We start from the raw sequence: 138,851 nt of genomic DNA on the forward strand, positions 1-138,851 counted from the left end.
GAGACGAAGGAGGGGGAAAGAGAGCGGAACGAGATGAAGGAGGGTGAAAGAGGGCGAAACGAGGCAAAGGAGTGTGAACGAGAGTGAAACGAGACGAAGGAGGGTGAAAGAGGGCGAAACGATACAAAGGAGGGTGAAAGAGAGCGAAGCAAGATGAAGTAGGGTGAAAGAGAGCAAAACGAGACAAAGGAGGGTGAAAGAGAGCGAAACGAGATGAAGGAAGGTGAAAGTGAGCGAAACGAGACGAATGAGGGTGAAAGAGAGCGAAATGAGACGAAGGAGGGTGAAAGAGGGCGAAACGAGACAAAGGAAGGTGAAAGAGAGCGAAACGAGATGAAGGAATGTGAAAGAGAGCGAAACGAGACGAAGGAGGGTGAAAGAGAGCGAAACGAGATGAAGGAGGGTGAAAGAGGGCGAAACGAGGCGAAGGAGTCTGAACGAGAGTGAAACGAGACGAAGGAGGGTGAAAGAGGGCGAAACGAGACGAAGAAGGGTGGAAGAGAGCGAAACGAGACGAAGGAGGGTGAAAGAGAGCGAAATGAGACGAAGGAGGGTCAAAGAGAGCGAAACGAGACGAAAGAGGGTGAAAAAGAGCGAAACGAGACGAAGGAGTTTGAAAGAGAGCGAAACGAGACGAAGGAGGGTGAAAGAGAGCGAAACGAGACGAAGGAGGGTGAAAGAGGGCGAAACTAGACGAAGAAGGGTGGAAGAGAGCGAAACGAGACGAAGGAGGGTGAAAGAGAGCGAAATGAGACGAAGGAGGGTCAAAGAGAGCGAAATGAGACGAAAGAGGGTGAAAAAGAGTGAAACGAGACGAAGGAGGTTGAAAGAGAGCGAAACGAGACGAAGGAGGGTGAAAGAGAGCGAAACGAGACGAAGTAGGGTGAAAGAGGGCGATACGATACGAAGGAGGGTGGACGAGAGCGAAACGAGACGAAGGAGGGTGAAAGAGGGCGAAACGAGACGAAGGAGGGTAAAAGAGAGCGAAACGAGAGGAAGAAGGATCAAAGAGAGCGAAACGAGACGAAGGAGGGTCAAAGAGAGCGAAACGAGATGAAGGAGGGTGAAAGAGAGGGAAACGAGACGAAGGAGGGTAAAAGAGAGAGAAACGAGACGTACGAGGGCAAAAGAGAGCGAAACGAGATGATGGATGGTGAAAGAGAGCGAAACGAGACGTACGAGGGCAAAAGAGAGCGAAACGAGATGATGGATGGTGAAAGAGAGCGAAACGAGACGAAGGAGGGTGGAAGAGAGCGAAATGAGACGAAGGAGGGTGTAAGTGAGCCAAACGAGATGAAGGAAGGTGAAAGAGAGCGAAACGAGATGAAGGAGGGTCGAAGAGAGCGAGACGAGACGAAGGAGGGTCAAAGAGAGCGAAACGAGACGAAGGAGGGTGAAATAGGGCGAAACGAGACAAAGGAGGAGGAAAGAGAGCGGAACGAGATGAAGGAGGGTGAAAGAGACCGAAACGAGATGAAGGAGGGTGAAAGAGAGCGAAACAAGACAAAGGAGTGTGAAAGAGGGCGAAACGAGACGAAGGAGGGTGGAAGAGAGCGATACGAGATGAAGGAGGGTGAAAGAGAGCGAAACGAGATGTAGGAGGGTCAAAGAGAGCGAAACGAGACGAAGGAGGGTGAAAGAGAGCGAAACGAGATGAAGGAGGGTCGAAGAGAGCGAAACGAGACGAAGGAGGGTCAAAGAGAGCGAAGCAAGATGAAGTAGGGTGAAAGAGAGCAAAACGAGACGAAAGAGGGTGAAAAAGAGCGAAACGAGACGAAGGAGTTTGAAAGAGAGCGAAACGAGACGAAGGAGGGTGAAAGAGAGCGAAACGAGACGAAGGAGGGTGAAAGAGGGCGACACAATACGAAAGAGGGTGGACGAGAGCGAAACGAGACGAAGGAGGGTGAAAGAGGGCGAAACGAGACGAAGGAGGGTAAAAGAGAGCGAAACGAGAGGAAGAAGGATCAAAGAGAGCGAAACGAGACGAAGGAGGGTCAAAGGGAGCGAAACGAGATGAAGGAGGGTGAAAGAGGGCGAAACGAGGCAAAGGAGTGTGAAAGAGAGCGAAGCAAGATGAAGTAGGGTGAAAGAGAGCAAAACGAGACAAAGGAGGGTGAAAGAGAGCGAAACGAGATGAAGGAAGGTGAAAGAGAGCGAAACGAGACGAAGGAGGGTGAAAGAGAGCGAAATGAGACGAAGGAGGGTGAAAGAGGGCGAAACAAGACAAAGGAAGGTGAAAGAGAGCGAAACGAGATGAAGGAATGTGAAAGAGAGCGAAACGAGACGAAGGAGGGTGAAAGAGAGCGAAACGAGATGAAGGAGGGTGAAAGAGGGCGATACGAGGCGAAGGAGTCTGAACGAGAGTGAAACGAGACGAAGGAGGGTGAAAGAGGGCGAAACGAGACGAAGAAGGGTGGAAGAGAGCGAAACGAGACGAAGGAGGGTGAAAGAGAGCGAAATGAGACGAAGGAGGGTCAAAGAGAGCGAAACGAGACGAAAGAGGGTGAAAAAGAGCGAAACGAGACGAAGGAGTTTGAAAGAGAGCGAAACGAGACGAAGGAGGGTGAAAGAGAGCGAAACGAGACGAAGGAGGGTGAAAGAGGGCGACACAATACAAAAGAGGGTGGACGAGAGCGAAACGAGACGAAGGAGGGTGAAAGAGGGCGAAACGAGACGAAGGAGGGTAAAAGAGAGCGAAACGAGAGGAAGAAGGATCAAAGAGAGCGAAACGAGACGAAGGAGGGTCAAAGGGAGCGAAACGAGATGAAGGAGGGTGAAAGAGAGGGAAACGAGACGAAGGAGCGTGAAAGAGAGCGAAACGAGATGAAGGAGGGTAAAAGAGAGCGAAGGGAGACGTACGAGGGCAAAAAAGAGCGAAACGAGATGATGGATGGTGAAAGAGAGCGTAACGAGACGTACGAGGGCAAAAGAGAGCGAAACGAGATGATAGATGGTGAAAGAGAGCGAAACGAGACGAAGGAGGGTGGAAGAGAGCGAAATGAGACGAAGGAGGGTGTAAGTGAGCCAAACGAGATGAAGGAGGGTGAAAGAGAGCGAAACGAGATGAAGGAGGGTCGACGAGAGCGAAACGAGACGAAGGAGGGTCAAAGAGAGCGAAACGAGACGAAGGAGGGTGAAATAGGGCGAAACGAGACAAAGGAGGGGGAAAGAGAGCGGAACGAGATGAAGGAGGGTGAAAGAGACCGAAACGAGATGAAGGAGGGTGAAAGAGAGCGAAACAAGACAAAGGAGTGTGAAAGAGGGCGAAACGAGAGGAAGGAGGGTGGAAGAGAGCGATACGAGATGAAGGAGGGTGAAAGAGAGCGAAACGAGATGTAGGAGGGTCAAAGAGGGCGAAACGAGACGAAGGAGGGTGAAAGAGAGCGAAACGAGATGAAGGAGGGTCGAAGAGAGCGAACCGAGACGAAGGAGGGTCAAAGAGAGCGAAACGAGACGAAGGAGGGTGAAATAGGGCCAAACGAGACAAAGGAGGGGGAAAGAGAGTGGAACGAGATGAAGGAGGGTGAAAGAGACCGAAACGAGATGAAGGAGGGTGAAAGAGAGCGAAACGAGACGATGGAGGGTGAAAGAGAGGGAAACAAGTAGAAGGATTGTGAATGACGGCGAAACGAGATGAAGAAGGATGAAAGAGTGCGAAACGAGACAAAGGTGGGTGAAAGAGAGCGAAATGAGACGAAGGAGGGCGTAAGAGAGCCAAACGAGACGAAGGAGGGTGAAAGAGAGCGAAACGAGACGAAGAAGGGTGAAAGAGGGCGAAACGAGACGAAGGCGGGTGGAACAGTACGAAACAAGACGAAGGAGGGTGAAAGAGAGCGACACGAGAAGAAGGAGGGTGAAAGAGAGCGAAACGAGACGAAGGAGTGTGAAAGAGAGCGAAACAAGACGAAGGAGGGTGGAAGAGAGCGAAATGAGACGAAGTAGGGTGTAAGTGAGCCAAACGAGATGAAGGAGGGTGAAAGAGAGCGAAACGAGATGAAGGAGGGTCGACGAGAGCGAAACGAGACGAAGGAGGGTCAAAGAGAGCGAAACGAGACGAAGGAGGGTGAAATAGGGCGAAACGAGACAAAGGAGGGGGAAAGAGAGCGGAACGAGATGAAGGAGGGTGAAAGAGACCGAAACGAGATGAAGGAGGGTGAAAGAGAGCGAAACAAGACAAAGGAGTGTGAAAGAGGGCGAAACGAGAGGAAGGAGGGTGGAAGAGAGCGATACGAGATGAAGGAGGGTGAAAGAGAGCGAAACGAGATGTAGGAGGGTCAAAGAGGGCGAAACGAGACGAAGGAGGGTGAAAGAGAGCGAAACGAGATGAAGGAGGGTCGAAGAGAGCGAACCGAGACGAAGGAGGGTCAAAGAGAGCGAAACGAGACGAAGGAGGGTGAAATAGGGCCAAACGAGACAAAGGAGGGGGAAAGAGAGTGGAACGAGATGAAGGAGGGTGAAAGAGACCGAAACGAGATGAAGGAGGGTGAAAGAGAGCGAAACGAGACGATGGAGGGTGAAAGAGAGGGAAACAAGTAGAAGGATTGTGAATGACGGCGAAACGAGATGAAGAAGGATGAAAGAGTGCGAAACGAGACAAAGGTGGGTGAAAGAGAGCGAAATGAGACGAAGGAGGGCGTAAGAGAGCCAAACGAGACGAAGGAGGGTGAAAGAGAGCGAAACGAGACGAAGAAGGGTGAAAGAGGGCGAAACGAGACGAAGGCGGGTGGAACAGTACGAAACAAGACGAAGGAGGGTGAAAGAGAGCGACACGAGAAGAAGGAGGGTGAAAGAGAGCGAAACGAGACGAAGGAGTGTGAAAGAGAGCGAAACAAGACGAAGGAGGGTGAAAGAGAGCGAATGAGATGAAGGAGGGTGAAAGAGACCGAAACGAGATGAAGGAGGGTGAAAGAGAGCGAAACAAGACAAAGGAGTGTGAAAGAGGGCGAAACGAGACGAAGGAGGGTGGAAGAGAGCGATACGAGATGAAGGAGGGTGAAAGAGAGCGAAACGAGATGTAGGAGGGTCAAAGAGGGCGAAACGAGACGAAGGAGGGTGAAAGAGAGCGAAATGAGATGAAGGAGGGTCGAAGAGAGCGAAACGAGACGAAGGAGGGGGAAAGAGAGCGGAACGAGATGAAGGAGGGTGAAAGAGGGCGAAACGAGGCAAAGGAGTGTGAACGAGAGTGAAACGAGACGAAGGAGGGTGAAAGAGGGCGAAACGATACAAAGGAGGGTGAAAGAGAGCGAAGCAAGATGAAGTAGGGTGAAAGAGAGCAAAACGAGACAAAGGAGGGTGAAAGAGAGCGAAACGAGATGAAGGAAGGTGAAAGTGAGCGAAACGAGACGAATGAGGGTGAAAGAGAGCGAAATGAGACGAAGGAGGGTGAAAGAGGGCGAAACGAGACAAAGGAAGGTGAAAGAGAGCGAAACGAGATGAAGGAATGTGAAAGAGAGCGAAACGAGACGAAGGAGGGTGAAAGAGAGCGAAACGAGATGAAGGAGGGTGAAAGAGGGCGAAACGAGGCGAAGGAGTCTGAACGAGAGTGAAACGAGACGAAGGAGGGTGAAAGAGGGCGAAACGAGACGAAGAAGGGTGGAAGAGAGCGAAACGAGACGAAGGAGGGTGAAAGAGAGCGAAATGAGACGAAGGAGGGTCAAAGAGAGCGAAACGAGACGAAAGAGGGTGAAAAAGAGCGAAACGAGACGAAGGAGTTTGAAAGAGAGCGAAACGAGACGAAGGAGGGTGAAAGAGAGCGAAACGAGACGAAGGAGGGTGAAAGAGGGCGACACGATACGAAGGAGGGTGGACGAGAGCGAAACGAGACGAAGGAGGGTGAAAGAGGGCGAAACGAGACGAAGGAGGGTAAAAGAGAGCGAAACGAGAGGAAGAAGGATCAAAGAGAGCGAAACGAGTCGAAGGAGGGTCAAAGAGAGCGAAACGAGATGAAGGAGGGTGAAAGAGAGGGAAACGAGACGAAGGAGCGTGAAAGAGAGCGAAACGAGATGAAGGAGGGTAAAAGAGAGCGAAACGAGACGTACGAGGGCAAAAGAGAGCGAAACGAGATGATGGATGGTGAAAGAGAGCGAAACGAGATGTACGAGGGCAAAAGAGAGCGAAACGAGATGATGGATGGTGAAAGAGAGCGAAACGAGACGAAGGAGGGTGGAAGAGAGCGAAATGAGACGAAGGAGGGTGTAAGTGAGCCAAACGAGATGAAGGAGGGTGAAAGAGAGCGAAACGAGATGAAGGAGGGTCGAAGAGAGCGAAACGAGACGAAGGAGGGTCAAAGAGAGCGAAACGAGACGAAGGAGGGTGAAATAGGGCGAAACGAGACAAAGGAGGGGGAAAGAGAGCGGAACGAGATGAAGGAGGGTGAAAGTGACCGAAACGAGATGAAGGAGGGTGAAAGAGAGCGAAACAAGACAAAGGAGTGTGAAAGAGGGCGAAACGAGACGAAGGAGGGTGGAAGAGAGCGATACGAGATGAAGGAGGGTGAAAGAGAGCGAAACGAGATGTAGGAGGGTCAAAGAGGGCGAAACGAGACGAAGGAGGGTGAAAGAGAGCGAAACGAGATGAAGGAGGGTCGAAGAGAGTGAAACGAGACGAAGGAGGGTCAAAGAGAGCGAAACGAGACGAAGGAGGGTGAAATAGGGCGAAACGAGACAAAGGAGGGGGAAAGAGAGCGGAACGAGATGAAGGAGGGTGAAAGAGACCGAAACGAGATGAAGGAGGGTGAAAGAGAGCGAAACGAGACGATGGAGGGTGAAAGAGAGGGAAACAAGAAGAAGGATTGTGAATGACGGCGAAACGAGATGAAGAAGGGTGAAAGAGTGCGAAACGAGACAAAGGTGGGTGAAAGAGAGCGAAATGAGACGAAGGAAGGCGTAAGAGAGCCAAACGAGACGAAGGAGGGTGAAAGAGAGCGAAACGAGACGAAGGAGGGTGAAAGAGGGCGAAACGAGACGAAGGCGGGTGGAACAGTACGAAACAAGACGAAGGAGGGTGAAAGAGAGTGACACGAGAAGAAGGAGGGTGAAAGAGAGCGAAACGAGACGAAGGAGTGTGAAAGAGAGCGAAACAAGACGAAGGAGGGTGAAAGAGAGCGAATGAGATGAAGGAGGGTGAAAGAGAGCCAAACGAGACGAAGGAGAGTGAAAGAGAACGAAACGAGACGAAGGAGGGTGAAAGAGAGCGAAAGGAGTCGAAGGAGGGTGAAAGAGAGCGGAACGAGACGAAGGAGGGTGAAAGAGATCGAAACGAGATGAAGGTGGGTGAAAGAGACGGAAACGAGACGAAGGAGGGTGAAAGAGAGCGAAACGAGATGAAGGAGGTTGAAAGAGAATGAAACGAGTAGAAGGCGGGTGAAAGAGATCGAAACGAGATGAAGGAGGGTGAAAGAGAGGGAAACGAGTAGAAGGAGGGTGAAAGAGAATGAAACGAGGTGAAGCAGGGTGAAAGAGAGAGAAACGAGACGATCGAGGGTGAAAGAGAGCCAAACGAGATGAAGGAGGGTGAAAGAGAGCAAAACAAGACAAAGGAGGGTGAAAGAGAGCGAAACGAGACGAAGGAAGGTGAATGAGAGCGAAACGAGACGAAGGAGGGTGAAAGAGAGCGAAACGAGACGAATGAGGGTGAAAGAGAGCTAACCGAGACGAAGGAGGGTGAAAGAGAGCGAAACGAGTAGAAGGAGGGTGAAAGAGAGCGAAACGAGACGAATGAGTGTGAAAGAGAGCGAAACGAGACGAAGGAGGGTGAAAGAGAGCTAAAGGAGACGAAGGAGGGTGAAAGAGAGCGAAACGAGACAAAGGAGGGTGAAAGAGATCGAAACGAGATGAAGGAAGGTGAAAGAGAGTGAAACGAGACGAAGGAGGGTGAAAGAGAGCGAAATGAGACGAAGGAGGGTGAAAGAGGGCGAAACGAGACAAAGGAGGGTGAAAGAGAGCGAAACGAGATGAAGGAATGTGAAAGAGAGCGAAACGAGACGAAGGAGGGTGAAAGAGAGCGAAACGAGACGAAGGAGAGTGAAAGAGAGCGAAACGAGACGAAGGAGTGTGAACGAGAGCGAAACGAAATGAAGGAGGGTGAAGGAGGACGAAACGAGACGAAGAAGGGTGGAAGAGAGTGAAACGAGACGAAGGAGGGTGAAAGAGAGTGAAATGAGACGAAGGAGGGTCAAAGAGAGCGAAACGAGACGAAAGAGGGTGAAAAAGAGCGAAACGAGACGAAGGAGGTTGAAAGAAAGCGAAACGAGACGAAGGAGGGTGAAAGTGAGCGAAACGAGACGAAGAAGGGTGAAAGAGGGCGATACGATACGAAGGAGGGTGGACGAGAGCGAAACGAGACGAAGGAGGGTGAAAGAGAGCGAAACGAGACAAAGGAGGGGGAAAGAGAGCGGAACGAGATGAAGGAGGGTGAAAGAGACCGAAACGAGATGAAGGAGGGTGAAAGAGAGCGAAACGAGACGATGGAGGGTGAAAGAGAGGGAAACAAGAAGAAGGATTGTGAATGACGGCGAAACGAGATGAAGAAGGGTGAAAGAGTGCGAAACGAGACAAAGGTGGGTGAAAGAGAGCGAAATGAGACGAAGGAGGGCGTAAGAGAGCCAAACGAGACGAAGGAGGGTGAAAGAGAGTGAAACGAGACGAAGGAGGGTGAAAGAGGGCGAAACGAGACGAAGGCGTGTGGAACAGTACGAAACAAGACGAAGGAGGGTGAAAGAGAGCGACACGAGAAGAAGGAGGGTGAAAGAGAGCGAAACGAGACGAAGGAGTGTGAAAGAGAGCGAAACAAGACGAAGGAGGGTGAAAGAGAGCGAATGAGATGAAGGAGGGTGAAAGAGAGCCAAACGAGACGAAGGAGAGTGAAAGAGAACGAAACGAGACGAAGGAGGGTGAAAGAGAGCGAAAGGAGTCGAAGGAGGGTGAAAGAGAGCGGAACGAGACGAAGGAGGGTGAAAGAGATCGAAACGAGATGAAGGAGGGTGAAAGAGACGGAAACGAGACGAAGGAGGGTGAAAGAGAGCGAAACGAGATGAAGGAGGTTGAAAGAGAATGAAACGAGTAGAAGGAGGGTGAAAGAGATCGAAACGAGATGAAGGAGGGTGAAAGAGAGCGAAACGAGTAGAAGGAGGGTGAAAGAGAATGAAACGAGATGAAGCAGGGTGAAAGAGAGAGAAACGAGACGATCGAGGGTGAAAGAGAGCCAAACGAGATGAAGGAGGGTGAAAGAGAGCAAAACAAGACAAAGGAGGGTGAAAGAGAGCGAAACGAGACGAAGGAAGGTGAATGAGAGCGAAACGAGACGAAGGAGGGTGAAAGAGAGCGAAACGAGACGAATGAGGGTGAAAGAGAGCTAACCGAGACGAAGGAGGGTGAAAGAGAGCGAAACGAGTAGAAGGAGGGTGAAAGAGAGCGAAACGAGACGAATGAGTGTGAAAGAGAGCGAAACGAGACGAAGGAGGGTGAAAGAGAGCTAAAGGAGATGAAGGAGGGTGAAAGAGAGCGAAACGAGACAAAGGAGGGTGAAAGTGATCGAAACGAGATGAAGGAAGGTGAAAGAGAGTGAAACGAGACGAAGGAGGGTGAAAGAGAGCGAAATGAGACGAAGGAGGGTGAAAGAGGGCGAAACGAGACAAAGGAGGGTGAAAGAGAGCGAAACGAGATGAAGGAATGTGAAAGAGAGCGAAACGAGACGAAGGAGGGTGAAAGAGAGCGAAACGAGATGAAGGAGAGTGAAAGAGAGCGAAACGAGACGAAGGAGTGTGAACGAGAGCGAAACAAACTGAAGGAGGGTGAAAGAGGACGAAACGAGACGAAGAAGGGTGGAAGAGAGTGAAACGAGACGAAGGAGGGTGAAAGAGAGCGAAATGAGACGAAGGAGGGTCAAAGAGAGCGAAACGAGACGAAAGAGGGTGAAAAAGAGCGAAACGAGACGAAGGAGGTTGAAAGAAAGCGAAACGAGACGAAGGAGGGTGAAAGAGAGCGAAACGAGACGAAGAAGGGTGAAAGAGGGCGATACGATACGAAGGAGGGTGGACGAGAGCGAAACGAGACGAAGGAGGGCGAAAGAGAGCGAAACGAGATGAAGGAGGGTGAAAGAGAGTGAAACGAGATGAAGGAGGGTGAAAGAGAGCTAAAGGAGACGAAGGAGGGTGAAAGAGAGCAAAACGAGACAAAGGAGGGTGAAATAGAGCGAAACGAGACGACGGAAGGTGAAAGAGAGCGAAACGAGACGATGGAGGGTGAAAGAGAGCGAAATGAGACGAAGGAGTGCGAAAGAGAGCGAAACGAGATGAAGAAGGGTGAAAGAGGGCGAAACGAGGCGAAGGAGTGTGAACGAGAGCGAAACGAGACGAAGGAGGGTGAAAGAGGGTGAAACGAGATGAAGGAGGGTGGAAGAGAGTGAAACAAGACGAAGGAGGCTGAAGGAGAGCGAAACGAGATGAAGGAGGGTGAAAGAGAGCGAAACGAGACGAAGGAGGGTGAAAGAGGGCGAAACGAGACGAAGGCGGGTGGAACAGTGCGAAACAAGACGAAGGAGGGTGAAAGAGAGCGACACGAGAAGAAGGAGGGTGAAAGAGAGCGAAACGAGACGAAGGAGGGTGAAAGAGAGCGAAACAAGACGAATGAGGGTGAAAGAGAGCGAATGAGATGAAGGAGGGTGAAAGAGAGCCAAACGAGACGAAGGAGAGTGAAAGAGAACGAAACGAGACGAAGGAGGGTGAAAGAGAGCGAAAGGAGTCGAAGGAGGGTGAAAGAGAGCTGAACGAGACGAAGGAGGGTGAAAGAGAGCGAAATGAGACGAAGGAGGGTCAAAGAGAGCGAAACGAGACGAAAGAGGGTGAAAAAGAGCGAAACGAGACGAAGGAGGCTGAAAGAAAGCGAAACGAGACGAAGGAGGGTGAAAGAGAGCGAAACGAGACGAAGAAGGGTGAAAGAGGGCGATACGATACGATACGAAGGAGAGTGAAAGAGAACGAAACGAGACGAAGGAGGGTGAAAGAGAGCGAAAGGAGTCGAAGGAGGGTGAAAGAGAGCGGAACGAGACGAAGGAGGGTGAAAAAGATCGAAACGAGATGAAGGAGGGTGAAAGAGACCGAAACGAGATGAAGGAGGGTGAAAGAGAGCGAAACGAGATGAAGGAGGTTGAAAGAGAATGAAACGAGTAGAAGGAGGGTGAAAGAGATCGAAACGAGATGAAGGAGGGTGAAAGAGAGCGAAACGAGTAGAAGGAGGGTGAAAGAGAATGAAACGAGATGAAGCAGGGTGAAAGAGAGAGAAACGAGACGATCGAGGGTGAAAGAGAGCCAAACGAGATGAAGGAGGCTGAAAGAGAGCAAAACAAGGCAAAGGAGGGTGAAAGAGAGCGAAACGAGACGAAGGAAGGTGAATGAGAGCGAAACGAGACGAAGGAGGGTGAAAGAGAGCAAAACGAGACGAATGAGGGTGAAAGAGAGCTAACCGAGACGAAGGAGGGTGAAAGAGAGCGAAACGAGTAGAAGGAGGGTGAAAGAGAGCGAAACGAGACGAATGAGTGTGAAAGAGAGCGAAACGAGACGAAGGAGGGTGAAAGAGAGCTAAAGGAGACGAAGGAGGGTGAAAGAGAGCGAAACGAGACAAAGGAGGGTGAAAGAGATCGAAACGAGATGAAGGAAGGTGAAAGAGAGTGAAAAGAGACGAAGGAGGGTGAAAGAGAGCGAAATGAGACGAAGGAGGGTGAAAGAGGGCGAAACGAGACAAAGGAGGGTGAAAGAGAGCGAAACGAGATGAAGGAATGTGAAAGAGAGCGAAACGAGACGAAGGAGGGTGAAAGAGAGCGAAACGAGACGAAGGAGAGTGAAAGAGGGCGAAACGAGACGAAGGAGTGTGAACGAGAGCGAAACGAAACGAAGGAGGGTGAAAGAGGGCAAAACGAGACGAAGAAGGGTGGAAGAGAGTGAAACGAGACGAAGGAGGGTAAAAGAGAGCGAAATGAGACGAAGGAGGGTCAAAGAGAGCGAAACGAGACGAAAGAGGGTGAAAAAGAGCGAAACGAGACGAAGGAGGTTGAAAGAAAGCGCAACGAGATGAAGGAGGGTGAAAGAGAGCGAAGCGAGACGAAGAAGGGTGAAAGAGGGCGATACGATACGAAGGAGGGTGGACGAGAGCGAAACGAGACGAAGGAGGGTGAAAGAGAGCGAAACGAGATGAAGGAGGGTGAAAGAGAGTGAAACGAGATGAAGGAGGGTGAAAGAGAGCTAAAGGAGACGAAGGAGGGTGAAAGAGAGCAAAACGAGACAAAGGAGGGTGAAATAGAGCGAAACGAGACGACGGAAGGTGAAAGAGAGCGAATCGAGACGATGGAGGGTGAAAGAGAGCGAAATGAGACGAAGGAGTGCGAAAGAGAGCGAAACGAGATGAAGAAGGGTGAAAGAGGGTGAAACGAGACGAAGGAGTGTGAACGAGAGCGAAACGAGACGAAGGAGGGTGAAACGAGATGAAGGAGGGTGGAAGAGAGCGAAATGAGACGAAGGAGGGTGAAAGAGGGCGAAACGAGACAAAGGAGGGTGAAAGAGAGCGAAACGAGATGAAGGAATGTGAAAGAGAGCGAAACGAGACGAAGGAGGGTGAAAGAGAGCGAAACGAGACGAAGGAGAGTGAAAGAGGGCGAAACGAGACGAAGGAGTGTGAACGAGAGCGAAACGAAACGAAGGAGGGTGAAAGAGGGCAAAACGAGACGAAGAAGGGTGGAAGAGAGTGAAACGAGACGAAGGAGGGTAAAAGAGAGCGAAATGAGACGAAGGAGGGTCAAAGAGAGCGAAACGAGACGAAAGAGGGTGAAAAAGAGCGAAACGAGACGAAGGAGGTTGAAAGAAAGCGAAACGAGATGAAGGAGGGTGAAAGAGAGCGAAGCGAGACGAAGAAGGGTGAAAGAGGGCGATACGATACGAAGGAGGGTGGACGAGAGCGAAACGAGACGAAGGAGGGTGAAAGAGAGCGAAACGAGATGAAGGAGGGTGAAAGAGAGTGAAACGAGATGAAGGAGGGTGAAAGAGAGCTAAAGGAGACGAAGGAGGGTGAAAGAGAGCAAAACGAGACAAAGGAGGGTGAAATAGAGCGAAACGAGACGACGGAAGGTGAAAGAGAGCGAATCGAGACGATGGAGGGTGAAAGAGAGCGAAATGAGACGAAGGAGTGCGAAAGAGAGCGAAACGAGATGAAGAAGGGTGAAAGAGGGTGAAACGAGACGAAGGAGTGTGAACGAGAGCGAAACGAGACGAAGGAGGGTGAAACGAGATGAAGGAGGGTGGAAGAGAGCGAAACGAGACGAAGGAGGGTGAAGGAGAGCGAAACGAGACGAAGGAGGGTGAAAGAGGGCGAAACGAGACAAAGGAAGGTGAAAGAGAGCGAAACGAGATGAAGGAATGTGAAAGAGAGCGAAACGAGACGAAGGAGGGTGAAAGAGAGCGAAACGAGATGAAGGAGGGTGAAAGAGGGCGAAACGAGGCGAAGGAGTCTGAACGAGAGTGAAACGAGATGAAGGAGGGTGAAAGAGGGCAAAACGAGACGAAGAAGGGTGGAAGAGAGCGAAACGAGGCGAAGGAGGGTGAAAGAGAGCGAAATGAGACGAAGGAGGGTCAAAGAGAGCGAAACGAGACGAAAGAGGGTGAAAAAGAGCGAAACGAGACGAAGGAGTTTGAAAGAGAGCGAAACGAGACGAAGGAGGGTGAAAGAGAGCGAAACGAGACGAAGGAGTGTGAAAGAGGGCGACACGATACGAAGGAGGGTGGACGAGAGCGAAACGAGACGAAGGAGGGTGCAAGAGGGCGAAACGAGACGAAGGAAGGTAAAAGAGAGCGAAACGAGAGGAAGAAGGATCAAAGAGAGCGAAACGAGACGAAGGAGGGTCAAAGAGAGCGAAACGAGATGAAGGAGGGTGAAAGAGAGGGAAACGAGACGAAGGAGCGTGAAGGAGAGCGAAACGAGACGAAGGAGGGTGAAAGAGGGCGAAACGAGACAAAGGAAGGTGAAAGAGAGCGAAACGAGATGAAGGAATGTGAAAGAGAGCGAAACGAGACGAAGGAGGGTGAAAGAGAGCGAAACGAGATGAAGGAGGGTGAAAGAGGGCGAAACGAGGCGAAGGAGTCTGAACGAGAGTGAAACGAGATGAAGGAGGGTGAAAGAGGGCGAAACGAGACGAAGAAGGGTGGAAGAGAGCGAAACGAGACGAAGGAGGGTGAAAGAGAGCGAAATGAGACGAAGGAGGGTCAAAGAGAGCGAAGCGAGCCGAAAGAGGGTGAAAAAGAGCGAAACGAGACGAAGGAGTTTGAAAGAGAGCGAAACGAGACGAAGGAGGGTGAAAGAGAGCGAAACGAGATGAAGGAGGGTGAAAGAGGGCGACACGATACGAAGGAGGGTGGACGAGAGCGAAACGAGACGAAGGAGGGTGCAAGAGGGCGAAACGAGACGAAGGAGGGTAAAAGAGAGCGAAACGAGAGGAAGAAGGATCAAAGAGAGCGAAACGAGACGAAGGAGGGTCAAAGAGAGCGAAACGAGATGAAGGAGGGTGAAAGAGAGGGAAACGAGACGAAGGAGCGTGAAAGAGAGCGAAACGAGATGAAGGAGGGCAAAAGAGAGCGAAACGAGATGCTGGATGGTGAAAGAGAGCGAAACGAGATGTACGAGGGCAAAAGAGAGCGAAACGAGATGATGGATGGTGAAAGAGAGCGAAACGAGACGAAGGAGGGTGGAAGAGAGCGAAATGAGACGAAGGAGGGTGTAAGTGAGCCAAACGAGATGAAGGAGGGTGAAAGAGAGCGAAACGAGATGAAGGAGGGTCGAAGAGAGCGAAACGAGACGAAGGAGGGTCAAAGAGAGCGAAACGAGACGAAGGAGGGTGAAATAGGGCGAAACGAGACAAAGGAGGGGGAAAGAGAGCGGAACGAGATGAAGGAGGGTGAAAGTGACCGAAACGAGATGAAGGAGGGTGAAAGAGAGCGAAACACGACAAAGGAGTGTGAAAGAGGGCGAAACGAGACGAAGGAGGGTGGAAGAGAGCGATACGAGATGAAGGAGGGTGAAAGAGAGCGAAACGAGATGTAGGAGGGTCAAAGAGGGCGAAACGAGACGAAGGAGGGTGAAAGAGAGCGAAACGAGATGAAGGAGGGTCGAAGAGAGCGAAACGAGACGAAGGAGGGTCAAAGAGAGCGAAACGAGACGAAGGAGGGTGAAATAGGGCGAAACGAGACAAAGGAGGGGGAAAGAGAGCGGAACGAGATGAAGGAGGGTGAAAGAGACCGAAACGAGATGAAGGAGGGTGAAAGAGAGCAAAACGAGACGATGGAGGGTGAAAGAGAGGGAAACAAGAAGAAGGATTGTGAATGACGGCGAAACGAGATGAAGAAGGGTGAAAGAGTGCGAAACGAGACAAAGGTGGGTGAAAGAGAGCGAAATGAGACGAAGGAGGGCGTAAGAGAGCCAAACGAGACGAAGGAGGGTGAAAGAGAGCGAAACGAGACGAAGGAGGGTGAAAGAGGGCGAAACGAGACGAAGGCGGGTGGAACAGTACGAAACAAGACGAAGGAGGGTGAAAGAGAGCGACACGAGAAGAAGGAGGGTGAAAGAGAGCGAAACGAGACGAAGGAGTGTTAAAGAGAGCGAAACAAGACGAAGGAGGGTGAAAGAGAGCGAATGAGATGAAGGAGGGTGAAAGAGAGCCAAACGAGACGAAGGAGAGTGAAAGAGAACGAAACGAGACGAAGGAGGGTGAAAGAGAGCGAAAGGAGTCGAAGGAGGGTGAAAGAGAGCGGAACGAGACGAAGGAGGGTGAAAGAGATCGAAACGAGATGAAGGAGGGTGAAAGAGACGGAAACGAGACGAAGGAGGGTGAAAGAGAGCGAAACGAGATGAAGGAGGTTGAAAGAGAATGAAACGAGTAGAAGGAGGGTGAAAGAGATCGAAACGAGAAGAAGGAGGGTGAAAGAGAGCGAAACGAGTTGAAGGAGGGTGAAAGAGAATGAAACGAGATGAAGCAGGGTGAAAGAGAGAGAAACGAGACGATCGAGGGTGAAAGAGAGCCAAACGAGATGAAGGAGGGTGAAAGAGAGCAAAACAAGACAAAGGAGGGTGAAAGAGAACGAAACGAGACGAAGGAAGGTGAATGAGAGCGAAACGAGACGAAGGAGGGTGAAAGAGAGCGAAACGAGACGAATGAGGGTGAAAGAGAGCTAACCGAGACGAAGGAGGGTGAAAGAGAGCGAAACGAGTAGAAGGAGGGTGAAAGAGAGCGAAACGAGACGAATGAGTGTGAAAGAGAGCGAAACGAGACGAAGGAGGGTGAAAGAGAGCTAAAGGAGACGAAGGAGGGTGAAAGAGAGCGAAACGAGACAAAGGAGGGTGAAAGAGATCGAAACGAGATGAAGGAAGGTGAAAGAGAGTGAAACGAGACGAAGGAGGGTGAAAGAGAGCGAAATGAGACGAAGGAGGGTGAAAGAGGGCGAAACGAGACAAAGGAGGGTGAAAGAGAGCGAAACGAGATGAAGGAATGTGAAAGAGAGCGAAACGAGACGAAGGAGGGTGAAAGAGAGCGAAACGAGATGAAGGAAGGTGAAAGAGAGTGAAACGAGACGAAGGAGGGTGAAAGAGAGCGAAATGAGACGAAGGAGGGTGGAAGAGAGTGAAACAAGACGAAGGAGGCTGAAGGAGAGCGAAACGAGATGAAGGAGGGCGTAAGAGAGCTAAACGAGACGAAGGAGGGTGAAAGTGAGCGAAACGAGACGAAGGAGGGTGAAAGAGGGCGACACGAGAAGAAGGAGGGTGAAAGAGAGCGAAACGAGACGAAGGAGTGTGAAAGAGAGCGAAACAAGACGAAGGAGGGCGAAAGAGAGCGAATGAGATGAAGGAGGGTGAAAGAGAGCCAAACGAGACGAAGGAGAGTGAAAGAGAACGAAACGAGACGAAGGAGGGTGAAAGAGAGCGAAACGAGACGAAGGAGTGTGAACGAGTGCGAAACGAAATGAAGGAGGGTGAAAGAGGACGAAACGAGACGAAGAAGGGTGGAAGAGAGTGAAACGAGACGAAGGAGGGTGAAAGAGAGCGAAATGAGACGAAGGAGGGTCAAAGAGAGCGAAACGAGACGAAAGAGGGTGAAAAAGAGCGAAACGAGATGAAGGAGGTTGAAAGAAAGCGAAACGAGACGAAGGAGGGTGAAAGAGAGCAAAACGAGACGAAGAAGGGTGAAAGAGGGCGATACGATACGAAGGAGGGTGGACGAGAGCGAAACGAGACGAAGGAGGGTGAAAGAGAGCGAAACGAGATGAAGGAGGGTGAAAGAGAGTGAAACGAGATGAAGGAGGGTGAAAGAGAGCTAAAGGAGACGAAGGAGGGTGAAAGAGAGCAAAACGAGACAAAGGAGGGTGAAATAGAGCGAAACGAGACGACGGAAGGTGAAAGAGAGCGAAACGAGACGATGGAGGGTGAAAGAGAGCGAAATGAGACGAAGGAGTGCGAAAGAGAGCGAAACGAGATGAAGAAGGGTGAAAGAGGGCGAAACGAGGCGAAGGAGTGTGAACGAGAGCGAAACGAGACGAAGGAGGGTGAAAGAGGGTGAAACGAGATGAAGGAGGGTGGAAGAGAGTGAAACAAGACGAAGGAGGCTGAAGGAGAGCGAAACGAGATGAAGGAGGGCGTAAGAGAGCCAAACGAGACGAAGGAGGGTGAAAGAGAGCGAAACGAGACGAAGGAGGGTGAAAGAGAGCTAAAGGAGACGAAGGAGGGTGAAAGAGAGCAAAACGAGACAAAGGAGGGTGAAATAGAGCGAAACGAGACGACGGAAGGTGAAAGAGAGCGAAACGAGACGATGGAGGGTGAAAGAGAGCGAAATGAGACGAAGGAGTGCGAAAGAGAGCGAAACGAGATGAAGAAGGGTGAAAGAGGGAGAAACGAGACGAAGGAGTGTGAACGAGAGCGAAACGAGACGAAGGAGGGTGAAACGAGATGAAGGAGGGTGGAAGAGAGCGAAACGAGACGAAGGAGGGTGAAGGAGAGCGAAACGAGACGAAGGAGGGTGAAAGAGGGCGAAACGAGACAAAGGAAGGTGAAAGAGAGCGAAACGAGATGAAGGAATGTGAAAGAGAGCGAAACGAGACGAAGGAGGGTGAAAGAGAGCGAAACGAGATGAAGGAGGGTGAAAGAGGGCGAAACGAGGCGAAGGAGTCTGAACGAGAGTGAAACGAGATGAAGGAGGGTGAAAGAGGGCGAAACGAGACGAAGAATGGTGGAAGAGAGCGAAACGAGGCGAAGGAGGGTGAAAGAGAGCGAAATGAGACGAAGGAGGGTCAAAGAGAGCGAAACGAGACGAAAGAGGGTGAAAAAGAGCGAAACGAGACGAAGGAGTTTGAAAGAGAGCGAAACGAGACGAAGGAGGGTGAAAGAGAGCGAAACGAGACGAAGGAGGGTGAAAGAGGGCGACACGATACGAAGGAGGGTGGACGAGAGCGAAACGAGACGAAGGAGGGTGCAAGAGGGCGAAACGAGACGAAGGAAGGTAAAAGAGAGCGAAACGAGAGGAAGAAGGATCAAAGAGAGCGAAACGAGACGAAGGAGGGTCAAAGAGAGCGAAACGAGATGAAGGAGGGTGAAAGAGAGGGAAACGAGACGAAGGAGCGTGAAGGAGAGCGAAACGAGACGAAGGAGGGTGAAAGAGGGCGAAACGAGACAAAGGAAGGTGAAAGAGAGCGAAACGAGATGAAGGAATGTGAAAGAGAGCGAAACGAGACGAAGGAGGGTGAAAGAGAGCGAAACGAGATGAAGGAGGGTGAAAGAGGGCGAAACGAGGCGAAGGAGTCTGAACGAGAGTGAAACGAGATGAAGGAGGGTGAAAGAGGGCGAAACGAGACGAAGAAGGGTGGAAGAGAGCGAAACGAGACGAAGGAGGGTGAAAGAGAGCGAAATGAGACGAAGGAGGGTCAAAGAGAGCGAAACGAGCCGAAAGAGGGTGAAAAAGAGCGAAACGAGACGAAGGAGTTTGAAAGAGAGCGAAACGAGACGAAGGAGGGTGAAAGAGAGCGAAACGAGATGAAGGAGGGTGAAAGAGGGCGACACGATACGAAGGAGGGTGGACGAGAGCGAAACGAGACGAAGGAGGGTGCAAGAGGGCGAAACGAGACGAAGGAGGGTAAAAGAGAGCGAAACGAGAGGAAGAAGGATCAAAGAGAGCGAAACGAGACGAAGGAGTGTCAAAGAGAGCGAAACGAGATGAAGGAGGGTGAAAGAGAGGGAAACGAGACGAAGGAGCGTGAAAGAGAGCGAAACGAGATGAAGGAGGGTAAAAGAGAGCGAAACGAGACGTACGAGGGCAAAAGAGAGCGAAACGAGATGATGGATGGTGAAAGAGAGCGAAACGAGATGTACGAGGGCAAAAGAGAGCGAAACGAGATGATGGATGGGGAAAGAGAGCGAAACGAGACGAAGGAGGGTGGAAGAGAGCGAAATGAGACGAAGGAGGGTGTAAGTGAGCCAAACGAGATGAAGGAGGGTGAAAGAGAGCGAAACGAGATGAAGGAGGGTCGAAGAGAGCGAAACGAGACGAAGGAGGGTCAAAGAGAGCGAAACGAGACGAAGGAGGGTGAAATAGGGCGAAACGAGACAAAGGAGGGGGAAAGAGAGCGGAACGAGATGAAGGAGGGTGAAAGTGACCGAAACGAGATGAAGGAGGGTGAAAGAGAGCGAAACACGACAAAGGAGTGTGAAAGAGGGCGAAACGAGACGAAGGAGGGTGGAAGAGAGCGATACGAGATGAAGGAGGGTGAAAGAGAGCGAAACGAGATGTAGGAGGGTCAAAGAGGGCGAAACGAGACGAAGGAGGGTGAAAGAGAGCGAAACGAGATGAAGGAGGGTCGAAGAGAGCGAAACGAGACGAAGGAGGGTCAAAGAGAGCGAAACGAGACGAAGGAGGGTGAAATAGGGCGAAACGAGACAAAGGAGGGGGAAAGAGAGCGGAACGAGATGAAGGAGGGTGAAAGAGACCGAAACGAGATGAAGGAGGGTGAAAGAGAGCGAAACGAGACGATGGAGGGTGAAAGAGAGGGAAACAAGAAGAAGGATTGTGAATGACGGCGAAACGAGATGAAGAAGGGTGAAAGAGTGCGAAACGAGACAAAGGTGGGTGAAAGAGAGCTAAATGAGACGAAGGAGGGCGTAAGAGAGCCAAACGAGACGAAGGAGGGTGAAAGAGAGCGAAACGAGACGAAGGAGGGTGAAAGAGGGCGAAACGAGACGAAGGCGGGTGGAACAGTACGAAACAAGACGAAGGAGGGTGAAAGAGAGCGACACGAGAAGAAGGAGGGTGAAAGAGAGCGAAACGAGACGAAGGAGTGTGAAAGAGAGCGAAACAAGACGAAGGAGGGTGAAAGAGAGCGAATGAGATGAAGGAGGGTGAAAGAGAGCCAAACGAGACGAAGGAGAGTGAAAGAGAACGAAACGAGACGAAGGAGGGTGAAAGAGAGCGAAAGGAGTCGAAGGAGGGTGAAAGAGAGCGGAACGAGACGAAGGAGGGTGAAAGAGATCGAAACGAGATGAAGGAGGGTGAAAGAGACGGAAACGAGACGAAGGAGGGTGAAAGAGAGCGAAACGAGATGAAGGAGGTTGAAAGAGAATGAAACGAGTAGAAGGAGGGTGAAAGAGATCGAAACGAGATGAAGGATGGTGAAAGAGAGCGAAACGAGTCGAAGGAGGGTGAAAGAGAATGAAACGAGATGAAGCAGGGTGAAAGAGAGAGAAACGAGACGATCGAGGGTGAAAGAGAGCCAAACGAGATGAAGGAGGGTGAAAGAGAGCAAAACAAGACAAAGGAGGGTGAAAGAGAACGAAACGAGACGAAGGAAGGTGAATGAGAGCGAAACGAGACGAAGGAGGGTGAAAGAGAGCGAAACGAGACGAATGAGGGTGAAAGAGAGCTAACCGAGACGAAGGAGGGTGAAAGAGAGCGAAACGAGTAGAAGGAGGGTGAAAGAGAGCGAAACGAGACGAATGAGTGTGAAAGAGAGCGAAACGAGATGAAGGAGGGTGAAAGAGAGCTAAAGGAGACGAAGGAGGGTGAAAGAGAGCGAAACGAGACAAAGGAGGGTGAAAGAGATCGAAACGAGATGAAGGAAGGTGAAAGAGAGTGAAACGAGACGAAGGAGGGTGAAAGAGAGCGAAATGAGACGAAGGAGGGTGAAAGAGGGCGAAACGAGACAAAGGAGGGTGAAAGAGAGCGAAACGAGATGAAGGAAGGTGAAAGAGAGCGAAACGAGACGATGGAGGGTGAAAGAGAGCGAAATGAGACGAAGGAGTGCGAAAGAGAGCGAAACGAGATGAAGAAGGGTGAAAGAGGGCGAAACGAGGCGAAGGAGTGTGAACGAGAGCGAAACGAGACGAAGGAGGGTGAAAGAGGGTGAAACGAGATGAAGGAGGGTGGAAGAGAGTGAAACAAGACGAAGGAGGCTGAAGGAGAGCGAAACGAGATGAAGGAGGGCGTAAGAGAGCCAAACGAGACGAAGGAGGGTGAAAGAGAGCGAAACGAGACGAAGGAGGGTGAAAGAGGGCGAAACGAGACGAAGGCGGGTGGAACAGTGCGAAACAAGACGAAGGAGGGTGAAAGAGAGCGACACGAGAAGAAGGAGGGTGAAAGAGAGCGAAACGAGACGAAGGAGGGTGAAAGAGAGCAAAACAAGACGAATGAGGGTGAAAGAGAGCGAATGAGATGAAGGAGGGTGAAAGAGAGCCAAACGAGACGAAGGAGAGTGAAAGAGAACGAAACGAGACGAAGGAGGGTGAAAGAGAGCGAAAGGAGTCGAAGGAGGGTGAAAGAGAGCGGAACGAGACGAAGGAGGGTGAAAAAGATCAAAACGAGATGAAGGAGGGTGAAAGAGACCGAAACGAGATGAAGGAGGGTGAAAGAGAGCGAAACGAGATGAAGGAGGTTGAAAGAGAATGAAACGAGTAGAAGGAGGGTGAAAGAGATCGAAACGAGATGAAGGAGGGTGAAAGAGAGCGAAACGAGTAGAAGGAGGGTGAAAGAGAATGAAACGAGATGAAGCAGGGTGAAAGAGAGAGAAACGAGACGATCGAGGGTGAAAGAGAGCCAAACGAGATGAAGGAGGCTGAAAGAGAGCAAAACAAGACAAAGGAGGGTGAAAGAGAGCGAAACGAGACGAAGGAAGGTGAACGAGAGCGAAACGAGACGAAGGAGGGTGAAAGAGAGCAAAACGAGACGAATGAGGGTGAAAGAGAGCTAACCGAGACGAAGGAGGGTGAAAGAGAGCGAAACGAGTAGAAGGAGGGTGAAAGAGAGCGAAACGAGACGAATGAGTGTGAAAGAGAGCGAAACGAGACGAAGGAGGGTGAAAGAGAGCTAAAGGAGACGAAGGAGGGTGAAAGAGAGCGAAACGAGACAAAGGAGGGTGAAAGAGATCGAAACGAGATGAAGAAAGGTGAAAGAGAGTGAAAAGAGACGAAGGAGGGTGAAAGAGAGCGAAATGAGACGAAGGAATGTGAAAGAGAGCGAAACGAGACGAAGGAGGGTGAAAGAGAGCGAAACGAGACGAAGGAGAGTGAAAGAGGGCGAAACGAGACGAAGGAGTGTGAACGAGAGCGAAACGAAACGAAGGAGGGTGAAAGAGGGCGAAACGAGACGAAAAAGGGTGGAAGAGAGTGAAACGAGACGAAGGAGGGTAAAAGAGAGCGAAATGAGACGAAGGAGGGTCAAAGAGAGCGAAGCGAGACGAAAGAGGGTGAAAAAGAGCGAAACGAGACGAAGGAGGTTGAAAGAAAGCGAAACGAGACGAAGGAGGGTGAAAGAGAGCGAAGCAAGACGAAGAAGGGTGAAAGAGGGCGATACGATACGAAGGAGGGTGGACGAGAGCGAAACGAGACGAAGGAGGGTGAAAGAGAGCGAAACGAGATGAAGGAGGGTGAAAGAGAGTGAAACGAGATGAAGGAGGGTGAAAGAGAGCTAAAGGAGACGAAGGAGGGTGAAAGAGAGCAAAACGAGACAAAGGAGGGTGAAATAGAGCGAAACGAGACGACGGAAGGTGAAAGAGAGCGAAACGAGACGATGGAGGGTGAAAGAGAGCGAAATGAGACGAAGGAGTGCGAAAGAGAGCGAAACGAGATGAAGAAGGGTGAAAGAGGGCGAAACGAGACGAAGGAGTGTGAACGAGAGCGAAACGAGACGAAGGAGGGTGAAAGAGGGTGAAACGAGATGAAGGAGGGTGGAAGAGAGCGAAACGAGACGAAGGAGGGTGAAGGAGAGCGAAACGAGATGAAGGAAGGTGAAAGAGAGCGAAACGAGACGAAGGAGGGTGAAAGAGAGCGAAATGAGACGAAGGAGGGTGAAAGAGGGCGAAACGAGACCAAGGAAGGTGAAAGAGTGCGAAACGAGATGAAGGAATGTGAAAGAGAGCGAAACGAGACGAAGGAGGGTGAAAGAGAGCGAAACGAGACGAAGGAGGGTGAAAGAGGGCGAAACGAGACGAAGGAGTGTGAACGAGAGTGACACGAGATGAAGGAGGGTGAAAGAGGGCGAAACGAGACGAAGAAGGGTGGAAGAGAGTGAAACGAGGCGAAGGAGGGTGAAAGAGAGCGAAATGAGACGAAGGAGGGTCAAAGAGAGCGAAACGAGACGAAAGAGGGTGAAAAAGAGCGAAACGAGACGAAGGAGGTTGAAAGAGAGTGAAACGAGACGAAGGAGGGTGAAAGAGAGCGAAACGAGACGAAGGAGGGTGAAAGAGGGCGATACGATACGAAGGAGGGTGGACGAGAGCGAAACGAGACGAAGGAGGGTGAAAGAGAGCGAAACGAGATGAAGGAGTGTTAAAGCGAGCGAAACGAGACCAAGGAGGGTGAAAGAGAGCTAAAGGAGACGAAGGAGGGTGAAAGAGAGCAAAACGAGACAAAGTAGGGTGAAAGAGAGCGAAACGAGACGAAGGAAGGTGAAAGGGAGCGAAAGGAGACGATGGAGGGTGAAAGAGAGTGAAATGAGACGAAGGAGTGCGAAAGAGAGCGAAACGAGATGAAGAAGGGTGAAAGAGGGCGAAACGAGACGAAGGAGTGTGAACGAGAGCGAAACCAGACGAAGGAGCGTGAAAGAGGGTGAAACGAGACGAAGGAGGGAGGAAGAGAGCGAAACGAGACGTAGGAGGGTGAAGGAGAGCGAAACGAGATGAAGGAAGGTGAAAGAGAGCAAAACGAGATGAAAGAGGGTGAAAGATAGTGAAACGAGACGAAGTAGGGAGAAAGAGGGTGAAACGAGGCGAAGGAAGGTGAAAGAGAGACGAAACGAGACAAAGGAGGGTGAAAGAGAGCGAAACGAGACGAAGGAAGGTGAAGGAGAGCGAAAAGAGACGAAGGAAGATGAAAGAGAGCGAAACGAGATGAAGAAGGGTGAAAGAGGGCAAAACGAGACGAGGGACGGTGAAAGAGAGCGATACGAGACGACGGAGGGTGAAAGAGGGCGAAACGAGATGAAGAAGGGTGGAACAGAGCGAAACGAGACGAAGTTGGATGAAAGAGAGCGAAACGAGACAAAGGAGGGTGAAAGAGAGCGTAACGAGACGAAGGAGAGTGAAAGAGAGCGAAATGAGATGAAGAAGGGTCAAAGAGAGCGAAACGAGACGAAGGAGGGTTAAAAAGAGCGAAACGAGACGAAGGAGGGTGAAAGAGAGCGAAACGAGACGAAGGAGGGTGAAAGAGGGCGAAACGAGACGAAGGAGTGTGAAAGAGAGCGAAACGAAATGAAGGAGGGTGAGAGATAGCGAAACGAGACGAAGGAGGTTGAAAGAGAGCGAAACGAGACGAAGGAGGGTGAAAGAGAGCGAATGAGACGAAGGAGGGTGAAGGAGGGCGAAACGAGACAAAGGAGGGTGGAAGAGAGCAAAACGAGACGAAGGAGGCTGAAGGAGAGTATAACAAGACGAAGGAGGGTGAAAGAGAGCGAAACGAGACGAAGGAGGGTGAAAGAGAGCGAAACGAGATGAAGGAGGGTGAAAGAGAGCGAATGAGATGAAGGAGGGTGAAAGAGAGCCAAACGAGACGAAGGAGGGTGAAAGAGAACGAAACGAGACAAAGGAGGGTGAAAGAGAGCGAAACGAGACGAAGGAGGGTGAAAGAGAGCGGAACGAGACGAAGGAGGGTCAAAGAGAGCAAAACGAGACGAAGGAGGGTGAAATAGGGTGAAACGAGACGGAGGAGGGTGAAAGAGAGCGGAACGAGATGAAGGAGGGTGAAAGAGAGCGAAAGCAGATGAAGAAGGGTGAAAGAGAGGGAAACGAGAAGAAGGGTTGTGAATGACGGCGAAACGAGACGAAGGAGGGTGAAAGAGAGCGACATGAGATGAAGGTGGGTGAAAGAGAGCGAAACGAGATGAAGGAGGGTGAAAGAGAGCGAAAGGAGATGAAGGAGGGTGAAAGAGAGCGAAACGAGACAAAGGAGGGTCAAAGAGGGCGAAACGAGACGAAGGAGGTTGAAAGAGAGCGAAACGAGGTGAAGGAGGATCAGAGAGAGTGAAACGAGACGAAGGAGGGTCAAAGAGATCGAAACAAGATGGAGGGTGAAAGAGAGCGAAACGAGACGAAGGAGCGTGAAAGAGAGCGAAACGAGATGAAGGAGGGTAAAAGAGAGCGAAACGGGACGAAAGAGGGTTTAAGAGAGCGAAACAAGACGATGGAGGGTGAAAGAGAGCGAAACGAGACGATGGAGGGGGAAAGAGAGCGAAACGAGATGATGGAGCGTGAAAGAGAGCGAAACGAGAGGAAGGAGGGTGAAAGAGAGTGAAACAAGACGAAGGAGGGTGAAAGAGAGCGAAACGAGAGGAAGGAGGGTGAAAGAGATCGAAACGAGACGAAGGAGGGATAAAGAGAGCCAAACGAGACGAAGGAGGGTGAAAGAGAGCGAAACGAGACGTAGGAAGGTGAAAGAGAGCAAAAGGTGTCGAAGGAGGGTGAAAGAGAGCGGAACGAGACGAAGGAGGGTGAAAGAGGGTGAAAGAGATCGAAGCGAGACGAAGGAGGGTGAAAGAGACCGAAACGAGACAAAGGAGGGTGAAAGAGAGTGAAACAAGACGAAGGAGGGTGAAAGAGAGCGAAACGAGAGGAAGGAGGGTGAAAGAGATCGAAACGAGACGAAGGAGGGATAAAGAGAGCCAAACGAGACGAAGGAGGGTGAAAGAGAGCGAAACGAGACGAAGGAAGGTGAAAGAGAGCGAAAGGTGTCGAAGGAGGGTGAAAGAGAGCGGAACGAGACGAAGGACGGTGAAAGAGATCAAAGCGAGACGAAGGAGGGTGAAAGAGAGCGAAACGAGATGAAGGAATGTGAAAGAGAGCGAAACGAGACGAAGGAGGGTGAAAGAGAGCGAAACGAGACGAAGGAGAGTGAAAGAGAGCGAAACGAGACGAAGGAGTGTGAACGAGAGCGAAACGAAATGAAGGAGGGTGAAAGAGGACGAAACGAGACGAAGAAGGGTGGAACAGAGTGAAACGAGACGAAGGAGGGTGAAAGAGAGCGAAATGAGACGAAGGAGGGTCAAAGAGAGCGAAACGAGATGAAAGAGGGTGAAAAAGAGCGAAACGAGACGAAAGAGGTTGAAAGAAAGCGAAACGAGACGCAGGAGGGTGAAAGAGAGCGAAACGAGACGAAGAAGGGTGAAAGAGGGCGATACGATACGAAGGAGGGTGGACGAGAGCGAAACGAGACGAAGGAGGGTGAAAGAGAGCTAAAGGAGACGAAGGAGGGTGAAAGAGAGTGAAACGAGACAAAGGAGGGTGAAATAGAGCGAAACGAGACGACGGAAGGTGAAAGAGAGCGAAACGAGACGATGGAGGGTGAAAGAGAGCGAAATGAGACGAAGGAGTGCGAAAGAGAGCGAAACGAGATGAAGAAGGGTGAAAGAGGGCGAAACGAGACGAAGGAGTGTGAACGAGAGCGAAACGAGACGAAGGAGGGTGAAAGAGGGTGAAACGAGATGAAGGAGGGTGGAAGAGAGTGAAACAAGACGAAGGAGGCTGAAGGAGAGCAAAACGAGATGAAGGAGGGCGTAAGAGAGCCAAACGAGACGAAGGAGGGTGAAAGAGAGCGAAACGAGACGAAGGAGGGTGAAAGAGGGCGAAACAAGACGAAGGCGGGTGGAACAGTGCGAAACAAGACGAAGGAGGGTGAAAGAGAGCGACACGAGAAGAAGGAGGGTGAAAGAGAGCGAAACGAGACGAAGGAGGGTGAAAGAGAGCAAAACAAGACGAATGAGGGTGAAAGAGAGCGAATGAGTCGAAGGAGGGTGAAAGAGAGCGGAACGAGACGAAGGAGGGTGAAAAAGATCGAAACGAGATGAAGGAGGGTGAAAGAGACCGAAACGAGATGAAGGAGGGTGAAAGAGAGCGAAACGAGATGAAGGAGGTTGAAAGAGAATGAAACGAGTAGAAGGAGGGTGAAAGAGAGCGAAACGAGTAGAAGGAGGGTGAAAGAGAATGAAACGAGATGAAGCAGGGTGAAAGACAGAGAAACGAGACGATCGAGGGTGAAAGAGAGCCAAACAAGACAAAGGAGGGTGAAAGAGAGCGAAACGAGACGAAGGAAGGTGAATGAGAGCGAAACGAGACGAAGGAGGGTGAAAGAGAGCGAAACGAGACGAATGAGGGTGAAAGAGAGCTAACCGAGACGAAGGAGGGTGAAAGAGAGCGAAACGAGTAGAAGGAGGGTGAAAGAGAGCGAAACGAGACGAATGAGTGTGAAAGAGAGCGAAACGAGACGAAGGAGGGTGAAAGAGAGCTAAAGGAGACGAAGGAGGGTGAAAGAGAGCGAAACGAGACAAAGGAGGGTGAAAGAGATCGAAACGAAATGAAGGAAGGTGAAAGAGAGTGAAAAGAGACGAAGGAGGGTGAAAGAGGGCGAAACGAGACAAAGGAGGGTGAAAGAGAGCGAAACGAGATGAAGGAATGTGAAAGAGAGCGAAACGAGACGAAGGTGGGTGAAAGAGAGCGAAACGAGACGAAGGAGAGTGAAAGAGGGCGAAACGAGACGAATGAGTGTGAACGAGAGCGAAACGAAACGAAGGAGGGTGAAAGAGGGCGAAACGAGACGAAGAAGGGTGGAAGAGAGTGAAACGAGACGAAGGAGGGTAAAAGAGAGCGAAATGAGATGAAGGAGGGTCAAAGAGAGCGAAACGAGACGAAAGAGGGTGAAAAAGAGCGAAACGAGACGAAGGAGGTTGAAAGAAAGCGAAACGAGACGAAGGAGGGTGTAAGAGAGCGAAGCGAGACGAAGAAGGGTGAAAGAGGGCGATACGATACGAAGGAGGGTGGACGAGAGCCAAACGAGACGAAGGAGGGTGAAAGAGAGCGAAACGAGATGAAGGAGGGTGAAAGAGAGTGAAACGAGATGAAGGAGGGTGAAAGAGAGCTAAAGGAGACGAAGGATGGTGAAAGAGAGCAAAACGAGACAAAGGAGGGTGAAATAGAGCGAAACGAGACGATGGAAGGTGAAAGAGAGCGAAACGAGACGATGGAGGGTGAAAGAGAGCGAAATGAGACGAAGGAGTGCGAAAGAGAGCGAAACGAGATGAAGAAGGGTGAAAGAGGGCGAAACGAGACGAAGGAGTGTGAACGAGAGCGAAACGAGACGAAGGAGGGTGAAAGAGGGTGAAACGAGATGAAGGCGGGTGGAAGAGAGCGAAACGAGACGAAGGAGGGTGAAGGAGAGCGAAACGAGATGAAGGAAGGTGAAAGAGAGCGAAACGAGATGAAGGAGGGTGAAAGATAGCGAAACGAGACGAAGTAGGGAGAAAGAGAGTGAAACGAGGCGAAGGAAGGTGAAAGAGAGCGAAACGAGACAAAGGAGGGTGAAAGAGAGCGAAACGAGACGAAGGAAGGTGAAAGAGAGCGAAACGATACAAAGGAGGGTGAAAGAGAGCGAAGCAAGATGAAGGAGGGTGAAAGATAGCGAAACGAGACAAAGGAGGGTGAAAGAGAGCGAAACGAGATGAAGGAACGTGAAAGAGAGCGAAACGAGACGAAGGAGGGTGAAAGAGAGCGAAATGAGACGAAGGAGGGTGAAAGAGGGCGAAACGAGAAAAAGGAAGGTGAAGGAGTGCGAAACGAGATGAAGGAATGTGAAAGAGAGCGAAACGAGACGAAGGAGGGTGAAAGAGAGCGAAACGAGACGAAGGAGGGTGAAAGAGGGCGAAACGAGACGAAGGAGTGTGAACGAGAGTGAAACGAGACGAAGGAGGGTGAAAGAGGGCGAAACGAGACGAAGAAGGGTGGAAGAGAGCGAAACGAGACGAAGGAGGGTGAAAGAGAGCGAAATGAGACGAAGGAGGGTCAAAGAGAGCGAAACGAGACGAAAGAGGGTGAAAAAGAGCGAAACGAGACGAAGGAGGTTGAAAGAGAGCGAAACGAGACGAAGGAGGGTGAAAGAGAGCGAAACGAGACGAAGGAGGGTGAAAGAGGGCGATACGATACGAAGGAGGGTGGACGAGAGCGAAACGAGACGAAGGAGGGTGAAAGAGAGCGAAACGAGATGAAGGAGCGTTAAAGCGAGCGAAACGAGACGAAGGAGGGTGAAAGAGAGCTAAAGGAGATGAAGGAGGGTGAAAGAGAGCAAAACGAGACAAAGGAGGGTGAAAGAGAGCGAAACGAGACGAAGGAAGGTGAAAGGGAGCGAAACGAGACGATGGAGGGTGAAAGAGAGTGAAATGAGACGAAGGAGTGCGAAAGAGAGCGAAACGAGATGAAGAAGGGTGAAAGAGGGCGAAACGAGACGAAGGAGTGTGAACGAGAGCGAAACGAGGCGAAGGAGCGTGAAAGAGGGTGAAACGAGACGAAGGAGGGTGGAAGAGAGCGAAACGAGACGTAGGAGGGTGAAGGAGAGCGAAACGAGATGAAGGAAGGTGAAAGAGAGCGAAACGAGATGAAAGAGGGTGAAAGATAGCGAAACGAGACGAAGTAGGGAGAAAGAGGGTGAAACGAGGCGAAGGAAGGTGAAAGAGAGCGAAACGAGACAAAGGAGGGTGAAAGAGAGCGAAACGAGACGAAGGAAGGTGAAAGAGAGCGAAACGATACAAAGGAGGGTGAAAGAGAGCGAAGCAAGATGAAGGAGGGTCGAAGAGATCGAAACGAGTAAAAGGAGGGTGAAAGAGAGCGAAACGAGACTAAGGAGGGTGAAAGAGAGCGAAACGAGACAAAGGAGGGGGAAAGAAAGCGAAAAGAGACGAAGGAAGATGAAAGAGAGCAAAACGAGATGAAGAAGGGTGAAAGAGGGCAAAACGAGACGAGGGACGGTGAAAGAGAGCGATACGAGATGACGGAGGGTGAAAGAGGGCGAAACGAGACGAAGAAGGGTGGAACAGAGCGAAACGAGACGAAGTTGGATGAAAGAGAGCGAAACGAGACAAAGGAGGGTGAAAGAGAGCGTAACGAGACGAAGGAGAGTGAAAGAGAGCGAAATGAGATGAAGAAGGGTCAAAGAGAGCGAAACGAGACGAAGGAGGGTTAAAAAGAGCGAAACGAGACGAAGGAGGGTGAAAGAGAGCGAAACGAGACGAAGGAGGGTGAAAGAGGGTGAAACGAGACGAAGGAGTGTGGAAGAGAGCGAAACGAGACGAAGGAGGGTGAGAGATAGCGAAACGAGACGAAGGAGGTTGAAAGAGAGCGAAACGAGACGAAGGAGGGTGAAAGAGAGCGAATGAGACGAAGGAGGGTGAAGGAGGGCGAAACGAGACAAAGGAGGGTGGAAGAGAGCAAAACGAGATGAAGGAGGGTGAAGGAGAGTATAACAAGATGAAGGAGGGTGAAAGAGAGCGAAACGAGACGAAGGAGGGTGAAAGAGAGCGAAACGAGATGAAGGAGGGTGAAAGAGAGCGAAACGAGATGAAGGAGGGTGAAAGAGAGCGAATGAGATGAAGGAGGGTGAAAGAGAGCCAAACGAGACGAAGGAGGGTGAAAGAGAACGAAACGAGACGAAGGAGGGTGAAAGAGAGCGAAACGAGACGAAGGAGGGTGAAAGAGAGCGGAACGAGACGAAGGAGGGTCAAAGAGAGCAAAACGAGACGAAGGAGGGTGAAATAGGGTGAAACGAGACGGAGGAGGGTGAAAGAGAGCGGAACGAGATGAAGGAGGGTGAAAGAGAGCGAAAGCAGATGAAGAAGGGTGAAAGAGAGGGAAACGAGAAGAAGGGTTGTGAATGACGGCGAAACGAGACGAAGGAGGGTGAAAGAGAGCGACATGAGATGAAGGTGGGTGAAAGAGAGCGAAACGAGATGAAGGAGGGTAAAAGAGAGCGAAACGGGACGAAAGAGGGTTTAAGAGAGCGAAACGAGACGATGGAGGGTGAAAGAGAGCGAAACGAGACGATGGAGGGGGAAAGAGAGCGAAACGAGAGGAAGGAGGGTGAAAGAGATCGAAACGAGACGAAGGAGGGATAAAGAGAGCCAAACGAGATGAAGGAGGGTGAAAGAGAGCGAAACGAGACGAAGGAAGGTGAAAGAGAGCAAAAGGTGTCGAAGGAGGGTGAAAGAGAGCGGAACGAGACGAAGGAGGGTGAAGGAGATCGAAGCGAGACGAAGGAGGGTGAAAGAGACCGAAACGAGACAAAGGAGGGTGAAAGAGAGTGAAACAAGACGAAGGAGGGTGAAAGAGAGCGAAACGAGAGGAAGGAGGGTGAAAGAGATCGAAACGAGACGAAGGAGGGATAAAGAGAGCCAAACGAGACGAAGGAGGGTGAAAGAGAGCGAAACGAGACGAAGGAAGGTGAAAGAGAGCGAAAGGTGTCGAAGGAGGGTGAAAGAGAGCGGAACGAGACGAAGGAGGGTGAAAGAGATCAAAGCGAGACGAAGGAGGGTGAAAGAGACCGAAACGAGACAAAGGAGGGTGACAGAGAGTGAAACGAGATGAAGGAGGGTGAAAGAGAATGAAACGGGTGGAAGGAGGGTGAAAGAGACCGAAAAAAGGCGTAGGAGGGTGAAAGGGAGCGAAACGAGATGAAGGTGGGTGAAAAACAGCGAAACAAGACAAAGGAGTGTGAAAGAGGGCGAAACGAGACGAAGGAGGGTGGAAGAGAGCGATACGAGATGAAGGAGTGTGAAAGAGAGCGAAACGAGATGTAGGAGGGTCAAAGAGGGCGAAACGAGACGAAGGAGGGTGTAAGAGAGCAAAACGAGATGAAAGAGGGTCGAAGAGAGCGAAACGAGACGAAGGAGGGTCAAAGAGAGCGAAACGAGATGAAGGAGGGTGAAATAGGGCGAAACGAGACAAAGGAGGGGGAAAGAGAGCGGAACGAGATGAAGGAGGGTGAAAGAGACCGAAACGAGATGAAGGAGGGTGAAAGAGAGCGAAACGAGACGATGGAGGGTGAAAGAGAGGGAAACAAGAAGAAGGATTGTGAATGACGGCGAAACGAGATGAAGAAGGGTGAAAGAGTGCGAAACGAGACAAAGGTGGGTGAAAGAGAGCGAAATGAGACGAAGGAGGGCGTAAGAGAGCCAAACGAGACGAAGGAGGGTGAAAGAGAGCGAAACGAGATGAAGGAGGGTGAAAGAGGGCGAAACGAGACAAAGGCGGGTGGAACAGTGCGAAACAAGACGAAGGAGGGTGAAAGAGGGCGAAACGAGACAAAGGAGGGTGAAAGAGAGCGAATCGAGATGAAGGAATGTGAAAGAGAGCGAAACGAGACGAAGGAGGGTGAAAGAGAGCGAAACGAGACGAAGGAGAGTGAAAGAGGGCGAAACGAGACAAAGGAGGGTGACAGAGAGCGAAACGAGATGAAGGAGGGTGAAAGAGAATGAAACGGGTGGAAGGAGGGTGAAAGAGACCGAAAAAAGGCGTAGGAGGGTGAAAGGGAGCGAAACGAGATGAAGGTGGGTGAAAAACAGCGAAACAAGACAAAGGAGTGTGAAAGAGGGCGAAACGAGACGAAGGAGGGTGGAAGAGAGCGATACGAGATGAAGGAGTGTGAAAGAGAGCGAAACGAGATGTAGGAGGGTCAAAGAGGGCGAAACGAGACGAAGGAGGGTGTAAGAGAGCAAAACGAGATGAAAGAGGGTCGAAGAGAGCGAAACGAGACGAAGGAGGGTCAAAGAGAGCGAAACGAGATGAAGGAGGGTGAAATAGGGCGAAACGAGACAAAGGAGGGGGAAAGAGAGCGGAACGAGATGAAGGAGGGTGAAAGAGACCGAAACGAGATGAAGGAGGGTGAAAGAGAGCGAAACGAGACGATGGAGGGTGAAAGAGAGGGAAACAAGAAGAAGGATTGTGAATGACGGCGAAACGAGATGAAGAAGGGTGAAAGAGTGCGAAACGAGACAAAGGTGGGTGAAAGAGAGCGAAATGAGACGAAGGAGGGCGTAAGAGAGCCAAACGAGATGAAGGAGGGTGAAAGAGAGCGAAACGAGATGAAGGAGGGTGAAAGAGGGCGAAACGAGACAAAGGCGGGTGGAACAGTGCGAAACAAGACGAAGGAGGGTGAAAGAGGGCGAAACGAGACAAAGGAGGGTGAAAGAGAGCGAATCGAGATGAAGGAATGTGAAAGAGAGCGAAACGAGACGAAGGAGGGTGAAAGAGAGCGAAACGAGACGAAGGAGAGTGAAAGAGGGCGAAACGAGACGAAGGAGTGTGAACGAGAGCGAAACGAAACCAAGGAGGGGAAAAGAGGGCGAAACGAGACGAAGAAGGGTGGAAGAGAGCGAAACGAGACGAAGGAGGGTGAAAGAGAGCGAAATGAGATGAAGGAGGATCAAAGAGAGCGAAACGAGACGAAAGAGAGTGAAAAAGAGCGAAACGAGACGAAGGAGGTTGAAAGAAAGCGAAACGAGACGAAGGAGGGTGAAAGAGAGCGAAACGAGACGAAGAAGGGTGAAAGAGGGCGATACGATACGAAGGAGGGTGGACGAGAGCGAAACGAGACGAAGGAGGGTGAAAGAGAGCGAAGCGAGATGAAGGAGGGTGAAAGAGAGTGAAACGAGACGAAGGAGGGTGAAAGAGAGCTAAAGGAGACGAAGGAGGGTGAAAGAGAGCAAAATGAGACAAAGGAGGGTGAAATAGAGCGAAACGAGACGACGGAAGGTGAAAGAGAGCGAAGCGAGACGATGGAGGGTGAAAGAGATCGAAATGAGACGAAGGAGTGCGAAAGAGAGCGAAACGAGATGAAGAAGGGTGAAAGAGGGCGAAATGAGACGAAGGAGTGTGAATGAGAGCGAAACGAGACGAAGGAGGGTGAAAGAGGGCGAAACGAGACGAAGAAGGGTGGAAGAGAGCGAAACGAGACGAAGGAGGGTGAAAGAGAGCGAAATGAGACGAAGGAGGGTCAAAGAGAGCGAAACGAGACGAAAGAGGGTGAAAAAGAGCGAAACGAGACGAAGGAGGTTGAAAGAGAGCGAAACGAGACGAAGGAGGGTGAAAGAGAGCGAAACGAGACGAAGGAGGGTGAAAGAGGGCGATACGATATGAAGGAGGGTGGACGAGAGCGAAACGAGACGAAGGAGGGTGAAAGAGAGCGAAACGAGATGAAGGAGCGTTAAAGCGAGCGAAACGAGACGAAGGAGGGTGAAAGAGAGCTAAAGGAGATGAGGGAGGGTGAAAGAGAGCAAAACGAGACAAAGGAGGGTGAAAGAGAGCGAAACGAGACGAAGGAAGGTGAAAGGGAGCGAAACGAGACGATGGAGGGTGAAAGAGAGTGAAATGAGACGAAGGAGTGCGAAAGAGAGCGAAACGAGATGAAGAAGGGTGAAAGAGGGCGAAACGAGACGAAGGAGTGTGAACGAGAGCGAAACGAGACGAAGGAGCGTGAAAGAGGGTGAAACGAGACGAAGGAGGGTGGAAGAGAGCGAAACGAGACGTAGGAGGGTGAAGGAGAGCGAAACGAGATGAAGGAAGGTGAAAGAGAGCGAAACGAGATGAAAGAGGGTGAAAGATAGCGAAACGAGACGAAGTAGGGAGAAAGAGGGTGAAACGAGGCGAAGGAAGGTGAAAGAGAGCGAAACGAGACAAAGGAGGGTGAAAGAGAGCTAAACGAGACGAAGGAAGGTGAAAGAGAGCGAAACGATACAAAGGAGGGTGAAAGAGAGCGAAGCAAGATGAAGGAGGGTCAAAGAGATCGAAACGAGTAAAAGGAGGGTGAAAGAGAGCGAAACGAGACAATGGAGGGTGAAAGAGAGCGAAACGAGACAAAGGAGGGGGAAAGAGAGCGAAAAGAGACGAAGGAAGATGAAAGAGAGCAAAACGAGATGAAGAATGGTGAAAGAGGGCAAAACGAGACGAGGGACGGTGAAAGAGAGCGATACGAGATGACGGAGGGTGAAAGAGGGCGAAACGAGACGAAGAAGGGTGGAACAGAGCGAAACGAGATGAAGTTGGATGAAAGAGAGCGAAACGAGACAAAGGAGGGTGAAAGAGAGCGTAACGAGACGAAGGAGAGTGAAAGAGAGCGAAATGAGATGAAGAAGGGTCAAAGAGAGCGAAACGAGACGAAGGAGGGTTAAAAAGAGCGAAACGAGACGAAGGAGGGTGAAAGAGAGCGAAACGAGACGAAGGAGGGTGAAAGAGGGCGAAACGAGACGAAGGAGTGTGGAAGAGAGCGAAACGAGACGAAGGAGGGTGAGAGATAGCGAAACGAGACGAAGGAGGTTGAAAGAGAGCGAAACGAGACGAAGGAGGGTGAAAGAGAGCGAATGAGACGAAGGAGGGTGAAGGAGGGCGAAACGAGACAAAGGAGGGTGGAAGAGAGCAAAACGAGATGAAGGAGGGTGAAGGAGAGTATAACAAGACGAAGGAGGATGAAAGAGAGCGAAACGAGACGAAGGAGGGTGAAAGAGAGCGAAACGAGATGAAGGAGGGTGAAAGAGAGCGAATGAGATGAAGGAGGGTGAAAGAGAGCCAAACGAGACGAAGGAGGGTGAAAGAGAACGAAACGAGACGAAGGAGGGTGAAAGAGAGCGAAACGAGACGAAGGAGGGTGAAAGAGAGCGGAACGAGACGAAGGAGGGTCAAAGAGAGCAAAACGAGACGAAGGAGGGTGAAATAGGGTGAAACGAGACGGAGGAGGGTGAAAGAGAGCGGAACGAGATGAAGGAGGGTTAAAGAGAGCGAAAGCAGATGAAGAAGGGTGAAAGAGAGGGAAACGAGAAGAAGGGTTGTGAATGACGGCGAAACGAGACGAAGGAGGGTGAAAGAGAGCGACATGAGATGAAGGTGGGTGAAAGAGAGCGAAACGAGATGAAGGAGGGTGAAAGAGAGCGAAAGGAGATGAAGGAGGGTGAAAGAGAGCGAAACGAGACAAAGGAGGGTCAAAGAGGGCGAAACGAGACGAAGGAGGTTGAAAGAGAGCGAAACGAGATGAAGGAGGATCAGAGAGAGTGAAACGAGACGAAGGAGTGTCAAAGAGATCGAAACGAGATGAAGGAGGGTGAAAGAGAGCGAAACGAGACGAAGGAGCGTGAAAGAGAGCGAAACGAGATGAAGGAGGGTAAAAGAGAGCGAAACGGGACGAAAGAGGGTTTAAGAGAGCGAAACGAGACGATGGAGGGTGAAAGAGAGCGAAACGAGACGATGGAGGGGGAAAGAGAGCGAAACGAGATGATGGAGCGTGAAAGAGAGCGAAACGAGAGGAAGGAGGGTGAAAGAGAGTGAAACAAGACGAAGGAGGGTGAAAGAGAGCGAAACGAGAGGAAGGAGGGTGAAAGAGATCGAAACGAGACGAAGGAGGGATAAAGAGAGCCAAACGAGATGAAGGAGGGTGAAAGAGAGCGAAACGAGACGAAGGAAGGTGAAAGAGAGCAAAAGGTGTCGAAGGAGGGTGAAAGAGAGCGGAACGAGACGAAGGAGGGTGAAGGAGATCGAAGCGAGACGAAGGAGGGTGAAAGAGACCGAAACGAGACAAAGGAGGGTGAAAGAGAGTGAAACAAGACGAAGGAGGGTGAAAGAGAGCGAAACGAGAGGAAGGAGGGTGAAAGAGATCGAAACGAGACGAAGGAGGGATAAAGAGAGCCAAACGAGACGAAGGAGGGTGAAAGAGAGCGAAACGAGACGAAGGAAGGTGAAAGAGAGCGAAAGGTGTCGAAGGAGGGTGAAAGAGAACGGAACGAGACGAAGGAGGGTGAAAGAGATCAAAGCGAGACGAAGGAGGGTGAAAGAGACCGAAACGAGACAAAGGAGGGTGACAGAGAGTGAAACGAGATGAAGGAGGGTGAAAGAGAATGAAACGAGTGGAAGGAGGGTGAAAGAGACCGAAAAAAGGCGTAGGAAGGTGAAAGGGAGCGAAACGAGATGAAGGTGGGTGAAAAACAGCGAAACAAGACAAAGGAGTGTGAAAGAGGGCGAAACGAGACGAAGGAGGGTGGAAGAGAGCGATACGAGATGAAGGAGTGTGAAAGAGAGCGAAACGAGATGTAGGAGGGTCAAAGAGGGCGAAACGAGACGAAGGAGGGTGTAAGAGAGCAAAACGAGATGAAGGAGGGTCGAAGAGAGCGAAACGAGACGAAGGAGGGTCAAAGAGAGCGAAACGAGACGAAGGAGGGTGAAATAGGGCGAAACGAGACAAAGGAGGGGGAAAGAGAGCGGAACGAGATGAAGGAGGGTGAAAGAGAGCGAAACGAGACGATGGAGGGTGAAATGGAGGGAAACAAGAAGAAGGATTGTGAATGACGGCGAAACGAGATGAAGAAGGGTGAAAGAGTGCGAAACGAGACAAAGGTGGGTGAAAGAGAGCGAAATGAGACGAAGGAGGGCGTAAGAGAGCCAAACGAGACGAAGGAGGGTGAAAGAGAGCGAAACGAGATGAAGGAGGGTGAAAGAGGGCGAAACGAGACGAAGGCGGGTGGAACAGTGCGAAACAAGACGAAGGAGGGTGAAAGAGGGCGAAACGAGACAAAGGAGGGTGAAAGAGAGCGAATCGAGATGAAGGAATGTGAAAGAGAGCGAAACGAGACGAAGGAGGGTGAAAGAGAGCGAAACGAGACGAAGGAGGGTGAAAGAGAACGGAACGAGACGAAGGAGTGTGAAAAAGAGCGAAACGAGACGAAGGAGGGTGAATGAGAGCGAAACGAGACGAAGGAGGGTGAAAGAGAGCGAAACGAGACGAAGGAGGGTGAAAGAGAGCGAAAAGAGACGAAGGAGGGTGAAAGAGAGCGAAACGAGACGAAGGAGGGTGAAAGAGAGCGAAACGAGACGAAGGAGGGTGAAAGAGAGCGAAACGAGACGAAGGAGGGTGAAAGACAGCGAAACGAGACGAAGGAGGGTGAAAGAGAGCGAAACGAGACGAAGGAGGGTGAAAGAGAGCGAAACGAGACGAAGGAGGGTGAAAGAGAGCGAAACGAGAGGAAGGAGGGTGAAAGAGAGCGAAACAAGACGAAGGAGGGTGAAATAGGGCGAAACGAGATGAAGGAGTGTGAAAGAGAGCGAAACGAGAGGGACGAGGGTGAAAGAGAGATAAACAAGACGAAGGAGTGTCAAAGAGAGCGAAACGAGATGAAGGAGGGTCAAAGAGAGCGAAACGAGACGAAGGAGGGTGAAAAAGTGCGTAGCGAGACATGGAGGGTGAAAGAGAGCGGAACGAGATGAAGGAGGGTGAAAGAGAGCGAAACGAGACGAAGTAGGGTGAAAGAGAGCGTAACGAGTCGAAGGAGTGTGAAAGAGAGCGAAAGGAGTCGAAGGAGGGTGAAAGAGAACGGAACGAGACGAAGGAGGGTGAAAGAGAGCGAAACGAGACGAAGAAGGGTGAAAGAGAGCGAAACGAGACGAAGGAGGGTGAAAAAGGGTGAAACGAGATGAAGGAGGGTGAAAGAGAGTGAAACGAGACGAAGGAGGGTGAAAGAGAGCGAAACAAGACGAAGGAGGGTGAAAGAGAGCGGAACGAGATGAAGGAGGGTGAAAGAGAACGGAACGAGACGAAGGAGGGTGAAAGAGAGCGCAACGAGACAAAGGAGGGTGAAAGAGAGCGAAACGAGACGAAGGAGGGGGAAAGAGAGCGAAACGAGACGAAGGAGGGTGAAAGAGAGCGAAACGAGGCGAAGGAGGGTGAAAGAGAGCGAAACGAGACGAAGGAGGGTGAAAGAGAGCGAAACGAGACGAAGGAGGGTGAAAGAGAGCGAAACGAGACGAAGGAGGGTGAAAGAGAGCGAAACGAGACGAAGGAGGGTGAAAGACAGCGAAACGAGACGAAGGAGGGTGAAAGAGAGCGAAACGAGACGAAGGAGGGTGAAAGAGAGCGAAACGAGACGAAGGAGGGTGAAAGAGAGCGAAACGAGAGGAAGGAGGGTGAAAGAGAGCGAAACGAGAGGGACGAGGGTGAAAGAGAGATAAACGAGACGAAGGAGTGTCAAAGAGAGCGAAACGAGATGAAGGAGGGTCAAAGAGAGCGAAACGAGACGAAGGAGGGTGAAAAAGTGCGTAGCGAGACATGGAGGGTGAAAGAGAGCGGAACGAGATGAAGGAGGGTGAAAGAGAGCGAAACAAGACGAAGTAGTGTGAAAGAGAGCGTAACGAGTCGAAGGAGGGTGAAAGAGAGCGAAAGGAGTCGAAGGAGGGTGAAAGAGAACGGAACGAGACGAAGGAGGGTGAAAGAGAGGGAAACGAGACGAAGAAGGGTGAAAGAGAGCGAAACGAGACGAAGGAGGGTGAAAGAGGGTGAAACGAGATGAAGGAGGGTGAAAGAGAGTGAAACGAGACGAAGGAGGGTGAAAGAGAGCGAAACGAGACGAAGGAGGGTGAAAGAGAGCGGAACGATACGAAGGAGGGTGAAAGAGAACGGAACGAGACGAAGGAGGGTGAAAGAGAGCGCAACGAGACAAAGGAGGGTCAAAGAGAGCGAAACGAGACGAAGGAGGGGGAAAGAGAGCGAAACGAGACGAAGGAGGGTGAAAGAGAGCGAAACGAGGCGAAGGAGGGTGAAAGAGAGCGAAACGAGACGAAGGAGGGTGAAAGAGAGCGAAACGAGACGAAGGAGGGTGAAAGAGAGCGAAACGAGACGAAGGAGGGTGAAAGAGAGCGAAACGAGACGAAGGAGGGTGAAAGACAGCGAAACGAGACGAAGGTGGGTGAAAGAGAGCGAAACGAGACGAAGGAGGGTGAAAGAGAGCGAAACGAGACGAAGGAGGGTGAAGGAGAGCGAAACGAGAGGAAGGAGGGTGAAAGAGAGCGAAACGAGACGAAGGAGGGTGGAAGAGAGTGAAACGAGACGAAGGAGGGTGAAAGAGAGCGAAACGAGACGAAGGAGGGTGAAAGAGAGCGAAAGGAGTCGAAGGAGGGTGAAAGAGAGCGGAACGAGGCGAAGGAGGGTGAAAGAGACTGAAACGAGACGAAGGAGGGTGAAAGAGACCGAAACGAGACGAAGGAGGGTGAAAGAGAGCGAAACGAGACGAAGGAGAGTGAAAGAGCGCGAAACGAGACGAAGGAGGGTGAAAGAGAGTGAAACGAGTCGAAGGAGGGTGAAAAAGAGCTGAACGAGACAAACGAGGATGATAGAGAGCGTAACGAGGCGAAGGAGGTTGAAAGAGAGCGAAACGAGATGAAGGTGGGTGAAAGAGATCGAAACGAGAGGAAGGACGGTGAAAGATAGTGAAACGAGACAAAAGAGGGTCAAAGAGAGCGAAACGAGAGGAAGGAGGGTGAAAGAGAGCGAAACGAGACGAAGGAGGAAGAAAGAGAGCGAATCGAGACGAAGGAGGGTGAAAGAGAGCGAAACGAGACGAAGGAGGGTGAAAGAGAGCGAAAGGAGTCGAAGGAGGGTGAAAAAGAGCGAAAGGAGTCGAAGGAGGGTGAAAGAGAACGGAACGAGACGAAGGAGGGTGGAAGAGAGCGAAACGAGACGAAGGAGGGTGAAAGAGAGCGAAACGAGACGAAGGAGGGTGAAAGAGAGCGAAAGGAGTAAAGGAGGGTGAAAGAGAGCAGAACGAGGTGAAGGAGGCTGAAAGAGAGCGAAACGAGACGAAGGAGGGTGAAAGAGAGCGAAACGAGACGAAGGAGGGTGAAAGAGAGCGAAATGAGACGAAGGAGGGTGAAAGAGGGCGAAACGAGACAAAGGAGGGTGAAAGAGAGCGAAACGAGATGAAGGAATGTGAAAGAGAGCGAAACGAGACGAAGGTGGGTGAAAGAGAGCGAAACGAGACGAAGGAGAGTGAAAGAGGGCGAAACGAGACGAATGAGTGTGAACGAGAGCGAAACGAAACGAAGGAGGGTGAAAGAGGGCGAAACGAGACGAAGAAGGGTGGAAGAGAGTGAAACGAGACGAAGGAGGGTAAAAGAGAGCGAAATGAGATGAAGGAGGGTCAAAGAGAGCGAAACGAGACGAAAGAGGGTGAAAAAGAGCGAAACGAGACGAAGGAGGTTGAAAGAAAGCGAAACGAGACGAAGGAGGGTGAAAGAGAGCGAAGCGAGACGAAGAAGGGTGAAAGAGGGCGATACGATACGAAGGAGGGTGGACGAGAGCCAAACGAGACGAAGGAGGGTGAAAGAGAGCGAAACGAGATGAAGAAGGGTGAAAGAGAGTGAAACGAGATGAAGGAGGGTGAAAGAGAGCTAAAGGAGACGAAGGAGGGTGAAAGAGAGCAAAACGAGACAAAGGAGGGTGAAATAGAGCGAAACGAGACGACGGAAGGTGAAAGAGAGCGAAACGAGACGATGGAGGGTGAAAGAGAGCGAAATGAGACGAAGGAGTGCGAAAGAGAGCGAAACGAGATGAAGAAGGGTGAAAGAGGGCGAAACGAGACGAAGGAGTGTGAACGAGAGCGAAACGAGACGAAGGAGGGTGAAAGAGGGTGAAACGAGATGAAGGCGGGTGGAAGAGAGCGAAACGAGACGAAGGAGGGTGAAGGAGAGCGAAACGAGATGAAGGAAGGTGAAAGAGAGCGAAACGAGATGAAGGAGGGTGAAAGATAGCGAAACGAGACGAAGTAGGGAGAAAGAGAGTGAAACGAGGCGAAGGAAGGTGAAAGAGAGCGAAACGAGACAAAGGAGGGTGAAAGAGAGCGAAACGAGACGAAGGAAGGTGAAAGAGAGCGAAACGATACAAAGGAGGGTGAAAGAGAGCGAAGCAAGACGAAGGAGGGTGAAAGATAGCGAAACGAGACAAAGGAGGGTGAAAGAGAGCGAAACGAGATGAAGGAACGTGAAAGAGAGCGAAACGAGACGAAGGAGGGTGAAAGAGAGCGAAATGAGACGAAGGAGGGTGAAAGAGGGCGAAACGAGAAAAAGGAAGGTGAAGGAGTGCGAAACGAGATGAAGGAATGTGAAAGAGAGCGAAACGAGACGAAGGAGGGTGAAAGAGAGCGAAACGAGACGAAGGAGGGTGAAAGAGGGCGAAACGAGACGAAGGAGTGTGAACGAGAGTGAAACGAGACGAAGGAGGGTGAAAGAGGGCGAAACGAGACGAAGAAGGGTGGAAGAGAGCGAAACGAGACGAAGGAGGGTGAAAGAGAGCGAAATGAGACGAAGGAGGGTCAAAGAGAGCGAAACGAGACGAAAGAGGGTGAAAAAGAGCGAAACGAGACGAAGGAGGTTGAAAGAGAGCGAAACGAGACGAAGGAGGGTGAAAGAGAGCGAAACGAGACGAAGGAGGGTGAAAGAGGGCGATACGATACGAAGGAGGGTGGACGAGAGCGAAACGAGACGAAGGAGGGTGAAAGAGAGCGAAACGAGATGAAGGAGCGTTAAAGCGAGCGAAACGAGACGAAGGAGGGTGAAAGAGAGCTAAAGGAGATGAAGGAGGGTGAAAGAGAGCAAAACGAGACAAAGGAGGGTGAAAGAGAGCGAAACGAGACGAAGGAAGGTGAAAGGGAGCGAAACGAGACGATGGAGGGTGAAAGAGAGTGAAATGAGACGAAGGAGTGCGAAAGAGAGCGAAACGAGATGAAGAAGGGTGAAAGAGGGCGAAACGAGACGAAGGAGTGTGAACGAGAGCGAAACGAGGCGAAGGAGCGTGAAAGAGGGTGAAACGAGATGAAGGAGGGTGGAAGAGAGCGAAACGAGACGTAGGAGGGTGAAGGAGAGCGAAACGAGATGAAGGAAGGTGAAAGAGAGCGAAACGAGATGAAAGAGGGTGAAAGATAGCGAAACGAGACGAAGTAGGGAGAAAGAGGGTGAAACGAGGCGAAGGAAGGTGAAAGAGAGCGAAACGAGACAAAGGAGGGTGAAAGAGAGCGAAACGAGACGAAGGAAGGTGAAAGAGAGCGAAACGATACAAAGGAGGGTGAAAGAGAGCGAAGCAAGATGAAGGAGGGTCAAAGAGATCGAAACGAGTAAAAGGAGGGTGAAAGAGAGCGAAACGAGACTAAGGAGGGTGAAAGAGAGCGAAACGAGACAAAGGAGGGGGAAAGAAAGCGAAAAGAGACGAAGGAAGATGAAAGAGAGCAAAACGAGATGAAGAAGGGTGAAAGAGGGCAAAACGAGACGAGGGACGGTGAAAGAGAGCGATACGAGATGACGGAGGGTGAAAGAGGGCGAAACGAGACGAAGAAGGGTGGAACAGAGCGAAACGAGACGAAGTTGGATGAAAGAGAGCGAAACGAGACAAAGGAGGGTGAAAGAGAGCGTAACGAGACGAAGGAGAGTGAAATGAGATGAAGAAGGGTCAAAGAGAGCGAAACGAGACGAAGGAGGGTTAAAAAGAGCGAAACGAGACGAAGGAGGGTGAAAGAGAGCGAAACGAGACGAAGGAGGGTGAAAGAGGGCGAAACGAGACGAAGGAGTGTGGAAGAGAGCGAAACGAGACGAAGGAGGGTGAGAGATAGCGAAACGAGACGAAGGAGGTTGAAAGAGAGCGAAACGAGACGAAGGAGGGTGAAAGAGAGCGAATGAGACGAAGGAGGGTGAAGGAGGGCGAAACGAGACAAAGGAGGGTGGAAGAGAGCAAAACGAGATGAAGGAGGGTGAAGGAGAGTATAACAAGATGAAGGAGGGTGAAAGAGAGCGAAACGAGACGAAGGAGGGTGAAAGAGAGCGAAACGAGATGAAGGAGGGTGAAAGAGAGCGAATGAGATGAAGGAGGATGAAAGAGAGCCAAACGAGACGAAGGAGGGTGAAAGAGAACGAAACGAGACGAAGGAGGGTGAAAGAGAGCGAAACGAGACGAAGGAGGGTGAAAGAGAGCGGAACGAGACGAAGGAGGGTCAAAGAGAGCAAAACGAGACGAAGGAGGGTGAAATAGGGTGAAACGAGACGGAGGAGGGTGAAAGAGAGCGGAACGAGATGAAGGAGGGTGAAAGAGAGCGAAAGCAGATGAAGAAGGGTGAAAGAGAGGGAAACGAGAAGAAGGGTTGTGAATGACGGCGAAACGAGACGAAGGAGGGTGAAAGAGAGCGACATGAGATGAAGGTGGGTGAAAGAGAGCGAAACGAGATGAAGGAGGGTGAAAGAGAGCGAAAGGAGATGAAGGAGGGTGAAAGAGAGCGAAACGAGACAAAGGAGGGTCAAAGAGGGCGAAACGAGACGAAGGAGGTTGAAAGAGAACGAAACGAGATGAAGGAGGATCAGAGAGAGTGAAACGAGACGAAGGAGTGTCAAAGAGATCGAAACGAGATGAAGGAGGGTGAAAGAGAGCGAAACGAGACGAAGGAGCGTGAAAGAGAGCGAAACGAGCTGAAGGAGGGTAAAAGAGAGCGAAACGGGACGAAAGAGGGTTTAAGAGAGCGAAACGAGACGATGGAGGGTGAAAGAGAGCGAAACGAGACGATGGAGGGGGAAAGAGAGCGAAACGAGATGATGGAGCGTGAAAGAGAGCGAAACGAGAGGAAGGAGGGTGAAAGAGAGTGAAACAAGACGAAGGAGGGTGAAAGAGAGCGAAACGAGAGGAAGGAGGGTGAAAGAGATCGAAACGAGACGAAGGAGGGATAAAGAGAGCCAAACGAGATGAAGGAGGGTGAAAGAGAGCGAAACGAGACGAAGGAAGGTGAAAGAGAGCAAAAGGTGTCGAAGGAGGGTGAAAGAGAGCGGAACGAGACGAAGGAGGGTGAAGGAGATCGAAGCGAGACGAAGGAGGGTGAAAGAGACCGAAACGAGACAAAGGAGGGTGAAAGAGAGTGAAACAAGACGAAGGAGGGTGAAAGAGAGCGAAACGAGAGGAAGGAGGGTGAAAGAGATCGAAACGAGACGAAGGAGGGATAAAGAGAGCCAAACGAGACGAAGGAGGGTGAAAGAGAGCGAAACGAGACGAAGGAAGGTGAAAGAGAGCGAAAGGTGTCGAAGGAGGGTGAAAGAGAGCGGAACGAGACGAAGGAGGGTGAAAGAGATCAAAGCGAGACGAAGGAGGGTGAAAGAGACCGAAACGAGACAAAGGAGGGTGACAGAGAGTGAAACGAGATGAAGGAGGGTGAAAGAGAATGAAACGGGTGGAAGGAGGGTGAAAGAAACCGAAAAAAGGCGTAGGAGGGTGAAAGGGAGCGAAACGAGATGAAGGTGGGTGAAAAACAGCGAAACAAGACAAAGGAGTGTGAAAGAGGGCGAAACGAGACGAAGGAGGGTGGAAGAGAGCGATACGAGATGAAGGAGTGTGAAAGAGAGCGAAACGAGATGTAGGAGGGTCAAAGAGGGCGAAACGAGACGAAGGAGGGTGTAAGAGAGCAAAACGAGATGAAGGAGGGTCGAAGAGAGCGAAACGAGACGAAGGAGGGTCAAAGAGAGCGAAACGAGACGAAGGAGGGTGAAATAGGGCGAAACGAGACAAAGGAGGGGGAAAGAGAGCGGAACGAGATGAAGGAGGGTGAAAGAGACCGAAATGAGATGAAGGAGGGTGAAAGAGAGCGAAACGAGACGATGGAGGGTGAAAGAGAGGGAAACAAGAAGAAGGATTGTGAATGACGGCGAAACGAGATGAAGAAGGGTGAAAGAGTGCGAAACGAGACAAAGGTGGGTGAAAGAGAGCGAAATGAGACGAAGGAGGGCGTAAGAGAGCCAAACGAGACGAAGGAGGGTGAAAGAGAGCGAAACGAGATGAAGGAGGGTGAAAGAGGGCGAAACGAGACAAAGGCGGGTGGAACAGTGCGAAACAAGACGAAGGAGGGTGAAAGAGGGCGAAACGAGACAAAGGAGGGTGAAAGAGAGCGAATCGAGATGAAGGAATGTGAAAGAGAGCGAAACGAGACGAAGGAGGGTGAAAGAGAGCGAAACGAGACGAAGGAGAGTGAAAGAGGGCGAAACGAGACGAAGGAGTGTGAACGAGAGCGAAACGAAACCAAGGAGGGGAAAAGAGGGCGAAACGAGACGAAGAAGGGTGGAAGAGAGCGAAACGAGACGAAGGAGGGTGAAAGAGAGCGAAATGAGATGAAGCAGGGTCAAAGAGAGCGAAACGAGACGAAAGAGAGTGAAAAAGAGCGAAACGAGACGAAGGAGGTTGAAAGAAAGCGAAACGAGACGAAGGAGGGTGAAAGAGAGCGAAACGAGACGAAGAAGGGTGAAAGAGGGCGATACGATACGAAGGAGGGTGGACGAGAGCGGAACGAGACGAAGGAGGGTGAAAGAGAGCGAAGCGAGATGAAGGAGGGTGAAAGAGAGTGAAACGAGACGAAGGAGGGCGAAAGAGAGCTAAAGGAGACGAAGGAGGGTGAAAGAGAGCAAAATGAGACAAAGGAGGGTGAAATAGAGCGAAACGAGACGACGGAAGGTGAAAGAGAGCGAAGCGAGACGATGGAGGGTGAAAGAGATCGAAATGAGACGAAGGAGTGCGAAAGAGAGCGAAACGAGATGAAGAAGGGTGAAAGAGGGCGAAATGAGACGAAGGAGTGTGAATGAGAGCGAAACGAGACGAAGGAGGGTGAAAGAGGGCGAAACGAGACGAAGAAGGGTGGAAGAGAGCGAAACGAGACGAAGGAGGGTGAAAGAGAGCGAAATGAGACGAAGGAGGGTCAAAGAGAGCGAAACGAGACGAAAGAGGGTGAAAGAGAGCGAAACGAGACGAAGAAGGGTGAAAGAGGGCGATACGATACGAAGGAGGGTGGACGAGAGCGGAACGAGACGAAGGAGGGTGAAAGAGAGCGAAGCGAGATGAAGGAGGGTGAAAGAGAGTGAAACGAGACGAAGGAGGGTGAAAGAGAGCTAAAGGAGACGAAGGAGGGTGAAAGAGAGCAAAATGAGACAAAGGAGGGTGAAATAGAGCGAAACGAGACGACGGAAGGTGAAAGAGAGCGAAGCGAGACGATGGAGGGTGAAAGAGATCGAAATGAGACGAAGGAGTGCGAAAGAGAGCGAAACGAGATGAAGAAGGGTGAAAGAGGGCGAAATGAGACGAAGGAGTGTGAATGAGAGCGAAACGAGACGAAGGAGGGTGAAAGAGGGCGAAACGAGACGAAGAAGGGTGGAAGAGAGCGAAACGAGACGAAGGAGGGTGAAAGAGAGCGAAATGAGACGAAGGAGGGTCAAAGAGAGCGAAACGAGACGAAAGAGGGTGAAAAAGAGCGAAACGAGACGAAGGAGGTTGAAAGAGACCGAAACGAGACGAAGGAGGGTGAAAGAGAGCGAAACGAGACGAAGGAGGGTGAAAGAGGGCGATACGATACGAAGGAGAGTGGACGAGAGCGAAACGAGACGAAGGAGGGTGAAAGAGAGCGAAACGAGATGAAGGAGCGTTAAAGCGAGCGAAACGAGACGAAGGAGGGTGAAAGAGAGCTAAAGGAGATGAAGGAGGGTGAAAGAGAGCAAAACGAGACAAAGGAGGGTGAAAGAGAGCGAAACGAGACGAAGGAAGGTGAAAGGGAGCGAAACGAGACGATGGAGGGTGAAAGAGAGTGAAATGAGACGAAGGAGTGCGAAAGAGAGCGAAACGAGATGAAGAAGGGTGAAAGAGGGCGAAACGAGACGAAGGAGTGTGAACGAGAGCGAAACGAGACGAAGGAGCGTGAAAGAGGGTGAAACGAGACGAAGGAGGGTGGAAGAGAGCGAAACGAGACGTAGGAGGGTGAAGGAGAGCGAAACGAGATGAAGGAAGGTGAAAGAGAGCGAAACGAGATGAAAGAGGGTGAAAGATAGCGAAACGAGACGAAGTAGGGAGAAAGAGGGTGAAACGAGGCGAAGGAAGGTGAAAGAGAGCGAAACGAGACAAAGGAGGGTGAAAGAGAGCGAAACGAGACGAAGGAAGGTGAAAGAGAGCGAAACGATACAAAGGAGGGTGAAAGAGAGCGAAGCAAGATGAAGGAGGGTCAAAGAGATCGAAACGAGTAAAAGGAGGGTGAAAGAGAGCGAAACGAGACTAAGGAGGGTGAAAGAGAGCGAAATGAGACGAAGGAGGGCGTAAGAGAGCCAAACGAGACGAAGGAGGGTGAAAGAGAGCGAAACGAGATGAAGGAGGGTGAAAGAGGGCGAAACGAGACAAAGGCGGGTGGAACAGTGCGAAACAAGACGAAGGAGGGTGAAAGAGGGCGAAACGAGACAAAGGAGGGTGAAAGAGAGCGAATCGAGATGAAGGAATGTGAAAGAGAGCGAAACGAGACGAAGGAGGGTGAAAGAGAGCGAAACGAGACGAAGGAGAGTGAAAGAGGGCGAAACGAGACGAAGGAGTGTGAACGAGAGCGAAACGAAACCAAGGAGGGGAAAAGAGGGCGAAACGAGACGAAGAAGGGTGGAAGAGAGCGAAACGAGACGAAGGAGGGTGAAAGAGAGCGAAATGAGATGAAGGAGGGTCAAAGAGAGCGAAACGAGACGAAAGAGAGTGAAAAAGAGCGAAACGAGACGAAGGAGGTTGAAAGAAAGCGAAACGAGACGAAGGAGGGTGAAAGAGAGCGAAACGAGACGAAGAAGGGTGAAAGAGGGCGATACGATACAAAGGAGGGTGGACGAGAGCGGAACGAGACGAAGGAGGGTGAAAGAGAGCGAAGCGAGATGAAGGAGGGTGAAAGAGAGTGAAACGAGACGAAGGAGGGTGAAAGAGAGCTAAAGGAGACGAAGGAGGGTGAAAGAGAGCAAAATGAGACAAAGGAGGGTGAAATAGAGCGAAACGAGACGACGGAAGGTGAAAGAGAGCGAAGCGAGACGATGGAGGGTGAAAGAGATCGAAATGAGACGAAGGAGTGCGAAAGAGAGCGAAACGAGATGAAGAAGGGTGAAAGAGGGCGAAATGAGACGAAGGAGTGTGAATGAGAGCGAAACGAGACGAAGGAGGGTGAAAGAGGGCGAAACGAGACGAAGAAGGGTGGAAGAGAGCGAAACGAGACGAAGGAGGGTGAAAGAGAGCGAAATGAGACGAAGGAGGGTCAAAGAGAGCGAAACAAGACGAAAGAGGGTGAAAGAGAGCGAAACGAGACGAAGAAGGGTGAAAGAGGGCGATACGATACGAAGGAGGGTGGACGAGAGCGGAACGAGACGAAGGAGGGTGAAAGAGAGCGAAGCGAGATGAAGGAGGGTGAAAGAGAGTGAAACGAGACGAAGGAGGGTGAAAGAGAGCTAAAGGAGACGAAGGAGGGTGAAAGAGAGCAAAATGAGACAAAGGAGGGTGAAATAGAGCGAAACGAGACGACGGAAGGTGAAAGAGAGCGAAGCGAGACGATGGAGGGTGAAAGAGATCGAAATGAGACGAAGGAGTGCGAAAGAGAGCGAAACGAGATGAAGAAGGGTGAAAGAGGGCGAAATGAGACGAAGGAGTGTGAATGAGAGCGAAACGAGACGAAGGAGGGTGAAAGAGGGCGAAACGAGACGAAGAAGGGTGGAAGAGAGCGAAACGAGACGAAGGAGGGTGAAAGAGAGCGAAATGAGACGAAGGAGGGTCAAAGAGAGCGAAACGAGACGAAAGAGGGTGAAAAAGAGCGAAACGAGACGAAGGAGGTTGAAAGAGACCGAAACGAGACGAAGGAGGGTGAAAGAGAGCGAAACGAGACGAAGGAGGGTGAAAGAGGGCGATACGATACGAAGGAGGGTGGACGAGAGCGAAACGAGACGAAGGAGGGTGAAAGAGAGCGAAACGAGACGAAGGAGGGTGAAAGAGGGCGATACGATACGAAGGAGGGTGGACGAGAGCGAAACGAGACGAAGGAGGGTGAAAGAGAGCGAAACGAGATGAAGGAGCGTTAAAGCGAGCGAAACGAGACGAAGGAGGGTGAAAGAGAGCTAAAGGAGATGAAGGAGGGTGAAAGAGAGCAAAACGAGACAAAGGAGGGTGAAAGAGAGCGAAACGAGACGAAGGAAGGTGAAAGGGAGCGAAACGAGACGATGGAGGGTGAAAGAGAGTGAAATGAGACGAAGGAGTGCGAAAGAGAGCGAAACGAGATGAAGAAGGGTGAAAGAGGGCGAAACGAGACGAAGGAGTGTGAACGAGAGCGAAACGAGACGAAGGAGCGTGAAAGAGGGTGAAACGAGACGAAGGAGGGTGGAAGAGAGCGAAACGAGACGTAGGAGGGTGAAGGAGAGCGAAACGAGATGAAGGAAGGTGAAAGAGAGCGAAACGAGATGAAAGAGGGTGAAAGATAGCGAAACGAGACGAAGTAGGGAGAAAGAGGGTGAAACGAGGCGAAGGAAGGTGAAAGAGAGCGAAACGAGTCAAAGGAGGGTGAAAGAGAGCGAAACGAGACGAAGGAAGGTGAAAGAGAGCGAAACGATACAAAGGAGGGTGAAAGAGAGCGAAGCAAGATGAAGGAGGGTCAAAGAGATCGAAACGAGTAAAAGGAGGGTGAAAGAGAGCGAAACGAGACTAAGGAGGGTGAAAGAGAGCGAAACGAGACAAAGGCGGGGGAAAGAGAGCGAAAAGAGACGAAGGAAGATGAAAGAGAGCAAAACGAGATGAAGAAGGGTGAAAGAGGGCAAAACGAGACGAGGGACGGTGAAAGAGAGCGATACGAGATGACGGAGGGTGAAAGAGGGCGAAACGAGACGAAGAAGGGTGGAACAGAGCGAAACGAGACGAAGTTGGATGAAAGAGAGCGAAACGAGACAAAGGAGGGTGAAAGAGAGCGTAACGAGACGAAGGAGAGTGAAAGAGAGCGAAATGAGATGAAGAAGGGTCAAAGAGAGCGAAACGAGACGAAGGAGGGTTAAAAAGAGCGAAACGAGACGAAGGAGGGTGAAAGAGAGCGAAACGAGACGAAGGAGGGTGAAAGAGGGCGAAACGAGACGAAGGAGTGTGGAAGAGAGCGAAACGAGACGAAGGAGGGTGAGAGATAGCGAAACGAGACGAAGGAGGTTGAAAGAGAGCGAAACGAGACGAAGGAGGGTGAAAGAGAGCGATTGAGACGAAGGAGGGTGAAGGAGGGCGAAACGAGACAAAGGAGGGTGGAAGAGAGCAAAACGAGATGAAGGAGGGTGAAGGAGAGTATAACAAGACGAAGGAGGATGAAAGAGAGCGAAACGAGACGAAGGAGGGTGAAAGAGAGCGAAACGAGATGAAGGAGGGTGAAAGAGAGCGAATGAGATGAAGGAGGGTGAAAGAGAGCCAAACGAGACGAAGGAGGGTGAAAGAGAACGAAACGAGACGAAGGAGGGTGAAAGAGAGCGAAACGAGACGAAGGAGGGTGAAAGAGAGCGGAACGAGACGAAGGAGGGTCAAAGAGAGCAAAACGAGACGAAGGAGGGTGAAATAGGGTGAAACGAGACGGAGGAGGGTGAAAGAGAGCGGAACGAGATGAAGGAGGGTTAAAGAGAGCGAAAGCAGATGAAGAAGGGTGAAAGAGAGGGAAACGAGAAGAAGGGTTGTGAATGACGGCGAAACGAGACGAAGGAGGGTGAAAGAGAGCGACATGAGATGAAGGTGGGTGAAAGAGAGCGAAACGAGATGAAGGAGGGTGAAAGAGAGCGAAAGGAGATGAAGGAGGGTGAAAGAGAGCGAAACGAGACAAAGGAGGGTCAAAGAGGGCGAAACGAGACGAAGGAGGTTGAAAGAGAGCGAAACGAGATGAAGGAGGATCAGAGAGAGTGAAACAAGACGAAGGAGTGTCAAAGAGATCGAAACGAGATGAAGGAGGGTGAAAGAGAGCGAAACGAGACGAAGGAGCGTGAAAGAGAGCGAAACGAGATGAAGGAGGGTAAAAGAGAGCGAAACGGGACGAAAGAGGGTTTAAGAGAGCGAAACGAGACGATGGAGGGTGAAAGAGAGCGAAACGAGACGATGGAGGGGGAAAGAGAGCGAAACGAGATGATGGAGCGTGAAAGAGAGCGAAACGAGAGGAAGGAGGGTGAAAGAGAGTGAAACAAGACGAAGGAGGGTGAAAGAGAGCGAAACGAGAGGAAGGAGGGTGAAAGAGATCGAAACGAGACGAAGGAGGGATAAAGAGAGCCAAACGAGATGAAGGAGGGTGAAAGAGAGCGAAACGAGACGAAGGAAGGTGAAAGAGAGCAAAAGGTGTCGAAGGAGGGTGAAAGAGAGCGGAACGAGACGAAGGAGGGTGAAGGAGATCGAAGCGAGACGAAGGAGGGTGAAAGAGACCGAAACGAGACAAAGGAGGGTGAAAGAGAGTGAAACAAGACGAAGGAGGGTGAAAGAGAGCGAAACGAGAGGAAGGAGGGTGAAAGAGATCGAAACGAGACGAAGGAGGGATAAAGAGAGCCAAACGAGACGAAGGAGGGTGAAAGAGAGCGAAACGAGACGAAGGAAGGTGAAAGAGAGCGAAAGGTGTCGAAGGAGGGTGAAAGAGAGCGGAACGAGACGAAGGAGGGTGAAAGAGATCAAAGCGAGACGAAGGAGGGTGAAAGAGACCGAAACGAGACAAAGGAGGGTGACAGAGAGTGAAACGAGATGAAGGAGGGTGAAAGAGAATGAAACGAGTGGAAGGAGGGTGAAAGAGACCGAAAAAAGGCGTAGGAGGGTGAAAGGGAGCGAAACGAGATGAAGGTGGGTGAAAAACAGCGAAACAAGACAAAGGAGTGTGAAAGAGGGCGAAACGAGACGAAGGAGGGTGGAAGAGAGCGATACGAGATGAAGGAGTGTGAAAGAGAGCGAAACGAGATGTAGGAGGGTCAAAGAGGGCGAAACGAGACGAAGGAGGGTGTAAGAGAGCAAAACGAGATGAAGGAGGGTCGAAGAGAGCGAAACGAGACGAAGGAGGGTCAAAGAGAGCGAAACGAGACGAAGGAGGGTGAAATAGGGCGAAATGAGACAAAGGAGGGGGAAAGAGAGCGGAACGAGATGAAGGAGGGTGAAAGAGACCGAAACGAGATGAAGGAGGGTGAAAGAGAGCGAAACGAGACGATGGAGGGTGAAAGAGAGGGAAACAAGAAGAAGGATTGTGAATGACGGCGAAACGAGATGAAGAAGGGTGAAAGAGTGCGAAACGAGACAAAGGTGGGTGAAAGAGAGCGAAATGAGACGAAGGAGGGCGTAAGAGAGCCAAACGAGACGAAGGAGGGTGAAAGAGAGCGAAACGAGATGAAGGAGGGTGAAAGAGGGCGAAACGAGACGAAGGCGGGTGGAACAGTGCGAAACAAGACGAAGGAGGGTGAAAGAGGGCGAAACGAGAAAAAGGAGGGTGAAAGAGAGCGAATCGAGATGAAGGAATGTGAAAGAGAGCGAAACGAGACGAAGGAGGGTGAAAGAGAGCGAAACGAGACGAAGGAGGGTGAAAGAGAACGGAACGAGACGAAGGAGTGTGAAAAAGAGCGAAACGAGACGAAGGAGGGTGAATGAGAGCGAAACGAGACGAAGGAGGGTGAAAGAGAGCGAAACGAGACGAAGGAGGGTGAAAGAGAGCGAAAAGAGACGAAGGAGGGTGAAAGAGAGCGAAACGAGACGAAGGAGGGTGAAAGAGAGCGAAACGAGACGAAGGAGGGTGAAAGAGAGCGAAACGAGACGAAGGAGGGTGAAAGACAGCGAAACGAGACGAAGGAGGGTGAAAGAGAGCGAAACGAGATGAAGGAGGGTGAAAGAGAGCGAAACGAGACGAAGGAGGGTGAAAGAGAGCGAAACGAGAGGAAGGAGGGTGAAAGAGAGCGAAACAAGACGAAGGAGGGTGAAATAGGGCGAAACGAGATGAAGGAGTGTGAAAGAGAGCGAAACGAGAGGGACGAGGGTGAAAGAGAGATAAACAAGATGAAGGAGTGTCAAAGAGAGCGAAACGAGATGAAGGAGGGTCAAAGAGAGCGAAACGAGACGAAGGAGGGTGAAAAAGTGCGTAGCGAGACATGGAGGGTGAAAGAGAGCGGAACGAGATGAAGGAGGGTGAAAGAGAGCGAAACGAGACGAAGTAGGGTGAAAGAGAGCGTAACGAGTCGAAGGAGGGTGAAAGAGAGCGAAAGGAGTCGAAGGAGGGTGAAAGAGAACGGAACGAGACGAAGGAGGGTGAAAGAGAGCGAAACGAGACGAAGAAGGGTGAAAGAGAGCGAAACGAGACGAAGGAGGGTGAAAGAGGGTGAAACGAGATGAAGGAGGGTGAAAGAGAGTGAAACGAGACGAAGGAGGGTGAAAGAGAGCGAAACAAGACGAAGGAGGGTGAAAGAGAGCGGAACGAGACGAAGGAGGGTGAAAGACAGCGAAACGAGACGAAGGAGGGTGAAAGAGAGCGAAACGAGACGAAGGAGGGTGAAAGAGAGCGAAACGAGAGGAAGGAGGGTGAAAGAGAGCGAAACAAGACGAAGGAGGGTGAAATAGGGCGAAACGAGATGAAGGAGTGTGAAAGAGAGCGAAACGAGAGGGACGAGGGTGAAAGAGAGATAAACAAGATGAAGGAGTGTCAAAGAGAGCGAAACGAGATGAAGGAGGGTCAAAGAGAGCGAAACGAGACGAAGGAGGGTGAAAAAGTGCGTAGCGAGACATGGAGGGTGAAAGAGAGCGGAACGAGATGAAGGAGGGTGAAAGAGAGCGAAACGAGACGAAGTAGGGTGAAAGAGAGCGTAACGAGTCGAAGGAGGGTGAAAGAGAGCGAAAGGAGTCGAAGGAGGGTGAAAGAGAACGGAACGAGACGAAGGAGGGTGAAAGAGAGCGAAACGAGACGAAGAAGGGTGAAAGAGAGCGAAACGAGACGCAGGAGGGTGAAAGAGGGTGAAACGAGATGAAGGAGGGTGAAAGAGAGTGAAACGAGACGAAGGAGGGTGAAAGAGAGCGAAACAAGACGAAGGAGGGTGAAAGAGAGCGGAACGAGACGAAGGAGGGTGAAAGAGAACGGAACGAGACGAAGGAGGGTGAAAGAGAGCGCAACGAGACAAAGGAGGGTGAAAGAGAGCGAAACGAGACGAAGGAGGGGGAAAGAGAGCGAAACGAGACGAAGGAGGGTGAAAGAGAGCGAAACGAGGCGAAGGAGGGTGAAAGAGAGCGAAACGAGACGAAGGAGGGTGAAAGAGAGCGAAACGAGACGAAGGAGGGTGAAAGAGAGCGAAACGAGACGAAGGAGGGTGAAAGAGAGCGAAACGAGACGAAGGAGGGTGAAAGACAGCGAAACGAGACGAAGGAGGGTGAAAGAGAGCGAAACGAGACGAAGGAGGGTGAAAGAGAGCGAAACGAGACGAAGGAGGGTGAAAGAGAGCGAAACGAGAGGAAGGAGGGTGAAAGAGAGCGAAACGAGAGGGACGAGGGTGAAAGAGAGATAAACGAGACGAAGGAGTGTCAAAGAGAGCGAAACGAGATGAAGGAGGGTCAAAGAGAGCGAAACGAGACGAAGGAGGGTGAAAAAGTGCGTAGCGAGACATGGAGGGTGAAAGAGAGCGGAACGAGACGAAGTAGTGTGAAAGAGAGCGTAACGAGTCGAAGGAGGGTGAAAGAGAGCGAAAGGAGTCGAAGGAGGGTGAAAGAGAACGGAACGAGACGAAGGAGGGTGAAAGAGAGGGAAACGAGACGAAGAAGGGTGAAAGAGAGCGAAACGAGACGAAGGAGGGTGAAAGAGGGTGAAACGAGACGAAGGAGGGTGAAAGAGAGCGAAACAAGACGAAGTAGTGTGAAAGAGAGCGTAACGAGTCGAAGGAGGGTGAAAGAGAGCGAAAGGAGTCGAAGGAGGGTGAAAGAGAACGGAACGAGACGAAGGAGGGTGAAAGAGAGGGAAACGAGACGAAGAAGGGTGAAAGAGAGCGAAACGAGACGAAGAAGGGTGAAAGAGAGCGAAACGAGACGAAGGAGGGTGAAAGAGAGCGAAACAAGACGAAGTAGTGTGAAAGAGAGCGTAACGAGTCGAAGGAGGGTGAAAGAGAGCGAAAGGAGTCGAAGGAGGGTGAAAGAGAACGGAACGAGACGAAGGAGGGTGAAAGAGAGGGAAACGAGACGAAGAAGGGTGAAAGAGAGCGAAACGAGACGAAGGAGGGTGAAAGAGGGTGAAACGAGATGAAGGAGGGTGAAAGAGAGTGAAACGAGACGAAGGAGGGTGAAAGAGAGCGAAACGAGATGAAGGAGGGTGAAAGAGAGCAGAACGAGACGAAGGAGGGTGAAAGAGAATGGAACGAGACGAAGGAGGGTGAAAGAGAGCGCAACGAGACAAAGGAGGGTGAAAGAGAGCGAAACGAGACGAAGGAGGGGGAAAGAGAGCGAAACGAGACGAAGGAGGGTGAAAGAGAGCGAAAAGAGGCGAAGGAGGGTGAAAGAGAGCGAAACGAGACGAAGGAGGGTGAAAGAGAGCGAAACGAGACGAAGGAGGGTGAAAGAGAGCGAAACGAGACGAAGGAGGGTGAAAGAGAGCGAAACGAGACGAAGGAGGGTGAAAGACAGCGAAACGAGACGAAGGTGGGTGAAAGAGAGCGAAACGAGACGAAGGAGGGTGAAAGAGAGCGAAACGAGACGAAGGAGGGTGAAAGAGAGCGAAACGAGAGGAAGGAGGGTGAAAGAGAGCGAAACGAGACGAAGGAGGGTGGAAGAGAGCGAAACGAGACGAAGGAGGGTGAAAGAGAGCGAAACGAGACGAAGGAGGGTGAAAGAGAGCGAAAGGAGTCGAAGGAGGGTGAAAGAGAGCGGAACGAGGCGAAGGAGGGTGAAAGAGACTGAAACGAGACGAAGGAGGGTGAAAGAGACCGAAACGAGACGAAGGAGGGTGAAAGAGAGCGAAACGAGACGAAGGAGAGTGAAAGAGAGCGAAACGAGACGAAGGAGGGTGAAAGAGAGTGAAACGAGTCGAAGGAGGGTGAAAAAGAGCTGAACGAGACAAACGAGGATGATAGAGAGCGTAACGAGGCGAAGGAGGTTGAAAGAGAGCGAAGCGAGATGAAGGTGGGTGAAAGAGATCGAAACGAGAGGAAGGATGGTGAAAGATAGTGAAACGAGACAAAAGAGGGTCAAAGAGAGCGAAACGAGAGGAAGGAGGGTGAAAGAGAGCGAAACGAGAGGAAGGAGGGTGAAAGAGATCGAAACGAGACGAAGGAGGGATAAAGAGAGCCAAACGAGACGAAGGAGGGTGAAAGAGAGCGAAACGAGACGAAGGAAGGTGAAAGAGAGCGAAAGGTGTCGAAGGAGGGTGAAAGAGAGCGGAACGAGACGAAGGAGGGTGAAAGAGATCAAAGCGAGACGAAGGAGGGTGAAAGAGACCGAAACGAGACAAAGGAGGGTGACAGAGAGTGAAACGAGATGAAGGAGGGTGAAAGAGAATGAAACGAGTGGAAGGAGGGTGAAAGAGACCGAAAAAAGGCGTAGGAGGGTGAAAGGGAGCGAAACGAGATGAAGGTGGGTGAAAAACAGCGAAACAAGACAAAGGAGTGTGAAAGAGGGCGAAACGAGACGAAGGAGGGTGGAAGAGAGCGATACGAGATGAAGGAGTGTGAAAGAGAGCGAAACGAGATGTAGGAGGGTCAAAGAGGGCGAAACGAGACGAAGGAGGGTGTAAGAGAGCAAAACGAGATGAAGGAGGGTCGAAGAGAGCGAAACGAGACGAAGGAGGGTCAAAGAGAGCGAAACGAGACGAAGGAGGGTGAAATAGGGCGAAACGAGACAAAGGAGGGGGAAAGAGAGCGGAACGAGATGAAGGAGGGTGAAAGAGACCGAAACGAGATGAAGGAGGGTGAAAGAGAGCGAAACGAGACGATGGAGGGTGAAAGAGAGGGAAACAAGAAGAAGGATTGTGAATGACGGCGAAACGAGATGAAGAAGGGTGAAAGAGTGCGAAACGAGACAAAGGTGGGTGAAAGAGAGCGAAATGAGACGAAGGAGGGCGTAAGAGAGCCAAACGAGACGAAGGAGGGTGAAAGAGAGCGAAACGAGATGAAGGAGGGTGAAAGAGGGCGAAACGAGACGAAGGCGGGTGGAACAGTGCGAAACAAGACGAAGGAGGGTGAAAGAGGGCGAAACGAGACAAAGGAGGGTGAAAGAGAGCGAATCGAGATGAAGGAATGTGAAAGAGAGCGAAACGAGACGAAGGAGGGTGAAAGAGAGCGAAACGAGACGAAGGAGGGTGAAAGAGAACGGAACGAGACGAAGGAGTGTGAAAAAGAGCGAAACGAGACGAAGGAGGGTGAATGAGAGCGAAACGAGACGAAGGAGGGTGAAAGAGAGCGAAACGAGACGAAGGAGGGTGAAAGAGAGCGAAAAGAGACGAAGGAGGGTGAAAGAGAGCGAAACGAGACGAAGGAGGGTGAAAGAGAGCGAAACGAGACGAAGGAGGGTGAAAGAGAGCGAAACGAGACGAAGGAGGGTGAAAGACAGCGAAACGAGACGAAGGAGGGTGAAAGAGAGCGAAACGAGACGAAGGAGGGTGAAAGAGAGCGAAACGAGACGAAGGAGGGTGAAAGAGAGCGAAACGAGAGGAAGGAGGGTGAAAGAGAGCGAAACAAGACGAAGGAGGGTGAAATAGGGCGAAACGAGATGAAGGAGTGTGAAAGAGAGCGAAACGAGAGGGACGAGGGTGAAAGAGAGATAAACAAGATGAAGGAGTGTCAAAGAGAGCGAAACGAGATGAAGGAGGGTCAAAGAGAGCGAAACGAGACGAAGGAGGGTGAAAAAGTGCGTAGCGAGACATGGAGGGTGAAAGAGAGCGGAACGAGATGAAGGAGGGTGAAAGAGAGCGAAACGAGACGAAGTAGGGTGAAAGAGAGCGTAACGAGTCGAAGGAGGGTGAAAGAGAGCGAAAGGAGTCGAAGGAGGGTGAAAGAGAACGGAACGAGACGAAGGAGGGTGAAAGAGAGCGAAACGAGACGAAGAAGGGTGAAAGAGAGCGAAACGAGACGAAGGAGGGTGAAAGAGGGTGAAACGAGATGAAGGAGGGTGAAAGAGAGTGAAACGAGACGAAGGAGGGTGAAAGAGAGCGAAACAAGACGAAGGAGGGTGAAAGAGAGCGGAACGAGACGAAGGAGGGTGAAAGAGAACGGAACGAGACGAAGGAGGGTGAAAGAGAGCGCAACGAGACAAAGGAGGGTGAAAGAGAGCGAAACGAGACGAAGGAGGGGGAAAGAGAGCGAAACGAGACGAAGGAGGGTGAAAGAGAGCGAAACGAGGCGAAGGAGGGTGAAAGAGAGCGAAACGAGACGAAGGAGGGTGAAAGAGAGCGAAACGAGACGAAGGAGGGTGAAAGAGAGCGAAACGAGACGAAGGAGGGTGAAAGAGAGCGAAACGAGACGAAGGAGGGTGAAAGACAGCGAAACGAGACGAAGGAGGGTGAAAGAGAGCGAAACGAGACGAAGGAGGGTGAAAGAGAGCGAAACGAGACGAAGGAGGGTGAAAGAGAGCGAAACGAGAGGAAGGAGGGTGAAAGAGAGCGAAACGAGAGGGACGAGGGTGAAAGAGAGATAAACGAGACGAAGGAGTGTCAAAGAGAGCGAAACGAGATGAAGGAGGGTCAAAGAGAGCGAAACGAGACGAAGGAGGGTGAAAAAGTGCGTAGCGAGACATGGAGGGTGAAAGAGAGCGGAACGAGACGAAGTAGTGTGAAAGAGAGCGTAACGAGTCGAAGGAGGGTGAAAGAGAGCGAAAGGAGTCGAAGGAGGGTGAAAGAGAACGGAACGAGACGAAGGAGGGTGAAAGAGAGGGAAACGAGACGAAGAAGGGTGAAAGAGAGCGAAACGAGACGAAGGAGGGTGAAAGAGGGTGAAACGAGACGAAGGAGGGTGAAAGAGAGCGAAACAAGACGAAGTAGTGTGAAAGAGAGCGTAACGAGTCGAAGGAGGGTGAAAGAGAGCGAAAGGAGTCGAAGGAGGGTGAAAGAAAACGGAACGAGACGAAGGAGGGTGAAAGAGAGGGAAACGAGACGAAGAAGGGTGAAAGAGAGCGAAACGAGACGAAGAAGGGTGAAAGAGAGCGAAACGAGACGAAGGAGGGTGAAAGAGAGCGAAACAAGACGAAGTAGTGTGAAAGAGAGCGTAACGAGTCGAAGGAGGGTGAAAGAGAGCGAAAGGAGTCGAAGGAGGGTGAAAGAGAACGGAACGAGACGAAGGAGGGTGAAAGAGAGGGAAACGAGACGAAGAAGGGTGAAAGAGAGCGAAACGAGACGAAGGAGGGTGAAAGAGGGTGAAACGAGATGAAGGAGGGTGAAAGAGAGTGAAACGAGACGAAGGAGGGTGAAAGAGAGCGGAACGAGACGAAGGAGGGTGAAAGAGAACGGAACGAGACGAAGGAGGGTGAAAGAGAGCGCAACGAGACAAAGGAGGGTGAAAGAGAGCGAAACGAGACGAAGGAGGGGGAAAGAGAGCGAAACGAGACGAAGGAGGGTGAAAGAGAGCGAAACGAGGCGAAGGAGGGTGAAAGAGAGCGAAACGAGACGAAGGAGGGTGAAAGAGAGCGAAACGAGACGAAGGAGGGTGAAAGAGAGCGAAACGAGACGAAGGAGGGTGAAAGAGAGCGAAACGAGACGAAGGAGGGTGAAAGACAGCGAAACGAGACGAAGGTGGGTGAAAGAGAGCGAAACGAGACGAAGGAGGGTGAAAGAGAGCGAAACGAGACGAAGGAGGGTGAAAGAGAGCGAAACGAGAGGAAGGAGGGTGAAAGAGAGCGAAACGAGACGAAGGAGGGTGGAAGAGAGCGAAACGAGACGAAGGAGGGTGAAAGAGAGCGAAACGAGACGAAGGAGGGTGAAAGAGAGCGAAAGGAGTCGAAGGAGGGTGAAAGAGAGCGGAACGAGGCGAAGGAGGGTGAAAGAGACTGAAACGAGACGAAGGAGGGTGAAAGAGACCGAAACGAGACGAAGGAGGGTGAAAGAGAGCGAAACGAGACGAAGGAGAGTGAAAGAGAGCGAAACGAGACGAAGGAGGGTGAAAGAGAGTGAAACGAGTCGAAGGAGGGTGAAAAAGAGCTGAACGAGACAAACGAGGATGATAGAGAGCGTAACGAGGCGAAGGAGGTTGAAAGAGAGCGAAACGAGATGAAGGTGGGTGAAAGAGATCGAAACGAGAGGAAGGATGGTGAAAGATAGTGAAACGAGACAAAAGAGGGTCAAAGAGAGCGAAACGAGAGGAAGGAGGGTGAAAGAGAGCGAAACGAGACGAAGGAGGAAGAAAGAGAGCGAATCGAGACGAAGGAGGGTGAAAGAGAGCGAAACGAGACGAAGGAGGGTGAAAGAGAGCGAAAGGAGTCGAAGGAGGGTGAAAAAGAGCGAAAGGAGTCGAAGGAGGGTGAAAGAGAACGGAACGAGACGAAGGAGGGTGGAAGAGAGCGAAACGAGACGAAGGAGGGTGAAAGAGAGCGAAACGAGACGAAGGAGGGTGAAAGAGAGCGAAAGGAGTAAAGGAAGGTGAAAGAGAGCGGAACGAGGTGAAGGAGGCTGAAAGAGAGCGAAACGAGACGAAGGAGGGTGAAAGAGAGCGAAACGAGACGAAGGAGGGTGAAAGTCAGCGAAACGAGACGAAGGAGGGTGAAAGAGAGCGAAACGAGACGAAGGAGGGTGAAAGAGAACGGAACGAGACGAAGGAGTGTGAAAAAGAGCGAAACGAGACGAAGGAGGGTGAATGAGAGCGAAACGAGACGAAGGAGGGTGAAAGAGAGCGAAACGAGACGAAGGAGGGTGAAAGAGAGCGAAACGAGACGAAGGAGGGTGAAAGAGAGCGAAACGAGACGAAGGAGGGTGAAAGAGAGCGAAACGAGACGAAGGAGGGTGAAAGAGAGCGAAACGAGACGAAGGAGGGTGAAAGACAGCGAAACGAGACGAAGGAGGGTGAAAGAGAGCGAAACGAGACGAAGGAGGGTGAAAGAGAGCGAAACGAGACGAAGGAGGGTGAAAGAGAGCGAAACGAGAGGAAGGAGGGTGAAAGAGAGCGAAACGAGACGAAGGAGGGTGGCAGAGAGCGAAACGAGACGAAGGAGGGTGAAAGAGAGCGAAACGAGACGAAGGAGGGTGAAAGAGAGCGAAACAAGACGAAGGAGGGTGAAATAGGGCGAAACGAGATGAAGGAGTGTGAAAGAGAGCGAAACGAGAGGGACGAGGGTGAAAGAGAGATAAACAAGACGAAGGAGTGTCCAAGAGAGCGAAACGAGATGAAGGAGGGTCAAAGAGAGCGAAACGAGACGAAGGAGGGTGAAAAAGTGCGTAGCGAGACATGGAGGGTGAAAGAGAGCGGAACGAGATGAAGGAGGGTGAAAGAGAGCGAAACGAGACGAAGTAGGGTGAAAGAGAGTGTAACGAGTCGAAGGAGGGTGAAAGAGAGCGAAAGGAGTCGAAGGAGGGTGAAAGAGAACGGAACGAGACGAAGGAGGGTGAAAGAGAGCGAAACGAGACGAAGAAGGGTGAAAGAGAGTGAAACGAGACGAAGGAGGGTGAAAGAGGGTGAAACGAGATGAAGGAGGGTGAAAGAGAGTGAAACAAGACGAAGGAGGGTGAAAGAGAGCGAAACGAGACGAAGGAGGGTGAAAGAGAGCGGAACGAGACGAAGGAAGGTGAAAGAGAACGGAACGAGACGAAGGAGGGTGAAAGAGAGCGCAACGAGACAAAGGAGGGTGAAAGAGAGCGAAACGAGACGAAGGAGGGGGAAAGAGAGCGAAACGAGACGAAGGAGGGTGAAAGAGAGCGAAACGAGGCGAAGGAGGGTGAAAGAGAGCGAAACGAGACGAAGGAGGGTGAAAGAGAGCGAAACGAGACGAAGGAGGGTGAAAGAGAGCGAAACGAGACGAAGGAGGGTGAAAGAGAGCGAAACGAGACGAAGGAGGGTGAAAGACAGCGAAACGAGACGAAGGAGGGTGAAAGAGAGCGAAACGAGACGAAGGAGGGTGAAAGAGAGCGAAACGAGACGAAGGAGGGTGAAAGAGAGCGAAACGAGAGGAAGGAGGGTGAAAGAGAGCGAAACGAGACGAAGGAGGGTGGAAGAGAGCGACACGAGACGAAGGAGGGTGAAAGAGAGCGAAACGAGACGAAGGAGGGTGAAAGAGAGCGAAAGGAGTCGAAGGAGGGTGAAAGAGAGCGGAACGAGGCGAAGGAGGGTGAAAGAGACTGAAACGAGACGAAGGAGGGTGAAAGAGAGCGAAACGAGACGACGGAGGGTGAAAGAGAGCGAAACGAGACGAAGGATTGTGAAAGAGAGCGAAACGAGACGAAGGAGGGTGAAAGAGAGTGAAAAGAGTCGAAGGAGGGTGAAAAAGAGCTGAACGAGACAAACGAGGATGATAGAGAGCGTAACGAGGCGAAGGAGGTTGAAAGAGAGCGAAACGAGATGAAGGTGGGTGAAAGAGATCGAAACGAGAGGAAGGATGGTGAAAGATAGTGAAACGAGACGAAGGAGGGTCAAAGAGAGCGAAACGAGAGGAAGGAGGGTGAAAGAGAGCGAAACGAGACGAAGGAGGGTGAAAGAGAGCGAAACGAGATGAAGGAGGGTGAAAGAGAGCGAAACGAGACGAAGGAGGGTGAAAGAGAGCGAAACGAGACGAAGGAGGGTGAAAGAGAGCGAAACGAGACGAAGGAGGGTGAAAGACAGCGAAACGAGACGAAGGAGGGTGAAAGAGAGCGAAACGAGACGAAGGAGGGTGAAAGAGAGCGAAACGAGACGAAGGAGGGTGAAAGAGAGCGAAACGAGAGGAAGGAGGGTGAAAGAGAGCGAAACGAGACGAAGGAGGGTGGCAGAGAGCGAAACGAGACGAAGGAGGGTGAAAGAGAGCGAAACGAGACGAAGGAGGGTGAAAGAGAGCGAAACAAGACGAAGGAGGGTGAAATAGGGCGAAACGAGATGAAGGAGTGTGAAAGAGAGCGAAACGAGAGGGACGAGGGTGAAAGAGAGATAAACAAGACGAAGGAGTGTCAAAGAGAGCGAAACGAGATGAAGGAGGGTCAAAGAGAGCGAAACGAGACGAAGGAGGGTGAAAAAGTGCGTAGCGAGACATGGAGGGTGAAAGAGAGCGGAACGAGATGAAGGAGGGTGAAAGAGAGCGAAACGATATGAAGTAGGGTGAAAGAGAGCGTAACGAGTCGAAGGAGGGTGAAAGAGAGCGAAAGGAGTCGAAGGAGGGTGAAAGAGAACGGAACGAGACGAAGGAGGGTGAAAGAGAGCGAAACGAGACGAAGAAGGGTGAAAGAGAGCGAAACGAGACGAAGGAGGGTGAAAGAGGGTGAAACGAGATGAAGGAGGGTGAAAGAGAGTGAAACAAGACGAAGGAGGGTGAAAGAGAGCGAAACGAGACGAAGGAGGGTGAAAGAGAGCGGAACGAGACGAAGGAAGGTGAAAGAGAACGGAACGAGACGAAGGAGGGTGAAAGAGAGCGCAACGAGACAAAGGAGGGTGAAAGAGAGCGAAACGAGACGAAGGAGGGGGAAAGAGAGCGAAACGAGACGAAGGAGGGTGAAAGAGAGCGAAACGAGGCGAAGGAGGGTGAAAGAGAGCGAAACGAGACGAAGGAGGGTGAAAGAGAGCGAAACGAGACGAAGGAGGGTGAAAGAGAGCGAAACGAGACGAAGGAGGGTGAAAGAGAGCGAAACGAGACGAAGGAGGGTGAAAGACAGCGAAACGAGACGAAGGAGGGTGAAAGAGAGCGAAACGAGACGAAGGAGGGTGAAAGAGAGCGAAACGAGACGAAGGAGGGTGAAAGAGAGCGAAACGAGAGGAAGGAGGGTGAAAGAGAGCGAAACGAGACGAAGGAGGGTGGAAGAGAGCGACACGAGACGAAGGAGGGTGAAAGAGAGCGAAACGAGACGAAGGAGGGTGAAAGAGAGCGAAAGGAGTCGAAGGAGGGTGAAAGAGAGCGGAACGAGGCGAAGGAGGGTGAAAGAGACTGAAACGAGACGAAGGAGGGTGAAAGAGAGCTAAACGAGACGACGGAGGGTGAAAGAGAGCGAAACGAGACGAAGGATTGTGAAAGAGAGCGAAACGAGACGAAGGAGGGTGAAAGAGAGTGAAACGAGTCGAAGGAGGGTGAAAAAGAGCTGAACGAGACAAACGAGGATGATAGAGAGCGTAACGAGGCGAAGGAGGTTGAAAGAGAGCGAAACGAGATGAAGGTGGGTGAAAGAGATCGAAACGAGAGGAAGGATGGTGAAAGATAGTGAAACGAGATGAAGGAGGGTCAAAGAGAGCGAAACGAGAGGAAGGAGGGTGAAAGAGAGCGAAACGAGACGAAGGAGGGCGAAAGAGAGCGAAACGAGACGAAGGAGGGTGAAAGAGAGCGAAAGGAGTCGAAGGAGGGTGAAAAAGAGCGAAAGGAGTCGAAGGAGGGTGAAAGAGAACGGAACGAGACGAAGGAGGGTGGAAGAGAGCGAAACGAGACGAAGGAGGGTGAAAGAGAGCGAAAGGTGTAAAGGAGGGTGAAAGAGAGCGAAACGAGACGAAGAAGGGTGAAAAAGAGCGAAACGAGACGAAGGAGGGTGAAAGAGGGTGTAACGAGATGAAGGAGGGTGAAAGAGAGTGAAACGAGACGAAGGAGGGTGAAAGAGACCGAAACGAGACGAAGGAGGGTGAAAGAGAGCGGAACGAGACGAAGGAAGGTGAAAGAGAACGGAACGAGACGAAGGAGGGTGAAAGAGAGCGCAACGAGACAAAGGAGGGTGAAAGAGAGCGAAACGAGACGAAGGAGGGGGAAAGAGAGCGAAACGAGACGAAGGAGGGTGAAAGAGAGCGAAACGAGGCGAAGGAGGGTGAAAGAGAGCGAAACGAGACGAAGGAGGGTGAAAGAGAGCGAAACGAGATGAAGGAGGGTGAAAGAGAGCGAAACGAGACGAAGGAGGGTGAAAGAGAGCGAAACGCGACGAAGGAGGGTGAAAGACAGCGAAACGAGACGATGGAGGGTGAAAGAGAGCGAAACGAGACGAAGGAGGGTGAAAGAGAGCGAAACGAGACGAAGGAGGGTGAAAGAGAGCGAAACGAGAGGAAGGAGGGTGAAAGAGAGCGAAACGAGACGAAGGAGGGTGGAAGAGAGCGAAACGAGACGAAGGAGGGTGAAAGAGAGCGAAACGAGACGAAGGAGGGTGAAAGAGAGCGAAAGGAGTCGAAGGAGGGTGAAAGAGAGCGGAACGAGGCGAAGGAGGGTGAAAGAGACTGAAACGAGACGAAGGAGGGTGAAAGAGAGCGAAACGAGACGACGGAGGGTGAAAGAGAGCGAAACGAGATGAAGGAGGGTGAAAGAGAGCGAAACGAGACGAAGGAGGGTGAAAGAGAGTGAAACGAGTCGAAGGAGGGTGAAAAAGAGCTGAACGAGACAAACGAGGATGATAGAGAGCGTAACGAGGCGAAGGAGGTTGAAAGAGAGCGAAACGAGATGAAGGTGGGTGAAAGAGATCGAAACGAGAGGAAGGATGGTGAAGATAGTGAAACGAGACGAAGGAGGGCGAAAGAGAGCGAAACGAGACGAAGGAGGGTGAAAGAGAGCGAAACGAGACGAAGGAGGGTGAAAGAGAGCGAAAGGAGTCGAAGGAGGGTGAAAAAGAGCGAAAGGAGTCGAAGGAGGGTGAAAGAGAACGAAACGAGACGAAGGAGGGTGGAAGAGAGCGAAACGAGACGAAGGAGGGTGAAAGAGAGCGAAACGAGACGAAGGAGGGTGAAAGAGAGCGAAAGGAGTAAAGGAGGGTGAAAGAGAGCGGAACGAGGCGAAGGAGGGTGAAAGAGACTGAAACGAGACGAAGGAGGGTGAAAGAGACCGAAACGAGATGAAGGAGGGTGAAAGAGAGCGAAACGAGACGAAGGAGGGTGACAGAGAGCGAAACGAGACGAAGGAGGGTGAAAGAGAGTGAAACGAGTCGAAGGAGGGTGAAAAAGAGCTGAACGAGACAAACGAGGATGATAGAGAGCGTAACGAGGCGAAGAAGGTTGAAAGAGAGCGAAACGAGATGAAGGTGGGTGAAAGAGATCGAAACGAGAGGAAGGATGGTGAAAGATAGTGAAACGAGACGAAGGAGGGTCAAAGAGAGCGAAACGAGAGGAAGGAGGGTGAAAGAGAGCGAAACGAGACGAAGGAGGGCGAAAGAGAGCGAAACGAGACGAAGGGGGTGAAAGAGAGCGAAACGAGACGAAGGAGGGTGAAAGAGAGCGAAAGGAGACGAAGGAGGGTGAAAAAGAGCGAAAGGAGTCGAAGGAGGGTGAAAGAGAACGGAACGAGACGAAGGAGGGTGAAAGAGAGCGAAACGAGACGAAGGGGGGTGAAAGAGAGCGAAACGAGACGAAGGAGGGTGAAAGAGAGCGAAACGAGACGAAGGTGGGTGAAAGAGAGCGAAACGAGACGAAGGAGGGTGAAAGAGAGCGAAACGAGACGAAGGAGGGTGAAAGACAGCGAAACGAGATGCAGGAGGGTGAAAGAGAGCGAAACGAGATGAAGGAGGCTGAAATAGGGCGAAACGAGACGAACGAGGGTGAAAGAGAGAGAAACGAGAGGGACGAGTGTGAAAGAGAGATAAACGAGACGAAGGAGTGTCAAAGAGAGCAAAACGAGATGAAGGAGGGTCAAAGAGAGCGAAACGAGACGAAGGAGGGTGAAAAAGTGCGTAGCGAGACATGGAGGGTGAAAGAGAGCGGAACGAGATGAAGGAGGGTGAAAGAGAGCGAAACGAGATGAAGTAGGGTGAAAGAGAGCGAAACGAGACGAAGGAGGGTGAAAGAGAGCAAAACGAGTCGAAGGAGGGTGAAAGAGAGCGAAAGGAGTCGAAGGAGGGTGAAAGAGAACGGAACGAGACGAAGGAGGGTGAAAGAGAGCGGAACGAGACGAAGGAGGGTGAAAGAGAGCGAAACGAGACGAAGGAGGGTGAAAGAGAGCGAAACGAGACGAAGCTGGGTGAAAGTGAGCGAAACGAGACGAAGGAGGGTGAAAGAGGGTGAAACGAGACGAAGGAGGGTGAAAGAGGGCGAAACGAGATGAAGGAGGGTGAAAGAGAGTGAAACGAGACGAAGGAGGGTGAAAGAGTGCGAAACGAGACGAAGGAGGGTGAAAGAGAGCGGAACGAGACGAAGGAGGGTGAAAGAGAACGGAACAAGACGAAGGAGGGTGAAAGAAAGCGAAACGAGACGAAGGAGGGTGAAAGAGAGCGAAACGAGACGAAGGAGGGTGAAAGAGAGCGAAACGAGACGAAGGAGGGTGAAAGAGAGCGAAACGAGACGAAGGAGGGTGAAAGAGAGCGAAACGAGACGAAGGAGGGTGAAATAGAGCGAAACGAGACGAAGGAGGGTGAAAGAGAGCGAAACGAGATGAAGTAGGGTGAAAGAGAGCGAAACGAGATGAAGTAGGGTGAAAGAGAGCGAAACGAGATGAAGGAGGGTGAAAGAGAGCAAAACGAGTCGAAGGAGGGTGAAAGACAGCGAAAGGAGTCGAAGGAGGGTGAAAGAGAACGGAACGAGACGAAGGAGGGTGAAAGAGAGCGGAACGAGACGAAGGAGGGTGAAAGAGAGCGAAACGAGACGAAGGAGGGTGAAAGAGAGCGAAACGAGACGAAGGTGGGTGAAAGAGAGCGAAACGAGACGAAGGAGGGTGAAAGAGAGCGAAACGAGACGAAGGAGGGTGAAAGAGAGCGAAACGAGACGAAGGAGGGTGAAATAGAGCGAAACGAGACGAAGGAGGGTGAAAGAGAGCGAAACGAGATGAAGTAGGGTGAAAGAGAGCGAAACGAGATGAAGTAGGGTGAAAGAGAGCGAAACGAGATGAAGGAGGGTGAAAGAGAGCAAAACGAGTCGAAGGAGGGTGAAAGACAGCGAAAGGAGTCGAAGGAGGGTGAAAGAGAACGGAACGAGACGAAGGAGGGTGAAAGAGAGCGGAACGAGACGAAGGAGGGTGAAAGAGAGCGAAACGAGACGAAGGAGGGTGAAAGAGAGCGAAACGAGACGAAGGTGGGTGAAAGAGAGCGAAACGAGACGAAGGAGGGTGAAAGAGGGTGAAACGAGACGAAGGAGGGTGAAAGAGAGCGAAACGAGACGAAGGAGGGTGAAAGAGAGCGAAACGAGACGAAGGAGGGTGAAAGAGAGCGAAACGAGACGAAGGAGGGTGAAAGACAGCGAAACGAGACGAAGGAGGGTGAAAGAGAGCGAAACGAGACGAAGGAGGGTGAAAGAGAGCGAAACGAGACGAAGGAGGGTGAAAGAGAGCGAAACGAGAGGAAGGAGGGTGAAAGAGAGCGAAACGAGACGAAGGAGGGTGGAAGAGAGCGACACGAGACGAAGGAGGGTGAAAGAGAGCGAAACGAGACGAAGGAGGGTGAAAGAGAGCGAAAGGAGTCGAAGGAGGGTGAAAGAGAGCGGAACGAGGCGAAGGAGGGTGAAAGAGACCGAAACGAGACGAAGGAGGGTGAAAGAGAGCGAAACGAGACGACGGAGGGTGAAAGAGAGCGAAACGAGACGAAGGATTGTGAGAGAGAGCGAAACGAGACGAAGGAGGGTGAAAGAGAGTGAAACGAGTCGAAGGAGGGTGAAAAAGAGCTGAACGAGACAAACGAGGATGATAGAGAGCGTAACGAGGCGAAGGAGGTTGAAAGAGAGGGAAACGAGATGAAGGTGGGTGAAAGAGAGCGAAACGAGAGGAAGGATGGTGAAAGATAGTGAAACGAGACGAAGGAGGGTCAAAGAGAGCGAAACGAGAGGAAGGAGGGTGAAAGAGAGCGAAACGAGACGAAGGAGGGCGAAAGAGAGCGAAACGAGACGAAGGAGGGTGAAAGAGAGCGAAAGGAGTCGAAGGAGGGTGAAAAAGAGCGAAAGGAGTCGAAGGAGGGTGAAAGAGAACGGAACGAGACGAAGGAGGGTGGAAGAGAGCGAAACGAGACGAAGGAGGGTGAAAGAGAGCGAAACGAGACGAAGGAGGGTGAAAGAGAGCGAAAGGTGTAAAGGAGGGTGAAAGAGAACGGAACGAGACGAAGGAGGGTGAAAGAGAGCGAAACGAGACGAAGAAGGGTGAAAAAGAGCGAAACGAGACGAAGGAGGGTGAAAGAGGGTGAAACGAGATGAAGGAGGGTGAAAGAGAGTGAAACGAGACGAAGGAGGGTGAAAGAGACCGAAACGAGACGAAGGAGGGTGAAAGAGAGCGGAACGAGACGAAGGAAGGTGAAAGAGAACGGAACGAGACGAAGGAGGGTGAAAGAGAGCGCAACGAGACAAAGGAGGGTGAAAGAGAGCGAAACGAGACGAAGGAGGGGGAAAGAGAGCGAAACGAGACGAAGGAGGGTGAAAGAGAGCGAAACGAGGCGAAGGAGGGTGAAAGAGAGCGAAACGAGACGAAGGAGGGTGAAAGAGAGCGAAACGAGACGAAGGAGGGTGAAAGAGAGCGAAACGAGACGAAGGAGGGTGAAAGAGAGCGAAACGCGACGAAGGAGGGTGAAAGACAGCGAAACGAGACGATGGAGGGTGAAAGAGAGCGAAACGAGACGAAGGAGGGTGAAAGAGAGCGAAACGAGACGAAGGAGGGTGAAAGAGAGCGAAACGAGAGGAAGGAGGGTGAAAGAGAGCGAAACGAGACGAAGGAGGGTGGAAGAGAGCGAAACGAGACGAAGGAGGGTGAAAGAGAGCGAAACGAGACGAAGGAGGGTGAAAGAGAGCGAAAGGAGTCGAAGGAGGGTGAAACAGAGCGGAACGAGGCGAAGGAGGGTGAAAGAGACTGAAACGAGACGAAGGAGGGTGAAAGAGAGCGAAACGAGACGACGGAGGGTGAAAGAGAGCGAAACGAGACGAAGGAGGGTGAAAGAGAGCGAAACGAGACGAAGGAGGGTGAAAGAGAGTGAAACGAGTCGAAGGAGGGTGAAAAAGAGCTGAACGAGACAAACGAGGATGATAGAGAGCGTAACGAGGCGAAGGAGGTTGAAAGAGAGCGAAACGAGATGAAGGTGGGTGAAAGAGATCGAAACGAGAGGAAGGATGGTGAAAGATAGTGAAACGAGACGAAGGAGGGCGAAAGAGAGCGAAACGAGACGAAGGAGGGTGAAAGAGAGCGAAACGAGACGAAGGAGGGTGAAAGAGAGCGAAAGGAGTCGAAGGAGGGTGAAAAAGAGCGAAAGGAGTCGAAGGAGGGTGAAAGAGAACGAAACGAGACGAAGGAGGGTGGAAGAGAGCGAAACGAGACGAAGGAGGATGAAAGAGAGCGAAACGAGACGAAGGAGGGGGAAAGAGAGCGAAAGGAGTAAAGGAGGGTGAAAGAGAGCGGAACGAGGCGAAGGAGGGTGAAAGAGACTGAAACGAGACGAAGGAGGGTGAAAGAGACCGAAACGAGATGAAGGAGGGTGAAAGAGAGCGAAACGAGACGAAGGAGTGTGACAGAGAGCGAAACGAGACGAAGGAGGGTGAAAGAGAGTGAAACGAGTCGAAGGAGGGTGAAAAAGAGCTGAACGAGACAAACGAGGATGATAGAGAGCGTAACGAGGCGAAGAAGGTTGAAAGAGAGCGGTAACGAGATGAAGGTGGGTGAAAGAGATCGAAACGAGAGGAAGGATGGTGAAAGATAGTGAAACGAGACGAAGGAGGGTCAAAGAGAGCGAAACGAGAGGAAGGAGGGTGAAAGAGAGCGAAACGAGACGAAGGAGGGCGAAAGAGAGCGAAACGAGACGAAGGGGGTGAAAGAGAGCGAAACGAGACGAAGGAGGGTGAAAGAGAGCGAAAGGAGACGAAGGAGGGTGAAAAAGAGCGAAAGGAGTCGAAGGAGGGTGAAAGAGAACGGAACGAGACAAAGGAGGGTGAAAGAGAGCGAAACGAGACGAAGGGGGGTGAAAGAGAGCGAAACGAGACGAAGGAGGGTGAAAGAGAGCGAAACGAGACGAAGGTGGGTGAAAGAGAGCGAAACGAGACGAAGGAGGGTGAAAGAGAGCGAAACGAGACGAAGGAGGGTGAAAGAGAGCGAAACGAGACGAAGGAGGGCGAAAGACAGCGAAACGAGACGAAGGAGGGTGAAAGAGAGCGAAACGAGACGAAGGAGGGTGAAAGAGAACGGAACGAGACGAAGGAGGGTGAAAGAGAGCGAAACGAGACGAAGGAGGGTGAAAGAGAGCGAAACGAGACGAAGGAGGGTGAAAGAGAGCGAAACGAGACGAAGGAGGGTGAAAGAGAGCGAAACGAGACGAAGGAGGGTGAAAGAGAGCGAAACGAGACGAAGGAGGGTGAAAGAGAGCGAAACGAGACGAAGGAGGGTGAAAGACAGCGAAACGAGATGCAGGAGGGTGAAAGAGAGCGAAACGAGATGAAGGAGGCTGAAATAGGGCGAAACGAGACGAAGGAGGGTGAAAGAGAGAGAAACGAGAGGGACGAGTGTGAAAGAGAGATAAACGAGACGAAGGAGTGTCAAAGAGAGCAAAACGAGATGAAGGAGGGTCAAAGAGAGCGAAACGAGACGAAGGAGGGTGAAAGAGAGCGAAACGAGACGAAGCTGGGTGAAAGTGAGCGAAACGAGACAAAGGAGGGTGAAAGAGGGTGAAACGAGACGAAGGAGGGTGAAAGAGGGCGAAACGAGATGAAGGAGGGTGAAAGAGAGTGAAACGAGACGAAGGAGGGTGAAAGAGAGCGAAACGAGACGAAGGAGGGTGAAAGAGAGCGGAACGAGACGAAGGAGGGTGAAAGAGAACGGAACAAGACGAAGGAGGGTGAAAGAAAGCGAAACGAGACGAAGGAGGGTGAAAGAGAGCGAAACGAGACGAAGGAGGGTGAAAGAGAGCGAAACGAGACGAAGGAGGGTGAAAGAGAGCGAAACGAGACGAAGGAGGGTGAAAGAGAGCGAAACGAGACAAAGGAGGGTGAAGTAGAGCGAAACGAGACGAAGGAGGGTGAAAGAGAGCGAAACGAGATGAAGTAGGGTGAAAGAGAGCGAAACGAGATGAAGTAGGGTGAAAGAGAGCGAAACGAGATGAAGGAGGGTGAAAGAGAGCAAAACGAGTCGAAGGAGGGTGAAAGAGAGCGAAAGGAGTCGAAGGAGGGTGAAAGAGAACGGAACGAGACGAAGGAGGGTGAAAGAGAGCGGAACGAGACGAAGGAGGGTGAAAGAGAGCGAAACGAGACGAAGGAGGGTGAAAGAGAGCGAAACGAGACGAAGGTGGGTGAAAGAGAGCGAAACGAGACGAAGGAGGGTGAAAGAGGGTGAAACGAGACGAAGGAGGGTGAAAGAGGGCGAAACGATATGAAGGAGGGTGAAAGAGAGTGAAACGAGACGAAGGTGGGTGAAAGAGAGCGAAACGAGACGAAGGAGGGTGAAAGAGAGCGGAACGAGACGAAGGAGGGTGAATGAGAACGGAACAAGACGAAGGAGGGTGAAAGAAAGCGAAACGAGACGAAGGAGGGTGAAAGAGAGCGAAACGAGACGAAGGAGGGTGAAAGAGAGCGAAACGAGACGAAGGAGGGTGAAAGAGGGTGAAACGAGACGAAGGAGGGTGAAAGAGGGCGAAACGAGATGAAGGAGGGTGAAAGAGAGTGAAACGAGATGAAGGAGGGTGAAAGAGAGCGAAACGAGACGAAGGAGGGTGAAAGAGAGCGGAACGAGACGAAGGAGGGTGAAAGAGAATGGAACAAGACGAAGGAGGGTGAAAGAAAGCGAAACGAGACGAAGGAGGGTGAAAGAGAGCGAAACGAGACGAAGGAGGGTGAAAGAGAGCGAAACGAGACGAAGGAGGGTGAAAGAGAGCGAAACGAGACGAAGGAGGGTGAAAGAGAGCGAAACGAGACGAAGGAGGGTGAAAGAGAGCGAAACGAGACGAAGGAGGGTGAAAGAGAGCGAAACGAGATGAAGTAGGGTGAAAGAGAGCGAAACGAGATGAAGTAGGGTGAAAGAGAGCGAAACGAGATGAAGGAGGGTGAAAGAGAGCAAAACGAGTCGAAGGAGGGTGAAAGAGAGCGAAAGGAGTCGAAGGAGGGTGAAAGAGAACGGAAAGAGACGAAGGAGGGTGAAAGAGAGCGGAACGAGACGAAGGAGGGTGAAAGAGAGCGAAACGAGACGAAGGTGGGTGAAAGAGGGTGAAACGAGACGAAGGAGGGTGAAAGAGGGCGAAACGAGATGAAGGAGGGTGAAAGAGAGAGAAAAGAGACGAAGGAGGGTGAAAGAGAGCGAAACGAGATGAAGGAGTGTGAAAGAGAGCGGAACGAGACGAAGGAGGGTGAATGAGAACGGAACAAGACGAAGGAGGGTGAAAGAAAGCGAAACGAGACGAAGGAGGGTGAAAGAGAGCGAAACGAGACGAAGGAGTGTGAAAGAGAGCGAAACGAGACGAAGGAGGGTGAAAGAGAGCGAAACGAGACGAAGGAGGGTGAAAGAGAGCGAAACGAGACGAAGGAGGGTGAAAGAGAGCAAAACGAGATGAAGGAGGGTGAAAGAGAGCGAAACGAGATGGAGGAGGGTGAAAGACAGCGAAACGAGACGAAGGAGGGTGAAAGAGAGCGAAACGAGACGAAGGAGGGTGAAAGAGAACGGAACAAAACGAAGGAGGGTGAAAGAGAGCGAAACGAGACGAAGGAGTGTGAAAGAGAGCGAAACGAGACGAAGCAGGGTGAAAGAGAGCGAAACGAGACGAAGGAGGGTGAAAGAGAGCGAAACGAGACGAAGGAGGGTGAAAGAGAGCGGAACGAGACGAAGGAGGGTGAAAGAGAGCGAAACGAGACAAAGGAGGGTGAAAGAGAGCGAAACGAGACGAAGGTGGGTGAAAGAGAGCGAAACGAGACGAAAGAGGGTGAAAGAGGCTGAAACGAGACGAAGGAGGGTGAAAGAGGGCGAAACGAGATGAAGGAGGGTGAAAGAGAGTGAAACGAGACGAAGGAGGGTGAAAGAGAGCGAAACGAGACGAAGGAGGGTGAAAGAGAGCGGAACGAGACGAAGGAGGGTGAAAGAGAACGGAACATGACGAAGGAGGGTGAAAGAAAGCGAAACGAGACGAAGGAGGGTGAAAGAGAGCGAAACGAGACGAAGGAGAGTGAAAGAGAGCGAAACGAGACGAAGGAGGGTGAAAGAGAGTGAAACGAGTCGAAGGAGGGTGAAAAAGAGCTGAACGAGACAAACGAGGATGATAGAGAGCGTAACGAGGCGAAGGAGGTTGAAAGAGAGCGAAACGAGATGAAGGTGGGTGAAAGAGATCGAAACGAGATGGAGGAGGGTGAAAGACAGCGAAACGAGACGAAGGAGGGTGAAAGAGAGCGAAACGAGACGAAGGAGGGTGAAAGAGAACGGAACGAGACGAAGGAGGGTGAAAGAGAGCGAAACGAGACGAAGGAGTGTGAAAGAGAGCGAAACGAGACGAAGCAGGGTGAAAGAGAGCGAAACGAGACGAAGGAGGGTGAAAGAGAGCGAAACGAGACGAAGGAGGGTGAAAGAGAGCGGAACGAGACGAAGGAGGGTGAAAGAGAGCGAAACGAGACAAAGGAGGGTGAAAGAGAGCGAAACGAGATGAAGGTGGGTGAAAGAGAGCGAAACGAGACGAAAGAGGGTGAAAGAGGCTGAAACGAGACGAAGGAGGGTGAAAGAGGGCGAAACGAGATGAAGGAGGGTGAAAGAGAGTGAAACGAGACGAAGGAGGGTGAAAGAGAGCGAAACGAGACGAAGGAGGGTGAAAGAGAGCGGAACGAGCCGAAGGAGGGTGAAAGAGAACGGAACATGACGAAGGAGGGTGAAAGAAAGCGAAACGAGACGAAGGAGGGTGAAAGAGAGCGAAACGAGACGAAGGAGAGTGAAAGAGAGCGAAACGAGACGAAGGAGGGTGAAAGAGAGTGAAACGAGTCGAAGGAGGGTGAAAAAGAGCTGAACGAGACAAACGAGGATGATAGAGAGCGTAACGAGGCGAAGGAGGTTGAAAGAGAGCGAAACGAGATGAAGGTGGGTGAAAGAGATCGAAACGAGAGGAAGGATGGTGAAAGATAGTGAAACGAGACAAAAGAGGGTCAAAGAGAGCGAAACGAGAGGAAGGAGGGTGAAAGAGAGCGAAACGAGACGAAGGAGGAAGAAAGAGAGCGAATCGAGACGAAGGAGGGTGAAAGAGAGCGAAACGAGACGAAGGAGGGTGAAAGAGAGCGAAAGGAGTCGAAGGAGGGTGAAAAAGAGCGAAAGGAGTCGAAGGAGGGTGAAAGAGAACGGAACGAGACGAAGGAGGGTGGAAGAGAGCGAAACGAGACGAAGGAGGGTGAAAGAGAGCGAAACGAGACGAAGGAGGGTGAAAGAGAGCGAAAGGAGTAAAGGAGGGTGAAAGAGAGCGGAACGAGGTGAAGGAGGCTGAAAGAGAGCGAAACGAGACGAAGGAGGGTGAAAGAGAGCGAAACGAGACGAAGGAGGGTGAAAGACAGCGAAACGAGACGAAGGAGGGTGAAAGAGAGCGAAACGAGACGAAGGAGGGTGAAAGAGAACGGAACGAGACGAAGGAGTGTGAAAAAGAACGAAACGAGACGAAGGAGGGTGAATGAGAGCGAAACGAGACGAAGGAGGGTGAAAGAGAGCGAAACGAGACGAAGGAGGTTGAAAGAGAGCGAAACGAGACGAAGGAGGGTGAAAGAGAGCGAAACGAGACGAAGGAGGGTGAAAGAGAGCGAAACGAGACGAAGGAGGGTGAAAGAGAGCGAAACGAGACGAAGGAGGGTGAAAGAGAGCGAAACGAGACGAAGGAGGGTGAAAGAGAGCGAAACGAGACGAAGGAGGGTGAAAGAGAGCGAAACGAGAGTGAAAGAGAGCGAAACGAGACGAAGGAGGGTGGCAGAGAGCAAAACGAGACGAAGGAGGGTGAAAGAGAGCGAAACGAGACGAAGGAGGGTGAAAGAGAGCGAAACAAGACGAAGGAGGGTGAAATAGGGCGAAACGAGATGAAGGAGTGTGAAAGAGAGCGAAACGAGAGGGACGAGGGTGAAAGAGAGATAAACAAGACGAAGGAGTGTCAAAGAGAGCGAAACGAGATGAAGGAGGGTCAAAGAGAGCGAAACGAGACGAAGGAGGGTGAAAAAGTGCGTAGCGAGACATGGAGGGTGAAAGAGAGCGGAACGAGATGAAGGAGGGTGAAAGAGAGCGAAACGAGACGAAGTAGGGTGAAAGAGAGCGTAACGAGTCGAAGGAGGGTGAAAGAGAGCGAAAGGAGTCGAAGGAGGGTGAAAGAGAACGGAACGAGACGAAGGAGGGTGAAAGAGAGCGAAACGAGACGAAGAAGGGTGAAAGAGAGCGAAACGAGATGAAGGAGGGTGAAAGAGGGTGAAACGAGATGAAGGAGGGTGAAAGAGAGTGAAACAAGACGAAGGAGGGTGAAAGAGAGCGAAACGAGACGAAGGAGGGTGAAAGAGAGCGGAACGAGACGAAGGAAGGTGAAAGAGAACGGAACGAGATGAAGGAGGGTGAAAGAGAGCGAAACGAGACAAAGGAGGGTGAAAGAGATCGAAACGAGACGAAGGAGGGGGAAAGAGAGCGAAACGAGACGAAGGAGGGTGAAAGAGAGCGAAACGAGGCGAAGGAGGGTGAAAGAGAGCGAAACGAGACGAAGGAGGGTGAAAGAGAGCGAAACGAGACGAAGGAGGGTGAAAGAGAGCGAAACGAGACGAAGGAGGGTGAAAGAGAGCGAAACGAGACGAAGGAGGGTGAAAGACAGCGAAACGAGACGAAGGAGGGTGAAAGAGAGCGAAACGAGACGAAGGAGGGTGAAAGAGAGCGAAACGAGACGAAGGAGGGTGAAAGAGAGCGAAACGAGAGGAAGGAGGGTGAAAGAGAGCGAAACGAGACGAAGGAGGGTGGAAGAGAGCGACACGAGACGAAGGAGGGTGAAAGAGAGCGAAACGAGACGAAGGAGGGTGAAAGAGAGCGAAAGGAGTCGAAGGAGGGTGAAAGAGAGCGGAACGAGCCGAAGGAGGGTGAAAGAGACTGAAACGAGACGAAGGAGGGTGAAAGAGAGCGAAACGAGACGACGGAGGGTGAAAGAGAGCGAAACGAGACGAAGGATTGTGAAAGAGAGCGAAACGAGACGAAGGAGGGTGAAAGAGAGTGAAACGAGTCGAAGGAGGGTGAAAAAGAGCTGAACGAGACAAACGAGGATGATAGAGAGCGTAACGAGGCGAAGGAGGTTGAAAGAGAGCGAAACGAGATGAAGGTGGGTGAAAGAGATCGAAACGAGAGGAAGGATGGTGAAAGATAGTGAAACGAGACGAAGGAGGGTCAAAGAGAGCGAAACGAGAGGAAGGAGGGTGAAAGAGAGCGAAACGAGACGAAGGAGGGCGAAAGAGAGCGAAACGAGACGAAGGAGGGTGAAAGAGAGCGAAAGGAGTCGAAGGAGGGTGAAAAAGAGCGAAAGGAGTCGAAGGAGGGTGAAAGAGAACGGAACGAGACGAAGGAGGGTGGAAGAGAGCGAAACGAGACGAAGGAGGGTGAAAGAGAGCGAAACGAGACGAAGGAGGGTGAAAGAGAGCGAAAGGTGTAAAGGAGGGTGAAAGAGAACGGAACGAGACGAAGGAGGGTGAAAGAGAGCGAAACGAGACGAAGAAGGGTGAAAAAGAGCGAAACGAGACGAAGGAGGGTGAAAGAGGGTGAAACGAGATGAAGGAGGGTGAAAGAGAGTGAAACGAGACGAAGGAGGGTGAAAGAGACCGAAACGAGACGAAGGAGGGTGAAAGAGAGCGGAACGAGACGAAGGAAGGTGAAAGAGAACGGAACGAGACGAAGGAGGGTGAAAGAGAGCGCAACGAGACAAAGGAGGGTGAAAGAGAGCGAAACGAGACGAAGGAGGGGGAAAGAGAGCGAAACGAGACGAAGGAGGGTGAAAGAGAGCGAAACGAGGCGAAGGAGGGTGAAAGAGAGCGAAACGAGACGAAGGAGGGTGAAAGAGAGCGAAACGAGACGAAGGAGGGTGAAAGAGAGCGAAACGAGACGAAGGAGGGTGAAAGAGAGCGAAACGCGACGAAGGAGGGTGAAAGACAGCGAAACGAGACGAAGGAGGGTGAAAGAGAGCGAAACGAGACGAAGGAGGGTGAAAGAGAGCGAAACGAGACGAAGGAGGGTGAAAGAGAGCGAAACGAGAGGAAGGAGGGTGAAAGAGAGCGAAACGAGACGAAGGAGGGTGGAAGAGAGCGAAACGAGACGAAGGAGGGTGAAAGAGAGCGAAACGAGACGAAGGAGGGTGAAAGAGAGCGAAAGGAGTCGAAGGAGGGTGAAAGAGAGCGGAACGAGGCGAAGGAGGGTGAAAGAGACTGAAACGAGACGAAGGAGGGTGAAAGAGAGCGAAACGAGACGACGGAGGGTGAAAGAGAGCGAAACGAGACGAAGGAGGGTGAAAGAGAGCGAAACGAGACGAAGGAGGGTGAAAGAGAGTGAAACGAGTCGAAGGAGGGTGAAAAAGAGCTGAACGAGACAAACGAGGATGATAGAGAGCGTAACGAGGCGAAGGAGGTTGAAAGAGAGCGAAACGAGATGAAGGTGGGTGAAAGAGATCGAAACGAGAGGAAGGATGGTGAAAGATAGTGAAACGAGACGAAGGAGGGCGAAAGAGAGCGAAACGAGACGAAGGAGGGTGAAAGAGAGCGAAACGAGACGAAGGAGGGTGAAAGAGAGCGAAAGGAGTCGAAGGAGGGTGAAAAAGAGCGAAAGGAGTCGAAGGAGGGTGAAAGAGAACGGAACGAGACGAAGGAGGGTGGAAGAGAGCGAAACGAGACGAAGGAGGGTGAAAGAGAGCGAAACGAGACGAAGGAGGGTGAAAGAGAGCGAAAGGAGTAAAGGAGGGTGAAAGAGAGCGGAACGAGGCGAAGGAGGGTGAAAGAGACTGAAACGAGATGAAGGAGGGTGAAAGAGACCGAAACGAGATGAAGGATGGTGAAAGAGAGCGAAACGAGACGAAGGAGGGTGACAGAGAGCGAAACGAGACGAAGGAGGGTGAAAGAGAGTGAAACGAGTCGAAGGAGGGTGAAAAAGAGCTGAACGAGACAAACGAGGATGATAGAGAGCGTAACGAGGCGAAGAAGGTTGAAAGAGAGCGAAACGAGATGAAGGTGGGTGAAAGAGATCGAAACGAGAGGAAGGATGGTGAAAGATAGTGAAACGAGACGAAGGAGGGTCAAAGAGAGCGAAACGAGAGGAAGGAGGGTGAAAGAGAGCGAAACGAGACGAAGGAGGGCGAAAGAGAGCGAAACGAGTCGAAGGGGGTGAAAGAGAGCGAAACGAGACGAAGGAGGGTGAAAGAGAGCGAAAGGAGACGAAGGAGGGTGAAAAAGAGCGAAAGGAGTCGAAGGAGGGTGAAAGAGAACGGAACGAGACGAAGGAGGGTGAAAGAGAGCGAAACGAGACGAAGGGGGGTGAAAGAGAGCGAAACGAGACGAAGGAGGGTGAAAGAGAGCGAAACGAGACGAAGGTGGGTGAAAGAGAGCGAAACGAGACGAAGGAGGGTGAAAGAGAGCGAAACGAGACGAAGGAGGGTGAAAGAGAGCGAAACGAGACGAAGGAGGGCGAAAGACAGCGAAACGAGACGAAGGAGGGTGAAAGAGAGCGAAACGAGACGAAGGAGGGTGAAAGAGAACGGAACGAGACGAAGGAGGGTGAAAGAGAGCGAAACGAGACGAAGGAGGGTGAAAGAGAGCGAAACGAGACGAAGGAGGGTGAAAGAGAGCGAAACGAGACGAAGGAGGGTGAAAGAGAGCGAAACGAGACGAAGGAGGGTGAAAGACAGCGAAACGAGATGCAGGAGGGTGAAAGAGAGCGAAACGAGATGAAGGAGGCTGAAATAGGGCGAAACGAGACGAAGGAGGGTGAAAGAGAGAGAAACGAGAGGGACGAGTGTGAAAGAGAGATAAACGAGACGAAGGAGTGTCAAAGAGAGCAAAACGAGATGAAGGAGGGTCAAAGAGAGCGAAACGAGACGAAGGAGGGTGAAAAAGTGCGTAGCGAGACATGGAGGGTGAAAGAGAGCGGAACGAGATGAAGGAGGGTGAAAGAGAGCGAAACGAGATGAAGTAGGGTGAAAGAGAGCGAAACGAGACGAAGGAGGGTGAAAGAGAGCAAAACGAGTCGAAGGAGGGTGAAAGAGAGCGAAAGGAGTCGAAGGAGGGTGAAAGAGAACGGAACGAGACGAAGGAGGGTGAAAGAGAGCGGAACGAGACGAAGGAGGGTGAAAGAGAGCGAAACGAGACGAAGGAGGCTGAAAGAGAGCGAAACGAGACGAAGCTGGGTGAAAGTGAGCGAAACGAGACGAAGGAGGGTGAAAGAGGGTGAAACGAGACGAAGGAGGGTGAAAGAGGGCGAAACGAGATGAAGGAGGGTGAAAGAGAGTGAAACGAGACGAAGGAGGGTGAAAGAGAGCGAAACGAGACGAAGGAGGGTGAAAGAGAGCGGAACGAGACGAAGGAGGGTGAAAGAGAACGGAACAAGACGAAGGAGGGTGAAAGAAAGCGAAACGAGACGAAGGAGGGTGAAAGAGAGCGAAACGAGACGAAGGAGGGTGAAAGAGAGCGAAACGAGACGAAGGAGGGTGAAAGAGAGCGAAACGAGACGAAGGAGGGTGAAAGAGAGCGAAACGAGACGAAGGAGGGTGAAATAGAGCGAAACGAGACGAAGGAGGGTGAAAGAGAGCGAAACGAGATGAAGTAGGGTGAAAGAGAGCGAAACGAGATGAAGGAGGGTGAAAGAGAGCAAAACGAGTCGAAGGAGGGTGAAAGAGAGCGAAAGGAGTCGAAGGAGGGTGAAAGAGAACGGAACGAGACGAAGGAGGGTGAAAGAGAGCGGAACGAGACGAAGGAGGGTGAAAGAGAGCGAAACGAGACGAAGGAGGGTGAAAGAGAGCGAAACGAGACGAAGGTGGGTGAAAGAGAGCGAAACGAGACGAAGGAGGGTGAAAGAGGGTGAAACGAGACGAAGGAGGGTGAAAGAGGGCGAAACGAGATGAAGGAGGGTGAAAGAGAGTGAAACGAGACGAAGGTGGGTGAAAGAGAGCGAAACGAGACGAAGGCGGGTGAAAGAGAGCGGAACGAGACGAAGGAGGGTGAATGAGAACGGAACAAGACGAAGGAGGGTGAAAGAAAGCGAAACGAGACGAAGGAGGGTGAAAGAGAGCGAAACGAGACGAAGGAGGGTGAAAGAGAGCGAAACGAGACGAAGGAGGGTGAAAGAGGGTGAAACGAGACGAAGGAGGGTGAAAGAGGGCGAAACGAGATGAAGGAGGGTGAAAGAGAGTGAAACGAGACGAAGGAGGGTGAAAGAGAGCGAAACGAGACGAAGGAGGGTGAAAGAGAGCGGAACGAGACGAAGGAGGGTGAAAGAGAATGGAACAAGACGAAGGAGGGTGAAAGAAAGCGAAACGAGACGAAGGAGGGTGAAAGAGAGCGAAACGAGACGAAGGAGGGTGAAAGAGAGCGAAACGAGACGAAGGAGGGTGAAAGAGAGCGAAACGAGACGAAGGAGGGTGAAAGAGAGCGAAACGAGACGAAGGAGGGTGAAAGAGAGCGAAACGAGACGAAGGAGGGTGAAAGAGAGCGAAACGAGATGAAGTAGGGTGAAAGAGAGCGAAACGAGATGAAGTAGGGTGAAAGAGAGCGAAACGAGATGAAGGAGGGTGAAAGAGAGCAAAACGAGTCGAAGGAGGGTGAAAGAGAGCGAAAGGAGTCGAAGGAGGGTGAAAGAGAACGGAAAGAGACGAAGGAGGGTGAAAGAGAGCGGAACAAGACGAAGGAGGGTGAAAGAGAGCGCAACGAGACGAAGGAGGGTGAAAGAGAACGAAACGAGACGAAGGTGGGTGAAAGAGGGTGAAACGAGACGAAGGAGGGTGAAAGAGGGCGAAACGAGATGAAGGAGGGTGAAAGAGAGTGAAAAGAGACGAAGGAGGGTGAAAGAGAGCGAAACGAGATGAAGGAGTGTGAAAGAGAGCGGAACGAGACGAAGGAGGGTGAATGAGAACGGAACAAGACGAAGGAGGGTGAAAGAAAGCGAAACGAGACGAAGGAGGGTGAAAGAGAGCGAAACGAGACGAAGGAGGGTGAAAGAGAGCGAAACGAGACGAAGGAGGGTGAAAGAGAGCGAAACGAGACGAAGGAGGGTGAAAGAGAGCGAAACGAGACGAAGGAGGGTGAAAGAGAGCGAAACGAGATGAAGGAGGGTGAAAGAGAGCGAAACGAGATGGAGGAGGGTGAAAGACAGCGAAACGAGACGAAGGAGGGTGAAAGAGAGCGAAACGAGACGAAGGAGGGTGAAAGAGAACGGAACGAGACGAAGGAGGGTGAAAGAGAGCGAAACGAGACAAAGGAGTGTGAAAGAGAGCGAAACGAGAGGAAACAGGGTGAAAGAGAGCGAAACGAGACGAAGGAGGGTGAAAGAGAGCGAAACGAGACGAAGGAGGGTGAAAGAGAGCGGAACGAGACGAAGGAGGGTGAAAGAGAGCGAAACGAGACAAAGGAGGGTGAAAGAGAGCGAAACGAGACGAAGGTGGGTGAAAGAGAGCGAAACGAGACGAAGGAGGGTGAAAGAGGCTGAAACGAGACGAAGGAGGGTGAAAGAGGGCGAAACGAGATGAAGGAGGGTGAAAGAGAGTGAAACGAGACGAAGGAGGGTGAAAGAGAGCGAAACGAGACGAAGGAGGGTGAAAGAGAGCGGAACGAGACGAAGGAGGGTGAAAGAGAACGGAACATGACGAAGGAGGGTGAAAGAAAGCGAAACGAGACGAAGGAGGGTGAAAGAGAGCGAAACGAGATGAAGGAGGGTGAAAGAGAGCGAAACGAGACGAAGGAGGGTGAAAGAGAGCGAAACGAGACGAAGGAGGGTGAAAGAGAGCGAAACGAGACGAAGGAGGGTGAAAGAGAGCGAAACGAGACGAAGGAGGGTGAAAGAGAGCGAAACGAGACGAAGGAGGGTGAAAGACAGCGAAACGAGATGAAGGAGGGTGAAAGAGAGCGAAACGAGACGAAGGAGGGTGAAAGAGAGCGAAACGAGACGAAGGAGGGTGAAAGAGAGCGAAACGAGAGGAAGGAGGGTGAAAGAGAGCGAAACGAGACGAAGGAGGGTGGAAGAGAGCGAAACGAGATGAAGGAGGGTGAAAGAGAGCGAGACGAGACGAAGGAGGGTGAAAGAGAGCGAAAGCAGTCGAAGGAGGGTGAAAGAGAGCGGAACGAGGCGAAGGAGGGTGAAATAGACCGAAACGAGACGAAGGAGGGTGAAAGAGACCGAAACGAGATGAAGGAGGGTGAAAGAGAGCGAAACGAGACGAAGGAGGGTGAAAGAGAGCGAAACGAGACGAAGGAGGGTGAAAGAGAGTGAAACGAGTCGAAGAAGGGTGAAAGAGACGAGACAAACGAGGATGAAAGAGAGCGAAACGAGGCGAAGGAGGTTGAAAGAGAGTGAAACGAGATGAAGGTGGGTGAAAGAGATCGAAACGAGAGGAAGGAGGGTGAAAGAGAGTGAAACGAGACGAAGGAGGGTCAAAGAGAGCGAAACGAGAAGAAAGAGGGTGAAAGGCAGCGAAACGAGACGAAGGAGGGTGAAAGAGAACGGAACAAGACGAAGGAGGGTGAAAGAAAGCGAAACGAGACGAAGGAGGGTGAAAGAGAGCGAAACGAGACGAAGGAGGGTGAAAGAGAGCGAAACGAGACGAAGGAGGGTGAAAGAGAGCGAAACGAGACGAAGGAGGGTGAAATAGAGCGAAACGAGACGAAGGAGGGTGAAAGAGAGCGAAACGAGATGAAGTAGGGTGAAAGAGAGCGAAACGAGATGAAGGAGGGTGAAAGAGAGCAAAACGAGTCGAAGGTGGGTGAAAGAGAGCGAAAGGAGTCGAAGGAGGGTGAAAGAGAACGGAACGAGACGAAGGAGGGTGAAAGAGAGCGGAACGAGACGAAGGAGGGTGAAAGAGAGCGAAACGAGACGAAGGAGGGTGAAAGAGAGCGAAACGAGACGAAGGTGGGTGAAAGAGAGCGAAACGAGACGAAGGAGGGTGAAAGAGGGTGAAACGAGACGAACGAGGGTGAAAGAGGGCGAAACGAGATGAAGGAGGGTGAAAGAGAGTGAAACGAGACGAAGGTGGGTGAAAGAGAGCGAAACGAGACGAAGGCGGGTGAAAGAGAGCGGAACGAGACGAAGGAGGGTGAATGAGAACGGAACAAGACGAAGGAGGGTGAAAGAAAGCGAAACGAGACGAAGGAGGGTGAAAGAGAGCGAAACGAGACGAAGGAGGGTGAAAGAGAGCGAAACGAGACGAAGGAGGGTGAAAGAGGGTGAAACGAGACGAAGGAGGGTGAAAGAGGGCGAAACGAGATGAAGGAGGGTGAAAGAGAGTGAAACGAGACGAAGGAGGGTGAAAGAGAGCGAAACGAGACGAAGGAGGGTGAAAGAGAGCGGAACGAGACGAAGGAGGGTGAAAGAGAATGGAACAAGACGAAGGAGGGTGAAAGAAAGCGAAACGAGACGAAGGAGGGTGAAAGAGAGCGAAACGAGACGAAGGAGGGTGAAAGAGAGCGAAACGAGACGAAGGAGGGTGAAAGAGAGCGAAACGAGACGAAGGAGGGTGAAAGAGAGCGAAACGAGACGAAGGAGGGTGAAAGAGAGCGAAACGAGACGAAGGAGGGTGAAAGAGAGCGAAACGAGATGAAGTAGGGTGAAAGAGAGCGAAACGAGATGAAGTAGGGTGAAAGAGAGCGAAACGAGATGAAGGAGGGTGAAAGAGAGCAAAACGAGTCGAAGGAGGGTGAAAGAGAGCGAAAGGAGTCGAAGGAGGGTGAAAGAGAACGGAAAGAGACGAAGGAGGGTGAAAGAGAGCGGAACAAGACGAAGGAGGGTGAAAGAGAGCGCAACGAGACGAAGGAGGGTGAAAGAGAACGAAACGAGACGAAGGTGGGTGAAAGAGGGTGAAACGAGACGAAGGAGGGTGAAAGAGGGCGAAACGAGATGAAGGAGGGTGAAAGAGAGTGAAAAGAGACGAAGGAGGGTGAAAGAGAGCGAAACGAGATGAAGGAGTGTGAAAGAGAGCGGAACGAGACGAAGGAGGGTGAATGAGAACGGAACAAGACGAAGGAGGGTGAAAGAAAGCGAAACGAGACGAAGGAGGGTGAAAGAGAGCGAAACGAGACGAAGGAGGGTGAAAGAGAGCGAAACGAGACGAAGGAGGGTGAAAGAGAGCGAAACGAGACGAAGGAGGGTGAAAGAGAGCGAAACGAGACGAAGGAGGGTGAAAGAGAGCGAAACGAGATGAAGGAGGGTGAAAGAGAGCGAAACGAGATGGAGGAGGGTGAAAGACAGCGAAACGAGACGAAGGAGGGTGAAAGAGAGCGAAACGAGACGAAGGAGGGTGAAAGAGAACGGAACGAGACGAAGGAGGGTGAAAGAGAGCGAAACGAGACGAAGGAGTGTGAAAGAGAGCGAAACGAGAGGAAGCAGGGTGAAAGAGAGCGAAACGAGACGAAGGAGGGTGAAAGAGAGCGAAACGAGACGAAGGAGGGTGAAAGAGAGCGGAACGAGACGAAGGAGGGTGAAAGAGAGCGAAACGAGACAAAGGAGGGTGAAAGAGAGCGAAACGAGACGAAGGTGGGTGAAAGAGAGCGAAACGAGACGAAGGAGGGTGAAAGAGGCTGAAACGAGACGAAGGAGGGTGAAAGAGGGCGAAACGAGATGAAGGAGGGTGAAAGAGAGTGAAACGAGACGAAGGAGGGTGAAAGAGAGCGAAACGAGACGAAGGAGGGTGAAAGAGAGCGGAACGAGACGAAGGAGGGTGAAAGAGAACGGAACATGACGAAGGAGGGTGAAAGAAAGCGAAACGAGACGAAGGAGGGTGAAAGAGAGCGAAACGAGACGAAGGAGGGTGAAAGAGAGCGAAACGAGACGAAGGAGGGTGAAAGAGAGCGAAACGAGACGAAGGAGGGTGAAAGAGAGCGAAACGAGACGAAGGAGGGTGAAAGAGAGCGAAACGAGACGAAGGAGGGTGAAAGAGAGCGAAACGAGACGAAGGAGGGTGAAAGACAGCGAAACGAGATGAAGGAGGGTGAAAGAGAGCGAAACGAGACGAAGGAGGGTGAAAGAGAGCGAAACGAGACGAAGGAGGGTGAAAGAGAGCGAAACGAGAGGAAGGAGGGTGAAAGAGAGCGAAACGAGACGAAGGAGGGTGGAAGAGAGCGAAACGAGATGAAGGAGGGTGAAAGAGAGCGAGACGAGACGAAGGAGGGTGAAAGAGAGCGAAAGCAGTCGAAGGAGGGTGAAAGAGAGCGGAACGAGGCGAAGGAGGGTGAAATAGACCGAAACGAGACGAAGGAGGGTGAAAGAGACCGAAACGAGATGAAGGAGGGTGAAAGAGAGCGAAACGAGACGAAGGAGGGTGAAAGAGAGCGAAACGAGACGAAGGAGGGTGAAAGAGAGTGAAACGAGTCGAAGAAGGGTGAAAGAGACGAGACAAACGAGGATGAAAGAGAGCGAAACGAGGCGAAGGAGGTTGAAAGAGAGTGAAACGAGATGAAGGTGGGTGAAAGAGATCGAAACGAGAGGAAGGAGGGTGAAAGAGAGTGAAACGAGACGAAGGAGGGTCAAAGAGAGCGAAACGAGAAGAAAGAGGGTGAAAGGCAGCGAAACGAGACGAAGGAGGGTGAAAGAGAACGGAACAAGACGAAGGAGGGTGAAAGAAAGCGAAACGAGACGAAGGAGGGTGAAAGAGAGCGAAACGAGACGAAGGAGGGTGAAAGAGAGCGAAACGAGATGAAGGAGGGTGAAAGAGAGCGAAACGAGACGAAGGAGGGTGAAAGAGAGCGAAACGAGACGAAGGAGGGTGAAATAGAGCGAAACGAGACGAAGGAGGGTGAAAGAGAGCGAAACGAGATGAAGTAGGGTGAAAGAGAGCGAAACGAGATGAAGGAGGGTGAAAGAGAGCAAAACGAGTCGAAGGTGGGTGAAAGAGAGCGAAAGGAGTCGAAGGAGGGTGAAAGAGAACGGAACGAGACGAAGGAGGGTGAAAGAGAGCGGAACGAGACGAAGGAGGGTGAAAGAGAGCGAAACGAGACGAAGGAGGGTGAAAGAGAGCGAAACGAGACGAAGGTGGGTGAAAGAGAGCGAAACGAGACGAAGGAGGGTGAAAGAGGGTGAAACGAGACGAACGAGGGTGAAAGAGGGCGAAACGAGATGAAGGAGGGTGAAAGAGAGTGAAACGAGACGAAGGTGGGTGAAAGAGAGCGAAACGAGACGAAGGCGGGTGAAAGAGAGCGGAACGAGACGAAGGAGGGTGAATGAGAACGGAACAAGACGAAGGAGGGTGAAAGAAAGCGAAACGAGACGAAGGAGGGTGAAAGAGAGCGAAACGAGATGAAGGAGGGTGAAAGAGAGCGAAACGAGACGAAGGAGGGTGAAAGAGCGCGAAACGAGACGAAGGAGGGTGAAATAGAGCGAAACGAGACGAAGGAGGGTGAAAGAGAGCGAAACGAGATGAAGTAGGGTGAAAGAGAGCGAAACGAGATGAAGGAGGGTGAAAGAGAGCAAAACGAGTCGAAGGTGGGTGAAAGAGAGCGAAAGGAGTCGAAGGAGGGTGAAAGAGAACGGAACGAGACGAAGGAGGGTGAAAGAGAGCGGAACGAGACGAAGGAGGGTGAAAGAGAGCGAAACGAGACGAAGGAGGGTGAAAGAGAGCGAAACGAGACGAAGGTGGGTGAAAGAGAGCGAAACGAGACGAAGGAGGGTGAAAGAGGGTGAAACGAGACGAACGAGGGTGAAAGAGGGCGAAACGAGATGAAGGAGGGTGAAAGAGAGTGAAACGAGACGAAGGTGGGTGAAAGAGAGCGAAACGAGACGAAGGCGGGTGAAAGAGAGCGGAACGAGACGAAGGAGGGTGAATGAGAACGGAACAAGACGAAGGAGGGTGAAAGAAAGCGAAACGAGACGAAGGAGGGTGAAAGAGAGCGAAACGAGACGAAGGAGGGTGAAAGAGAGCGAAACGAGACGAAGGAGGGTGAAAGAGGGTGAAACGAGACGAAGGAGGGTGAAAGAGGGCGAAACGAGATGAAGGAGGGTGAAAGAGAGTGAAACGAGACGAAGGAGGGTGAAAGAGAGCGAAACGAGACGAAGGAGGGTGAAAGAGAGCGGAACGAGACGAAGGAGGGTGAAAGAGAATGGAACAAGACGAAGGAGGGTGAAAGAAAGCGAAACGAGACGAAGGAGGGTGAAAGAGAGCGAAACGAGACGAAGGAGGGTGAAAGAGAGCGAAACGAGACGAAGGAGGGTGAAAGAGAGCGAAACGAGACGAAGGAGGGTGAAAGAGAGCGAAACGAGACGAAGGAGGGTGAAAGAGAGCGAAACGAGACGAAGGAGGGTGAAAGAGAGCGAAACGAGATGAAGTAGGGTGAAAGAGAGCGAAACGAGATGAAGTAGGGTGAAAGAGAGCGAAACGAGATGAAGGAGGGTGAAAGAGAGCAAAACGAGTCGAAGGAGGGTGAAAGAGAGCGAAAGGAGTCGAAGGAGGGTGAAAGAGAACGGAAAGAGACGAAGGAGGGTGAAAGAGAGCGGAACAAGACGAAGGAGGGTGAAAGAGAGCGCAACGAGACGAAGGAGGGTGAAAGAGAACGAAACGAGACGAAGGTGGGTGAAAGAGGGTGAAACGAGACGAAGGAGGGTGAAAGAGGGCGAAACGAGATGAAGGAGGGTGAAAGAGAGTGAAAAGAGACGAAGGAGGGTGAAAGAGAGCGAAACGAGATGAAGGAGTGTGAAAGAGAGCGGAACGAGACGAAGGAGGGTGAATGAGAACGGAACAAGACGAAGGAGGGTGAAAGAAAGCGAAACGAGACGAAGGAGGGTGAAAGAGAGCGAAACGAGACGAAGGAGGGTGAAAGAGAGCGAAACGAGACGAAGGAGGGTGAAAGAGAGCGAAACGAGACGAAGGAGGGTGAAAGAGAGCGAAACGAGACGAAGGAGGGTGAAAGAGAGCGAAACGAGATGAAGGAGGGTGAAAGAGAGCGAAACGAGATGGAGGAGGGTGAAAGACAGCGAAACGAGACGAAGGAGGGTGAAAGAGAGCGAAACGAGACGAAGGAGGGTGAAAGAGAACGGAACGAGACGAAGGAGGGTGAAAGAGAGCGAAACGAGACGAAGGAGTGTGAAAGAGAGCGAAACGAGAGGAAGCAGGGTGAAAGAGAGCGAAACGAGACGAAGGAGGGTGAAAGAGAGCGAAACGAGACGAAGGAGGGTGAAAGAGAGCGGAACGAGACGAAGGAGGGTGAAAGAGAGCGAAACGAGACAAAGGAGGGTGAAAGAGAGCGAAACGAGACGAAGGTGGGTGAAAGAGAGCGAAACGAGACGAAGGAGGGTGAAAGAGGCTGAAACGAGACGAAGGAGGGTGAAAGAGGGCGAAACGAGATGAAGGAGGGTGAAAGAGAGTGAAACGAGACGAAGGAGGGTGAAAGAGAGCGAAACGAGACGAAGGAGGGTGAAAGAGAGCGGAACGAGACGAAGGAGGGTGAAAGAGAACGGAACATGACGAAGGAGGGTGAAAGAAAGCGAAACGAGACGAAGGAGGGTGAAAGAGAGCGAAACGAGACGAAGGAGGGTGAAAGAGAGCGAAACGAGACGAAGGAGGGTGAAAGAGAGCGAAACGAGACGAAGGAGGGTGAAAGAGAGCGAAACGAGACGAAGGAGGGTGAAAGAGAGCGAAACGAGACGAAGGAGGGTGAAAGAGAGCGAAACGAGACGAAGGAGGGTGAAAGACAGCGAAACGAGATGAAGGAGGGTGAAAGAGAGCGAAACGAGACGAAGGAGGGTGAAAGAGAGCGAAACGAGACGAAGGAGGGTGAAAGAGAGCGAAACGAGAGGAAGGAGGGTGAAAGAGAGCGAAACGAGACGAAGGAGGGTGGAAGAGAGCGAAACGAGATGAAGGAGGGTGAAAGAGAGCGAGACGAGACGAAGGAGGGTGAAAGAGAGCGAAAGCAGTCGAAGGAGGGTGAAAGAGAGCGGAACGAGGCGAAGGAGGGTGAAATAGACCGAAACGAGACGAAGGAGGGTGAAAGAGACCGAAACGAGATGAAGGAGGGTGAAAGAGAGCGAAACGAGACGAAGGAGGGTGAAAGAGAGCGAAACGAGACGAAGGAGGGTGAAAGAGAGTGAAACGAGTCGAAGAAGGGTGAAAGAGACGAGACAAACGAGGATGAAAGAGAGCGAAACGAGGCGAAGGAGGTTGAAAGAGAGTGAAACGAGATGAAGGTGGGTGAAAGAGATCGAAACGAGAGGAAGGAGGGTGAAAGAGAGTGAAACGAGACGAAGGAGGGTCAAAGAGAGCGAAACGAGAAGAAAGAGGGTGAAAGGCAGCGAAACGAGACGAAGGAGGGTGAAAGAGAACGGAACAAGACGAAGGAGGGTGAAAGAAAGCGAAACGAGACGAAGGAGGGTGAAAGAGAGCGAAACGAGACGAAGGAGGGTGAAAGAGAGCGAAACGAGATGAAGGAGGGTGAAAGAGAGCGAAACGAGACGAAGGAGGGTGAAAGAGAGCGAAACGAGACGAAGGAGGGTGAAATAGAGCGAAACGAGACGAAGGAGGGTGAAAGAGAGCGAAACGAGATGAAGTAGGGTGAAAGAGAGCGAAACGAGATGAAGGAGGGTGAAAGAGAGCAAAACGAGTCGAAGGTGGGTGAAAGAGAGCGAAAGGAGTCGAAGGAGGGTGAAAGAGAACGGAACGAGACGAAGGAGGGTGAAAGAGAGCGGAACGAGACGAAGGAGGGTGAAAGAGAGCGAAACGAGACGAAGGAGGGTGAAAGAGAGCGAAACGAGACGAAGGTGGGTGAAAGAGAGCGAAACGAGACGAAGGAGGGTGAAAGAGGGTGAAACGAGACGAACGAGGGTGAAAGAGGGCGAAACGAGATGAAGGAGGGTGAAAGAGAGTGAAACGAGACGAAGGTGGGTGAAAGAGAGCGAAACGAGACGAAGGCGGGTGAAAGAGAGCGGAACGAGACGAAGGAGGGTGAATGAGAACGGAACAAGACGAAGGAGGGTGAAAGAAAGCGAAACGAGACGAAGGAGGGTGAAAGAGAGCGAAACGAGATGAAGGAGGGTGAAAGAGAGCGAAACGAGATGAAGGAGGGTGAAAGAGGGTGAAACGAGACGAAGGAGGGTGAAAGAGGGCGAAACGAGATGAAGGAGGGTGAAAGAGAGTGAAACGAGACGAAGGAGGGTGAAAGAGAGCGAAACGAGACGAAGGAGGGTGAAAGAGAGCGGAACGAGACGAAGGAGGGTGAAAGAGAATGGAACAAGACGAAGGAGGGTGAAAGAAAGCGAAACGAGACGAAGGAGGCTGAAAGAGAGCGAAACGAGACGAAGGAGGGTGAAAGAGAGCGAAACGAGACGAAGGAGGGTGAAAGAGAGCGAAACGAGCCGAAGGAGGGTGAAAGAGAGCGAAACGAGACGAAGGAGGGTGAAAGAGAGCGAAACGAGACGAAGGAGGGTGAAAGAGAGCGAAACGAGATGAAGTAGGGTGAAAGAGAGCGAAACGAGATGAAGTAGGGTGAAAGAGAGCGAAACGAGATGAAGGAGGGTGAAAGAGAGCAAAACGAGTCGAAGGAGGGTGAAAGAGAGCGAAAGGAGTCGAAGGAGGGTGAAAGAGAACGGAAAGAGACGAAGGAGGGTGAAAGAGAGCGGAACGAGACGAAGGAGGGTGAAAGAGAGCGAAACGAGACGAAGGAGGGTGAAAGAGAACGAAACGAGACGAAGGTGGGTGAAAGAGGGTGAAACGAGACGAAGGAGGGTGAAAGAGGGCGAAACGAGATGAAGGAGGGTGAAAGAGAGTGAAAAGAGACGAAGGAGGGTGAAAGAGAGCGAAACGAGATGAAGGAGTGTGAAAGAGAGCGGAACGAGAAGAAGGAGGGTGAATGAGAACGGAACAAGACGAAGGAGGGTGAAAGAAAGCGAAACGAGACGAAGGAGGGTGAAAGAGAGCGAAACGAGACGAAGGAGGGTGAAAGAGAGCGAAACGAGACGAAGGAGGGTGAAAGAGAGCGAAACGAGACGAAGGAGGGTGAAAGAGAGCGAAACGAGACGAAGGAGGGTGAAAGAGAGCGAAACGAGATGAAGGAGGGTGAAAGAGAGCGAAACGAGATGGAGGAGGGTGAAAGACAGCGAAACGAGATGAAGGAGGGTGAAAGAGAGCGAAACGAGACGAAGGAGGGTGAAAGAGAACGGAACGAGACGAAGGAGGGTGAAAGAGAGCGAAACGAGACGAAGGAGTGTGAAAGAGAGCGAAACGAGACGAAGCAGGGTGAAAGAGAGCGAAACGAGACGAAGGAGGGTGAAAGAGAGCGAAACGAGACGAAGGAGGGTGAAAGAGAGCGGAACGATACGAAGGAGGGTGAAAGAGAGCGAAACGAGACAAAGGAGGGTGAAAGAGAGCGAAACGAGACGAAGGTGGGTGAAAGAGAGCGAAACGAGACGAAGGAGGGTGAAAGAGGCTGAAACGAGACGAAGGAGGGTGAAAGAGGGCGAAACGAGATGAAGAAGGGTGAAAGAGAGTGAAACGAGACGAAGGAGGGTGAAAGAGAGCGAAACGAGACGAAGGAGGGTGAAAGAGAGCGGAACGAGACGAAGGAGGGTGAAAGAGAACGGAACATGACGAAGGAGGGTGAAAGAAAGCGAAACGAGACGAAGGAGGGTGAAAGAGAGCGAAACGAGACGAAGGAGGGTGAAAGAGAGCGAAACGAGACGAAGGAGGGTGAAAGAGAGCGAAACGAGACGAAGGAGGGTGAAAGAGAGCGAAACGAGACGAAGGAGGGTGAAAGAGAGCGAAACGAGACGAAGGAGGGTGAAAGAGAGCGAAACGAGACGAAGGAGGGTGAAAGACAGCGAAACGAGATGAAGGAGGGTGAAAGAGAGCGAAACGAGACGAAGGAGGGTGAAAGAGAGCGAAACGAGACGAAGGAGGGTGAAAGAGAGCGAAACGAGAGGAAGGAGGGTGAAAGAGAGCGAAACGAGACGAAGGAGGGTGGAAGAGAGCGAGACGAGATGAAGGAGGGTGAAAGAGAGCGAAACGAGACGAAGGAGGGTGAAAGAGAGCGAAAGGAGTCGAAGGAGGGTGAAAGAGAGCGGAACGAGGCGAAGGAGGGTGAAATAGACCGTAACGAGACGAAGGAGGGTGAAAGAGACCGAAACGAGATGAAGGAGGGTGAAAGAGAGCGAAACGAGACGAAGGAGGGTGAAAGAGAGCGAAACGAGACGAAGGAGGGTGAAAGAGAGTGAAACAAGTCGAAGAAGGGTGAAAGAGACGAGACAAACGAGGATGAAAGAGAGCGAAACGAGGCGAAGGAGGTTGAAAGAGAGTGAAACGAGATGAAGGTGGGTGAAAGAGATCGAAACAAGAGGAAGGAGGGTGAAAGAGAGTGAAACGAGACGAAGGAGGGTCAAAGAGAGCGAAACGAGAAGAAAGAGGGTGAAAGACAGCGAAACGAGACGAAGTAGGGTGAAAGAGAGCGAAACGAGACGAAGGAGGGTGAAAGAGAACGGAACGAGACAAAGGAGTGTGAAAGAGAGCGAAACGAGACGAAGGAGGGTGAAAGAGAGCGAAACGAGACGAAGGAGGGTGAAAGAGAACGGAACGAGACGAAGGAGTGTGAAAGAGAGCGAAACGAGATGAAGGAGGGTGAAAGAGAGCGAAACGAGACGAAGGAGGGTGAAAGAGAGCGAAACGAGACGAAGGAGGGTGAAAGAGAGCGAAATGAGACGAAGGAGGGTGAAAGAGAGCGAAACGAGACGAAGGAGGGAGAAAGAGAGCGAAACGAGACGAAGGAGGGTGAAAGAGAGCGAAACGAGACGAAGGAGGGTGAAAGACAGCGAAACGAGACGAAGGAGGGTGAAAGAGAGCGAAACGAGACGAAGGAGGGTGAAAGAGAGCGAAACGAGAGGAAGGAGGGTGAAAGAGAGCGAAACGAGACGAAGGAGGGTGAAAGAGAGCGAAACGAGATGAAGGAGGGTGAAAGAGAGCGAAACGAGATGGAGGAGGGTGAAAGACAGCGAAACGAGACGAAGGAGGGTGAAAGAGAGCGAAACGAGATGAAGGAGGGTGAAAGAGAACGGAACGAGACGAAGGAGGGTGAAAGAGAGCGAAACGAGACGAAGGAGTGTGAAAGAGAGCGAAACGAGACGAAGCAGGGTGAAAGAGAGCGAAACGAGACGAAGGAGGGTGAAAGAGAGCGAAACGAGACGAAGGAGGGTGAAAGAGAGCGGAACGAGACGAAGGAGGGTGAAAGAGAGCGAAACGAGACAAAGGAGGGTGAAAGAGAGCGAAACGAGACGAAGGTGGGTGAAAGAGAGCGAAACGAGACGAAGGAGGGTGAAAGAGGCTGAAACGAGACGAAGGAGGGTGAAAGAGGGCGAAACGAGATGAAGGAGGGTGAAAGAGAGTGAAACGAGACGAAGGAGGGTGAAAGAGAGCAAAACGAGACGAAGGAGGGTGAAAGAGAGCGGAACGAGACGAAGGAGGGTGAAAGAGAACGGAACATGACGAAGGAGGGTGAAAGAAAGCGAAACGAGACGAAGGAGGGTGAAAGAGAGCGAAACGAGACGAAGGAGGGTGAAAGAGAGCGAAACGAGACGAAGGAGGGTGGAAGAGAGCGAAACGAGACGAAGGAGGGTGAAAGAGAGCGAAACGAGACGAAGGAGGGTGAAAGAGAGCGAAAGGAGTCGAAGGAGGGTGAAAGAGAGCGGAACGAGGCGAAGGAGGGTGAAATAGACCGAAACGAGACGAAGGAGGGTGAAAGAGACCGAAACGAGATGAAGGAGGGTGAAAGAGAGCGAAACGAGACGAAGGAGGGTGAAAGAGAGCGAAACGAGACGAAGGAGGGTGAAAGAGAGTGAAACGAGTCGAAGAAGGGTGAAAGAGACGAGACAAACGAGGATGAAAGAGAGCGAAACGAGGCGAAGGAGCTTGAAAGAGAGTGAAACGAGATGAAGGTGGGTGAAAGAGATCGAAACGAGAGGAAGGAGGGTGAAAGAGAGTGAAACGAAACGAAGGAGGGTCAAAGAGAGCGAAACGAGACGAAAGAGGGTGAAAGACAGCGAAACGAGTCGAAGTAGGGTGAAAGAGAGCGAAACGAGACGAAGGAGGGTGAAAGAGAATGGAACGAGACAAAGGAGTGTGAAAGAGAGCGAAACGAGACGAAGGAGGGTGAAAGAGAGCGAAACGAGACGAAGGAGGGTGAAAGAGAACGGAACGAGACGAAGGAGTGTGAAAGAGAGCGAAACGAGATGAAGGAGGGTGAAAGAGAGCGAAACGAGACGAAGGAGGGTGAAAGAGAGCGAAACGAGACGAAGGAGGGTGAAAGAGAGCGAAATGAGACGAAGGAGGGTGAAAGAGAGCGAAACGAGACGAAGGAGGGAGAAAGAGAGCGAAACGAGACGAAGGAGGGTGAAAGAGAGCGAAACGAGACGAAGGAGGGTGAAAGACAGCGAAACAAGAAGAAGGAGGGTGAAAGAGAGCGAAACGAGACGAAGGAGGGTGAAAGAGAGCGAAACGAGAGGAAGGAGGTTGAAAGAGAGCGAAACGAGAGGAAGGAGGGTGAAAGAGAGCGAAACGAGACGAAGGAGGGTGGCAGAGAGCGAAACGAGACAAAGGAGTTTGAAAGAGAGCGAAACAAGACGAAGGAGGGTGAAAGAGAGCGAAACGAGACGAAGGAGGGTGAAAGAGAGCGAAACGAGATGATGGAGGGTGAAAGAGAGCGACACGAGACGAAGGAGGGTGAAAGAGAGCGAAACGAGACGAAGGTGGGTGAAAGAGAGCGAAACGAGACGAAGGAGGGTGAAAGAGAGCGAAACGAGACGAAGGAGGGTGAAAGAGAGCGAAACGAGACGAAGGAGGGTGAAAGACAGCGAAACGAGACGAAGGAGGGTGAAAGAGAGCGAAACGAGACGAAGGAGGGTGAAAGAGAACGGAACGAGACGAAGGAGGGTGAAAGAGAGCGAAACGAGACGAAGGAGGGTGAAAGAGAGCGAAACGAGACGAAGGAGGGTGAAAGAGAGCGAAACGAGACGAAGGAGGGTGAAAGAGAGCGAAACGAGACGAAGGAGGGTGAAAGAGAGCGAAAAAAGACGAAGGAGGGTGAAAGAGAGCGAAACGAGAGGAAGGAGGGTGAAAGAGAGCGAAACGAGACGGAGGGTGGAAGAGAGCGAAACGAGACGAAGGAGGGTGAAAGAGAGCGAAACGAGACGAAGGAGGGTGAAAGAGAGCGAAACGAGACGAAGGAGGGTGAAAGAGAGCGAAAGGAGTCGAAGGAGGGTGAAAGAGAGCGGAACGAGGCGAAGGAGGGTGAAAGAGACCGAAACGAGACGAAGGAGGGTGAAAGAGACCGAAACGAGACGAAGGAGTGTGAAAGAGAGCGAAACGAGACGAAGGAGGGTGAAAGAGAGTGAAACGAGTCGAAGGAGGGTGAAGGAGAGCTGAACGAGACAAACGAGGATGAAAGAGAGCGAAACGAGGCGAAGGAGGTTGAAAGAGAGCGAAACGAGATGAAGGTGGGTGAAAGAGATCGAAACGAGAGGAAGGAGGGTGAAAGAGAGTGAAACGAGACGAAGGAGGATCAAAGAGAGCGAAACGAGACGAAGGAGCGTGAAAGAGAGCGAAACGAGACGAAGGAGGGTGAAAGAGAGCGAAACGAGACGAAGGAGGGTGAAAGAGGGTGAAACGAGACGAAGGAGGGTGAAAGAGGGCGAAACGAGACGAAGGAGGGTGAAAGAGAGCGAAACGAGATGAAGGAGGGTGAAAGAGAGCGAAACGAGATGGAGGAGGGTGAAAGACAGCGAAACGAGATGAAGGAGGGTGAAAGAGAGCGAAACGAGACGAAGGAGGGTGAAAGAGAACGGAACGAGACGAAGGAGGGTGAAAGAGAGCGAAACGAGACGAAGGAGTGTGAAAGAGAGCGAAACGAGACGAAGCAGGGTGAAAGAGAGCGAAACGAGACGAAGGAGGGTGAAAGAGAGCGAAACGAGACGAAGGAGGGTGAAAGAGAGCGGAACGATACGAAGGAGGGTGAAAGAGAGCGAAACGAGACAAAGGAGGGTGAAAGAGAGCGAAACGAGACGAAGGTGGGTGAAAGAGAGCGAAACGAGACGAAGGAGGGTGAAAGAGGCTGAAACGAGACGAAGGAGGGTGAAAGAGGGCGAAACGAGATGAAGAAGGGTGAAAGAGAGTGAAACGAGACGAAGGAGGGTGAAAGAGAGCGAAACGAGACGAAGGAGGGTGAAAGAGAGCGGAACGAGACGAAGGAGGGTGAAAGAGAACGGAACATGACGAAGGAGGGTGAAAGAAAGCGAAACGAGACGAAGGAGGGTGAAAGAGAGCGAAACGAGACGAAGGAGGGTGAAAGAGAGCGAAACGAGACGAAGGAGGGTGAAAGAGAGCGAAACGAGACGAAGGAGGGTGAAAGAGAGCGAAACGAGACGAAGGAGGGTGAAAGAGAGCGAAACGAGACGAAGGAGGGTGAAAGAGAGCGAAACGAGACGAAGGAGGGTGAAAGACAGCGAAACGAGATGAAGGAGGGTGAAAGAGAGCGAAACGAGACGAAGGAGGGTGAAAGAGAGCGAAACGAGACGAAGGAGGGTGAAAGAGAGCGAAACGAGAGGAAGGAGGGTGAAAGAGAGCGAAACGAGACGAAGGAGGGTGGAAGAGAGCGAGACGAGATGAAGGAGGGTGAAAGAGAGCGAAACGAGACGAAGGAGGGTGAAAGAGAGCGAAAGGAGTCGAAGGAGGGTGAAAGAGAGCGGAACGAGGCGAAGGAGGGTGAAATAGACCGTAACGAGACGAAGGAGGGTGAAAGAGACCGAAACGAGATGAAGGAGGGTGAAAGAGAGCGAAACGAGACGAAGGAGGGTGAAAGAGAGCGAAACGAGACGAAGGAGGGTGAAAGAGAGTGAAACAAGTCGAAGAAGGGTGAAAGAGACGAGACAAACGAGGATGAAAGAGAGCGAAACGAGGCGAAGGAGGTTGAAAGAGAGTGAAACGAGATGAAGGTGGGTGAAAGAGATCGAAACAAGAGGAAGGAGGGTGAAAGAGAGTGAAACGAGACGAAGGAGGGTCAAAGAGAGCGAAACGAGAAGAAAGAGGGTGAAAGACAGCGAAACGAGACGAAGTAGGGTGAAAGAGAGCGAAACGAGACGAAGGAGGGTGAAAGAGAACGGAACGAGACAAAGGAGTGTGAAAGAGAGCGAAACGAGACGAAGGAGGGTGAAAGAGAGCGAAACGAGACGAAGGAGGGTGAAAGAGAACGGAACGAGACGAAGGAGTGTGAAAGAGAGCGAAACGAGATGAAGGAGGGTGAAAGAGAGCGAAACGAGACGAAGGAGGGTGAAAGAGAGCGAAACGAGACGAAGGAGGGTGAAAGAGAGCGAAATGAGACGAAGGAGGGTGAAAGAGAGCGAAACGAGACGAAGGAGGGAGAAAGAGAGCGAAACGAGACGAAGGAGGGTGAAAGAGAGCGAAACGAGACGAAGGAGGGTGAAAGACAGCGAAACGAGACGAAGGAGGGTGAAAGAGAGCGAAACGAGACGAAGGAGGGTGAAAGAGAGCGAAACGAGAGGAAGGAGGGTGAAAGAGAGCGAAACGAGACGAAGGAGGGTGAAAGAGAGCGAAACGAGATGAAGGAGGGTGAAAGAGAGCGAAACGAGATGGAGGAGGGTGAAAGACAGCGAAACGAGACGAAGGAGGGTGAAAGAGAGCGAAACGAGATGAAGGAGGGTGAAAGAGAACGGAACGAGACGAAGGAGGGTGAAAGAGAGCGAAACGAGACGAAGGAGTGTGAAAGAGAGCGAAACGAGACGAAGCAGGGTGAAAGAGAGCGAAACGAGACGAAGGAGGGTGAAAGAGAGCGAAACGAGACGAAGGAGGGTGAAAGAGAGCGGAACGAGACGAAGGAGGGTGAAAGAGAGCGAAACGAGACAAAGGAGGGTGAAAGAGAGCGAAACGAGACGAAGGTGGGTGAAAGAGAGCGAAACGAGACGAAGGAGGGTGAAAGAGGCTGAAACGAGACGAAGGAGGGTGAAAGAGGGCGAAACGAGATGAAGGAGGGTGAAAGAGAGTGAAACGAGACGAAGGAGGGTGAAAGAGAGCAAAACGAGACGAAGGAGGGTGAAAGAGAGCGGAACGAGACGAAGGAGGGTGAAAGAGAACGGAACATGACGAAGGAGGGTGAAAGAAAGCGAAACGAGACGAAGGAGGGTGAAAGAGAGCGAAACGAGACGAAGGAGGGTGAAAGAGAGCGAAACGAGACGAAGGAGGGTGAAAGAGAGCGAAACGAGACGAAGGAGGGTGAAAGAGAGCGAAACGAGACGAAGGAGGGTGAAAGAGAGCGAAACGAGACGAAGGAGGGTGAAAGAGAGCGAAACGAGACGAAGGAGGGTGAAAGACAGCGAAACGAGATGAAGGAGGGTGAAAGAGAGCGAAACGAGACGAAGGAGGGTGAAAGAGAGCGAAACGAGACGAAGGAGGGTGAAAGAGAGCGAAACGAGAGGAAGGAGGGTGAAAGAGAGCGAAACGAGACGAAGGAGGGTGGAAGAGAGCGAAACGAGACGAAGGAGGGTGAAAGAGAGCGAAACGAGACGAAGGAGGGTGAAAGAGAGCGAAAGGAGTCGAAGGAGGGTGAAAGAGAGCGGAACGAGGCGAAGGAGGGTGAAATAGACCGAAACGAGACGAAGGAGGGTGAAAGAGACCGAAACGAGATGAAGGAGGGTGAAAGAGAGCGAAACGAGACGAAGGAGGGTGAAAGAGAGCGAAACGAGACGAAGGAGGGTGAAAGAGAGTGAAACGAGTCGAAGAAGGGTGAAAGAGACGAGACAAACGAGGATGAAAGAGAGCGAAACGAGGCGAAGGAGCTTGAAAGAGAGTGAAACGAGATGAAGGTGGGTGAAAGAGATCGAAACGAGAGGAAGGAGGGTGAAAGAGAGTGAAACGAAACGAAGGAGGGTCAAAGAGAGCGAAACGAGACGAAAGAGGGTGAAAGACAGCGAAACGAGTCGAAGTAGGGTGAAAGAGAGCGAAACGAGACGAAGGAGGGTGAAAGAGAATGGAACGAGACAAAGGAGTGTGAAAGAGAGCGAAACGAGACGAAGGAGGGTGAAAGAGAGCGAAACGAGACGAAGGAGGGTGAAAGAGAACGGAACGAGACGAAGGAGTGTGAAAGAGAGCGAAACGAGATGAAGGAGGGTGAAAGAGAGCGAAACGAGACGAAGGAGGGTGAAAGAGAGCGAAACGAGACGAAGGAGGGTGAAAGAGAGCGAAATGAGACGAAGGAGGGTGAAAGAGAGCGAAACGAGACGAAGGAGGGAGAAAGAGAGCGAAACGAGACGAAGGAGGGTGAAAGAGAGCGAAACGAGACGAAGGAGGGTGAAAGACAGCGAAACAAGAAGAAGGAGGGTGAAAGAGAGCGAAACGAGACGAAGGAGGGTGAAAGAGAGCGAAACGAGAGGAAGGAGGGTGAAAGAGAGCGAAACGAGAGGAAGGAGGGTGAAAGAGAGCGAAACGAGACGAAGGAGGGTGGCAGAGAGCGAAACGAGACAAAGGAGTTTGAAAGAGAGCGAAACAAGACGAAGGAGGGTGAAAGAGAGCGAAACGAGACGAAGGAGGGTGAAAGAGAGCGAAACGAGATGATGGAGGGTGAAAGAGAGCGACACGAGACGAAGGAGGGTGAAAGAGAGCGAAACGAGACGAAGGTGGGTGAAAGAGAGCGAAACGAGACGAAGGAGGGTGAAAGAGAGCGAAACGAGACGAAGGAGGGTGAAAGAGAGCGAAACGAGACGAAGGAGGGTGAAAGACAGCGAAACGAGACGAAGGAGGGTGAAAGAGAGCGAAACGAGACGAAGGAGGGTGAAAGAGAACGGAACGAGACGAAGGAGGGTGAAAGAGAGCGAAACGAGACGAAGGAGGGTGAAAGAGAGCGAAACGAGACGAAGGAGGGTGAAAGAGAGCGAAACGAGACGAAGGAGGGTGAAAGAGAGCGAAACGAGACGAAGGAGGGTGAAAGAGAGCGAAAAAAGACGAAGGAGGGTGAAAGAGAGCGAAACGAGAGGAAGGAGGGTGAAAGAGAGCGAAACGAGACGGAGGGTGGAAGAGAGCGAAACGAGACGAAGGAGGGTGAAAGAGAGCGAAACGAGACGAAGGAGGGTGAAAGAGAGCGAAACGAGACGAAGGAGGGTGAAAGAGAGCGAAAGGAGTCGAAGGAGGGTGAAAGAGAGCGGAACGAGGCGAAGGAGGGTGAAAGAGACCGAAACGAGACGAAGGAGGGTGAAAGAGACCGAAACGAGACGAAGGAGTGTGAAAGAGAGCGAAACGAGACGAAGGAGGGTGAAAGAGAGTGAAACGAGTCGAAGGAGGGTGAAGGAGAGCTGAACGAGACAAACGAGGATGAAAGAGAGCGAAACGAGGCGAAGGAGGTTGAAAGAGAGCGAAACGAGATGAAGGTGGGTGAAAGAGATCGAAACGAGAGGAAGGAGGGTGAAAGAGAGTGAAACGAGACGAAGGAGGATCAAAGAGAGCGAAACGAGACGAAGGAGCGTGAAAGAGAGCGAAACGAGACGAAGGAGGGTGAAAGAGAGCGAAAAGAGACGAAGGTGGGTGAAAGAGAGCGAAACGAGACGAAGGAGGGTGAAAGAGGGTGAAACGAGACGAAGGAGGGTGAAAGAGGGCGAAACGAGATGAAGGAGGGTGAAAGAGAGTGAAACGAGACGAAGGAGGGTGAAAGAGAGCGAAACGAGACGAAGGAGGGGGAAAGAGAGCGGAACGTGACGAAGGAGGGTGAAAGAGAACGGAACGAGACCAAGGAGGGTGAAAGTGAGCGAAACGGGACGAAATAGGGTGAAAGCGAGCGAAACGAGACGAAGGAGGGTGAAAGAGAGCGAAACGAGACGAACGAGGGTGAAAGAGAGCGAAACGAGACGAAGGAGGGTGAAAGAGAGCGAAACGAGACGAAGGACAGTGAAAGACAGCGAAACGAGACGAAGGAGGGTGAAAGAGAGCGAAAAGAGACGAAGGAGGGTGAAATAGAGCGAAAGGAGTCGAAGGAGGGTGAAAGAGAGCGGAACGAGGCGAAGGAGGGTGAAAGAGACCGAAACGAGATGAAGGAGGGTGAAAGAGACCGAAACGAGACGAAGGAGGCTGAAAGAGAGCGAAACGAGACGAAGGAGGGTGAAAGAGAGCGAAACGAGACGAAGGAGGGTGTAAGAGAGTGAAACGAGTCGAAGGAGGGTGAAAGAGAGCTGGACGAGACAAACGAGGATGAAAGAGAGCGAAACGAGGCGAAGGAGGTTGAAAGAGAGCGAAACGAGATGAAGGTGGGTGAAAGAGATCGAAACGAGAGGATAGAGGGTGAAAGAGAGATAAACGAGACAAAGGAGTGTCAAAGAAAGCGAAACGAGATGAAGGAGGGTCAAAAAGAGCGAAACGAGACGAAGGAGGGTGAAAAAGTGCGTAGCGAGACATGGAGGGTGAAAGAGAGCTGAACGAGACAAACGAGGATGAAAGAGAGCGAAACGAGGCGAAGGAGGTTGAAAGAGAGCGAAACGAGATGAAGGTGGGTGAAAGAGATCGAAACGAGAGGAAGGAGGGTGAAAGAGAGTGAAACGAGACGAAGGAGGGTCAAAGAGAGCGAAACGAGATGAAGAAGGCTGAAATAGGGCGAAACGAGACGAAGGAGGGTGAAAGAGAGCGAAACGAGAGGAAGGAGGGTGAAAGAGAGTGAAACGAGACGAAGGAGGGTGAAAGAGAGCGAAAGGAGTCGAAGGAGGGTGAAAGAGAGCGAAAGGAGTCGAAGGAGGGTGAAAGAGAACGGAATGAGACGAAGGAGGGTGAAAGAGAGCGAAACGAGACGAAGGAGGGTGAAAGAGAGCGAAACGAGACGAAGGAGGGTGAAAGAGAGCGAAAAGAGACGAAGGTGGGTGAAAGAGAGCGAAACGAGACGAAGGAGGGTGAAAGAGGGTGAAACGAGAGGAAGGAGGGTGAAAGAGGGCGAAACGAGATGAAGGAGGGTGAAAGAGAGTGAAACGAGATGAAGGAGGGGGAAAGAGAGCGGAACGAGACGAAGGAGGGTGAAAGAGAACGGAACGAGACGAAGGAGGGTGAAAGTGAGCGAAACGAGACGAAGCAGGGTGAAAGAGAGCGAAACGAGATGAAGGTGGGAGAAAGACAGCAAAACGAGACGAAGGAGGGTGAAAGAGAGCGAAACGAGATGAAGGAGGGTGAAAGAGAGCGAAACGAGACGAAGAACGGTGAAAGAGAGCGAAACGAGATGAAGGAGGGTGAAAGAGAGCGAAACGAGACGAAGGAGGGAGTAAGAGAGTGAAACGAGTCGAAGGAGGGTGAAAGAGATCTGGACGAGACAAACGAGGATGAAAGACAGCGAAACGAGGCGAAGGAGGTTGAAAGAGAGCGAAACGAGATGAAGGTGGGTGAAAGAGATCGAAACGAGAGGAAGGAGGGTGAAAGAGAGTGAAACGAGACGAAGGAGGGTCAAAGAGAGCGAAACGAGACGAAGGAGGGTGAAAGAGAGCGAAATGAGACGAAGGAGGGTGAAAGAGAGCGAAACGAGACGAAGGAGGGAGAAAGAGAGCGAAACGAGAAGAAGGAGGGTGAAAGAGAGCGAAACGAGACGAAGGAGGGTGAAAGACAGCGAAACGAGACGAAGGAGGGTGAAAGAGAGCGAAACGAGACGAAGGAGGGTGAAAGAGAGCGAAACGAGACGAAGGAGGGTGAAAGAGAGCGAAACGAGAGGAAGGAGGGTGAAAGAGAGCGAAACGAGACGAAGGAGGGTGGCAGAGAGCGAAACGAGACAAAGGAGTTTGAAAGAGAGCGAAACAAGACGAAGGAGGGTGAAAGAGAGCGAAACGAGACGAAGGAGGGTGAAAGAGAGCGAAACGAGATGAAGGAGGGTGAAAGAGAGCGACACGAGACGAAGGAGGGTGAAAGAGAGCGAAACGAGACGAAGACGGGTGAAAGAGAGCGAAACGAGACGAAGGAGGGTGAAAGACAGCGAAACGAGACGAAGGAGGGTGAAAGAGAGCGAAACGAGACGAAGGAGGGTGAAAGAGAACGGAACGAGACGAAGGAGGGTGAAAGAGAGCGAAACGAGACGAAGGAGGGTGAAAGAGAGCGAAACGAGACGAAGGAGGGTGAAAGAGAGCGAAACGAGACGAAGGAGGGTGAAAGGGAGCGAAACGAGACGAAGGAGGGTGAAAGAGAGCGAAACGAGACGAAGGAGGGTGAAAGAGAGCGAAAAAAGACGAAGGTGGGTGAAAGAGAGCGAAACGAGAGGAAGGAGGGTGAAAGAGAGCGAAACGAGACGGAGGGTGGAAGAGAGCGAAACGAGACGAAGGAGGGTGAAAGAGAGCGAAACGAGACGAAGGAGGGTGAAAGAGAGCGAAACGAGACGAAGGAGGGTGAAAGAGAGCGAAAGGAGTCGAAGGAGGGTGAAAGAGAGCGGAACGAGGCGAAGGAGGGTGAAAGAGACCGAAACGAGACGAAGGAGGGTGAAAGAGACCGAAACGAGACGAAGGAGTGTGAAAGAGAGCGAAACGAGATGAAGGAGGGTGAAAGAGAGCGAAACGAGACGAAGGAGGGTGAAAGAGAGTGAAACGAGTCGAAGGAGGGTGAAAGAGAGCTGAACGAGACAAACGAGGATGAAAGAGAGCGAAACGAGGCGAAGGAGGTTGAAAGAGAGCGAAACGAGATGAAGGTGGGTGAAAGAGATCGAAACGAGAGGAAGGAGGGTGAAAGAGAGTGATACGAGACGAAGGAGGGTCAAAGAGAGCGAAACGAGACAAAGGAGCGTGAAAGAGAGCGAAACGAGACGAAGGAGGGTGAAAGAGAGCGAAAAGAGACGAAGGTGGGTGAAAGAGAGCGAAACGAGACGAAGGAGGGTGAAAGAGGGTGAAACGAGACGAAGGAGGGTGAAAGAGGGCGAAACGAGATGAAGGAGGGTGAAAGAGAGTGAAACGAGACGAAGGAGGGTGAAAGAGAGCGAAACGAGACGAAGGAGGGGGAAAGAGAGCGGAACGTGACGAAGGAGGGTGAAAGAGAACGGAACGAGACCAAGGATGGTGAAAGTGAGCGAAACGAGACGAAATAGGGTGAAAACGAGCGAAACGAGACGAAGAAGGGTGAAAGAGAGCGAAACGAGACGAAGGAGGGTGAAAGAGAGCGAAACGAGATGAAGGAGGGTGAAAGAGAGCGACACGAGACGAAGGAGGGTGAAAGAGAGCGAAACGAGACGAAGGTGGGTGAAAGAGAGCGAAACGAGACGAAGGAGGGTGAAAGAGAGCGAAACGAGACGAAGAAGGGTGAAAGAGAGCGACACGAGACGAAGGAGGGTGAAAGACAGCGAAACGAGACGAAGGAGGGTGAAAGAGAGCGAAACGAGACGAAGGAGGGTGAAAGATAACGGAACGAGACGAAGGAGGGTGAAAGAGAGCGAAACGAGACGAAGGAGGGTGAAAGAGAGCGAAACGAGACGAAGGAGGGTGAAAGAGAGCGAAACGAGACGAATGAGGGTGAAAGAGAGCGAAACGAGACGAAGGAGGGTGAAAGAGAGCGAAAAAAGACGAAGGAGGGTGAAAGAGAGCGAAACGAGAGGAAGGAGGGTGAAAGAGAGCGAAACGAGACGGAGGGTGGAAGAGAGCGAAACGAGACGAAGGAGGGTGAAAGAGAGCGAAACGAGACGAAGGAGGGTGAAAGAGAGCGAAACGAGACGAAGGAGGGTGAAAGAGAGCGAAAGGAGTCGAAGGAGGGTGAAAGAGAGCGGAACGAGGCGAAGGAGGGTGAAAGAGAACGAAACGAGACGAAGGAGGGTGAAAGAGAGCGAAACGAGATGAAGGAGGGTGAAAGAGAGCGACACGAGACGAAGGAGGGTGAAAGAGAGCGAAACGAGACGAAGGTGGGTGAAAGAGAGCGAAACGAGACGAAGGAGGGTGAAAGAGAGCGAAACGAGACGAAGAAGGGTGAAAGAGAGCGAAACGAGACGAAGGAGGGTGAAAGACAGCGAAACGAGACGAAGGAGGGTGAAAGAGAGCGAAACGAGACGAAGGAGGGTGAAAGAGAACGGAACGAGACGAAGGAGGGTGAAAGAGAGCGAAACGAGACGAAGGAGGGTGAAAGAGAGCGAAACGAGACGAAGGAGGGTGAAAGAGAGCGAAACGAGACGAAGGAGGGTGAAAGAGAGCGAAACGAGACGAAGGAGGGTGAAAGAGAGCGAAAAAAGACGAAGGAGGGTGAAAGAGAGCGAAACGAGAGGAAGGAGGGTGAAAGAGAGCGAAACGAGACGGAGGGTGGAAGAGAGCGAAACGAGACGAAGGAGGGTGAAAGAGAGCGAAACGAGACGAAGGAGGGTGAAAGAGAGCGAAACGAGACGAAGGAGGGTGAAAGAGAGCGAAAGGAGTCGAAGGAGGGTGAAAGAGAGCGGAACGAGGCGAAGGAGGGTGAAAGAGACCGAAACGAGACGAAGGAGGGTGAAAGAGACCGAAACGAGACGAAGGAGTGTGAAAGAGAGCGAAACGAGACGAAGGAGGGTGAAAGAGAGCGAAACGAGACGAAGGAGGGTGAAAGAGAGTGAAACGAGTCGAAGGAGGGTGAAAGAGAGCTGAACGAGACAAACGAGGATGAAAGAGAGCGAAACGAGGCGAAGGAGGTTGAAAGAGAGCGAAACGAGATGAAGGTGGGTGAAAGAGATCGAAACGAGAGGAAGGAGGGTGAAAGAGAGTGAAACGAGACGAAGGAGGGTCAAAGAGAGCGAAACGAGACGAAGGAGCGTGAAAGAGAGCGAAACGAGACGAAGGAGGGTGAAAGAGAGCGAAAAGAGACGAAGGTGGGTGAAAGAGAGCGAAACGAGACGAAGGAGGGTGAAAGAGGGTGAAACGAGACGAAGGAGGGTGAAAGAGGGCGAAACGAGATGAAGGAGGGTGAAAGAGAGTGAAACGAGACGAAGGAGGGTGAAAGAGAGCGAAACGAGACGAAGGAGGGGGAAAGAGAGCGGAACGTGACGAAGGAGGGTGAAAGAGAACGGAACGAGACCAAGGAGGGTGAAAGTGAGCGAAACGAGACGAAATAGGGTGAAAGCGAGCGAAACGAGACGATGGAGGGTGAAAGAGAGCGAAACGAGACGAAGGAGGGTGAAAGAGAGCGAAACGAGACGAAGGAGGGTGAAAGAGAGCGAAACGAGACGAAGGACGGTGAAAGACAGCGAAACGAGACGAAGGAGGGTGAAAGAGAGCGAAACGAGACGAAGGAGGGTGAAAGAGAGCGAAAGGAGTCGAAGGAGGGTGAAAGAGAGCGGAACGAGGCGAAGGAGGGTGAAAGAGACCGAAACGAGATGAAGGAGGGTGAAAGAGACCGAAACGAGACGAAGGAGGCTGAAAGAGAGCGAAACGAGACGAAGGAGGGTGAAAGAGAGCGAAACGCGACGAAGGAGGGTGTAAGAGAGTGAAACGAGTCGAAGGAGGGTGAAAGAGAGCTGGACGAGACAAACGAGGATGAAAGAGAGCGAAACGAGGCGAAGGAGGTTGAAAGAGAGCGAAACGAGATGAAGGTGGGTGAAAGAGATCGAAACGAGAGGAAAGAGGGTGAAAGAGAGTGAAACGAGACGAAGGAGGGTCAAAGAGAGCGAAACGAGATGAAGGAGGCTGAAATAGGGCGAAACGAGACGAAGGAGGGTGAAAGAGAGCGAAACGAGAGGGACGAGGGTGAAAGAGAGATAAACGAGACAAAGGAGTGTCAAAGAGAGTGAAACGAGATGAAGGAGGGACAAAAAGAGCAAAACGAGACGAAGGAGGGTGAAAAAGTGCGTAGCGAGACATGGAGGGTGAAAGAGAGCTGAACGAGACAAACGAGGATGAAAGAGAGCGAAACGAGGCGAAGGAGGTTGAAAGAGAGCGAAACGAGATGAAGGTGGGTGAAAGAGATCGAAACGAGAGGAAGGAGGGTGAAAAAGAGTGAAACGAGATGAAGGAGGGTGAAAGAGAGCGAAACGAGACGAAGGAGGGTGAAAGAGAGCGAAACGAGACGAAGGAGGGTGAAAGAGAGCGAAACGAGAGGAAGGAGGGTGAAAGAGAGCGAAACGAGACGAAGGAGGGTGGCAGAGAGCGAAACGAGACAAAGGAGTTTGAAAGAGAGCGAAACAAGACGAAGGAGGGTGAAAGAGAGCGAAACGAGACGAAGGAGGGTGAAAGAGAGCGAAACGAGATGAAGGAGGGTGAAAGAGAGCGACACGAGACGAAGGAGGGTGAAAGAGAGCGAAACGAGACGAAGAAGGCTGAAAGAGAGCGAAACGAGACGAAGGAGGGTGAAAGACAGCGAAACGAGACGAAGGAGGGTGAAAGAGAGCAAAACGAGACGAAGGAGGGTGAAAGAGAACGGAACGAGACGAAGGAGGGTGAAAGAGAGCGAAACGAGACGAAGGAGGGTGAAAGAGAGCGAAACGAGACGAAGGAGGGTGAAAGAGAGCGAAACGAGACGAAGGAGGGTGAAAGAGAGCGAAACAAGACGAAGGAGGGTGAAAGAGAGCGAAACGAGACGAAGGAGGGTGAAAGAGAGCGAAAAAAGACGAAGGTGGGTGAAAGAGAGCGAAACGAGAGGAAGGAGGGTGAAAGAGAGCGAAACGAGACGGAGGGTGGAAGAGAGCGAAACGAGACGAAGGAGGGTGAAAGAGAGCGAAACGAGACGAAGGAGGGTGAAAGAGAGCGAAACGAGACGAAGGAGGGTGAAAGAGAGCGAAAGGAGTCGAAGGAGGGTGAAAGAGAGCGGAACGAGGCGAAGGAGGGTGAAAGAGACCGAAACGAGACGAAGGAGGGTGAAAGAGACCGAAACGAGACGAAGGAGTGTGAAAGAGAGCGAAACGAGATGAAGGAGGGTGAAAGAGAGCGAAACGAGACGAAGGAGGGTGAAAGAGAGTGAAACGAGTCGAAGGAGGGTGAAAGAGAGCTGAACGAGACAAACGAGGATGAAAGAGAGCGAAACGAGGCGAAGGAGGTTGAAAGAGAGCGAAACGAGATGAAGGTGGGTGAAAGAGATCGAAACGAGAGGAAGGAGGGTGAAAGAGAGTGAAACGAGACGAAGGAGGGTCAAAGAGAGCGAAACGAGACAAAGGAGCGTGAAAGAGAGCGAAACGAGACGAAGGAGGGTGAAAGAGAGCGAAAAGAGACGAAGGTGGGTGAAAGAGAGCGAAACGAGACGAAGGAGGGTGAAAGAGGGTGAAACGAGACGAAGGAGGGTGAAAGAGGGCGAAACGAGATGAAGGAGGGTGAAAGAGAGTGAAACGAGACGAAGGAGGGTGAAAGAGAGCGAAACGAGACGAAGGAGGGGGAAAGAGAGCGGAACGTGACGAAGGAGGGTGAAAGAGAACGGAACGAGACCAAGGATGGTGAAAGTGAGCGAAACGAGACGAAATAGGGTGAAAACGAGCGAAACGAGACGAAGAAGGGTGAAAGAGAGCGAAACGAGACGAAGGAGGGTGAAAGAGAGCGAAACGAGATGAAGGAGGGTGAAAGAGAGCGACACGAGACGAAGGAGGGTGAAAGAGAGCGAAACGAGACGAAGGTGGGTGAAAGAGAGCGAAACGAGACGAAGGAGGGTGAAAGAGAGCGAAACGAGACGAAGAAGGGTGAAAGAGAGCGAAACGAGACGAAGGAGGGTGAAAGACAGCGAAACGAGACGAAGGAGGGTGAAAGAGAGCGAAACGAGACGAAGGACGGTGAAAGATAACGGAACGAGACGAAGGAGGGTGAAAGAGAGCGAAACGAGACGAAGGAGGGTGAAAGAGAGCGAAACGAGACGAAGGAGGGTGAAAGAGAGCGAAACGAGACGAATGAGGGTGAAAGAGAGCGAAACGAGACGAAGGAGGGTGAAAGAGAGCGAAAAAAGACGAAGGAGGGTGAAAGAGAGCGAAACGAGAGGAAGGAGGGTGAAAGAGAGCGAAACGAGACGGAGGGTGGAAGAGAGCGAAACGAGACGAAGGAGGGTGAAAGAGAGCGAAACGAGACGAAGGAGGGTGAAAGAGAGCGAAACGAGACGAAGGAGGGTGAAAGAGAGCGAAAGGAGTCGAAGGAGGGTGAAAGAGAGCGGAACGAGGCGAAGGAGGGTGAAAGAGACCGAAACGAGACGAAGGAGGGTGAAAGAGAGCGAAACGAGATGAAGGAGGGTGAAAGAGAGCGACACGAGACGAAGGAGGGTGAAAGAGAGCGAAACGAGACGAAGGTGGGTGAAAGAGAGCGAAACGAGACGAAGGAGGGTGAATGAGAGCGAAACGAGACGAAGAAGGGTGAAAGAGAGCGAAACGAGACGAAGGAGGGTGAAAGAGAGCGAAACGAGACGAAGGAGGGTGAAAGAGAGCGAAACGAGACGAATGAGGGTGAAAGAGAGCGAAACGAGACGAAGGAGGGTGAAAGAGAGCGAAAAAAGACGAAGGAGGGTGAAAGAGAGCGAAACGAGAGGAAGGAGGGTGAAAGAGAGCGAAACGAGACGGAGGGTGGAAGAGAGCGAAACGAGACGAAGGAGGGTGAAAGAGAGCGAAACGAGACGAAGGAGGGTGAAAGAGAGCGAAACGAGACGAAGGAGGGTGAAAGAGAGCGAAAGGAGTCGAAGGAGGGTGAAAGAGAGCGGAACGAGGCGAAGGAGGGTGAAAGAGACCGAAACGAGACGAAGGAGGGTGAAAGAGAGCGAAACGAGATGAAGGAGGGTGAAAGAGAGCGACACGAGACGAAGGAGGGTGAAAGAGAGCGAAACGAGACGAAGGTGGGTGAAAGAGAGCGAAACGAGACGAAGGAGGGTGAATGAGAGCGAAACGAGACGAAGAAGGGTGAAAGAGAGCGAAACGAGACGAAGGAGGGTGAAAGACAGCGAAACGAGACGAAGGAGGGTGAAAGAGAGCGAAACGAGACGAAGGAGGGTGAAAGAGAACGGAACGAGACGAAGGAGGGTGAAAGAGAGCGAAACGAGACGAAGGAGGATGAAAGAGAGCGAAACGAGACGAAGGAGGGTGAAAGAGAGCGAAACGAGACGAAGGAGGGTGAAAGAGAGCGAAACGAGACGAAGGAGGGTGAAAGAGAGCGAAAAAAGACGAAGGAGGGTGAAAGAGAGCGAAACGAGAGGAAGGAGGGTGAAAGAGAGCGAAACGAGACGGAGGGTGGAAGAGAGCGAAACGAGACGAAGGAGGGTGAAAGAGAGCGAAACGAGACGAAGGAGGGTGAAAGAGAGCGAAACGAGACGAAGGAGGGTGAAAGAGAGCGAAAGGAGTCGAAGGAGGGTGAAAGAGAGCGGAACGAGGCGAAGGAGGGTGAAAGAGACCGAAACGAGACGAAGGAGGGTGAAAGAGACCGAAACGAGACGAAGGAGTGTGAAAGAGAGCGAAACGAGACGAAGGAGGGTGAAAGAGAGCGAAACGAGACGAAGGAGGGTGAAAGAGAGTGAAACGAGTCGAAGGAGGGTGAAAGAGAGCTGAACGAGACAAACGAGGATGAAAGAGAGCGAAACGAGGCGAAGGAGGTTGAAAGAGAGCGAAACGAGATGAAGGTGGGTGAAAGAGATCGAAACGAGAGGAAGGAGGGTGAAAGAGAGTGAAACGAGACGAAGGAGGGTCAAAGAGAGCGAAACGAGACGAAGGAGCGTGAAAGAGAGCGAAACGAGACGAAGGAGGGTGAAAGAGAGCGAAAAGAGACGAAGGTGGGTGAAAGAGAGCGAAACGAGACGAAGGAGGGTGAAAGAGGGTGAAACGAGACGAAGGAGGGTGAAAGAGGGCGAAACGAGATGAAGGAGGGTGAAAGAGAGTGAAACGAGACGAAGGAGGGTGAAAGAGAGCGAAACGAGACGAAGGAGGGGGAAAGAGAGCGGAACGTGACGAAGGAGGGTGAAAGAGAACGGAACGAGACCAAGGAGGGTGAAAGTGAGCGAAACGAGACGAAATAGGGTGAAAGCGAGCGAAACGAGACGATGGAGGGTGAAAGAGAGCGAAACGAGACGAAGGAGGGTGAAAGAGAGCGAAACGAGACGAAGGAGGGTGAAAGAGAGCGAAACGAGACGAAGGACGGTGAAAGACAGCGAAACGAGACGAAGGAGGGTGAAAGAGAGCGAAACGAGACGAAGGAGGGTGAAAGAGAGCGAAAGGAGTCGAAGGAGGGTGAAAGAGAGCGGAACGAGGCGAAGGAGGGTGAAAGAGACCGAAACGAGATGAAGGAGGGTGAAAGAGACCGAAACGAGACGAAGGAGGCTGAAAGAGAGCGAAACGAGACGAAGGAGGGTGAAAGAGAGCGAAACGCGACGAAGGAGGGTGTAAGAGAGTGAAACGAGTCGAAGGAGGGTGAAAGAGAGCTGGACGAGACAAACGAGGATGAAAGAGAGCGAAACGAGGCGAAGGAGGTTGAAAGAGAGCGAAACGAGATGAAGGTGGGTGAAAGAGATCGAAACGAGAGGAAAGAGGGTGAAAGAGAGTGAAACGAGACGAAGGAGGGTCAAAGAGAGCGAAACGAGATGAAGGAGGCTGAAATAGGGCGAAACGAGACGAAGGAGGGTGAAAGAGAGCGAAACGAGAGGGACGAGGGTGAAAGAGAGATAAACGAGACAAAGGAGTGTCAAAGAGAGTGAAACGAGATGAAGGAGGGTCAAAAAGAGCGAAACGAGACGAAGGAGGGTGAAAAAGTGCGTAGCGAGACATGGAGGGTGAAAGAGAGCTGAACGAGACAAACGAGGATGAAAGAGAGCGAAACGAGGCGAAGGAGGTTGAAAGAGAGCGAAACGAGATGAAGGTGGGTGAAAGAGATCGAAACGAGAGGAAGGAGGGTGAAAAAGAGTGAAACGAGATGAAGGAGGGTCAAAGAGAGCGAAACGAGATGAAGAAGGGTGAAAGAGAGCGAAACGAGACGAAGGAGGGCGAAAGAGAGCAAAACGAGATGAAGGTGGGTGAAAGAGAGCGAAACGAGACGAGGGAGGGTGAAAGAGAGCGAAAGGAGTCGAAGGAGGGTGAAAGAGAGCGAAAGGAGTCGAAGGAGGGTGAAAGAGAACGGAACGAGACGAAGGAGGGTGAAAGAGAGCGAAACGAGACGAAGGAGGGTGAAAGAGAGCGAAACGAGACGAAGGAGGGTGAAAGAGAGCGAAAAGAGACGAAGGTGGGTGAAAGAGAGCGAAACGAGACGAAGGAGGGTGAAAGAGGGTGAAACGAGAGGAAGGAGGGTGAAAGAGGGCGAAACGAGATGAAGGAGGGTGAAAGAGAGTGAAACGAGATGAAGGAGGGTGAAAGAGAGCGAAACGAGATGAAGGAGGGGGAAAGAGAGCGGAACGAGACGAAGGAGGGTGAAAGAGAACGGAACGAGACGAAGGAGGGTGAAATTGAGCGAAACGAGACGAAGCAGGGTGAAAGAGAGCGAAACGAGACGAAGGTGGGTGAAAGAGAGCGAAACGAGACGAAGGAGGGTGAAAGAGAGCGAAACGAGACGAAGAAGGGTGAAAGAGAGCGAAACGAGACGAAGAACGGTGAAAGAGAGCGAAACGAGGCGAAGGAGGGTGAAAGAGAGCGAAACGAGACGAAGGAGGGTGTAAGAGAGTGAAACGAGTCGAAGGAGGGTGAAAGAGATCTGGACGAGAGAAACGAGGATGAAAGACAGCGAAACGAGGCGAAGGAGGTTGAAAGAGAGCGAAACGAGATGAAGGTGGGTGAAAGAGATCGAAACTAGAGGAAGAAGGGTGAAAGAGAGTGAAACGAGACGAAGGAGGGTCAAAGAGAGCGAAACGAGATGAAGGAGGCTGAAATAGGGCGAAACGAGACGAAGGAGGGTGAAAGAGAGCGAAACGAGAGGGACGAGGGTGAAAGAGAGATAAACGAGACGAAGGAGTGTCAAAGAGAGCGAAACGAGATGAAGGAGGGTCAAAGAGAGCGAAACGAGACGAAGGAGGGTGAAAAAGTGCAGAGCGAGACATGGAGGGTGAAAGAGAGCGGAACGATATGAAGGAGGGTGAAAGAGAGCGAAACGAGAAGAAGTAGGGTGAAAGAGAGCGAAACGAGACGAAGGAGGGTGAAAGAGAGCGAAAGGAGTCGAAGGAGGGTGAAAGATAGCGAAAGGAGTCGAAGGAGGGTGAAAGAGAGCGAAAGGAGTCGAAGGAGGGTGAAAGAGAAAGGAACGAGACGAAGGAGGGTGAAAGAGAGCGAAACGAGACGAAGGAGGGTGAAAGAGAGTGAAACGAGACGAAGGAGGGTGAAAGAGAGCGAAACGAGACGAAGGTGGGTGAAAGAGAGCGAAACGAGACGAAGGAGGGTGAAAGAGGGTGAAACGAGACAAAGGAGGGTGAAAGAGGGCGAAACGAGATGAAGGAGGGTGAAAGAGAGTGAAACGAGACGAAGGAGGGTGAAAGAGAGCGAAACGAGACGAAGGAGGGCGAAAGAGAGCAAAACGAGATGAAGGTGGGTGAAAGAGAGCGAAACGAGACGAGGGAGGGTGAAAGAGAGCGAAAGGAGTCGAAGGAGGGTGAAAGAGAGCGAAAGGAGTCGAAGGAGGGTGAAAGAGAACGGAACGAGACGAAGGAGGGTGAAAGAGAGCGAAACGAGACGAAGGAGGGTGAAAGAGAGCGAAACGAGACGAAGGAGGGTGAAAGAGAGCGAAAAGAGACGAAGGTGGGTGAAAGAGAGCGAAACGAGACGAAGGAGGGTGAAAGAGGGTGAAACGAGAGGAAGGAGGGTGAAAGAGGGCGAAACGAGATGAAGGAGGGTGAAAGAGAGTGAAACGAGATGAAGGAGGGTGAAAGAGAGCGAAACGAGATGAAGGAGGGGGAAAGAGAGCGGAACGAGACGAAGGAGGGTGAAAGAGAACGGAACGAGACGAAGGAGGGTGAAATTGAGCGAAACGAGACGAAGCAGGGTGAAAGAGAGCGAAACGAGACGAAGGTGGGTGAAAGAGAGCGAAACGAGACGAAGGAGGGTGAAAGAGAGCGAAACGAGACGAAGAAGGGTGAAAGAGAGCGAAACGAGACGAAGGAGGGTGAAAGAGAGCGAAACGAGACGAAGGAGGGTAAAAGAGAGCGAAGCGAGACGAAGGAGGGAGAAAGACAGCAAAACGAGACGAAGGAGGGTGAAAGAGAGCGAAACGAGATGAAGGAGGGTGAAAGAGAGCGAAACGAGACGAAGAACGGTGAAAGAGAGCGAAACGAGACGAAGGAGGGTGAAAGAGAGCGAAACGAGACGAAGGAGGGTGTAAGAGAGTGAAACGAGTCGAAGGAGGGTGAAAGAGATCTGGACGAGACAAACGAGGATGAAAGACAGCGAAACGAGGCGAAGGAGGTTGAAAGAGAGCGAAACGAGATGAAGGTGGGTGAAAGAGATCGAAACTAGAGGAAGAAGGGTGAAAGAGAGTGAAACGAGACGAAGGAGGGTCAAAGAGAGCGAAACGAGATGAAGGAGGCTGAAATAGGGCGAAACGAGACGAAGGAGGGTGAAAGAGAGCGAAACGAGAGGGACGAGGGTGAAAGAGAGATAAACGAGACGAAGGAGTGTCAAAGAGAGCGAAACGAGATGAAGGAGGGTCAAAGAGAGCGAAACGAGACGAAGGAGGGTGAAAAAGTGCAGAGCGAGACATGGAGGGTGAAAGAGAGCGGAACGATATGAAGGAGGGTGAAAGAGAGCGAAACGAGAAGAAGTAGGGTGAAAGAGAGCGAAACGAGACGAAGGAGGGTGAAAGAGAGCGAAAGGAGTCGAAGGAGGGTGAAAGATAGCGAAAGGAGTCGAAGGAGGGTGAAAGAGAGCGAAAGGAGTCGAAGGAGGGTGAAAGAGAACGGAACGAGACGAAGGAGTGTGAAAGAGGGTGAAACGAGACAAAGGAGGGTGAAAGAGGGCGAAACGAGATGAAGGAGGGTGAAAGAGAGTGAAACGAGACGAAGGAGGGTGAAAGAGAGCGAAACGAGATGAAGGAGGGTGAAAGAGAGCGGTACGAGACGAAGGAGGGTGAAAGAGAACGGAACGAGACGAAGGAGGGTGAAAGAGAGCGAAACGAGACGAAGGAGGGTGAAAGAGAGCGAAACGAGACGAAGGAGGGTGAAAGAGAGCGAAACGAGACGAAGGAGGGTGAAAGAGAGCGAAAGGAGTCGAAGGAGGGTGAAAGAGAGCGAAAAGAGTCGAAGGAGGGTGAAAGAGAACGGAACGGGACGACGGAGGGTGAAAGAGAGCGAAACGAGACGAAGGAGGGTGAAAGAGAGCGAAACGAGACGAAGGAGGGTGAAAGAGAGCGAAACGAGACGAAGGTGGGTGAAAGAGAGCGAAACAAGACGAAGGAGGGTGAAAGAGGGTGAAACGAGACGAAGGAGGGTGAAAGAGGGCGAAACGAGATGAAGGAGGGTGAAAGAGAGTGAAACGAGATGAAGGAGGGGGAAAGAGAGCGGAATGAGAGGAAGGAGGGTGAAAGAGAACGGAACGAGAGGAAGGAGGGTGAAAGAGAGCGAAACGAGACGAAGGAGGGTGAAAGAGAGCGAAACGAGACGAAGGAGGGTGAAAGAGAGCGAAACGAGACGAAGGAGGGTGAAAGAGAGCGAAACGAGACGAAGGAGGGTGAAAGACAGAGAAACGAGACGAAGGAGAGTGAAAGAGAGTGAAACGAGACGAAGGAGGGCGAAAGAGAGCGAAACGAGACGAAGGAGGGTGAAAGAGAGCGAAACGAGACGAAGGAGGGTGAAAGAGAGCGAAAGGAGTCGAAGGAGGGTGAAAGAGAGCGAAAGGAGTCGAAGGAGGGTGAAAGAGAACGGAACGAGACGAAGGAGGGTGAAAGAGAGCGAAACGAGACGAAGGAGGGTGAAAGAGAGCGAAACGAGACGAAGGAGGGTGAAAGAGAGCGAAACGAGACTAAGGAGGGTGAAAGAGAGCGAAACGAGATGAAGGAGGGTGAAAGAGAGCGAAAGGAGTCGAAGGAGGGTGAAAGAGAACGGAACGAGACGAAGGAGGGTGAAAGAGAGCGAAACGAGACGAAGGAGGGTGAAAGAGAGCGAAACGAGACGAAGGAGGGTGAAAGAGAGCGAAACGAGACAAAGGAGGGTGAAAGAGAGCGAAACGAGACGAAGGAGGGTGAAAGAGAGCGAAACGAGACGAAGGAGGGTGAAAGAGAGCGAAACGAGACGAAGGAGGGTGAAAGAGAGCGAAAAAAGACGAAGGAGGGTGAAAGAGAGCGAAACGAGAGGAAGGAGGGTGAAAGAGAGCGAAACGAGACGGAGGGTGGAAGAGAGCGAAACGAGACGAAGGAGGGTGAAAGAGAGCGAAACGAGACGAAGGAGGGTGAAAGAGAGCGAAACGAGACGAAGGAGGGTGAAAGAGAGCGAAAGGAGTCGAAGGAGGGTGAAAGAGAGCGGAACGAGGCGAAGGAGGGTGAAAGAGACCGAAACGAGACGAAGGAGGGTGAAAGAGACCGAAACGAGACGAAGGAGTGTGAAAGAGAGCGAAACGAGACGAAGGAGGGTGAAAGAGAGCGAAACGAGACGAAGGAGGGTGAAAGAGAGTGAAACGAGTCGAAGGAGGGTGAAAGAGAGCTGAACGAGACAAACGAGGATGAAAGAGAGCGAAACGAGGCGAAGGAGGTTGAAAGAGAGCGAAACGAGATGAAGGTGGGTGAAAGAGATCGAAACGAGAGGAAGGAGGGTGAAAGAGAGTGAAACGAGACGAAGGAGGGTCAAAGAGAGCGAAACGAGACGAAGGAGCGTGAAAGAGAGCGAAACGAGACGAAGGAGGGTGAAAGAGAGCGAAAAGAGACGAAGGTGGGTGAAAGAGAGCGAAACGAGACGAAGGAGGGTGAAAGAGGGTGAAACGAGACGAAGGAGGGTGAAAGAGGGCGAAACGAGATGAAGGAGGGTGAAAGAGAGTGAAACGAGACGAAGGAGGGTGAAAGAGAGCGAAACGAGACGAAGGAGGGGGAAAGAGAGCGGAACGTGACGAAGGAGGGTGAAAGAGAACGGAACGAGACCAAGGAGGGTGAAAGTGAGCGAAACGAGACGAAATAGGGTGAAAGCGAGCGAAACGAGACGAAGGAGGGTGAAAGAGAGCGAAACGAGACGAAGGAGGGTGAAAGAGAGCGAAACGAGACGAAGGAGGGTGAAAGAGAGCGAAACGAGACGAAGGACGGTGAAAGACAGCGAAACGAGACGAAGGAGGGTGAAAGAGAGCGAAACGAGACGAAGGAGGGTGAAAGAGAGTGAAAGGAGTCGAAGGAGGGTGAAAGAGAGCGGAACGAGGCGAAGGAGGGTGAAAGAGACCGAAACGAGATGAAGGAGGGTGAAAGAGACCGAAACGAGACGAAGGAGGCTGAAAGAGAGCGAAACGAGACGAAGGAGGGTGAAAGAGAGCGAAACGAGACGAAGGAGGGTGTAAGAGAGTGAAACGAGTCGAAGGAGGGTGAAAGAGAGCTGGACGAGACAAACGAGGATGAAAGAGAGCGAAACGAGGCGAAGGAGGTTGAAAGAGAGCGAAACGAGATGAAGGTGGGTGAAAGAGATCGAAACGAGAGGAAAGAGGGTGAAAGAGAGTGAAACGAGACGAAGGAGGGTCAAAGAGAGCGAAACGAGATGAAGGAGGCTGAAATAGGGCGAAACGAGACGAAGGAGGGTGAAAGAGAGCGAAACGAGAAGGGCGAGGGTGAAAGAGAGATAAACGAGACAAAGGAGTGTCAAAGAGAGTGAAACGAGATGAAGGAGGGTCAAAAAGAGCGAAACGAGACGAAGGAGGGTGAAAAAGTGCGTAGCGAGACATGGAGGGTGAAAGAGAGCTGAACGAGACAAACGAGGATGAAAGAGAGCGAAACGAGGCGAAGGAGGTTGAAAGAGAGCGAAACGAGATGAAGGTGGATGAAAGAGATCGAAACGAGGGGAAGGAGGGTGAAAAAGAGTGAAACGAGATGAAGGAGGGTCAAAGAGAGCGAAACGAGATGAAGAAGGGTGAAAGAGAGCGAAACGAGACGAAGGAGGGCGAAAGAGAGCAAAACGAGATGAAGGTGGGTGAAAGAGAGCGAAACGAGACGAAGGAGGGTGAAAGAGAGCGAAAGGAGTCGAAGGAGGGTGAAAGAGAGCGAAAGGAGTCGAAGGAGGGTGAAAGAGAACGGAACGAGACGAAGGAGGGTGAAAGAGAGCGAAACGAGACGAAGGAGGGTGAAAGAGAGCGAAACAAGACGAAGGAGGGTGAAAGAGAGCGAAAAGAGACGAAGGTGGGTGAAAGAGAGCGAAACAAGACGAAGGAGGGTGAAAGAGGGTGAAACGAGAGGAAGGAGGGTGAAAGAGGGCGAAACGAGATGAAGGAGGGTGAAAGAGAGTGAAACGAGATGAAGGAGGGTGAAAGAGAGCGAAACGAGATGAAGGAGGGGGAAAGAGAGCGGAACGAGACGAAGGAGGGTGAAAGAGAACGGAACGAGACGAAGGAGGGTGAAAGTGAGCGAAACGAGACGAAGCAGGGTGAAAGAGAGCGAAACGAGACGAAGGTGGGTGAAAGAGAGCGAAACGAGACGAAGGAGGGTGAAAGAGAGCGAAACGAGACGAAGAAGGGTGAAAGAGAGCGAAACGAGACGAAGGAGGGTGAAAGAGAGCGAAACGAGACGAAGGAGGGTAAAAGAGAGCGAAACGAGATGAAGGAGGGAGAAAGACAGCAAAACGAGACGAAGGAGGGTGAAAGAGAGCGAAACGAGATGAAGGAGGGTGAAAGAGAGCGAAACGAGACGAAGAACGGTGAAAGAGAGCGAAACGAGACGAAGGAGGGTGAAAGAGAGCGAAACGAGACGAAGGAGGGTGTAAGAGAGTGAAACGAGTCGAAGGAGGGTGAAAGAGATCTGGACGAGACAAACGAGGATGAAAGACAGCGAAACGAGGCGAAGGAGGTAGAAAGAGAGCGAAACGAGATGAAGGTGGGTGAAAGAGATCGAAACGAGAGGAAGGAGGGTGAAAGAGAGTGAAACGCGACGAAGGAGGGTCAAAGAGAGCGAAACGAGATGAAGGAGGCTGAAATAGGGCGAAACGAGACGAAGGAGGGTGAAAGAGAGCGAAACGAGAGGGACGAGGGTGAAAGAGAGATAAACGAGACGAAGGAGTGTCAAAGAGAGCGAAACGAGATGAAGGAGGGTCAAAGAGAGCGAAACGAGACGAAGGAGGGTGAAAAAGTGCAGAGCGAGACATGGAGGGTGAAAGAGAGCGGAACGAGATGAAGGAGGGTGAAAGAGAACGAAACGAGAAGAAGTAGGGTGAAAGAGAGCGAAACGAGACGAAGGAGGGTGAAAGAGAGCGAAAGGAGTCGAAGGAGGGTGAAAGATAGCGAAAGGAGTCGAAGGAGGGTGAAAGAGAGCGAAAGGAGTCGAAGGAGGGTGAAAGAGAACGGAACGAGACGAAGGAGGGTGAAAGAGAGCGAAACAAGACGAAGGAGGGTGAAAGAGAGCGAAACGAGACGAAGGAGGGTGAAAGAGAGCGAAACGAGACGAAGGTGGGTGAAAGAGAGCAAAACGAGACGAAGGAGGGTGAAAGAGGGTGAAACGAGACAAAGGAGGGTGAAAGAGGGCGAAACGAGATGAAGGAGGGTGAAAGAGAGTGAAACGAGACGAAGGAGGGTGAAAGAGAGCGAAACGAGATGAAGGAGGGTGAAAGAGAGCGGTACGAGACGAAGGAGGGTGAAAGAGAACGGAACGAGACGAAGGAGGGTTAACGAGAGCGAAACGAGACGAAGGAGGGTGAAAGAGAGCGAAACGAGACGAAGGAGGGTGAAAGAGAGCGAAACGAGGCGATGGAGGGTGAAAGAGAGCGAAACGAGACGAAGGAGGGTGAAAGAGAGCGAAACGAGACGAAGGAGGGTGAAAGAGAGCGAAACGAGACGAAGGAGGGTGAAAGAGAGCGAAAGGAGTCGAAGGAGGGTGAAAGAGAGCGAAAGGAGTCGAAGGAGGGTGAAAGAGAACGGAACGGGACGACGGAGGGTGAAAGAGAGCGAAACGAGACGAAGGAGGGTGAAAGAGAGCGAAACGAGACGAAGGAGGGTGAAAGAGGGTGAAACGAGACGAAGGAGGGTGAAAGAGGGCGAAACGAGATGAAGGAGGGTGAAAGAGAGTGAAACGAGACGAAGGAGGGTGAAAGAGAGCGAAACGAGAAGAAGGAGGGGGAAAGAGAGCGGAATGAGACAAAGGAGGGTGAAAGAGAACGGAACGAGAGGAAGGAGGGTGAAAGAGAGCGAAACGAGACGAAGGAGGGTGAAAGAGAGCGAAACGAGACGAAGGAGGGTGAAAGAGAGCGAAACGAGACGAAGGAGGGTGAAAGAGAACGAAACGAGACGAAGGAGGGTGAAAGACAGAGAAACGAGACAAAGGAGAGTGAAAGAGAGCGAAACGAGACGAAGGAGGGCGAAAGAGAGCGAAACGAGACGAAGGAGGGTGAAAGAGAGCGAAACGAGACGAAGGAGGGTGAAAGAGAGCGAAAGGAGTCGAAGGAGGGTGAAAGAGAGCGAAAGGAGTCGAAGGAGGGTGAAAGAGAACGGAACGAGACGAAGGAGGGAGAAAGAGAGCGAAACGAGACGAAGGAGGGTGAAAGAGAGCGAAACGAGATGAAGGAGGGTGAAAGAGAGCGAAAGGAGTCGAAGGAGGGTGAAAGAGAACGGAACGAGACGAAGGAGGGTGAAAGAGAGCGAAACGAGACGAAGGAGGGTGAAAGTGAGCGAAACGAGACGAAGGAGGGTGAAAGAGAGCGAAACGAGACCAAGGAGGGTGAAAGAGAGCGAAACGAGACGAATGTGGGTGAAAGAGAGCGAAACGAGACGAAGGAGGGTGAAAGAGAGCGAAACGAGACGAAGGAGGGTGAAAGACATCGAAACGAGACGAAGGAGGGTGAAAAGAGAGCGAAACGAGACGAAGGAGGGTGAAAGAGAACGGAACGAGACGAAGGAGGGTGAAAGAGAGCGAAACGAGACGAAGGAGGGGGAAAGAGAGCGAAACGAGACGCAGGAGGGTGAAAGAGAGCAAAACGAGACGAAGGAGGGTGAAAGAGAGCGAAACGAGACGAAGGAGGGTGAAAGAGAGCGAAACGAGACGAAGGAGGGTGAAAGAGAGCGAAACGAGACGAAGGAGGGTGAAAGAGCGAAACGAGAGGAAGGAGGGTGAAAGAGAGCGAAACGAGACGAAGGAGGGTGGAAGAGAGCGAAACGAGACGAAGGAGGGTGAAAGAGAGCGAAACGAGACGAAGGAGGGTGAAAGAGAGCGAAACGAGACGAAGGAGGGTGAAAGAGAGCGAAACGAGACGAAGGTGGGTGAAAGAGAGAGAAACGAGATGAAGGAGGGTGAAAGACAGCGAAACGAGATGAAGGAGGGTGAAAGAGAGCGAAACGAGACGAAGGAGGGTGAAAGAGAACGGAACGAGATGAAGGAGGGTGAAAGAGAGTGAAACGAGACGAAGGAGGGTGAAAGAGGGTGAAATGAGACGAAGGAGGGTGAAAGAGGGCGAAACGAGATGAAGGAGGGTGAAAGAGAGTGAAACGAGACGAAGGAGGGTGAAAGAGAGCGAAACGAGACGAAGGAGGGTGAAAGAGAGCGGAACGAGACGAAGGAGGGTGAAAGAGAACGGAACGAGACGAAGGAGGGTGAAAGAGAGCGAAACGAGACGAAGGAGGGTGAAAGAGAGCGAAACGAGACGAAGGAGGGTGAAAGAGAGCGAAACGAGGCGATGGAGGGTGAAAGAGAGCGAAACGAGACGAAGGAGGGCGAAAGAGAGCGAAACGAGACGAAGGAGGGTGAAAGAGAGCGAAGCGAGACGAAGGAGGGTGAAAGAGAGCGAAAGGAGTCGAAGGAGGGTGAAAGAGAGCGAAAGGAGTCGAAGGAGGGTGAAAGAGAACGGAACGGGACGAAGGAGGGTGAAAGAGAGCGAAACGAGACGAAGGAGGGTGAAAGAGAGGGAAACGAGACGAAGGAGGGTGAAAGAGAGCGAAACGAGACGAAGGTGGGTGAAAGAGAGCGAAACGAGACGAAGGAGGGTGAAAGAGGGTGAAACGAGACGAAGGAGGGTGAAAGAGGGCGAAACGAGATGTAGGAGGTTGAAAGAGAGCGAAACGAGACGAAGGAGGGTGAAAGAGAGCGAAACGAGACGAAGGAGGGGGAAAGAGAGCGGAATGAGACGAAGGAGGATGAAAGAGAACGGAACGAGAGGAAGGAGGGTGAAAGAGAGCGAAACGAGACGAAGGAGTGTGAAAGAGAGCGAAACGAGACGAAGGAGGGTGAAAGAGAGCGAAACGAGACGAAGGAGGGTGAAAGAGAGCGAAACGAGACGAAGGAGGGTGAAAGACAGAGAAACGAGACGAAGGAGAGTGAAAGAGAGCGAAACGAGACGAAGGAGGGCGAAAGAGAGCGAAACGAGACGAAGGAGGGTGAAAGAGAGCGAAACGAGACGAAGGAGGGTGAAAGGGAGCGAAAGGAGTCGAAGGAGGGTGAAAGAGAGCGAAAGGAGTCGAAGGAGGGTGAAAGAGAACGGAACGAGACGAAGGAGGGTGAAAGAGAGCGAAACGAGACGAAGGAGGGTGAAAGAGAGCGAAACGAGACGAAGGAGGGTGAAAGAGAGCGAAACGAGACTAAGGAGGGTGAAAGAGAGCGAAACGAGATGAAGGAGGGTGAAAGAGAGTGAAAGGAGTCGAAGGAGGGTGAAAGAGAGCGAAAGGAGTCGAAGGAGGGTGAAAGACAACGGAACGAGACGAAGGAGGGTGAAAGAGAGCGAAACGAGACGAAGGAGGGTGAAAGAGAGCGAAACGAGACGAAGGAGGGTGAAAGAGAGCGAAACGAGACGAAGGAGGGTGAAAGAGAGCGAAACGAGACGAAGGTGGGTGAAAGAGAGCGAAACGAGACGAAGGAGGGTGAAAGAGAGCGAAACGAGACGAAGGAGGGTGAAAGACAGCGAAACGAGACGAAGGAGGGTGAAAGAGAGCGAAACGAGACGAAGGAGGGTGAAAGAGAACGGAACGAGACGAAGGAGGCTGAAAGAGAGCGAAACGAGACGAAAGAGGGGGAAAGAGAGCGAAACGAGACGAAGGAGGGTGAAAGAGAGCGAAACGAGATGAAGAAGGGTGAAAGAGAGCGGTACGAGACGAAGGAGGGTGAAAGAGAACGGAACGAGACGAAGGAGGGTGAAAGAGAGCGAAACGAGACGAAGGAGGGTGAAAGAGAGCGAAACGAGACGAAGGAGGGTGAAAGAGAGCAAAACGAGGCGATGGAGGGTGAAAGAGAGCGAAACGAGACGAAGGAGGGTGAAAGAGAGCGAAACGAGGCAAAGGAGGGTGAAAGAGAGCGAAACGAGACGAAGGAGGGTGAAAGAGAGTGAAAGGAGTCGAAGGAGGGTGAAAGAGAGCGAAAGGAGTCGAAGGAGGGTGAAAGAGAACGGAACGGGACGACGGAGGGTGAAAGAGAGCGAAACGAGACGAAGGAGGGTGAAAGAGAGCGAAACGAGACGAAGGAGGGTGAAAGAGAGCGAAACGAGACGAAGGTGGGTGAAAGAGAGCGAAACGAGACGAAGGAGGGTGAAAGAGGGTGAAACGAGACGAAGGAGGGTGAAAGAGGGCGAAACGAGATGAAGGAGGGTGAAAGAGAGTGAAACGAGACGAAGGAGGGTGAAAGAGAGCGAAACGAGAAGAAGGAGGGGGAAAGAGAGCGGAATGAGATGAAGGAGGGTGAAAGAGAACGGAACGAGAGGAAGGAGGGTGAAAGAGAGCGAAACGAGACGAAGGAGGGTGAAAGAGAGTGAAACGAGACGAAGGAGGGTGAAAGAGAGCGAAACGAGACGAAGGAGGGTGAAAGAGAGCGAAACGAGACGAAGGAGGGTGAAAGACAGAGAAACGAGACGAAGGAGAGTGAAAGAGAGCGAAACGAGACGAAGGAGGGCGAAAGAGAGCGAAACGAGACGAAGGAGGGTGAAAGAGAGCGAAACGAGACGAAGGAGGGTGAAAGAGAGCGAAAGGAGTCGAAGGAGGGTGAAAGAGAGCGAAAGGAGTCGAAGGAGGGTGAAAGAGAACGGAACGAGACGAAGGAGGGTTAACGAGAGCGAAACGAGACGAAGGAGGGTGAAAGAGAGCGAAACGAGACGAAGGAGGGTGAAAGAGAGCGAAACGAGGCGATGGAGGGTGAAAGAGAGCGAAACGAGACGAAGGAGGGTGAAAGAGAGCGAAACGAGACGAAGGAGGGTGAAAGAGAGCGAAAGGAGACGAAGGAGGGTGAAAGAGAACGGAACGAGACGAAGGAGGGTTAACGAGAGCGAAACGAGACGAAGGAGGGTGAAAGAGAGCGAAACGAGACGAAGGAGGGTGAAAGAGAGCGAAACGAGGCGATGGAGGGTGAAAGAGAGCGAAACGAGACGAAGGAGGGTGAAAGAGAGCGAAACGAGACGAAGGAGGGTGAAAGAGAGCGAAACGAGACGAAGGAGGGTGAAAGAGAGCGAAAGGAGTCGAAGGAGGGTGAAAGAGAGCGAAAGGAGTCGAAGGAGGGTGAAAGAGAACGGAACGGGACGACGGAGGGTGAAAGAGAGCGAAACGAGACGAAGGAGGGTGAAAGAGAGCGAAACGAGACGAAGGAGGGTGAAAGAGGGTGAAACGAGACGAAGGAGGGTGAAAGAGGGCGAAACGAGATGAAGGAGGGTGAAAGAGAGTGAAACGAGACGAAGGAGGGTGAAAGAGAGCGAAACGAGAAGAAGGAGGGGGAAAGAGAGCGGAATGAGACAAAGGAGGGTGAAAGAGAACGGAACGAGAGGAAGGAGGGTGAAAGAGAGCGAAACGAGACGAAGGAGGGTGAAAGAGAGCGAAACGAGACGAAGGAGGGTGAAAGAGAGCGAAACGAGACGAAGGAGGGTGAAAGAGAGCGAAACGAGACGAAGGAGGGTGAAAGACAGAGAAACGAGACGAAGGAGAGTGAAAGAGAGCGAAACGAGACGAAGGAGAGCGAAAGAGAGCGAAACGAGACGAAGGAGGGTGAAAGAGAGCGAAACGAGACGAAGGAGGGTGAAAGAGAGCGAAAGGAGTCGAAGGAGGGTGAAAGAGAGCGAAAGGAGTCGAAGGAGGGTGAAAGAGAACGGAACGAGACGAAGGAGGGAGAAAGAGAGCGAAACGAGACGAAGGAGGGTGAAAGAGAGCGAAACGAGATGAAGGAGGGTGAAAGAGAGCGAAAGGAGTCGAAGGAGGGTGAAAGAGAACGGAACGAGACGAAGGAGGGTGAAAGAGAGCGAAACGAGACGAAGGAGGGTGAAAGTGAGCGAAACGAGACGAAGGAGGGTGAAAGAGAGCGAAACGAGACCAAGGAGGGTGAAAGAGAGCGAAACGAGACGAATGTGGGTGAAAGAGAGCGAAACGAGACGAAGGAGGGTGAAAGAGAGCGAAACGAGACGAAGGAGGGTGAAAGACATCGAAACGAGACGAAGGAGGGTGAAAAGAGAGCGAAACGAGACGAAGGAGGGTGAAAGAGAACGGAACGAGACGAAGGAGGGTGAAAGAGAGCGAAACGAGACGAAGGAGGGGGAAAGAGAGCGAAACGAGACGCAGGAGGGTGAAAGAGAGCAAAACGAGACGAAGGAGGGTGAAAGAGAGCGAAACGAGACGAAGGAGGGTGAAAGAGAGCGAAACGAGATGAAGGAGGGTGAAAGAGAGCGAAACGAGACGAAGGAGGGTGAAAGAGAGCGAAACGAGAGGAAGGAGGGTGAAAGAGAGCGAAACGAGACGAAGGAGGGTGGAAGAGAGCGAAACGAGACGAAGGAGGGTGAAAGAGAGCGAAACGAGACGAAGGAGGGTGAAAGAGAGCGAAACGAGACGAAGGAGGGTGAAAGAGAGCGAAACGAGACGAAGGTGGGTGAAAGAGAGAGAAACGAGATGAAGGAGGGTGAAAGACAGCGAAACGAGATGAAGGAGGGTGAAAGAGAGCGAAACGAGACGAAGGAGGGTGAAAGAGAACGGAACGAGATGAAGGAGGGTGAAAGAGAGTGAAACGAGACGAAGGAGGGTGAAAGAGGGTGAAATGAGACGAAGGAGGGTGAAAGAGGGCGAAACGAGATGAAGGAGGGTGAAAGAGAGTGAAACGAGACGAAGGAGGGTGAAAGAGAGCGAAACGAGGCGATGGAGGGTGAAAGAGAGCGAAACGAGACGAAGGAGGGCGAAAGAGAGCGAAACGAGACGAAGGAGGGTGAAAGAGAGCGAAGCGAGACGAAGGAGGGTGAAAGAGAGCGAAAGGAGTCGAAGGAGGGTGAAAGAGAGCGAAAGGAGTCGAAGGAGGGTGAAAGAGAACGGAACGGGACGAAGGAGGGTGAAAGAGAGCGAAACGAGACGAAGGAGGGTGAAAGAGAGGGAAACGAGACGAAGGAGGGTGAAAGAGAGCGAAACGAGACGAAGGTGGGTGAAAGAGAGCGAAACGAGACGAAGGAGGGTGAAAGAGGGTGAAACGAGACGAAGGAGGGTGAAAGAGGGCGAAATGAGATGTAGGAGGGTGAAAGAGAGCGAAACGAGACGAAGGAGGGTGAAAGAGAGCGAAACGAGACGAAGGAGGGGGAAAGAGAGCGGAATGAGACGAAGGAGGATGAAAGAGAACGGAACGAGAGGAAGGAGGGTGAAAGAGAGCGAAACGAGACGAAGGAGTGTGAAAGAGAGCGAAACGAGACGAAGGAGGGTGAAAGAGAGCGAAACGAGACGAAGGAGGGTGAAAGAGAGCGAAACGAGACGAAGGAGGGTGAAAGACAGAGAAACGAGACGAAGGAGAGTGAAAGAGAGCGAAACGAGACGAAGGAGGGCGAAAGAGAGCGAAACGAGACGAAGGAGGGTGAAAGAGAGCGAAACGAGACGAAGGAGGGTGAAAGGGAGCGAAAGGAGTCGAAGGAGGGTGAAAGAGAGCGAAAGGAGTCGAAGGAGGGTGAAAGAGAACGGAACGAGACGAAGAAGGGTGAAAGAGAGCGAAACGAGACGAAGGAGGGTGAAAGAGAGCGAAACGAGACGAAGGAGGGTGAAAGAGAGCGAAACGAGACTAAGGAGGGTGAAAGAGAGCGAAACGAGATGAAGGAGGGTGAAAGAGAGCGAAAGGAGTCGAAGGAGGGTGAAAGAGAGCGAAAGGAGTCGAAGGAGGGTGAAAGACAACGGAACGAGACGAAGGAGGGTGAAAGAGAGCGAAACGAGACGAAGGAGGGTGAAAGAGAGCGAAACGAGACGAAGGAGGGTGAAAGAGAGCGAAACGAGACGAAGGAGGGTGAAAGAGAGCGAAACGAGACGAAGGTTGGTGAAAGAGAGCGAAACGAGACGAAGGAGGGTGAAAGAGAGCGAAACGAGACGAAGGAGGGTGAAAGACAGCGAAACGAGACGAAGGAGGGTGAAAGAGAGCGAAACGAGACGAAGGAGGGTGAAAGAGAACGGAACGAGACGAAGGAGGCTGAAAGAGAGCGAAACGAGACGAAGGAGGGGGAAAGAGAGCGAAACGAGACGAAGGAGGGTGAAAGAGAGCGAAACGAGATGAAGAAGGGTGAAAGAGAGCGGTACGAGACGAAGGAGGGTGAAAGAGAACGGAACGAGACGAAGGAGGGTGAAAGAGAGCGAAACGAGACGAAGGAGGGTGAAAGAGAGCGAAACGAGACGAAGGAGGGTGAAAGAGAGCGAAACGAGGCGATGGAGGGTGAAAGAGAGCGAAACGAGACGAAGGAGGGTGAAAGAGAGCGAAACGAGGCAAAGGAGGGTGAAAGAGAGCGAAACGAGACGAAGGAGGGTGAAAGAGAGTGAAAGGAGTCGAAGGAGGGTGAAAGAGAGCGAAAGGAGTCGAAGGAGGGTGAAAGAGAACGGAACGGGACGACGGAGGGTGAAAGAGAGCGAAACGAGACGAAGGAGGGTGAAAGAGAGCGAAACGAGACGAAGGAGGGTGAAAGAGAGCGAAACGAGACGAAGGTGGGTGAAAGAGAGCGAAACGAGACGAAGGAGGGTGAAAGAGGGTGAAACGAGACGAAGGAGGGTGAAAGAGGGCGAAACGAGATGAAGGAGGGTGAAAGAGAGTGAAACGAGACGAAGGAGGGTGAAAGAGAGCGAAACGAGAAGAAGGAGGGGGAAAGAGAGCGGAATGAGACGAAGGAGGGTGAAAGAGAACGGAACGAGAGGAAGGAGGGTGAAAGAGAGCGAAACGAGACGAAGGAGGGTGAAAGAGAGTGAAACGAGACGAAGGAGGGTGAAAGAGAGCGAAACGAGACGAAGGAGGGTGAAAGAGAGCGAAACGAGACGAAGGAGGGTGAAAGACAGAGAAACGAGACGAAGCAGAGTGAAAGAGAGCGAAACGAGACGAAGGAGGGCGAAAGAGAGCGAAACGAGACCAAGGAGGGTGAAAGAGAGCGAAACGAGACGAATGTGGGTGAAAGAGAGCGAAACGAGACGAAGGAGGGTGAAAGAGAGCGAAACGAGACGAAGGAGGGTGAAAGACATCGAAACGAGACGAAGGAGGGTGAAAAGAGAGCGAAACGAGACGAAGGAGGGTGAAAGAGAACGGAACGAGACGAAGGAGGGTGAAAGAGAGCGAAACGAGACGAAGGAGGGGGAAAGAGAGCGAAACGAGACGCAGGAGGGTGAAAGAGAGCAAAACGAGACGAAGGAGGGTGAAAGAGAGCGAAACGAGACGAAGGAGGGTGAAAGAGAGCGAAACGAGATGAAGGAGGGTGAAAGAGAGCGAAACGAGACGAAGGAGGGTGAAAGAGAGCGAAACGAGAGGAAGGAGGGTGAAAGAGAGCGAAACGAGACGAAGGAGGGTGGAAGAGAGCGAAACGAGACGAAGGAGGGTGAAAGAGAGCGAAACGAGACGAAGGAGGGTGAAAGAGAGCGAAACGAGACGAAGGAGGGTGAAAGAGAGCGAAACGAGACGAAGGTGGGTGAAAGAGAGAGAAACGAGATGAAGGAGGGTGAAAGACAGCGAAACGAGATGAAGGAGGGTGAAAGAGAGCGAAACGAGACGAAGGAGGGTGAAAGAGAACGGAACGAGATGAAGGAGGGTGAAAGAGAGTGAAACGAGACGAAGGAGGGTGAAAGAGGGTGAAATGAGACGAAGGAGGGTGAAAGAGGGCGAAACGAGATGAAGGAGGGTGAAAGAGAGTGAAACGAGACGAAGGAGGGTGAAAGAGAGCGAAACGAGGCGATGGAGGGTGAAAGAGAGCGAAACGAGACGAAGGAGGGCGAAAGAGAGCGAAACGAGACGAAGGAGGGTGAAAGAGAGCGAAGCGAGACGAAGGAGGGTGAAAGAGAGCGAAAGGAGTCGAAGGAGGGTGAAAGAGAGCGAAAGGAGTCGAAGGAGGGTGAAAGAGAACGGAACGGGACGAAGGAGGGTGAAAGAGAGCGAAACGAGACGAAGGAGGGTGAAAGAGAGGGAAACGAGACGAAGGAGGGTGAAAGAGAGCGAAACGAGACGAAGGTGGGTGAAAGAGAGCGAAACGAGACGAAGGAGGGTGAAAGAGGGTGAAACGAGACGAAGGAGGGTGAAAGAGGGCGAAATGAGATGTAGGAGGGTGAAAGAGAGCGAAACGAGACGAAGGAGGGTGAAAGAGAGCGAAACGAGACGAAGGAGGGGGAAAGAGAGCGGAATGAGACGAAGGAGGATGAAAGAGAACGGAACGAGAGGAAGGAGGGTGAAAGAGAGCGAAACGAGACGAAGGAGTGTGAAAGAGAGCGAAACGAGACGAAGGAGGGTGAAAGAGAGCGAAACGAGACGAAGGAGGGTGAAAGAGAGCGAAACGAGACGAAGGAGGGTGAAAGACAGAGAAACGAGACGAAGGAGAGTGAAAGAGAGCGAAACGAGACGAAGGAGGGCGAAAGAGAGCGAAACGAGACGAAGGAGGGTGAAAGAGAGCGAAACGAGACGAAGGAGGGTGAAAGGGAGCGAAAGGAGTCGAAGGAGGGTGAAAGAGAGCGAAAGGAGTCGAAGGAGGGTGAAAGAGAACGGAACGAGACGAAGAAGGGTGAAAGAGAGCGAAACGAGACGAAGGAGGGTGAAAGAGAGCGAAACGAGACGAAGGAGGGTGAAAGAGAGCGAAACGAGACTAAGGAGGGTGAAAGAGAGCGAAACGAGATGAAGGAGGGTGAAAGAGAGCGAAAGGAGTCGAAGGAGGGTGAAAGAGAGCGAAAGGAGTCGAAGGAGGGTGAAAGACAACGGAACGAGACGAAGGAGGGTGAAAGAGAGCGAAACGAGACGAAGGAGGGTGAAAGAGAGCGAAACGAGACGAAGGAGGGTGAAAGAGAGCGAAACGAGACGAAGGAGGGTGAAAGAGAGCGAAACGAGACGAAGGTTGGTGAAAGAGAGCGAAACGAGACGAAGGAGGGTGAAAGAGAGCGAAACGAGACGAAGGAGGGTGAAAGACAGCGAAACGAGACGAAGGAGGGTGAAAGAGAGCGAAACGAGACGAAGGAGGGTGAAAGAGAACGGAACGAGACGAAGGAGGCTGAAAGAGAGCGAAACGAGACGAAGGAGGGGGAAAGAGAGCGAAACGAGACGAAGGAGGGTGAAAGAGAGCGAAACGAGATGAAGAAGGGTGAAAGAGAGCGGTACGAGACGAAGGAGGGTGAAAGAGAACGGAACGAGACGAAGGAGGGTGAAAGAGAGCGAAACGAGACGAAGGAGGGTGAAAGAGAGCGAAACGAGACGAAGGAGGGTGAAAGAGAGCGAAACGAGGCGATGGAGGGTGAAAGAGAGCGAAACGAGACGAAGGAGGGTGAAAGAGAGCGAAACGAGGCAAAGGAGGGTGAAAGAGAGCGAAACGAGACGAAGGAGGGTGAAAGAGAGTGAAAGGAGTCGAAGGAGGGTGAAAGAGAGCGAAAGGAGTCGAAGGAGGGTGAAAGAGAACGGAACGGGACGACGGAGGGTGAAAGAGAGCGAAACGAGACGAAGGAGGGTGAAAGAGAGCGAAACGAGACGAAGGAGGGTGAAAGAGAGCGAAACGAGACGAAGGTGGGTGAAAGAGAGCGAAACGAGACGAAGGAGGGTGAAAGAGGGTGAAACGAGACGAAGGAGGGTGAAAGAGGGCGAAACGAGATGAAGGAGGGTGAAAGAGAGTGAAACGAGACGAAGGAGGGTGAAAGAGAGCGAAACGAGAAGAAGGAGGGGGAAAGAGAGCGGAATGAGACGAAGGAGGGTGAAAGAGAACGGAACGAGAGGAAGGAGGGTGAAAGAGAGCGAAACGAGACGAAGGAGGGTGAAAGAGAGTGAAACGAGACGAAGGAGGGTGAAAGAGAGCGAAACGAGACGAAGGAGGGTGAAAGAGAGCGAAACGAGACGAAGGAGGGTGAAAGACAGAGAAACGAGACGAAGCAGAGTGAAAGAGAGCGAAACGAGACGAAGGAGGGCGAAAGAGAGCGAAACGAGACGAAGGAGGGTGAAAGAGAGCGAAACGAGACGAAGGAGGGTGAAAGAGAGCGAAAGGAGTCGAAGGAGGGTGAAAGAGAGCGAAAGGAGTCGAAGGAGGGTGAAAGAGAACGGAACGAGACGAAGGAGGGTGAAAGAGAGCGAAACGAGACGAAGGAGGGTGAAAGAGAGCGAAACGAGACGAAGGAGGGTGAAAGAGAGCGAAACGAGACTAAGGAAGGTGAAAGAGAGCGAAACGAGATGAAGGAGGGTGAAAGAGAGCGAAAGGAGTCGAAGGAGGGTGAAAGAGAACGGAACGAGACGAAGGAGGGTGAAAGAGAGCGAAACGAGACGAAGGAGGGTGAAAGAGAGCGAAACGAGACGAAGGAGGGTGAAAGAGAGCGAAACGAGACCAAGGAGGGTGAAAGAGAGCGAAACGAGACGAATGTGGGTGAAAGAGAGCGAAACGAGACGAAGGAGGGTGAAAGAGAGCGAAACGAGACGAAGGAGGGTGAAAGACATCGAAACGAGACGAAGGAGGGTGAAAGAGAGCGAAACGAGACGAAGGAGGGTGAAAGAGAACGGAACGAGACGAAGGAGGGTGAAAGAGAGCGAAACGAGACGAAGGAGGGGGAAAGAGAGCGAAACGAGACGCAGGAGGGTGAAAGAGAGCGAAACGAGACGAAGGAGGGTGAAAGAGAGCGAAACGAGACGAAGGAGGGTGAAAGAGAGCGAAACGAGACGAAGGAGGGTGAAAGAGAGCGAAACGAGACGAAGGAGGGTGAAAGACAGCGAAACTAGACGAAGGAGGGTGAAAGAGAGCGAAACGAGACGAAGGAGGGTGAAAGAGAGCGAAACGAGACGAAGGAGGGTGAAAGAGAGCGAAACGAGAGGAAGGAGGGTGAAAGAGAGCGAAACGAGACGAAGGAGGGTGGAAGAGAGCGAAACGAGACGAAGGAGGGTGAAAGAGAGCGAAACGAGACGAAGGAGGGTGAAAGAGAGCGAAACGAGACGAAGGAGGGTGAAAGAGAGCGAAACGAGACGAAGGTGGGTGAAAGAGAGCGAAACGAGATGAAGGAGGGTGAAAGACAGCGAAACGAGATGAAGGAGGGTGAAAGAGAGCGAAACGAGATGAAGGAGGGTGAAAGAGAACGGAACGAGATGAAGGAGGGTGAAAGAGAGTGAAACGAGACGAAGGAGGGTGAAAGAGGATGAAATGAGACGAAGGAGGGTGAAAGAGGGCGAAACGAGATGAAGGAGGGTGAAAGAGAGTGAAACGAGACAAAGGAGGGTGAAAGAGAGCGAAACGAGACGAAGGAGGGTGAAAGAGAGCGGAACGAGACGAAGGAGGGTGAAAGAGAACGGAACGAGACGAAGGAGGGTTAAAGAGAGCGAAACGAGACGAAGGAGGGTGAAAGAGAGCGAAACGAGACGAAGGAGGGTGAAAGAGAGCGAAACGAGGCGATGGAGGGTGAAAGAGAGCGAAACGAGACGAAGGAGGGCGAAAGAGAGCGAAACGAGACGAAGGAGGGTGAAAGAGAGCGAAGCGAGACGAAGGAGGGTGAAAGAGAGCGAAAGGAGTCGAAGGAGGGTGAAAGAGAGCGAAAGGAGTCGAAGGAGGGTGAAAGAGAACGGAACGGGACGAAGGAGGGTGAAAGAGAGCGAAACGAGACGAAGGAGGGTGAAAGAGAGCGAAACGAGACGAAGGTGGGTGAAAGAGAGCGAAACGAGACGAAGGAGGGTGAAAGAGGGTGAAACGAGACGAAGGAGGGTGAAAGAGGGCGAAACGAGATGTAGGAGGGTGAAAGAGAGCGAAACGAGACGAAGGAGGGTGAAAGAGAGCGAAACGAGACGAAGGAGGGGGAAAGAGAGCGGAATGAGACGAAGGAGGATGAAAGAGAACGGAACGAGAGGAAGGAGGGTGAAAGAGAGCGAAACGAGACGAAGGAGGGTGAAAGAGAGCGAAACGAGATGAAGGAGGGTGAAAGAGAGCGAAACGAGACGAAGGAGGGTGAAAGAGAGCGAAACGAGACGAAGGAGGGTGAAAGACAGAGAAACGAGACGAAGGAGAGTGAAAGAGAGCGAAACGAGACGAAGGAGGGCGAAAGAGAGCGAAACGAGACGAAGGAGGGTGAAAGAGAGCGAAACGAGACGAAGGAGGGTGAAAGGGAGCGAAAGGAGTCGAAGGAGGGTGAAAGAGAGCGAAAGGAGTCGAAGGAGGGTGAAAGAGAGCGGAACGAGACGAAGGAGGGTGAAAGAGAGCGAAACGAGACGAAGGAGGGTGAAAGAGAGCGAAACGAGACGAAGGAGGGTGAAAGAGAGCGAAACGAGACTAAGGAGGGTGAAAGAGAGCGAAACGAGATGAAGGAGGGTGAAAGAGAGCGAAAGGAGTCGAAGGAGGGTGAAAGAGAGCGAAAGGAGTCGAAGGAGGGTGAAAGACAACGGAACGAGACGAAGGAGGGTGAAAGAGAGCGAAACGAGACGAAGGAGGGTGAAAGAGAGCGAAACGAGACGAAGGAGGGTGAAAGAGAGCGAAAAGAGACGAAGGAGGGTGAAAGAGAGCGAAACGAGACGAAGGTGGGTGAAAGAGAGCGAAACGAGACGAAGGAGGGTGAAAGAGAGCGAAACGAGACGAAGGAGGGTGAAAGACAGCGAAACGAGACGAAGGAGGGTGAAAGAGAGCGAAACGAGACGAAGGAGGGTGAAAGAGAACGGAACGAGACGAAGGAGGCTGAAAGAGAGCGAAACGAGACGAAGGAGGGGGAAAGAGAGCGAAATGAGACGCAGGAGGGTGAAAGAGAGCGAAACGAGACGAAGGAGGGTGAAAGAGAGCGAAACGAGATGAAGGAGGGTGAAAGAGAGCGAAACGAGACGAAGGAGGGTCAAAGAGAGCGAAACGAGACGAAGGAGGGTGAAAGACAGCGAAACGAGACGAAGGAGGGTGAAAGAGAGCGAAACGAGACGAAGGAGGGTGAAAGAGAGCGAAACGAGACGAAGGAGGGTGAAAGAGAGCGAAACGAGACGAAGGTGGGTGAAAGAGAGCGAAACGAGATGAAGGAGGGTGAAAGACAGCAAAACGAGACGAAGGAGGGTGAAAGAGAGCGAAACGAGACGAAGGAGGGTGAAAGAGAACGGAATGAGACGAAGGAGGGTGAAAGAGAGCGAAACGAGACGAAGGAGGGTGAAAGACAGCGAAACGAGACGAAGGAGGGTGAAAGAGAGCGAAACGAGACTAAGGAGGGTGAAAGAGAGCGAAACGAGATGAAGGAGGGTGAAAGAGAGCGAAAGGAGTCGAAGGAGGGTGAAAGAGAGCGAAAGGAGTCGAAGGAGGGTGAAAGACAACGGAACGAGACGAAGGAGGGTGAAAGAGAGCGAAACGAGACGAAGGAGGGTGAAAGAGAGCGAAACGAGACGAAGGAGGGTGAAAGAGAGCGAAAAGAGACGAAGGAGGGTGAAAGAGAGCGAAACGAGACGAAGGTGGGTGAAAGAGAGCGAAACGAGACGAAGGAGGGTGAAAGAGAGCGAAACGAGACGAAGGAGGGTGAAAGACAGCGAAACGAGACGAAGGAGGGTGAAAGAGAGCGAAACGAGACGAAGGAGGGTGAAAGAGAACGGAACGAGACGAAGGAGGCTGAAAGAGAGCGAAACGAGACGAAGGAGGGGGAAAGAGAGCGAAACGAGACGCAGGAGGGTGAAAGAGAGCGAAACGAGACGAAGGAGGGTGAAAGAGAGCGAAACGAGATGAAGGAGGGTGAAAGAGAGCGAAACGAGACGAAGGAGGGTGAAAGAGAGCGAAACGAGACGAAGGAGGGTGAAAGACAGCGAAACGAGACGAAGGAGGGTGAAAGAGAGCGAAACGAGACGAAGGAGGGTGAAAGAGAGCGAAACGAGACGAAGGAGGGTGAAAGAGAGCGAAACGAGACGAAGGTGGGTGAAAGAGAGCGAAACGAGATGAAGGAGGGTGAAAGACAGCAAAACGAGACGAAGGAGGGTGAAAGAGAGCGAAACGAGACGAAGGAGGGTGAAAGAGAACGGAATGAGACGAAGGAGGGTGAAAGAGAGCGAAACGAGACGAAGGAGGGTGAAAGACAACGAAACGAGACGAAGGAGGGTGAAAGAGAGCGAAACGAGACGAAGGAGGGTGAAAGAGAGCGAAACGAGACGAAGGAGGGTGAAAGAGAGCGAAACGAGACGAAGGTGGGTGAAAGAGAGCGAAACGAGATGAAGGAGGGTAAAAGACAGCAAAACGAGACGAAGGAGGGTGAAAGAGAGCGAAACGAGACGAAGGAGGGTGAAAGAGAACGGAATGAGACGAAGGAGGGTGAAAGAGAGCGAAACGAGACGAAGGATGGTGAAAGAGAGCGAAACGAGACGAAGGAGGGTGAAAGAGAGCGAAACGAGACGAAGGAGGGTGAAAGAGAGCGAAACGAGACGAAGGAGGGTGAAAGAGAGTGAAACGAGACGAAGGAGGGTGAAAGAGAGCGAAACGAGAAGAAGGAGGGGGAAAGAGAGCGGAATGAGACGAAGGAGGGTGAAAGAGAACGGAACGAGAGGAAGGAGGGTGAAAGAGAGCGAAACGAGACGAAGGAGGGTGAAAGAGAGCGAAACGAGACGAAGGAGGGTGAAAGAGAGCGAAACGAGACGAAGGAGGGTGAAAGAGAGCGAAACGAGACGAAGGAGGGTGAAAGACAGAGAAACGAGACGAAGGAGAGTGAGAGAGAGCGAAACGAGACGAAGGAGGGCGAAAGAGAGCGAAACGAGACGAAGGAGGGTGAAAGAGAGCGAAACGAGACGAAGGAGGGTGAAAGAGAGCGAAAGGAGTCGAAGGAGGGTGAAAGAGAGCGAAAGGATTCGAAGGAGGGTGAAAGAGAACGGAACGAGACGAAGGAGGGTGAAAGAGAGCGAAACGAGACGAAGGAGGGTGAAAGAGAGCGAAACGAGACGAAGGAGGGTGAAAGAGAGCGAAACGAGACTAAGGAGGGTGAAAGAGAGCGCAACGAGATGAAGGAGGGTGAAAGAGAGCGAAAGGAGTCGAAGGAGGGTGAAAGAGAACGGAACGAGACGAAGGAGGGTGAAAGAGAGCGAAACGAGACGAAGGAGGGTGAAAGAGAGCGAAACGAGACGAAGGAGGGTGAAAGAGAGCGAAACGAGACCAAGGAGGGTGAAAGAGAGCGAAACGAGACGAATGTGGGTGAAAGAGAGCGAAACGAGACGAAGGAGGGTGAAAGAGAGCGAAACGAGATGAAGGAGGGTGAAAGACATCGAAACGAGACGAAGGAGGGTGAAAGAGAGCGAAACGAGACGAAGGAGGGTGAAAGAGAGCGAAACGAGATGAAGGAGGGTGAAAGACAGCAAAACGAGACGAAGGAGGGTGAAAGAGAGCGAAACGAGACGAAGGAGGGTGAAAGAGAACGGAATGAGACGAAGGAGGGTGAAAGAGAGCGAAACGAGACGAAGGAGGGTGAAAGAGCGAAACGAGACGAAGGAGGGTGAAAGAGAGCGAAACGAGACGAAGGAGGGTGAAAGAGAGCGATACGAGACGAAGGAGGGTGAAAGAGAGCGAAACGAGACGAAGGTGGGTGAAAGAGAGCGAAACGAGATGAAGGAGGGTGAAAGACAGCAAAACGAGACGAAGGAGGGTGAAAG

This window comes from Scyliorhinus torazame, chromosome 15 (assembly GCF_047496885.1).
Source record: "Scyliorhinus torazame isolate Kashiwa2021f chromosome 15, sScyTor2.1, whole genome shotgun sequence".
In the NCBI taxonomy this organism is placed as follows: domain Eukaryota; kingdom Metazoa; phylum Chordata; class Chondrichthyes; order Carcharhiniformes; family Scyliorhinidae; genus Scyliorhinus; species Scyliorhinus torazame.